The 144,179-nt window shown below is 39.6% G+C and overlaps 2 protein-coding genes across 8 annotated transcripts; one reads left to right on the forward strand and one right to left on the reverse strand.

The window, feature by feature from the left end:
• Positions 1 to 3,349: 3,349 nt before the first annotated feature.
• Positions 3,350 to 107,809, forward strand: LOC131253195 (E3 ubiquitin-protein ligase UPL7). 7 transcript variants are annotated; one of them, XM_058254084.1, is made up of 14 exons: positions 3,350 to 3,488; positions 4,689 to 4,811; positions 32,109 to 32,349; positions 46,932 to 47,518; positions 52,133 to 53,143; positions 53,228 to 53,562; positions 62,089 to 62,367; positions 62,473 to 62,725; positions 77,741 to 77,911; positions 78,003 to 78,095; positions 88,639 to 88,746; positions 98,890 to 99,006; positions 107,194 to 107,283; positions 107,408 to 107,809. In XM_058254084.1, the coding sequence occupies exons 1-14, from the start codon at positions 3,405 to 3,407 to the stop codon at positions 107,489 to 107,491; spliced, it is 3,576 nt and encodes a 1,191-aa protein (XP_058110067.1). In that variant the 5' UTR covers positions 3,350 to 3,404; the 3' UTR covers positions 107,492 to 107,809. The 7 variants fall into 7 exon arrangements, 6 of the variants coding, with proteins under 6 accessions (XP_058110067.1, XP_058110082.1, XP_058110077.1 ...); XM_058254099.1 differs by having other exon boundaries at positions 47,169 to 47,518; XM_058254094.1 differs by having other exon boundaries at positions 32,109 to 32,334.
• Positions 107,810 to 108,973: 1,164 nt separating this feature from the next.
• LOC131253220 (GDSL esterase/lipase At5g22810-like) lies at positions 108,974 to 118,774 on the reverse strand. Its single transcript, XM_058254134.1, has 5 exons — positions 118,442 to 118,774; positions 118,195 to 118,325; positions 116,603 to 116,836; positions 115,130 to 115,385; positions 108,974 to 109,291 (listed from the first exon to the last, which is right to left on the reverse strand). The coding sequence occupies exons 1-5, from the start codon at positions 118,674 to 118,676 to the stop codon at positions 109,098 to 109,100; spliced, it is 1,050 nt and encodes a 349-aa protein (XP_058110117.1). The 5' UTR covers positions 118,677 to 118,774; the 3' UTR covers positions 108,974 to 109,097.
• Positions 118,775 to 144,179: the final 25,405 nt, after the last annotated feature.

Here is a 144,179-nt window from a genome sequence, read left to right on the forward strand (position 1 = left end):
ATGACAAGCCGATTCTGATTGCATACAGTAGGAAAAGCCTCATATCCCCGGACCTGTTGAATGAGGGAAACAAAAATATTAAAATAAGACAAATAATACTAGCAAAATGGTTTATAGAAACTCAAGGGAAAAAGTCCTTTACCTATAAGGTATATGGGCATCCACGGAAGTCGTTGGAGTCTGACATGTGTTTCTTGATTATAATATCGGCTTCTTCTTTTAATGTATAGTACGCCATGCTCCCCCACATTTGATTATCAAATGCATCAAAATCATTCATTAAATCTAAATACTTATATGTGCACGCGTTTTTCAAGGGCAATCCAAGAAGTAAGTACTCTACGCACATCAACATGGCTAGCTTCATGGCATCTCCATGATGCTTAGTCCCTCGAAGATTTTGAAATGCTTTAAGTAAATTGTTCTTTGAACTATGACACTTATATTTTTGTTTAAAAAAATCCCTAATAATCTCTCATTTTTTTGCTTTGATCTATTACCGGTTTGATTCGATATTTTCAGTATTCCCCACTTTAGACCCATGATTAATGCAAAGTTTATCTCTTTAAACCTGACAATGGTACCATAGAAGTCAAAGCAGAGGATACCACGTGCATTTGTATTAGGCAATGCATTAAAGGTCCATTTCCCATCCATTCCCCTTCATGAAAATCAATAAGATATTCAAATTGACTTTTCCTAATCATTTCCCTCCTGGTAGGGGAGTTGTTGAAATCCTTATTCACAACACTACGAAATGCAGATGAGTGCTCAGGGATACCTTCACGTTGTGGCAGTACTGGCAAGCATCAAGTTCCCTTGTCTTGTAAAATATTATGTAGTATACGAAATACAATATTAGATTAAAAAATAATCACATTTATAGAGGATTGATTGTATTGACATCAAATTGCTAATACTTAATGGGGATCGCTGATATTGGCCGCAGACCGTTGATATTCACCATGTATCGCGAATATTAATAGGGGACAACTGATATTATATACGGTCTACAGTGAATATCAGTGGTGCATTTTTAATATCAACAATCCGCAGTGAATTCCATTGATATTCATTGTGGACCGCAAATATTAATAGTGACCTGTTGATACTATTTGGGGTCCACAGTAAATATTAGCAATCCTTTGCTATTATCAGCGATCCAAAGTGAATTCCATTATATTCACAGTAGACCGCAGATATTAACAGTGACATGTTGTTATTATCTATTGTCTATGGTGAATATCAGCTATCCACTGTTAATATCGGCAATCCACAACAAATTCCAATAATATTCATTGTATATTGTGGTTATTAACAGTGGCCTACTAACATTATCTACATTCCACAGTGAATATCAGCGGTCCAATGACTCATATATGTGGTCTAATGTGAATATCAATGGTTCACAGTGAATAATCGCGATCCATGCGGTCCCACCATTTATACAACATAGAAAATGGGACCCCACACTCTCTTCCCTTTCACAAACTCCAACCATTCATAAATTAAGAAAAACTAACACAATTTATAAAGGAACTGCCACACTCTCCTCCCTTTCATAAATTCCTACCACTCCCTCCTCTTTTTCACAAACTCTTATCATTTATGCTAACATACAAAGACAAAACAAAGGAACAAAAAATATTTACCTATGCTCACGATAGCTTTTAATTGGGAGATTATGGGCAGAAAACTTAAAAAAAAAAAAACATTTTTATGCTTAAGAGTGGTATGAACTTCGCTGGAGCTTGACTGAAGTTTTTTGTTGTCGCCCGAATAGTGCAGACTCCGACTGTACAACTACCAACAATCGAAGAAGCTTCAGCTTCTTGTGGTCTTAGGAAGTGAAAAAAGAAAAAAAAAATGAAGAAGAAGTGACCAAATGGCTTAGTATGACAATGACCTGACGTTTTGAATACATCCATGTCTTATCCGGGGCCCATTGGGTTATTTTGAAACAAATCTATCCCATCCACATGTAAGGGGTGTTAATTTCATGTCATTGGCTTAAATTTGAGGATAAATCTCATCATATATAGACCAAGAGAAGACAGTTCAAAATTATCGCAGATGCTAGTGTACTTGTAGGCCATAGAGAAATTTAACACATAAAACTGAAAAAATCCTCCTTTTAGGTTTACGGTTGTTCGATTAAAATAGATGGATCAGATCAATCAAGAGGTGGGCCGAATCCTTGTTTTAGTGGGGCCCACATTCCTTAAAAAAACTTTCTCATTTTGAGATAAGAGCCTGCCGTACGTGGAACAGTTATGACAGAGGGGCATTTAGGGCTCATTGCGTTGTTGTGAAGTAAATCTATCCCATTCACATGTAAGAGGTTTTAATTTCATGTTATTGGCGTAAGTTTGAAGGTTAAACTCATCACAAATAGACCATATAGAAGAAAATAAATTCAAATTAATGAACAATGTTAGTTTAGTTGTGAATAACTAAAAAAACCCTCTTTTGAGTTTACCACTGTCCGATTAAAACGAACATATCAAATTGATTAAGGAATGACCCAAATTTCAATTTTTAATAGAGTCATTTCTCTTTTTTTTTAAAATGTTTTTTTAAAAGGACTCTCTCGCTGCATAAGTGGCAACTGTAGTAAAGGGTTATTTTCATCATCCAAAAAATGAAAAAAATGTTTTGTTACCGAACCTAAGTTCGGTCGACGTGGATTGCTGCTATCTGCGATGACGCTATTTGAACCAAAATCTCCCTGTTTCTCAATTCCATCGAATGAAGTGAGAACATATAAGAAATCCACCCCACATGATCTAAGAATACGATACAGATTTAAAACTCAAGCGTGCCAAACCACAATAAGGGGCCATTGAATGCACACCGTTGAAACATTTGTGGGCCATAGATAAAGCTAATATTTCGTTTGTCCTAGTTTTAATAATACCAGTAGGAGTGATCTTGTTAACAGTTTGTATGGCATATAAACATTACTAACGACTTTAAAAAGGTTTTAACGGTAGGCGTTTTCCTCCCCCAAGTTTTCATTTCGTGCGGCCTACTTAAGTTTTCGATGTAATTGTTTTTGGAATCATAGCTTAAGATGAGCGGGCAAAACATGGCTGGGATGGATTTCTCACAGACATCATGGTTGGCCCCACCTACTGGTAACTCGTGCTTGGAGCATTGGATCATTTCTCCCCCGTCGAAACTTCAATAAAAACATTTTCTTGACCGTCCCTTTGAAAGCAACTGATCGAAAGGACGTGATCTCTCGATCTAGAGTATTTTGGCCGGATCCACGATCAAATCTATTTATCATCATATCAACGGGTTGGATCACCCGAAAATCATGGATGTTCGGAATCATACACGTCAGGAAACTGTACGGTTGGTGATGAGCACGGCCCATTTAAGACGCGGATGTTCATACCATGACGCATGAGAGAGAGAGAGAGAGAGAGAGAGAGCAGCCGTGGAAATCGAATTCCATGGCGACTCCACCTCGGAAACAACAGGTACTGGTATCATTATTGTTCTTCCTCTTCTTCCTTCTCTTCCTTCTCGCAAATCCATTTCACATCGCTCTTACTTTCCTTTTCTCCTCTTACAAAAATTAAGGGCGCGTTTGGATGCACCCCAAATTGCAAGCGAAACGGATGAGTATCTATTCCACCATGTGTTTAGGGGCTATCTGGAAATTGGGAAGCTCATTATGCAGGATACCGATTTTCTGTCGTTTTTCTTCCACCCTTGAATTGACATATGGACGATATTCGTCCAGGCAGAAAAGTATCCTGTGCACGCCTCCTTTCTAAGGACATCCAAACGCTCCTTAAATATTTTATTGCATCATACGCAATCAGTGTCTCGTGTCTGCTATTTTGCCAAATATTGCTCAGATTTTTTAAAATCGAATCACCATTTTGCGAAAAAATCAACTAGATGATATTATCACGCTATTTTCAAATTATCGGTGGTTAATTTTTTTTTTTTTTTTTATTATTTTAATGCGAAATTAGTTAAACTTTTACATTATTTATGATTTAATTATATTTTTAAAATTTAAAAATTGGGTTTTGCTAGAGTCACCACCTTTATGTGAATGTTAGCAAACCTTTTGAATGATAAGTGGGATGCCCAATCGTGATGGGGACGGTTCATTCAATACTACCAACAGGATCAAGCCATGGTGCAAAAATCACGCTGATCGGATGATCATAACCCTTTGAATGGGGCCAAGTTGTTATTACTGTCCATTGTTTACGAGCTATAGATCACATGTTAGAATTATCAAACCAAAGTGCTACTTTGGAATCAGAAGCAATACAGAGTGGGATCTATCCAGTAGATGTTTCAAGATGATGATTGGAGATATTTTGTTTCTTTGCTCATTCTTGGCTGTCCGTTTTCCATGTTATTGATAGGGTGCTTAGGATCATCCTATAGGTGTGATTTTTACAGCATCGCTTGCTCCTAGTTGTATGAATGAATGAATGGTTCAGATCGTTGATGGGTCACCCCATGTTCCATTTAAAAGCTTTGGGGACATTGCTAACGTCCCCATGAAGGTGGGTATGTAAGCAAAACCCTTTAAATTTATCTATTTAATCTATAATAAATATATTTTTTAAATGTTTAGCTAGATTTTCCTGATAATATCCCTAGAAATTCTTGAGAATGAGTTCCCCCCCTTTTTTCTTTTCTTTTTGGAGTAGGTTTCATTGAGGGGAGCGAGCGCTAAGGAGATAACAAGGGATGCCCTTCTCGAGAAGGTCTGCCATGAAAGGGAGCTCCGGAATTACACCAGAAGGGCCGCTGCAGCTGCTCTCTTCATTCAGGCATGCCTTATAATTTGAATATCTAATATCAAGAAAATGTTGGTTTTCCCCCTCATTTACATGATTGTGAACTTCATAAGTTTATGCGCACATTGTCATCTCATTCATATTGAAAATTTTACTTGTTGAGTAGAGCAAGGATTGGGAATTCTGAATTTTCAATGGCGCCTATCACTGAAAATTAAGAGATTCTTCTTGAATGCATTAGGAAACCCAATGATGGAATGCTAACGTGGTTAGAGTACAGTGATAATTCACATCCATTGTGAATATGATGGTGGCATATGCCACTTAGTGATATACAAGTAGAACAATGTAGCATGGTTGGAAAACTTTTGGAGAGAGACCTTGTTTAAAAAAAAAACAAAAAAAAAAAAATCAAAACTGAGTTAAAAGGTTGGAAGACTAAACTGATATAAGGCATTTTAGAGTTCCACCTGAAACCTTAGGTGATTTTGGAGGGTTTGAATCTTTCTATTGTTAGAGTATATGTCAAAAGATTGTTTCTCAACTCATAATGTTAGGTTTTTGTTGATTATACAAGAAAACTTAAAATGATTGTCAACAATACAAAGAACAACTACCTGTTTTTTCAATGCTTCACAATGCAGGATAACTCTAGCATTGAGGACAAAACGGGCAAAAGAGGTTCGTAGAATGTTGTTTGTGATTATCGTAATTGAAAAAGGCGCAAGTACCTAGGCTTCTTGGTCAAGATACTTTTAACTCTTGGAATTGTTTTCAACATTGGTTTAGGCTTCCATAGTAATAGATTAATAGTAACGACGAAGTCAAAGAAAAAAGGAGAAAAAAATAGGGTTCTAGGGTAAGTCTTTAATTTCCCTATCAAAGGAAGAAACAAAGTGGAAAAGTGAACAAATCTTATTTGCTTTTCTTCTTCTAAAATTTCCTTTTATAAATTTTACACATAGATGCAAAGATAAATACAAACATTTATAATATTCTTATGTATGACATGTGAAAAAATATGACTCACTCGAGTCACTGTGTTGACTCGCTTAAGTAAAAAAAAAAAAAGTAGGTAGAGTCAGTTCAAACTTGAGTTTTCCAACCTTGAATCTAGGCAATGTAAATTGTTGATGGAGATTGATTGAATGAATAATTAGGGGCCACTCAAATGGATGGTTTTAAACCTAAATCAATCCGTAGTCTAAACTTAGAGTTAGGGGCCATTCAAATCAGATGGTTAACATCATTTGACCATTGTGGTTTTTAGCTATGCTTGATCCACAATGAAGTCCATGAGTTGGACAATTTTGATTGGCCCACATGTATGGCATGTGTATGGTAGATGAGTCAGCACTGTTTTCAAAGTTGTGGTGAAACTATCACCATAGCATGTAGACCAATTCTTGTAGGAATTTTGAAAATTGTGTAATTACATTTTCAAAGAAGCATTGGATGGTGCTGACTCCCCATGGGGCATTTTGCACTTGCATGGCATGCTTGCCAATATGCCACATTGTGGCTTTTTAATGAAGGATCTTTTGGCCTTTTTTCTCTCATTTATTTTGGTTTGATGGAAGGAGAAGAAGGAAAAGAAGTTGTAAAATAGTGGAAAGAGAGATGGAATAGAGAAGAAGAAAGAGAGATTAGAGAAGAAAATGTAATGAGAGGAGAATGGCCTAAAATTGCGAAAATTTGGAGATAAGCAATGAAAGGAAACATATTTAGAGATGGAATGATCAGTACGTATACATTTACCTTTTCTTAGGGCAATAGGAATATCAGATGCATCTGGAGAACTTACTGGATCACAAGTTTCTGAAAAAGATATGTTGGATGACACATCATGATAGGCTGTACCATATATCCGTTTTTGTTATAAGTATACTTTCAATTAAGGCACGATGGAAATGGAAGAGGCAGTAAATGATGGATGTTCGATGTCTTCACTGACTGTAATAAACATGAGAACAATTTCTGTGTCAAGAGATTTGTTATCTTTTGAGAAGAATGGGGTAGACTAAAAAAAGGTAACATGTGTACATGCGTATTTTCTTCAACGTGATGGACTATAACAACAATATCTAAGAAAAATATATGTAATTGCTTGAGAATCAAACTTATCATGACCAGACTCTAATTGATAGACAAAGCAAAAACATTGAAAAACTTTAATAGGTGGAGAAAACAGCTAAGTATTTGGGGACAAAACTTGATGACGTGATTGACCATTTAAAATAGATGAGGGCATCCGATTTATCAAAAAACATGTCGTGAATTGCATCATTTCGAAAACTCTTAGGAACATTCATGTGAATTAAGAGAGCAAGAGTTATCTCAAGAGGGTGACCATTTTTTTATTTTGCAACTTCGTTTTGTTATGTGTTGTGTGCACATAATGTCTAATGTAGGATTCCTGTTCACGAAAAACTGACTAAAGGCTTGGGCACACTCCTTGGAATTATCAGAGCAAAACACAGGCACATTTAATTAAAACTGATTTTGCACTTACATGTGAAAAGTCTTAAAAATAGAAAATAATTTGTATACATCTTTTATTAAATAAAGTCATGTCATTCTCGAACAATCATCATTAGATGTAATAAAACACTTATATTCAGATGTACAAGATATTTTAATTGGACTCCAAATATTTGAATGAACTAAAGAGAAATGAGCTAAACGTCACTTCTTAACACGTGGTGGAAAAGTAGCACGGTGATGCTTACTCAACTCACACACATCACACTCTGGACATGACATCGACAACAAGGAAGGGATCTCTCTCTTAAAAATCTTCAATGATGGATGATCGAGACGGTAATGCTACTGACAAGCTGATATGTCTTTTGTGCCATTGTGCCCACAACGTCACGATCAAGATAGTATAACCTATCGTACTCATGTCGTCTACCAATCTTCCTATTTGTCTTTCAGTCTCGGAAAACACAATGTGAAGGATAGAAAGTGACGTGACGGTTAAGGAATTTGATGAGTTTGTTGATACACAGAAGGCTCAAAGGAGATTTTGGAACAAATGAAACAAATGATAATGAAAGAGAGGGATTTGTATAAACGGTACTCATTCCATATACTTTGGATTGGGTAGTTTGCTAGAGTGACATAAGAGCATGTTAATGAGCCATCAATAGATGAAAATACACTAGACCGACTTGTCATATCGTCGGACGCTCCATAATCAATTACTCATGGAGTATGAGACTTGAAACTTGAAGTGGTGAGTTACTTGCAAAATGACGAAATTGGGTGGTGTGTTATTTACTGAGGATGGGATAAAGATGGAAAGGTGAAGATTCTCCTTGTGGACCTGAGTACACTTTGGATGGGATGCTGCTGTGATGACAATAACATCACATTGTGCGATATTTTAGATGGGGATCTTTTTATTCAAGAAGAATCCTAAGAAATAAGTAAATATCAAGAAGACCTTCTAAGGAAAAATATCATAAGAGGCGTTCCACATTAATATTTTTACTTTTGTTGGCTGATTTGGAATGGTCTTGAATTACAAAAATTATTGCAATGGTCTTGAATAACAAAAATTATGGGTGAGGTATTAGTATTTGTCGGTGTATGTGTGTGGGCCTATGACTGGGCCCACAGGTACATACACCTGGGTCTTATATGTTATAGGCCTTTGTCCTTAAATTTTCGGTCTTTTATCTTGATTTCATATTTTCCCTATTTGCCCCTTAGCCTTCCTTTATTTTTCCCTTTATATAAGGGCATTTCTTTAATTTTACCCTTTTTTTTTTTTTTTTTTCTATTATTATAAATAAGAGAGGGCTGAACATCCTGATCCCATATGCTCTCCTTCTTTCAAATTATCTCATTCTTCTTAACATGGTATCAAAGCCTAAGTGCTATTAGGGTTTTTTCATCAACATCTTCTTCTTCTTTTTCTTCTTCTTTTGGGTTTTCTTTTTCTTTTCTCTTTTGTTCTTTTCCCTTCACTTTTTTCCTTCTTCTTCATTCTTTTTCTGTCTTAAGAGTCGTGAGGCAGTTTCCTCACCGACTTGTTGTGATTCATGAGACGGTGGCTTGCATCTAGAATTCTTTTTAGGGTTTTAAATCATGGGTTGCTGGATTTGAAGACCTTGCTGATTTTTCTGCTGTCCGATTGACGATGTTGCTGGAAATTTTTCTTCAATTATTTTTTTGAAGATTTTTTCTGAAGGACCTGCCAATTTTACTAAATGGTTACGGGTATTGCTGGACATTTAGGTTTGACAGATTTTTTAAGCTCTTTCTGCTCCAGATATTCAACATCGTGTTTAAGTTAAAGCATATTTTGGGCTGTCTTGGTCAGGGTTTGTTGGATTTTTTCTGTTAAAGCAGATTTTATGTTGCCTTGGTTAGGGTTTGCTGGATTTTTTCTTCTTCCGTTGAAGCAGGTTTTTTTTTTTTGGTTGCCTTGGTTAGGGTTTGCTAGATTTTTCCGGTTGAAGTGGATTTTTATGTTGCCTTGGTTAGGGTTTACTGGATTTTTCTTGTTGAAGCAGATTTTTGTGTTGCTCTGGATAGGATTTGCTGATGTTTCTATTATGGTAGATTTTTGAGTATTTTTTGCTCTAATTCCAACAACCATAATTTTGGATAGCAATCGATTTATTTATCTTATTTTTAGCCCTTTTTTTTTTTTTTTTTGCTGCAAGACCACCATCTGTGTGTGATTGGGTTTGGATATTCGATGGAATTTATTATTGTAGTCATTCTTTCTCCTTGTTATTGCTGTTTATAGCATTCTTATGGCATTGGTTGTTTAGAATTCTATATGGCTTCATCATCCAGATCTGAAACTGGATACCTGTCAATTCCAGAATAGAACGGTTAGTTGTTTATTCTGAGAACCCTAGCCTGCAGATGACAACACATAAACTGAAGTCAAGTAATTATCTTTAGTGGTCGGAAGCAGTTGAGATGTTTATTGGGAAGCAAGCAAAAGTTGGGATATATAGATGGTAGTATAAAAGAACCACCCTCTACCACTAATTGCTCATATGCTCAATGGAAATCAAACAATTTATTGCTTATGTTCGCACTCTTAAACTCTATGCAACCAAAAGTTAGCAAATGTCTTTTTTGGCTATCTTCTGCTTGTGAGATTTGGTTGGAGGCCTGTGAATTGTATACTGATTGGAATAATATGGCTTGCATTTATAATATTTATCAGGAGATTAGTCACTTGGTATAGGGGGAGAGACCTGTGTCTGAGTATTATGCCAAGATTCGTGGTGTGTAGCAAGAATTATCTTTTCTCAATGATATTCCATTTGTGTTATGTAGATGTGGAAGCATATAAAGAAGTATTGAAAAGAAATGGATCTTTGAGTTACTGGTGGGTCTTAATACTGATTTTGAACTAGTTCATGCTTAGATTTTTGGATCCCCTTCTTTATCATTGCTTAATAGTGTGTGTGATTTACTATTATGTGATGAGAAGCGTTGGACAACTATGGGTTCAATTGTGGTTGAAAAATCTGCCTTAGTGATAGGATTCAGAGACTTTGATCATACTGGTGCTGGTCGTGGACGTGTTACAAGAAGAGGTGGTCGTGATGGTGGTAGAGGCTGTGGACGTAGTCGTGGTTGTGGTCATGGCATGGTCGATTGTGTACTCATTGTGGCTGACATGAACACACTGTTGACTGTTGCTGGGTTCTTCACGGTTGTCCTTAGGGTAGAGCAGCCAATTTTGCTACCTTGGATGGATTACTGTTGGGAAAGAGATACCTAATATCTTACAAAACTTCACCTATTGTTCCATTAGTTAGTGATGTAGTTCATATCTCAAAATCTGAATTTGATACTTCGTCAAGTGATGCCACTCAGAATACTTTTTTTTTGAAGTGTCATGACATTTTATTAAAAAGCTGCAAGTAGGAAAAGAATACAAAAAGCCCCCAAGGGACACGACCCGCTAACAACTATTACTCAAAAGAGCTTTCCATCTGGAAGCCGAAAACCTAGCTGTCTTGATAATCGCCTGGACCGAACAGGAAGAATTCCCAAAGCAATTGCTATTCCTTTCTCCCCAAATTGCCCACCACACAGCTGACAACGTCAACATCCAACTTTGATGATATATTTTTCCTCCGTACCCCCCATGCTAAGCCCACAGAAGATCTTTAATTGATCTCGGCGTTACCTAGGCTTCCCCAAATTTCCTGAGGAAGAAATCCTAAACTATAGATGAAAAAGGGCAGAAGATAAATAGATGATTTACAAACTTTGCATCCTTTTGGCACAAGCTACACATATTTGGGATAATCATGAATCTCTTTTGTAGGTTATCGATCGGCAAAACCCTTTTTCAACCCACCAACCAAGTGAATGCCATGGTCTTGGGAGGCACCCCATAGAACCAGAAGTGATAGGCAAACTCTTCTTGGTTAGCTGATTCGTCCCTCGTGAGAAGCTTATAGAAAGACTTAACTGAGATATGCCTGGAACTATGCTCCTTCCATAACAAGGAGTCTGCATCGCCGGAAGGTTGAAGATGCTGCAATGGGCCCAAGAAATCTTCATAGTCAACCATCTTGTCATTCGACAATGCTCTTCTACAAGGGGGAAACCGAGAGATGGAAGACCTACTAGAGGAGAATCAATTTGCTACTTTTAGGCTATCATGGGGGGCAAGGTTGGCCAAGTTCGGGTAAAGAGTATAGAGCAGAGTGTCACTGCACCAAGCATCTTCCAAAATTTGACTTTGGATTTGTCACCCACAGAGAAGGAGACGCCTTGCCAAAAGTCCATTGTAATGGTGGAAATAGATTTCCATGATTGTGAGGCTTTGTATAACGATGAGCATCTGGTCTCCCAACCCACCTCCCCGGAGGCCATATTTTCTAGCGGCAATCTCACACCAAAATCTCCCTTCCTTCGACCCAAACCACCAAAGCCATTTTCCAAGCAATGCAATGTTCATAGCGCCCAAATGCTGTAGGCCCGCCCCTCCTCTGGTTCATTCAAATGTATGGGGTCCAACTGCTATTATTTCTAATGGATTTAAATACTCCGTCTCATTTATTGGTGATGCATCTCATATGACTTGGATTTATTTGATGAAAATTAGAGATGAGGTTAGCTCAATTTTCAAAGTATTTTATTGTTGGGTCAAAATTCAATTTAATGTGAATATTGGAACTCTTTGTATGGATAATGTAAAAGAGTATATTTCCCAACTATGTTATCTTATCTTCAGAAGCATGATATTAATTCTCAAACTACGTGTGCATTTATTTCACAACAAAATAGAATTTCTGAAAGGAAAAATAAACATCTTTTAGAAGTCACTCGTGCTCTCCTTGTTGGTATGTCTATCCCCAAATCATTTTGGTTAGAGGCTATTCTCACAGCTTGTTATCTGATTAACTGTCTTCTTACCAAGGTTCCTACTGGAGAGTCGCCCATCCCATTTTTTCGGTCCTTTATCTACTCCCTGAAATTCCATTGCATGTCTTTAGATGTGTTATTATGTTTATAATATTAATCCTCTTAGAAATAAATTGTCAAATCGTGTTGTCGAATATATTTTCTTGGGATATTTGTCTTCACAAAAGGGGTATAGATGTTTTCTTCTAATTACTAAAAAGTGTTAGGTTCATTGAATGTAAAATTTGTTAAAAACGTTCCGTATTTTTATGCTGGCAAAGGGGAGCACCATTCCATGATTCTTCTAACTGCCCCCTTCAAAACTTGACGATGCTAAAGATAAGGTTGCTACTGATTTCAACAAGTCCAGCTTGATCGTATACGAATGAAGGAATGTTTGTAATCCTATTTTTTCTTAGGACACCACAAAGCATGCTCCTTTGGCTACATGTCTTGATCATGTTCCTACTTGTTTGCTTATTTCTGTTGATCCATATTTAAACGATCCTTCCACAGACTTACCTGTTGTTGTTAGAAAAGTAAAAAGACAATGCACCTCTCATCCCATTTAATGCTTTGTTTCCTATTATTCTGTCTCCGCAAGACAGGTCCTTTGTTTTTGGTCTTGAGTGGTCTTCCTTCATCATTTCTAAATTTTTTTAAGGAGGCTCTTATTTCTCCTTTGTGGTGACAAGCTATGGAGGAGGAGATGGTAGCTTTTGAAAAGAATCGTACATGGGAGATGGTTGTGTTACTTGTTGCCACTAGGAAGAATCCTGTGGGTTGTCAATTGTCATTGAGTGTATGCACTGAAATACAATCTTGATGGAAGTATAGCTTTGCATAAAGCCTATCTTGTAGCTAAAGGTTTTATGTAGACTTTCGGTGAGGATTATTTTGATTCTTTTGCTCTTGCTGCTAAGATGAACTCTGTTCGGATGATTATTTATCTTGATGCCAATATGCATTGGCCCCTGCATCAACTGGATGTTAAAAATGTCTTTTTGAATGATGATTTGACCGAGGAGATTTATACCCCCCCAAATCCTGGATTTACTCGAAAGGGGGAGGAGAGAAATGTATATCGTTGGAAGAAGGCGATGTATGGTTTGAAAAGTTTAGCAAGGCCTTGATTTGTATTGGATTTTCTTGTATTCATTCAGATCATTTTGTATTTGTCAAGAGGCATGTGAAGGAGACCATTATTGTGAGTGTCTATGTGGATGATATTCTTATTACAGGTGGTGCTGCTAATCGCATTTCTGAGTTGAAATTATATTTGAGCACAGTGTTTAATATCAAAGACTTGGGACCGCTAAAATATTTTCTTAGAATTGAAGTCTCTCATTCAAAAAAGGGCATAGTTTTGTCTCTGCAAAAATATGCCCTTGATTTGTTAATTTCAACTGGTAATCTTGGTGTTAAACCTATTGATTTTCTATTGGAAGTCAATAAGAAGCTCCGGGATGTTGATGGGATACTTCTTGATGATTGTCATATGTACCAACACTCGGTTGGGAGATTGTTATATTTGACGATTACTCGTTCAGATTTGTCTCATGCTGTGAGTTTGGTTAGTCAATTTTGTAGAAATACATGTAATTGTGTTTGTATGTGTATGTTTTGTACTCTTGTGGAGCATTGCATGTTTCTTTCAAGTTAATGTGTGTGTGTGTGTGTGAGAGAGAGAGAGAGAGAGAGAGAGAGAGTTAAGTGACTAACATACACAAGTTGCCATAACCTCTCTCTCTATACACTTCCTCTTCTACTTCCTCTTGCAGATTTCTTGTCCAATCTATTTTCACTTGGTATCAGAGTGGTTTGTGGATTTGATTGTAGCCTACGACAGTGGAGCCCGCTGCTGATGTCATCCGTATGTATGGATGACATTAGTAGGTACACATATGCAATCATTTGAAGTAGAAAATTATGGGATTTGAAAGATAATGATATTAGAAGAATATTGGTTACCTTTTGTTGCAGTTTTTAGATTAGTTTTTTGCGGTGTTTCAACGAAAAGGGAGAAAAGTCGGAAAAGTTAAGATTTCGGTTTTCTTGCTATGCTGTTTCTTTGAGGATTTTTTGGGCAGATTTTCCACATGGAGCAGGTGCAGTTGATCATGCCCAATCACTAGAAACAAGAATCATGAAGTTTCGTCGAGATTTGGGTGTGCTATGATGTTTTTATGTGAGAAAATGGGTGTTGTGTTGGCCTTTGTTTTTGGGTTTTTATTGGAATTTCTTTATTCCGTCATATTTTAATATTATGGGGTTGTGAAATGAGATGTAGAATCATGTTGATGGTGATTGGGTAGTTGATGTTCTTGTTTCATGCTTAGAGGTATTGCACACAAACTGTTCGAGGTAATGCTTGACTTGACATGGAGGATTTCTATCAGTAGAGCTTTCCTTTTCCGTTAATCATTTTTTCCTTTATTAGGCCTTTGGTGTTATTTGTGACTGTAATTCACTCACTTAGTGTTGCATGTGTTGTACACGTCTTCACATGCCATTGTGTCATCTCAAGTATTGTGAGTGTAGTTCACTCATTTATTGTGCAATGTTGCATGCGTTTGTGAGAGGATTTTGTATGTGAATGATGAGTTGGTGACTCAATAGGTGTTGAGTTTGGTTATGGCCTCCTATTTGAAGAGAAGATTTAACAAACGATGAAAGTTCAAGTTACATTCTATGGTTGACCAACAATCGAAGATCTTGTATTCTGTTATGTTATGTTTGAGGGGGAGCAATGGTCCATGATGATCATCATCACCTACTTTGTATGTATTCCAAGCTCGGCATGATCGATATCTATACTCCAGCTTAAGGGGGAGTGTGGAAATACATGTAATTGTGTTTATGTGTATGTATGTATGTTTTGACTCTTGTGGAGCATTGTATGTTTCTTTCAAGTTAATGTGTGTGTATGTGTGAGTTAATTAAGTGACTAACATACATAGTGCAAGTTGCCATAGTCTCTCTATTTCTCTACACTTCCTCTTGCAGATTTCTTCTCCAATCTATTTTCATGTACTCCAATCTATTTCCACTAGTTCATGTATGCTCCACGTTCTAGCCACCTTGAAGTAGTTCATTGCATTGTACGCTGCATCAAATCATATCCTAGACATGACCTATTATTTAGCTATCATGATGAACTTGATATTGAAGGATACTTTGATGTAGGGGTAGGTTCTCCAGATGATCGTTACTCTACATCAGACTATTATACTTTTTCGGCGGCAATTTAATCACTTGGAAGACTAGGAAGCTCAATTATGTCACAATCCAATGTTGAGGCCGAGTATCGTGCTATAGCAAATATAATATGTGAAATTATATAGTCGAAAAGCTTTGTTTTTTATTTGGACTCCTGTGCCTATGTATTGTGACAATCAAGTTACTATTCACATAACTTCTAATCTAGTTTTTTTTATAAGCGCACAAAACATATTGAAGCTGATTGTCACTTTATTCGATTCGACTTGATGCCCAACTCTACGTGTGGGCCTCATGGTTCTAAAAATTGGTATCGTATCGGCTGATTCGGGCGTATTGGCCGTATCAGAATTGGTTGGACCGTATCGGCCGATATGGACCGTGTTGGTGCCGATATAGGGCCAATACGGCCGATACAGGCCGATTTGCCCATAAAACTCCAAATTTAATTTTTTTCTTCAAAAAATCACTTATGTCTCATCTTCTTCTTCTTATTTAAACCATGGAAGAATCTTAAAAACTCATTTTAGGCTAGATGTAGACCTATTTTGGGATCAAAACAAATGATTTGAATGGGATTTGACAAATCGAAGTGAAGTGGACCATTATGGGAAAAATCGGAAAGAAGGGTAAACCCTCACTTTCTTTTTTATATTTTCATCTTCTTTTTGTTGTCTTTCCAATGTAGTGGGCTATTGTTCACCAAATCGTGTTTAATTTGTGTTCAATGAGGGCCCATTTAGTTGACATTCAACAAGTCAAATCGATAGACAACATTCTCATCAAAGAATGGTCCAATACACCATTGAGTACATTGTCAAAACACTAGAAAAATGATAGATTCGCGAATATCTCAATTTTCCTATTTTTCTGATATTTTTTTCGTATTTATTTGCTAATTTTTTTTGAACAATACAGGCCAATACGGCCCTGATTCCGATACACGACACCGTATCGTATCATTTTTTTTTTTTTGCGGGGCCGATACGGCGGCCGATACCGTTATTTAGAACCGTGGTGGGCCTATGACTGGGCCCACAACTACATACACCTGGGTCTTATATGTTATGGGCCTTTGTCCTTAGTTTTTCAGCCCTTTATCTTTGTTTCATGCTTTCCTTATTTATCCTTTAGCCTTCCTTTAGTTTTTCCTTCACATAAGGGCATATATTTAATATGACATTTTCTTATATTATTATAAATAAGAAAGGGCTGGACATCCCAGCCGCATATGCTCCGTCTCTCTCTCTCTTCTCTCAACTTCTCTTCTTCTTAACAATACTGATAGGACCAAACATAAAAGAATTATTAGGACCCCTCACCTATTGGATGCCATTTTCCTATGGTTGTTCTTTTCCCACACTAAAAACAAAAAATGCACAACTCCACTTCTAATCCTTGGCCAACTGGAACTCCTCTTACATGGAGCATTTAGGGTGGAATTGTGGACTTTTGTGGAACTTTTCTCCATGTGGAAAGAGGAATGCAACACACACACACACACACACACAGAGGAGGGGGTAAATGGTGATTGAATAGTCTGGTTTTGCATTTGAACGTATGGATTATGGAAGATTTGATCTATTGAACTTATTAATTTTGATGCTCATCAATTGTATATTTCGTGGGGTTCACCCCTCCATAGGCCCCCTCCCACGTTGTGAACTAGAGACTACTTGTATCCTAAAATCTCTACATCCAACGCTACAAGTTTCGCCGGCCAGGGATACGGAAACAATATCGATATCGCTGATAACCGGAAATGCGGGGAAACATAGGAAAAACGGTGGATTTTTCAATGAAACTTCAGGAGATGTAAAAATGTACATATTTGCATATTTAGAAATAAAAAAAATTACAAAAAAGAATGCATACATAATAAGTTTCCATTTAATGGCGCCTTAAAAGCATGTGTTGTTGTAAGAAATCAGTCCAGCTATCCCCTCCGGCCTATTTAACATCCAAACATCTATCGATATTGCAAAATATCAACAACAAATGATATTTCACTAAGAAATCATCAACAATTGGAAAGGAAACGAAAGATTGTACTCTCAATATCTCATATATTGCGATATCGATAATATCAAGATATTATCAATAACAAATTGAACACTACATACAACCATGTGCCCATGAAAAAATTTGAAATAAAAATTTTGATGATATCAATGCATTGGTGATATGATTGAAATATCGTTGATACACTTATGATACAAGCATTATCTAGAATTTACATAGACAAAAATATTGGCGATATTGATGCATTGGTAATACAAGCAACCCTTAGAATTTACATAGTTGAAAATATTGACGATTACATTAGCGATATTGATATGTTGGCGATACATTGCTAATACCTGAAATTTTTTATACTACCAGCGTTATCGATATCGCTACCAATGTTATTGGTATCGCTAAGCTGGTGATAAAGATAATATCGGGGATATTTCGATAGTATCAGAGATAATTCGAACACTGCATCCAACGAAGAGTCATTCTCGAAGGTAAATCTAGGTCCATTTACACCCTTTGGTTCCCACCCTAGGGAGGAATTGTAAGGTCCTTGGGTTCTTTCAGCTAGGGGGTATTTTCTTTTTAGAAAGTTATGTAGTAGAAGTTGTTGATAAGCTAGAAATGGACACATCCCTAATGTATTTATTTATTTGTTCAGTAAGTCCCTAACAAAATTGAATCCTATTCTTGGGGAAATTGCTGCATTATAATTGATCCTTTTCTATTAGTCTCATTTAACATAGAATAGGTTACATGTTGGATGATGATGAGTGGGTAGGGCAAGGTTATCCTTGTCCTCCAATAGCTCTGACAAGGCTATGGATTATGATGATGATGAGAAAGGTTACCCGTTTTGATTGCTAGACCTCCTAGTAGTAGGAATTGCCATCTATTCAATAGGCTAACGTTGCGTTTCATGAATTTCATTCCACCATGCCTCGCTTTCTTTGATGGATATTCAGCTTCATGATGAGTGGTCGATCAAGTATGGAAACAGGTGATGTGGTGGGACTTATTTGTTCCACCAGTGTCTTTTGGTTCTATGGTGTTATTCTTCATATATATGATTTGCCTTTTCTTAACAATGCAGTCTCTAAGGTTATTGCAAAAGTGACTTATTTGAAATCCTTATTTAGCATTTTAGATTAATAGATTTGTACTTCGTTTCTAGTTTTCAAGACATTTCTGCTTGTAATGGAAGTTCTAATATCCAAAAACTTCCTTTTCAACTATTGCTTCTCTGTTCAATGCAAGTATTGTAAGTAATGTAGTTATAGGCGCTGGGTGCACCTTTGGCAGCATTGCCCCTGGGACGCCTGAAAGGCCAAGGGACATGCTAGGAGATTCCATGCACAATTTTTTTAAAGATCTATTTTGATATCATATACGTTGTATGGAGAAACATATTGATTTTTAAAAATAGTTTTAGCTTTAAAACTAATTTTAACCCTCTTGATGAATGTAATATGGGCATACATTGTCCCACGTAGATGCATTATTTTGGTCGATGACATAGAGGGAATTTTTTCTTTTGTTTTTTGAGGGAATTTTGCTTTTGTTATTAATGGCATTTTTGTTATTATGAAAATTTTATAATATAGAAGAAGGGGAGGGGGTTCAACTCATTCTCTTCTCCTTACATTCTCTTCTCTTCTCTCACTTTCTTCTTTTCTATTCCATCTCCTTTTCCACTGTTTTACATGATATCAGAGCTTCATTGTTTTTGATCCTTCTTCTCCAAATCTTTCTATTTCTTATTTTCTTATATTCCCTAGTGTGTGCACGGGGGAATAAAGACATTGGCTTCTTGAATGATATCACCTTATATGTGATTGTTGCAAACGTGTGGGCTATTTTGCTTGTGTTGGATGCCGTGTTCATGACTATATTCCTTTGCTGCCGGTTAGAAGTAGTGGACGTGTGGGCTTATTCTTTTGTCTGTGACGTGTACATTGTGTGAAGTGTTCAAGTGTGGTGCTCATTGATCGTGCTAGGTCCATCCCGCATTTTTGTTTGTGAGGTAATCTTCCCTTATTTGTTATGGAGATAAAAAGTTACCCAAAATTTATATTTATAAACCCATCTGATTTTTTAGTAGTCTAAATAAATGAGACAAATTATTTACAGTGGTCTAAGTCAATCCAAGTTTTTTCCATGGCCATGGGAAAATTGAGATATTTGACCGAAGAGAAAACCTAAAGAAGAATCTGATACTTATGAGCAATGGATCCAGGGAAATGCCCAAATTATGACATGGTTATGGAATAGTATGGAACTCTCTATAAGTGCAAATGTCATGTTTCTAGATATGGCTAAGAAAGTGTGGGATGCTCTATGAGTGATGTATTCATCTGATAAAAATATCTCTCTTACTTACCAGTTATATAAAGAAATATTCGAGCTCTAATAAGGAGATAAATCATTGGGTGAATGCTATTCCGAATTCAAAGGAATGTGGAAAGAGTTGAATGTGTATTAGCCTTTGACTACTAATTTGGAGAAATTACATTCACAACGTGAAGGCTTCTGAGTGGCCAAGTTCTTATTTGGGTTGAAACGTAAATATGAACTAGTTCGTGCACACATTTTGGGTGGTAAAGATACGCGATCTTTAAACGAGGTATATTTACGCCTCCAACATGTATCTTTATGCTCTACAAGTAGAGCTAATGACAACTCGGCTTTAGTATTGTTCTCTGGTTGAGGCCGTAATGGTAGCCAGGGGGAAGAGGTGCTTGTGGTGACATAGGAGGTGGCTGCGGCAAAGATCGTGGACGTAGAAAGTGTATGCATTGTGGGCTCTCCAATCATTCTGTTGAAAAATGCTGGGATCTCCACGGGAAGTCTACATGGGCTAATCAAGGTTCCCACACTAGAGAGAACAACATGCCTTTGGCGAATTTTCCATCTACTGCTCCATCGACCTGTATGACTAGTGAGATGGTTACTCTGACTCAAGAAAAATATGCCTAGGCCTAGTTGTTGAACAATTTATAGAATCAGTCTGTTCTTGTTTCTTCTACAACTACTTCCACCCCTATAACTACATTCATAACCTCGGGTATGGCTTGTTTAAGATTAGAGTCTCATACTCCATGGGTAATTGACTGTGGAGCGACTGACCATATGACAAGTGAGTCTAGTGTATTTTCGTCTATTGGTGGCTCATTAACATGATCTTCTGTCACTTTGGCAGACACTACCCAATTCAAAGTATGTGGAGTGGGTATTGTTCATACAAGCCATTCTCTTTTAATATCCTCTATTTTTTTTTTTTTTTTTTGTAAGTTTCCTTTAAGTCTTCTGTCTGTTAGCAAACTTACTAAATCCCTTAACCATTGCGTCATTTTCTATCATTCACATTGTGTTTTCTAGGATCTAAAGATGAAGAAGAAGATTAGTGGAGGAACATGAGCATGATGGGTTGTATTATCTTGATCGTGACATTGTGGGTGTAACAACACAAAAATACACTCTGCTTATCAGTGGCACTGCCTTCTTGCTTATGCATCATTGAAGATTCTTAATGGTGTCATTCCTTTTTGCTATGTTATGTTTAGAATGCGATGTGTGTGATTTGAGTAAGCATCACCGTGATACGTTTCCACCACTTGTTGAGAGTGTCATTTAATTCCTTTCTCTTTAGTTCATTTAAATGTTTGCGGTTTAGTTAAAATATTTAGTAGGTCTGGATCTAAGTATTGTGTTATATTTTTTGATGATTGCTCGAGAATGACATGTCTTTATTTAATGAAAGACAGATCTGTATTATTTTCTATTTTTAAGACTTTCCACATGGAAGTGCAAAATCAGTTTAATTCGAAAATGTTTATGTTGTGCTCTAATAATGTCAATGAGTATATGTCTTAAGCTTTTAGTCTGTTTTTTTATAAAACAAGAATCCTACATTAAACATTATGCATATACAACCCACAACAAAACGAAGTTGCAGAACGGAAAAATTGTTATTTTCTTGATATAACTCTTGCTCTCTTAATTCACATGAATGTTGCTAAGAGTTTTCGGAATGTAGTACGCACAACGTGTTTTCTGATAAATCAGATGCCCTAATCTGTTTTAAATGATCAATCACCTTATCAAGTTTTGTTCCTAAACACTCGCTTGTTTTCTCCACCTCCCAAATTTTTCAGATGTGTTTGTTTTGTCTATTAGTTAGAGTATGACCATGATTAGTTTAATCCTTGAGCAGTTAAATGTATTTTTCTTGGATCTTCTCGCACCTATATGGTTATCGTTGTTATGGTCTATTACTTCGAAGACAATATGTATATGCAGATGTTACAGTTTTTTAGTCTACTCCATTCTGCTTGAAAGATAACAAATTTCTTGATATAGAATCTGTTCCCATACCTGTTGTGGTCAATGAAGACTTTAACCTCTATCTACTGTCTCTTCCATTCTCACCGTGCCTTTATTGAAGGTTTACTCACGATGAAAACGGATAGATAGTACAACTAATCATGATGTGCTTTCCAATATATCTTTTTTAGAGACTTGTTGTCTAGTGAGTTCTCCAGATACATATGGTATTCATATTACCTGAAGAAAAGGAAAGTGTACGTGTATTGATCATCCCATATCTAAATATATTTCCTTTCATTTCTTATCTTCAAATTTCTGCAACTTTGTCCTATCCTTGTCTTATCACTTTGTTTACAAGTCATATGAGGAAGTTCTGTTACATAAGAGGTGGAAGCAGGCTATGGAGGAAGAGATGGATGCACTTCATCATAATGACACTTGGGAACTTACCATTCTTCCAACTGGTAAACATGCTATTGGCTGCTAATGGGTCTACACAATCATGTTTTATCTTGATGGTTCGGTTGAACAGTTGAAGTCTTGCCTAGTCGTTAAGGGGTATACTCAAACACTTGTGTTGATTATACTGAAACCTCATCTCTTGTGGCCAAGTTGAATTCCATTTGGGTGGAACTGTCTGTAGTTGTTAATCATGGTTGACCCTTCTTCAAACATGACGTAAAAAATGCCTTCCTTCATGGTAATCTTATGTGTAAGGCCCGTATCCTTGTCCGTACCGTTCCGTAAACTCCCGCGATCCTCCTTGTCGAATTCCGGCAACCCGCGACCTGTAATCGGCATTTGCGTGCAACCCTGAGTCGTATCCCATAGATCTGAGTCGGCTTGACTCGAAACTTGTACCCTTGCGACCGCACCGTTGCCGTGGTTCCAACGCCGCGTCTTGCGCACCGATGCGATACCCAGACCAGGAGTTGTGGGCCCGTGTATTTTCCGAAGAAACGGCGCGCATTGCGAATTCCAAGAGAATCTCTACAACCCATCACATCAATCAATCAAGTACTAGTCAAGTACACAACCCATGCCTCTCTCATCCCTTTCTTACCAACAAAGACAAGCAACCCATGCCCCATGCCACCTCACCCCCCATAAGTCAACCCTCATGTCATCTCTCCTTACACCACCATTGCAAATCCTCCTTGTAGGATCCCAGGATCGGAATCTGGCGTATGGGCACTGGGAGCAGATAATGGGGTACTACGGAGGCTGTCGGCACCGGATTCGGCGAACGGAAATTCTGTGAGCCCGGTTTTCGAGTTTGGGGCGTGACATTATGAAGGAAGCTTATATGGAGAAACCTCTCGGATTTGTTGCTTAGGGGGGAGTTTTACAAAGTATGTAAACTACAAAAGGCAATATATGGGTTGAAACAGTATTCATGTGCATGGTTTAACACGTTTAATAAGTTTGTATTAAACTATGACTTTGTTCGAAGTCATTATGATCATTCCGTTTTTGTAAGGGTATTTCAGGTCTCATTGTGCATGTAATACAATATTGTTGTTACTAAAAGCGACAACAATGGGATTAAAGAACTAAAGAGGTATCTTTAACAATATTTCTTACAAAAGGTTTGGGTCATCTTTGATATTTCCTTGGTATAGAAGTAGCTAGATTGAAAAGAGTTTATCTATCTCAATGGAAATATGTTTTGGATTTACTCATGGAGATGAGTATTCTTGGGACCAAGCAAGTTGACTCTCCAGTGGATCCTTTTTTTTTTTTTTTTCAAAAAACCAGATTATCTATTCATATCAAGAGAGGGCTATAGAGATCTACTTCGGGCGGGCCCCACAACAAAATGGGGGAGAGCCCGCCTATCGTGAGAGAAGATAAAAACAAAGGAGCAGCCCTGCTCCATATCCCACCAAAACTAAGAAGGCACATCCTGCAAATTGCCCAGGCCCACCCGATCAAGAAAAATCAGGCCTCTTGTAATAAGAGGGAGGTTCGACGCCGAAAGGAAGAGGGAGTGCGCTTGGCTCTCGCTACCTCTACGAGCCAGGTCGTCGGTGACCACATTCACTTCCCTTGGACAGTGAGAGATGGATATATCAATCTGGGACCTGAGGTTCTGGATCCTGGCCCACCAGTAGAATATGTTCCAAGGAGGGGAGGAGACGCCATTGAGCATGTCCACCACTACCTTGGAATCGCTCTCCACTTCCACCTTATGGAAGCCTCTAACCTTACAAAGGGACATGCCCTCCCAAATGACTCTGATTTTTGCCTTGGAGTTTGATCCAAAGTCGTAACTTGAGGCGAAAGCGAAGAGAAAGGATCCAACACTGTCTTTAGCGACGCCCCCTCCACTTGACGGACCCGGTTTACCCCTGGCCGAGCCATCCACATTCAACTTAATCCAATCCGGGTGCGGCTTCTTCCATTTGACAACTTGGGCAATTCTTTTGTGGTGGATGTTGGTGGAGATATGAAGGCCAGCGAGAGCAGCCACTAAGGATCTGTTGGGAGATTTGGAAGGGGGAAGAGTGGGACTGATGCGACAGATCCATTGGAGCACACGGGAGATGGTCCTAGCATGAGAAGGCACGATCCCATCAAATCTGGCCTCATTTCTGGATAGTCAAATCTCTCAGAAGATAAAAATGGGCAGCAGGCCCATTAAAATGAGATTGCAGTTCGTCTGCTTCGCCAACTGCCACCACTTCGAGGCCCTGCCAAGAGCCGAGTCCGACGCAAGGGTGGTAACGTGGAATATTGACTGGAAGTGATTCCATACCATCGAAGCGAGGTTGCCTGCGGAGAAAACATGGTCCAAGGATTCATAGTTGGGCGGGGAGCTGCAACACTCACATCTGGAGACCATGTGAATCCCTTTGGCTTGGATTCTACTGTCAACCGGGACGGCCTTGTGGATGATTTTCCAGGTAAAAAGGCTGAGCTTGGGCGAGATTTTTAGATGCCAGACCCAAGAGGCCCACGTTGTGCTCACCCCCTACGGACGGGAGAGTTGCCAGGCCGAACGGTGGCTGAATTCGCCCGACGACGAATTGATCCAGATCTTCTTATCCTCTGCATCTGACGTACAAATGCCCTCCTCCATGGCGTGGTCTACAACGACCTGAGGAAGAAGGAGAATTGCCGCATTTGGGTCGCGCCACCCATGTGGGCCAATCAAGGAAAAGACCTGCTACTGCGGCTGTGCTAAGAGGTGCGGAGACCATTGACGTAGGGGGCCCAGACCGCTCCAGTTGTCATCCCAAAAAGCACATTCCCCTTTGCCAATAATCCATCTGGAGTTAGCCGCAATCAGCTGAAAGTACTGGCGGACATGCTTCCACAAAGGGGAGGCCCATGCAACATTATACCCTCCCAAGGAAGAATCAGACGGGTTGGCCGATTGACTATCCGAGAGGTATTTGCTCTTCATGAAGTTGGCCCAGCAGTTGTCTTTGCTTCTATTCATAATGGTCCAAGCCATTTTCATCCTGAAGACCTGCATTACAGCCCTCAGACCTCTGACGCCCAGCCCACCTTCCGTTTTCGGGGAAGAGATGCGTTTCCAGCTAATCCAGTGCAACCGTTTTCTGTCCCCTTCCCAGCCCTAGAAAAAATCTACAAAGGAAGATTCAAGCTCTACCAGAAGAGAACGGGGGATGTTTGATGCTGCCAGCGTGTGGACCGGAATGCTACTGAGAACATGGTTGATAAGAGTAATTTTACCTGCTTGGGAGAGGATTTTTTATTTCCAACTAGCAATCCTTTGCTGGATCCTCTCAAGAATGGGCTGGAAAAATGCTTTTTTACTTCTTCCCTTGAATATCGGAACACCCAAGTAGGTAAATGGTGAATCACATCTTTCCTGAAACCAAGGATATTCTGAACCGCCCTGACTCTGGCCTCGGATTGATGGGCAGACAATATGAAAAAACTTTTCCTGGGGTTGATGCTTTGACCTGACGCTTGATGGTAGCGATCCGGGAAAGCTTTAATCCGCAACAAAGTGTGTCGGCCCCCATTGGCAAGTAATAAAGTGTCGTCAGCGAAGAGAAGGTGGGACACCATAGGGCAATTCCTATGAGCACTGAAAGGTTGACACCTCCCACTATGGATCAGATTTTTGTAGCCCCTACCCAAAATTTCTGCTGCCAAAATGAAAAGGGCTGGAGAGAGAGGATCGCCTTGACGGAGTCCCCTTGTAGAGCAAAAAAAGCCGCAAGATTCGTCGTTGACCAGGATGGAGAACCAAGAGTTCAACCAACACTTCTCAACCATCGAAATCCAGACATCGTCAAAGCCGAAGTGATGAAGGACCGCTTTGAGGAAAGCCCAATCCAGCTTGTCATAGGCCTTCTCTATGTCAAGTTTAATGAAAATATTTCCACCTCTAACGCGTTTGTTGATGTCTCGAAACAACTCTTGGGCTAGTGCACAGGTCTCCGCGATGCTTTTGCCTTGCACAAAGGCACCTTGTTCCACCGAGATGATCTTGGGCAGAATTTTGCTAAGCCTATTGGCTATAATCTTCAAGCAGATTTTGTAGATACAGTTGCACATACTGATGGGGCGAAAGTCCGCAAAAGATTCTGGCGCTAAGGTTTTCGGAATGAGACAAATCACTGTAGCAGTAAAAGGCCGTGGAAATGGCTCACCGGTAAAGAGAGCGTGCCGCCGCCAGGATATCAGGCCCCACGATAGACCAGCAGCCCTGGAAGAAAGCCCCGGTGAAACTGTCAGGCTCGGGGGCCCCATCCTTCGGGATGCTCATCATAGCAGCGTGAGTTTCATCTAGGGAAGGTTCCACCATGAGCATGGTGTTATCTTCCACAGAAATGGATGGCTGGATGACGTCAAGTAGTTCTCCTGGAGGGGCGTGAGGCTGGGCTTCCAAGAGAGAAGAAAGAACTCAATTGCACCTTTCTTGATTGATTCCTGGTCTGCAGCTAACGATCCATCAGCCAGCTTAATCTCACTTATGCGATATCTCCTCGCACTGTCGGTGGCTGAGCTGTGAAAAAACTTCGTGTTCCTGTCCCCCTTTTGGAGCCAACGATTTATGGACTTTTGTTTCCAAAAGATTTCCTCTCTGGCTTCCAGCTTCGTCAGCTTAGCTTTGGCCCTGTTAACGGTCTGTTGGGAATCCAGGCTGTCCGTGCACTGAGCGGCCCGTTCCACTTCGATGAGATCCTGTTCTGCTTTCCTTATACTGTGGAACACATTCCCAAAGGTATCTCTGTTCCAGATGATCAACGCCTTCTTCACATTCTTCATTTTACTTTGCAGGGTCTGCATAGGGGAGCCCACGAAGTCTGTATTCCAAGCCATCTTGACCTGATCAAGGAAGGATTCATGGGACATCCACATATGTTGAAATCTGAATGGTTTGGGGAAAGATCGAATCTGCTGCGGTAAAGATAGGATAAGAGGCGCATGGTCTGAGTTGAGCCTGGCCAAGTGCCGAACCTGGAAAGTTGGGAAGACAGAAAAACAGGTGTTATTGCAGCAAATCCTGTCCAACCTAGCCCAAACTCTGGCCTGCCCTCTCTGGTTGTTGCACTAGGTAAATTTGTTACCACAGTAGCCTGCATCAACCAGTCCCACCCTGATCAGCCCCTCCGAGAATTCTGCTGCACTACGCCTGTGAAAAGAGGTGGTTCCTCTTCTTCCTTCTTGGGTGAGGACCGAGTTGAAATCTCCTGCAACAAACCACGGAATAGTCGAGCTCGAAGCCAGAGCGCGTAGCTGGCCCCACAGCGATCTCCGCTGAATTCGGGAACATTTAGCATAAACAAACGAAGCCATCACCGCAATAGGATGGCCCGGGAAACCAACAGCAACAGAGAGCATTTGGCTAGTAGCAGCAATAAGATTAATGGTTAGGAAAGGGGCATTAAAAATCCACACTTTACCTCCTTGGGCTGCATTGGAGATGGAATTGTGGAATCCTAATTTGAGGCCGATCTTCACCCGTTTCTCGTCTCTGAGCATTGGTTCTAGGACAGCCACCATTGCCGGCTTGAAGAGTTTGATCAGTCGTTTCAGAGTCCTGATCGTAGGCGAGTTTCCTACCCCTCGAGCATTCCAGACGAGCAGGCTAACCATTGTTTTCTTGCTCAGCCAACATCATTCTGCGCTTCAATTCTCTGAATCTTCCATTTCAGCTGACTTCAATACCTTTCGTGCTTGTAGAGGTTGGTCTCCCTCTACGATAGTAGCATAGGTTCTTTCCTGGTTTCTGATTCCACTCCTTTTTCTAGCTGATCCTGCGCCTGTCTGCTGCCTGTCTGAGTCAGGTTCCATTCGAGGTTGATCCTTTTCCTTGAGCCCATAGAGATTCGAGCTTCACCCTCGGCTGATGGAGAGATTGGACGAATAGTGGGGTCTGCCTCTGAGGAGATGGGATCGGGCAGAGAGAACGGAAGAGGTCTGATGCAACGGCCAGGAGATGGGTTTGGAATCACTGCTCGGCTATCCATTTGCTGCAATTCTGATCGCTGGAGAAGTTGAGAAGGGGCATTTTGGAAGAACGGGGAGAGATCTACGGAGAGTTGGATGGTGTTGAGTGGATCCTCCCTGACAGCAATTGTCTGATGGAATGCATTCCAATTTGAGACTTCATCATCCTCTTCCAATTGCTCAAAAGTATCCCCAAGTTTCAATGGGCTGCTGCCTTTCAAAAGGGCTCTACACACTAACCTGGATCTTTTCTGGGATTTGGGAGCTGGCGAAATATTGATCAGTTCCGCCTGGGAATCCATCAGACCATTCATAGTGCTTTATGTTGTGCTTGCTGTTACCATGATGCAGGCTTTTGGCTTGAACCTGATGTGAAGGAGAAGCCGCTTGATTACTAAGGTTCAAAGGTTCAGCCGTTGAATTACTCCAAACATGTTCCAGGCCTGGAGGAGGGCTGATTTCAAGATGCATATCGCTGCATTTGGTGCAGTCCAGGAGCTTTGGGGAAGCATGCTGTGATAGTGGGGGTAGGTTAGCCAGTTCGGCATTCTGACAAACAGGGGTTGGGTGTATTGGTGACAGGGATTGCTCCTGGATAGGAATGCGAGGGACCTGAGGAACGGGGGCGGGGAGTAGAGGGCTGATGGGAATTTGAGTGGTAGCTAGTATTGGAATGGGTGGGTTGTCAGCGGACTTTGGTTGAGCATGTGGTGGGCCTTGGCATGGTAAGGCATTGGAGGGAAAAGCGGGGGATGGGCTGTAAGGATTTTGGTTATGGATGACAATTGAGGCAGGGGGTTGGTTTGGCTGGTGGAAAGCTCTTTCCATCCACTCCCTGGTTGACCTGTGGGGTGAGGACGGAGGGTTTTGAATGAGGGCTTCACTATACGGAAGAGGATTAGGCTGTTCAATCATTCCCCAAATGGGGTATTCTCTATCTGCCACCAGCAAAGTCCTTGAGCTGTGGAGGTCTCGGTCAGGCAGCAGCTTAATCTTGACCTGGGTCCTAGAGAGATCCCGGCCTAGCTTGGTGCAGCTATCAACCTTTATCACCGAACGGTAGGTAGATCCCAGTCCCACAGACCAATTCCATCTAGGCGTGGGCAGGAATGCCATACAGAGAGATCCATACGCATACCTCAAATGGGGCCGATTTGGGGGACCACGGAAGAACCTTAACTAAGCCCATCGTGCGATGGAGCTCAACATCCACATTGAAGGAGAGCAGGTCTTCCATTGTCTTGAAGGACAATAGGAATGTGCTGAGATGAATACGAGCTACATCAGTTGCCAAGACCAAATATCTGGATTCAGACAGGGCTTGGATGAGGTGATTCATGGGGATATGGGGGCCAATAGCTTGGGCTATCAAAGACAGGTTAAGATTCTGCTGTTTGCTCCTGATCTCTGCGGCATTTGCCGTGAAACAGAGGTTTCGCCTGATCAGCTTGTGGATAGTTTGATGCGGCAACACTGGATTTGGTCTGGAGGGCCTGGTCGGAAGAACCAGTGGGTTTGCTAATGTGATGTCACGGAATGATTGGCCCGAGGAGCGAGGGAGTGTGGGTTTAGGTCGTGGCGGGGGTGGGGGTGGGGAGGGCGGCTTCCTTTTAGGGTTAGCTATTTCTACCTTCAGAGGTCTGCCATCCACTCGTCTGCCATTTAGAACACCCATGGCAGCATATGCATCAGCTGCATATAGGAATCTAACGAATGCGAACCCTCTCGGTCTGTTGGATCTCTCATTCCAGGGGATGAAGACGTCGTATAGTTTTCCATATTTTCCAAAAATGCGGCTTAGGTCTTCACTGCTTGTATCGAAAGTGATATTTCCGACGAACAGGGGAAAGCCTCTTGATATAAACTCACCCATTATGCATGAGAGCTACCTCTCCAGTGGATCCTAATTACAAGCTTGTCAATGATGAAGGAGATGTAGTAGAGGATCTAGGGAGATATAAAATATTGGTTAGAAACTTATTTACCAGACATGTGCTATGCAGTGGGTGTGGTAAGCCAATTCATGAGTTCTCCAAGAGTACCTCACGTGGAAGCAATTATTTGAATTTTGCGTTACCTGAAAGGAGTACCAAGTCAAGGAATTTTGTATAAATGGAATGGTCATCTTCAAGTCACAGGATATTCAGATGAAGATTGGGTAGGTTCTTTAACAGATAGACGATCTACTCCTGGAAAATGTACATTTGTGGGAGGAAATCTAGTCATATGGAAGGGCAACAAGCAAAATGTGGTGGCTCGATCGAGTGTCGAAGTGGAGTACAGAGGAATGGCTCATACCTCCTGTGAGTTGTTGTGGATCAAGAAATGTTGCAAGAAATGGGATTTAAAGTGCACCTACCTTAATAGCCATTTTATGACAATTACGCTACTTCACACATAGCAAACACTCTAGTCTATCATGAAAGAACTAAACACACGAAATCAACCGTGACTCAATACATGAGAAAGTTTCCAATGGTTAAATCTCTACTCGATATGTTCGATCTCAGGACCAGCTTGCTGATGTGTTCACTGAGGTTCTTCGTTCGACTTAGGCTACACATATATTCCAAGCTCGGCATAGATAATCTATGCTCCAGCTTGAGGGGGAATGTTAATGAATGTGATATGGGCCTACACAGGCCCACTTAGATGGGTTATTTTGGTCTAGGACAGAATTTTTGCTTTTGTTATTAATAACAATTCTGCAACTATGAAACTTATAGGGGGGAGGTGAACCCTAACTTCAGCCCTTTCTCTCCTCTCCACATTCTCCTCCTCTCTCTTTCTTCTCTATTCTATCTCTTTGTCCACTTTTTTTGCACAGTGAAAGAAGATTAGTTCCAAAGTTATTATGCATTTTAAATGGAGTGATAGATAAAACACTTCCAAAAACTTTTATCTACTCAATCATTCAAATGAATTCACAGAACCCTAGAATTTTAAATTTCCACAATTTCCCTAACCTAGAATGTTAATGTCATAAATTTGCCAATTCCTCTTCGCTGAAAACCCCATATCCCCATTTTTTTAAAAAAGATTCTCCGATTCTAAACCATAATGTTCCAATTTCCTCCAATCATAACTCTAAAATTCCCAATTCTAAACCATAATGTTGGTTTTGTTTCTTCTGGTTTTAATTCTTCCACTTCCTTTCCTGTTTCTAATTTTTTTGATGTTTCGACATTTGACCATGAATCTTCGTTAACTTAGCAACTTGGATATAAAAGTTACACTGCTGTAATTCTCATGGTGGCTTGCCGGAAGTTCGTCAATTGGTTCCCAACTTGATATGAACCCTCTTCATTTACCAAAGCTAGGGACTGAATGGGGCAAGATTTAGACCTAGCTTATTCTGTGTTCTTAGATTGAATAGACCATGTTTAAATCTATGATAATGAAGAAAGAAGAAAAGAGATGAGAAGAGAAAGCATAAAGAGAAGGAAGAAAAGAAAGCGAGGTTTCCAAGAGGCTTCTTCCCACACCTAAAACTCTTATTTATATGAATTTAACCCAGGACACAGTACAGTGCATTACAGGAGTACAGAAAAGTGACGGATGCGCCTCCTTACATTATTCTTCTACTCCCTCAGCAGTGAATTGCGTTTCTGACATTTGAGTTCCTTTTGTGCTCTTCTACTTTTAAGTTTGATCCAGCTTGATGAATAATCTTATATTTGGGTTCAACCTTGTAGCTCAATGGCAGGCGGTGTGTGTTTCAACATTGAGGTCTCAGGGTTCAAGCTTGCTTATCTATCAAAAAAAGGAAAAAAAAGAAAAAAAGAAAAAAAAAATCTTTTAGTTATCTTCTTGTTGGTGTGTTGTTACTAGGTTCACTTTCATATTTCTTTAGTGGTCCATTCGTTCCAGAATGCTATTTTCTATTTACTTAAGTTGGACCTACGTTGAATGCTGTGCCATTCTGGTATTTCATTCTTTCAGAAAGTCTGGAGGCGATACCATACGACAAAGAAGGTGGCCAGACAGCTTCAAGAAGAATGGGAAATGTCGATGACCCAATATGATGATTTGATGACCAGCGGATGGGTTTCTAGCAATGTGTTAAGACCTTTCCTTTTCTTTGTTACCTGTTCATCAACTCTGCATCAGAAACTGCAAATCACAACCATCAAGTGCATGCTAACATGCTTTAAGACTATCCTGCAAAGTATAAACTCAACTGGTACATCATCTCTCTCTCTCTGTCACACACACACACACACACACACACATACATTCCTCTCCCCTGTCCCTCGTTTCCTTGTTTTCTTTTTCAATTTATTCTTGAAATAGGTGGTCTTCATGTTCAGGAGTATAATAAAACTGCATCCTGTAGTAAGAATTCTTAGCGTTGTCTGAACTACACAGATATCTATATATGCATGTATTCAAATATTTACCTATACCCAGGTAGAGTGATTTGGAATGTGATATTTACCAGAGAAGCATCTAACAAAAGCGTCCAGCTATAAGCCATGTATCAGCAGATTGGAGTGAAAAGATGCTGGCTCTGTGATTTGGGGTCAGTTATTGGTTTCTTTTGGATGATTTTGACCACAATTGGCATTTTCCTGAACACAATCTCCCATAATTTTCTGGAGCCATATGTACACCGTATTCTACCTTTTGGTTTTGGGTTTCCGTAGGAGTGACAGTTATTGATAAATTCTGCAATTTCACTCCAAGGGTGTTGGTTCAGGTTCAAGTACAGCATATCAGTTTTGATTATTTGGTTCATGGAAAAGCACTTCTTTTAGTATGATGCAGGAAGACTATTTACTCTGACCTTGAATACATTTTTTTAAAAACCTTGCATACATTTCTTGTTGATGATTTCGCACAGTTATGTATTTTATTTGGTCTGTCATATATTCTTGTATCCAAGGTGCATTTGCATGCATGAGGTAAAGAGGTAATCTTCTCAGTCTTTTTCCGAGTAATTTGGTGTGAGCTTCTAGTAAGAACATTATCAACCATGATGTAAAGAGATGCCATTTTTAGCAATTTGTTGTGAGGGTGAAATCAATAATTTACGAAGTTGGTACCTTTTGTTGCATAGTATGTTTTCTCTTTCTTGTGGCAATTTAGGAAGATTTGTTATTTACAATTTTGGTCATTCACAGAAACTCAACAACTAGTCATTCTGTAAATCTCCAAACGTGTTCAGTGAAATCAAGAGGAGAAACTGATGTTTCAGCATCTTCACTCTAGTCAAGATGTCTCTTCCATAGTTTCATGTAACATCATTGCTAGAATGAGAGCAAATCTAGGTTTCATGCTCTGGGATTTCATATTTGAAGAAGATTGGTGAATACAAAGCTGAGATCACATTCTGAGAGCTAAGAAGGTTTTTATTTTATTTTATTTTTATTTTATAATTTTTGTTTGCCCTTAGGGCCACATGTGCGGTGTTAGCAAGGAGATGCTAACTTGCTTTATGGGACTTAGGATTCTTTACCAACCTTTTTTTTGGGCTTGTTTTTTGATAACATTTGTAGTCTACAATCATGAAAATATCAAAAAAGGAAAAATTTCTTTCCGAGTATTTATTGATTCTTGTACTGTGAGGTGGAGATCATAGTTGTTTAGAGTTCCTTCATTTAAGGAGCTTTCGGGGACTGATGTTGTTGTTCTTTTATGGAGATTTTAGGGTGTAGTGAGCAAAGTCCTCGTATGATTTAACGTCTCACCCAACTCTTTTTTCATTTTACTGTTTTATGATATAAAAAGTATTTGGTTGATCAGTTCTGTAGAGAGAGGGACTAGCTGCCCTTGGTTTCCACAATTATTTTCTGCAAAATTGAAGTTTGGATGGAGTATATAGTTCTAACACATATATTGAAAAATTCAATGGACTGAACTCATCTTTCAGGTCAGTTGGAAAATGCAAATTTACAGATTGCACATTCAATTTGAATGTTGGTCCAATTTACTTTAATGGTTAGTCTTTTGTTATATTTTTCAAAGAGAAGTTTAAAATTGGGTTACATCAGTGGGAAATTTATCAAACCATTGATTTCATACACAAAGCACGAAGGTCTGGAAGTGAATAACCTCTTGGTGATGCCGTGTCACTTGAACTTGGTGGAGCCTGAATTTAGCAATGAATCATTATTTCTTAGATCAGAGGAGACATGGATACTACTGACCAGTGACCACCTTTGAAGAAAAAACAGCATAACATGTGTCTACAAGATCCATCATGAGATATCACAACTTAGCATACTGTGATAGTACTTTTTAAGGTATTCTATGCATCCCCGAGGGGATGTAAGAGCAGATAAGTTCACCAATTTTGAATAATGATAGGGCCCAAAAATGGTATGATATGGGGCATATTGGACCCTATTGGCTGAAATAGTTTTTGGCTATGATATCATGAAAATTATTGGGGAATAGGAAAAATGTAAAACATCAGAATCTATCATTTTTCACTGTCTTTAACATGTATTCAATGGTTTACAGACCATTGTCTGATAAGAATTTTGTTTGTCAGCTTGACCTACTGAAAGTCAACCAAACAGTCCCTAATCGAACACTAATAAATTGTGGATTGGGGGCCATTACATATAAATACAACAAAAAAGACGAAAAAAACAAAAAAAAAAAGTGACGTTTTACGTCTTCTTCCAATATTTTCCAAAATGATCCATTCTGCTTATTCCTTAAATTACCTTCAAATCTTGTGTTTTGATCCTTAAAACCTAGATCTAGTCTAAACTTAGCTTCGAAGCACGCACACACACACACAGAGAGAGAGAGAGAGAGAGAGAGAGAGAGAGAGAGAGAGAGAGAGAGAGAGAGAGAGAGAGAGAGAGAGAGAGAGAGAGAGAGAGCAAAATGGGGCCTATATAACTGTATCGGCATGTATCTGCGGATATGGGCTGGGGCCTATATAACTGTATCGGCATGTATCTGCGGATATGGGCTGATATGACTTATTTTATTTACCATTTCACCCTAATATTACGTAGCAGGGATGGCTGATAAAGTTGTATTGTAATCAACATCTAAAACTGCATTTGTTTAATAACTATCCACCACCTTTAATTGTGTCTAAGATGTCCATATGTTTATTTGCCTTTCTCCTAGCAATTTGGGGTTGGATTTAAATGGTAGATCAACAAAAATTTATGATTGGCTGCTCACCAGAAAACAGCCTTCCTGTTTTACTCAAGTTCTCACAATCAGCCATCTAGAGGCTCACGTGGATTCCACTCACATGGAACATGGTCCTACTCAACTTTGACCCCCTAGCCCAACTATTGCAGGCACCCAGCAAAGGTAGGAGTAGGTTCATGGAGGGCAACAAGGAAGAGGTACACCCATCTCATGAAAGGTCATGCTTGAGTAGTTTGCTGCACAAAATAGAATGGAACCCACCAAACTTGCAAAACATGACATTGTTATTTATTGTCACTACCTCCCCATGCCAAGATTTGGTGATTTGCGCACTTGCTTCCTTCCTAGGGTGTTGCAGTTGTTTATCAGGCCACCTCTTCAAAATCTAATCTTAGTTCTCGTTGCACGTTGCCACCATAGTTGGCCACAATCCTACCAACGAAAATTGATATGGCAAAAAAAATTGAATGATGTGTTGTTGGCATGAGGCCAGTCCATCCATTATCTCAAGCATTAGAGTGATGGACAAAACCCTCATTGACCTTTTATTTAATAAATGCATCCTTCTAGAAGTTGGGGTTGTTTCACATATTAGCTCTAGAATTACTACAATTATATGATTAACAGTTACCATCAAACAACTGTAATTGTTTAATGAACTATTTGTGCTTTCACAGATCGAATGTTCATGCTAATAGATGAGTAATTAATCTTTAAGACAATGTAGAAGTACTGGTAGGTTCAAGCAAGTAGCACCCATTCATGATTCTAGCACCATCAACCCCCCCTCCCCTAAAAAATAAAAGGAAAAAAAAAAGTGGAACCAACAAGGTAGGTTATCTTTGGCTGTAAGCAGTGTTTTAAATATCGATGATATCTGCTGATATATCCCACGATGTATCTTGTATCCCACCCGTGCGATACGAAATGACCAAGTAGTGTGATACATCCCACATGTTCGATCTGGCAAGCAATTTTTATTTTCAATCCCCTTTTTTCTGTAAATCATGTTAAATTGGTGTCAAATTGTTACAAATCCATGATTTTTCATGCTTTAGATTGGGAGCTTCGATTTTGACATTTAGAGGAGGACTGAGTTACGGAAAATTGAAAAAAATCAAAATCAAACATGTATGTAACCTAATCTAGTGATTCTTCTATTGCTTTTGAATGTATTGCTTGTGTTTCCACACGTCTTCTTACATTTATAAATTATATGAATAGACTTTGAATATACTTGCATCAATTCAGTTAGACAACGCATAGATTAGGACCCCATACAAATAAAACCTATTATGTGCACTTGTTTTTGGTAATGTTTTGATTTGTAAGTGTGTATTGATGGTTTTTTTTTTTTAAACAATTACTAAAATTTCATTGAAAAATTCAACCAATTTCCAATGTTTCCTCATGTTTCCAACAACAGTGATACATTACGCGATACAACCGATATATCCCTTGTGATAACCGATATGTATCCGTATCCCAAGGGTGCGATACGTAACGCGATACCGATATTTCAAACACTGGCTGTAAGTGAAGAAGGAACCAACAAGGGATAGAGACCAACTAATAGCATCCTCCATATATGAAAGCACACATGGATCCCATGTGATGCAACACTGGTCACCCTAGTTGCACCAAGTTACACAAATGTGCTACCATCAAACCAAAAGTGGAATGAACATGCTTAGTAGTTGGTTGAGGGAATAGCAAGGAGTCACCAATACATTGTTAAAGAATAGTACTGCATGCCAACACAGTCATGCCTAACGCTTCACTTAAGCCTAACTAATGATTTTGCATTATCCAGAAAGAGAAGTCTAAGAAACATTAAGGTTGCTAGTATCCAATGCCGGACAGTCTCGCTAGGCACAATGTCCCTGTGCTTTGATGTTTTTGTTTAATAATAGGAATATATTGTTGCATGTTGGGCTAGGGAAAAGGGTGGATCTTTCCCTCAGATTCGCTAATGGCGGTGTGGCTTAAAGAAGGGGATAAGAATGTGTTTTTTTTTTTCTCTTCACTGCATTGCTAGTGCCTGGGCTTGCTCTGACAGGATCTCGCCCCTCATTGTGGATGGGGCTCCCACTTTGGACAAAAATAAGATTTGTAATGCAATTGTTTCTTTTTGCAAGAAGTTAGTCTGAAGAGCAATGGGAAAGGCCGAGGTTGGACAATCTAGAGTTTAACCTGATAACTCCCGAGGAAGCTTTTGAGCTTGAGAAGCCAATCAGAGAAGAAGAGGTGAAAGCGAACATTGGTTCGATGTATGGGCACAAGGCTCTAGGCCTAGACGGATTTCCAATCCTATTCTATCAGAAAATTTTTCATATTTTTAGGAAGGATATTATGGACTTTATTGTGGAGTTTTGGGAACAAAGTCGCCTCTATAGAGAGTTGGGTGCCTCTTTTATTGCTTTTATTCCCAAAGTGGCAGGGGCCGAGCATTTGAAAGATTTCAGGCCAGTTAGCCTCATTGGTAGCTCCTACAAGATTGTAGCGAAGATTCTTGTGTCAAGATTTAGGGCGGCTCTATCAAGGTAATTTCACAAAATCAAGGGTTTTTGTAGCAGGTAGACAAATTCTAGATAGCCTTAGTTGCCCATGAGTATATCGACTCTAGATATAAGGACAGGAAAACCGACAGTCTATAAGCTGAATATTGGAAAGGCGTACAATGATGTTGACTGGGAGTTTTTAGATTATTTGCTTGATCAGCTGGGATGTGGCCGAAAATGGAGGAGGTGGATTAGTGCTTGTGTGCACTCTACTTTCTTTTCTATTTTGGTTAACGGATTGCCAAAAGGTTACTTCAAAGCTTCTAGAGGCCTTAGGCAAGAAGATCCTCTTTTGCCATATTTATTTGTGGTCATTAGGGAGGCCCTTAGTGTCATGCTAAGAAAATGTGTATATAATGGGTTGTTCAGCGGATGCGAAACTTCAGTTGATGGAAGTCAAATCACCCATCTCTAGTATGCAAATGACACGCTTCTCTTTTGTGAAGCAAAGGAGGACTTTGTGGACAATTTTCGGAAAATTCTGGTTTGCTTTGAAGCTATCTCAGGTTTGAAGATCAATGTGGCAAAATCTCAAATGCTAGGAGTGCATGTTGGTGGAGGTGATCTAAAACATTTTTCTAACATATTCGGGTGCAAATCTGGTTTATTCCATTCTACATATTTAGGGAAACTGGCTAAGCACCTTTGGGACAGGATGATTGAAAGAATTGAGAGGAAGTTGGCCTTGTGGAAGTTCCACTACTTTATCTACGGGAGGTCGCCTGATTCTCTTAAAGGATGCTTTTTCTAACATGCCTGTTTACTTTTCAAATCAATGGAAGAAACCGTTTGCATTTTTCATGGCCCACCAAAGTTTTCGTTCAAAGTAAATTTGTACCAAGGGGTTTCAAGAGGTTCTGCTTCATGTGGACCGTTCACATTTTCGAGACTCAATGGATATGATGAGTTCTCAAAAAAGGTCGTATGTAGTCCGTGCGAACTGGTTTGCAGTCCTTATTTAAATGGCCCAATTCTGTGTTGGACAAGTTGGAAAACTTGAGAAGAAACTTCCTGTGGAATGGCACAAGTGACAAAAGGAAGTTCCATCTTCATAGATGGGAAGAGGAATATAGCTCTTAAGCCTTTCGGTGATATGAGTATAGCTCTTCTTGGGAAATGGATATGGTGATTTGTGTGGAGGAAGGAAGGCTTTGGAGACAATACTTGCAAGTATGGAAAGCGGCTGTTTGGAGATAGTTGATAGCTCTTTGCTTTATAGAGCTTCGGCTGTTTGCAAAGCGGTGGCGGCTACTGAACACTTGGTTAGGTGTGGGATTTCCTTTTGGCTTTGTAGCAGAACCCGTATACGCTTTTGGACAGACCCTTGGTGCGGTGGCTATACGCTTCAAGTTCTTTTTCTGAGGATTGCCTGTCTTGCTCTTGGCCACCATGTTTGTTTGGCAAATTGTTTCTCTATTGTTGAGGGATCAGTTGTATGGGCCCCTCCTTGCTGTAGGAACTTGTTGGAGGGTGAGATTGTTGAGGTTGTCGAGCTTTTGGACATCCTAAAGAATGCTAAGCCTGCAGTCCTTGAAGAAGACTCAATTTATTGGTCGAGACATCGTTATATAGAGTTCTCGGTCAAGTCCTTTGAGCTGATTTTGGAGTCTCCTTCATAGCCTTGTTTGCAGCACCCTCTTGTGGCGGTCTTTGTTTGGCTTGTTGGCGGATGAGAATTCTTATGGCTGACAATCTTCAGAAGAGAGCTTTAGTTCTCCCCAATATTTGCTTGATGTGCATGGCAAATGGGGAGCCCACCTCTTCATCCATTGTTCCTATGCTTGAAGAGTTTGGGACCATTTCCTAGCTTAATGCATGTTGATTGGGTGATGCCAAAATCTGTGGGTGAGCTACTTTGGGCGTGGCATGGTGGAGTTGGCAGATCCGGGTAGACCATTTGGATATTGGTCATAATGGCTGTCTTTTGGGCCTTATAGGGAGCCAAGAATGGGCATTGTTTCAGGAATGAGTGTGTGGGTGTTGAAGAGATCATTTATAAAGCTAAAAGTTGTGTCGGATTGGGCGGCTCATGTCAAGGCTGCCTATGGTGGTCTTCTTTTTCTGATTTTTCTGTTTTGGCTGGGGTGTATTCTTTGTCCACTTTCGTGGCTTTTCAATAAAATTGTTGTTGCCTCTTTTAAAAAAAACAACGTTGCATGTTGGGTCTATTTAATCAAAAGGATGGGGACACTGATGGATGATAACTATAAAAGTGGAGCTAGTTGGATGATGTTAAAATGTGTCCCTAGAAGGTTGTGCAGTTGTTGCATACCTATAGAACTCGAGTAAAAAATAAGATCTCTGTTTGACTGGCTATGCAATATGGGGCAAAGTGTTGGGTTGTTAGAAGGAAAAATGAACAAAGATTCAGTTTCATAGAGAGAATGTTGAGGTGGATGTAGAAAGAAAGGAAGGATAAAGTTTAGAATGAGAGCATATTGAGATGGTTCGGTCTTGTGCAATGAAGACTGGAGATGGCTTTGATAGGGAGGTTTTTTGGTACTAGTAATTATAGAGAGAGAATTTCTGAATTGAGTATTACTTAACGATATCTCAACTCCCGTGCAAAAAGTTGTCAATTCTCATACATTCATTCTCTTAAAATCCTCTTGGTTCTTTGAATTGGTGAGGAGAATGGATGCATTTAAAGGTACCTCTTCCTTGATGCTATTGTTTGTTCTCTCTTCCCATCTCGTCTGACTATTCACAGTGGTATGAATCACATGATTGGCAGGTCTAGTTTTCTTTCGTCTGTTGTTCCTTCAACTAAAGTCAAGAAGGCGAACATGAGCAATGGTGTCTGCTTGAATCTCTGAGTAGGGACTGTCATGGTTCATTCATCCTTTGTCGTGATCGTCTTCTATTCCTTTTCCTAGGTTGATCACTTGGCTACCAGCTTAGTCTCCCCATCTCATGGAGTTTTCCAAGAATTGAGAACAGGTAAGTTGATAGTGATGGTCCTGAAATAGTTACCTTTGCTCTGTTAAATATCTCAAGGCATTTCCATCTGGTGCTATTTTCAGGAAATCATGTCTTTGTGGCACCTTGGACACATTGCTCTCTGACCTTTTACCACACCTTGTTTCCCATGTATGGTTAAGACTTTTGATCATAGAGATTTATGACCTGAATCATTTAGTTAAAAATAAACATTTGCTATACTGTTTCCTTCTAGTGGAAAATACTAGTGTATGTAAATGCAATTGTATGAATTAGTTCATACATAATTCTGTGTGTAATCAATAGTTTGACCAGGTAGATCTAAGCTCAAATATAGAGAGGCTATGATTTCATGGTTACTTCTAGGAAACATACTGAATAATTATAATTCACCATCATCTTTGCCTTTCTCTCAACAATTTGTAGTTGGCATTTAAATAGTAGATTGGCAATTCTTTTTTAAATGATTGCCATACCCCAACTTTCCTCTTTTACCCAGCCTCTAGGAAACAGCCATGCAAAGGTATTTATAGATACCACTCCAACATGATCCTAACTCCTACGTAATATTGACCCAAGCCCAACTATTAATGGGTGCTCAGGCAATGTAGTGTCATGGAGTGGTGGGTGCCAGGTAAGCCGCTAAGCAAAGAGTACACATACATAAAGAGCCATGCTTAACTTGAGTAGTTGGCTTCGTAAAAATAGAAGGGAACCCACTGGTACATGATTCCCAGCATCAAGGTCAGGCCCTAGACAACACATTAACACAACTATTGGACACTAGCCACAAATAGATGATGTTGAGAGCATGCAGTGGTAGATAAGCTCATTGAGCATCGGCAGGGGGGAGTCGGAATCGCTTCGTCTGCATTAGTACTTCGATTGTTCAATGCTTGGGGGAGGGGGCTCAAGTGAGGCATTACTAGTTTGGTTTGCACCCCAACTAGCACACTACAGCCCAACTTCACCGTGGGAATGGCGTCGACGACAGTCCAACTGCAAACTGGTTTGGCACTATGAAACTGTGCTCATAGGGTTGGCAATGGGTCAGGTTTTCCCATGAATCAACGGGCTCAACCTGCTTCTGAGCTCGGTTCAAGCTGTGCTAAATGGGTAGTGGGTTGGGCTGGTATCAAAAAATGAGGCCCAAAATAAACAGGTCATGCTTGGGTTGAACCCTACCTGCCCAGACAGGTTATCAATGGTTTGGGCCATGTGAACTGACCTGTCTCAACTCAAAACCTGAAACAAATTATTAGTATATAGTTTTGATACTTTGAATCCTCATAGGTTGTCGCACTTCCTCATTGCTTCTACCACAAAAATTGTTGTATATGTTTAGTCCATTTTCTTTATTTAACTAATAAACTAGAGAACTATTAATTCTGCTGCCATTAAAAAAATTAGAGAACTATTGGATGAATAGACATTTTTCATTTTGGACAAGTTGGGCCCATGGTTTAGGAATTTAAGCCTTTGGTTCATTGGATCCACCGTGGATGGACTAGAACCATGATGCAGGACATGGAAAATTAAATATGATATGCAAGATCTCAGGCTTTAGATCATACTAATTCAAAACAATCCATATTAATTCCACATCCTAAACAAAAGCTCAAACATTCAAATAAAGGGGAATCTGCACGAGTCCAGGCCTACACAAGTTAGGGCTGGATCTGTTAAAATTATAAACCAAACGATGCTCAAAGATAAGCAGTAATCATTTACACATGCACAACAATCAGTCCCTAATCTTAGGGATTCACCAATTTCAATTTAAGGAACCCTAGGGTGAGAAAATGGGTAAACAAATTAAGGATAATGCAATCTAGGGTTAGAGTTTATGAAAAACTGGTATGAGAGGGTAAAATAAGAAAGAAACCTAAACCGGAAGACAGTTCCTGCGCGCGGACAGCAACAGTGACTCAGACGCACGTGCATGTGATCATGGCCGCATGTGTGTGGGGCCCACTATTCAGAAAAAGGCCACCTTGGCCTTGATCGGCCAGGGATGGACTCTAAAACCCCCAAATCTCAGCTCGATCTGATGCACGGTTTGTGTGTGGTGCTCCGCCGAATTTTCAGCTTTCCTGCTGGCCCAGATTCTGGAAATCTACTGTAGAGAGAAAAACGGCTGCAACTATTGATGGATTTGTAGATGGAATGCTTGTAGGAGGAGAAATGTGGATGGAAGAAGATAGGGGCGAATCGGGATAGATGTGGCTTCGCACCATGGTAGTTAACCCTTTGAAGAAGGGAGGGCTTCGCACCCAATTAGGCTTCACAACTCAGAGAGTAGGAAAATGTAGAATTTTTATTAATCTTCATTGAATCAAAAGAACTACAAGGGGTGCCTATTTATAAGAAAACCCTATACCCCAAAACTCACGCCATGTGTGCAACCTATTGCTTGGCGATGAAGTAAACTAAAATAAAAACCAATCAAAGAAATCTAAAGCGTTCATGATGTTCTAAATAATATAAATAAGCAAAACCTAAAGTATGAACTTAATCCGACTAGTGAGCCACGATCATGAGATCCCATGATGGGCTTTTCATGACTATCGAGCCCACTCTTTGAATCAAAACTTCGTCTTCTAACTAGGAGACCCTCCTTGGACGTCGTCATCGAGCCAAATCGACGGTGGGACCCTCCCTCTCCTTGCGTACGTGTGTAGGGGCGGCGTGCGTGCACGTGATATCTCCATCAAACCATGCTCCAAAATATCTTTTTTTTTTTTTTTTTTTTTTTTGTGAAGGATAATGAAATTTTAGTATAAACCCATAGCAGAAACAGCAAGACAGGAAAGAAAACAAAGAAAGCCCCAGCAAATCTCACCCTAAAGAGAGAAGAAATGAGATCCCGATCCATATTCATGGTCGCAGCCCATTCGGAAATAGAAAAAACTACGTAGGCAGCCACGTTATGTGTTGACGAAGAAGAGTTTCTGAAGTGACGCCTATTCCATTCCCCCTTGATAGCCCACCAAACTGATCGGGTGCCACACAACTCTGACCTTTTTATCCAAGATCCCGCCATGCCACGCCCATAAAAGATCTCTCATAGACCCTGGCATCACCCAAGACATAACAAAAAAAAAAAGAAGATAAAACTTTCTGCCAAATGAGGTAGGAGAAGGGGCAGAAAATGAATAGATGATCCACAGTTTCAGTGTCGTGGTTGCATAAGCAGCACATATTCGGGATTGGCATTCCTCACTTATGAAGATTATTAATCGTCAATACTCTCTTCCTACCAACCAACCAACCATATGGAGATCGTCTCCGTTAGAGGAGCTCCATAAAATATCTCGTATTTGATGTGATCCTTTAGCCATTTGATGATCTATGCAGATTTTGCTCGTTCATATTAGACATGCTAGATATTGATGTTCCATGTCTTGATGGGAAATTCACATCACTTGGATCCCATCTTTGGTTTCCCATGGACGATACATAACCAATTCCTATTCGGGAGTGGACCGTGGTTCGCTAATCAATTTAATAGCCCATTTTGGGATCAATCTCAAAATTGTTTGCTAACGAAATCATTATTGTAACTTTAGTTAGACCTGATTACAATTCTATTGTTCGGGTTGGGTTTGTGGGTTGGGTCTGGCCTTTAGGTAATGGATTGTGGGTCGATTCCAGGCTAGAATTCTTAGTCTATTTAGTAAATGTGTTGGGCTCAGTTTGACCTTGTCCCCAACCTGAGCCGACCAGTATGCATTGCCACCCACATGTGCCCAACCTTCACAGACAACCTTTTTCTTGAGTCTATGGATTCTTTGTGGGAACTTCCTTGCCTACTATTTCTTTCTTCTGTTGTAAAGGCATCTAAAAATATTAACCATTTATTATCTGATTATTTAATCTATTCATTGTAAAAATAAATAAAAGGATTTTTGGCTCACCCTTTAGGGCCTGATTAAATTAATTCAGTTTGTGGGTTTGAGAAAAATGATTACTTAGTGGATAAGTGTGGAGACATCAGGAACTAGATATGTTTCCTTCGGGGTTGGTCTTTCAAACGAGGAGACGATCAATCAAGCACTAGTCTTTGGCTGTAGGGCGGCATCTTTTCCTTCTTCCTATCTCGGTTTCCCACAATGTACAGGCAAGCCGATGAAACATTTGTGTGACGAAGTAATAGAAAGAGTTGAAAGGAAAGCTCTTAAATTAGAAAGTAGGCACCTCTCCATGGGAGGAAGACTGATGTTAATCAAGGGAGATGTCCAATCCGCAGGTTTATTTTATGTCCCTCTTCCATTGCTCAAAATTGGTGTTAGACAAACTGGAAAAACTTAGAGGGGATTTCCTATGGTAAGGAGCATTCGACAAACATAAATTCCATCTAATGAAATGGGGAGATGTATGCAAACCTTAGGATAAAGGAGGGCTGGCCTAAGGTCCTTGGAAACGACAAATAACGCTCTTCTTGGAAAATGGCTGTGGAGGTTCGTATTGGAGGAAGGTACTTTGTGGAAAGATATCACAGGGAGAAAAAAGAGCTTTAAGTAGGGGGATTGTGGACCTAGGCTCCATCAATATATAGAGCCTCATATCTATGGAAATCTGTAACTCAGCTAAAAGGCAAATTCACAGAGGGGGTGGCTTTCTCATTGGAGAATGGTGAAAGGATTTGTTTTTTGGAGGACATTTGGTTGGGCGATAAAATGTTGCAGGAAGCTTTTCTAAGGTTGGTGTGGATCTCCACTTCAGAAGATATTCTGGTTGCACAATGCTTTTCGATACTAGGAGATGACATAATCTGGGCTCCGCCATGTCATAGGAACCTCTAGTATGAAGAAACTGAAGATTGCGCCAATCTCTTAATGATTCTTAGCCAGGCAAAGCCAGCTGTTGGGGTCAACAACGATGCGCCCCCCCCTCCTCGGAAACTCATCTCATCACACTGCCCACGTTTGGTACTATGGGGTGCCTCCCAAGTTTGCGGTCTTGGCCTGGTTAATCGGGAAAAATAAAGCGTTGGGAGTTGGCAATCTTCATTGAAGGAATTGCCACTAACAAATGTGTGCATCATGTGTATGAAAGATGAGGAAACAGTGGACCATATATTTCTTCACTGCACTTTCACAAAGGAACTATGGGCCAGTTTCTTCTCCCTCTTTGGTATATTGTGGGTGGTTCCTAAGTCAGTAAGAATTTTCTTCAAGCTTGGCAGCCATCTGGAGATTGCTTTTTACCAGCGGGAATCTGGTCACGTTGGGAGGAAAGAAACAAACACTGTTTCAGAAACTGAACTGGTCGGGTTTTGGATTGTTTCAATAGGGCAAAATAGCTTGTTTGGTGGTGGGCTGTTGCCGTAAATATTGTAGATCCTAGCTTTTCCCTCCATTTCTCTGGTCAGCTTTTTAAATTTTCTGTATTTCATTCTATTAGATAAATAAATTATTGCCTTTCTAAAAATATAAATAAAAAAAGAAAGATATGTTTCTTTGGATTTTATCAATTTTCCACTCTTACACCATTCTTTTTATCATAAGCAAATTTCCTGCAGTCTGAGTACAGATATGCTTTCTTAGGATTTAAACCAAATTCCACTCTAATTCCATTCTTTTTGCCATATGCTGTTTGGATTGGTGGAATCCCCGGGAAAACCGTGGAAATGAAATGGATTTCCACTGATGTGATGTTTTCCCTTGTTTGTGAAAACAAAATTTATGTGAACATCGATTTCCATTTCCACAGATTTCCTTGAAAGCCAGCAATTGCCTTTTTCTCAAGAAAACTTGTTAAATCTAGATTTCCATAAATACAAGAGACATCTCTTACTTTTTGACTGTTGACCTTTTAACATTTCCATGGAAATTGCATGTGCTAAAACAAACAGGTTAACACGTATGCTTTTACATACATTTCCCTTTCCTTTGATGTGATATTTGGTTTTCTATATCCATAATTTTCTTTATACCAATCCAAAATAGGCAGTTTCAAGTACTTTGTTAGACTTAAGGTGTTTCAATTACCGATATATGGTGATTTTTATTTTTATGTTTTGCAGTAAATGCGTTGATGATGGTGTAATTCATTCTGTTGTCTTGTGATACTTTGTGTTTCTTTCATTCCATATGTTTATTGCTTTTTCAACTACAATTTTGTTTTGTCTAATTTGTAGATCCAGAGAAAAATTTTTGTTCTCTAGCTATGGGCACACTTGAGGAGAGAAGTACATGGCTTTATCAAGCGCGGAAGCTGGTGTCAATATGCTCATTTATTCTTGCTGAGTGTGACCACACCTCTCTGGCAAATCAAGAGAACGTTCTGCTTACTGCTTTAGCAATGCAGTTGATTGTTGCCTTAACCGATCCAAGGGGTTGGAAAAGCTTTAACAATGTGAACCATATAAATGCAGGCATTGCAGTAAAGAACTTGATAGAATTTATCGCGACTGGAAAAAGTGGTTTGTACAGTTCTGTTCGGAGATACATTATGAATTCTAATGGTCCCTTGCGAAGGAAAAGTGATGTTCTGACTGATGATCATTTCTTGATAACTGCAAGTGCAATAACGTTAGCTTTGCGTCCTTTCCATGTTGCGGATCTCAACATAAATGATGTTGGCCTCTCTGATGTTAAAGATGCTGCTGAACAGTACTGTACTTTTCTACTTACAGTTCCTTGGCTTTCTCAATGTGTACCAGCAGTTCTCTTACCTGCTTTTAAGCATGCGTCTGTGCTGTCACCTTGCCTTTTAACTCTACTGGTAAGGTTCATCAACACTGGATGAGGACATTTTAACATATTCCTCACAAGTTATGGATTTCGTACTTCAATATTTGGTGAATCTCATGGTCTTCTATTTCGTGGTTGGGTAGTATTCATTTTGATTCAAAGTTGATAATTGCCTAAGAGCTGGTTTAGTCATGGATAGCCCCACTTGGTAGCCTTAGTCATGGGGGCCCGTCACCGACTTTTATGAAACAAAGCATGCTATAGTATCTCTGTGGTAAATGCTAGTGCTCATGACAGCAATTCTGTAGTAACTAGCTGTGTTTAGAAACTCAATTAGGGTGATAGACCATTCAATGAAACAAAATTGGAAATAAGAGGTAGAGTACAAGAACGTATACTACTTTATTCTGCAAATCTAGTGAAGACTCAAGAAGAGGATCTTCAGACGGATTGGTAGAACTGGCAAAGGGCACATCACTGGGTGCTTCAATACTTCTCTTGGAACGTCTGGAGTATAGCTGCAATGGTGGAGGATTGGGATGTGACTCTGTGGCTTGCTTTCTTGGTAAATCCGTGTCCATCACCATGTGAAGGGTGGTAGAGTGTCACGCCCCAAGTTTTTGGAATACTGCAATGTCTTTCTATCATCGGAGAAATATGGAGTAGTTTCAAAAGAGGTGACATCCATGGACACACATCGTATTCGACTAATAGGATTATAACATTTATAGCCACACTGAGTATTTGAGTACCCTAGAAAAACACACTTTACAGCTTTGGATTCAAACTTATTAGAGACATGATCAAATTGATGTACAGAACATATGCCTCCAAAAATTTTAAGAGGAAGAAAAAAGGAAGTACACTGGGGATACAAGACAAACAAATGAGTTTGACCTCTTAATACTGAAGAGGGCATCCGATTTATAAGATAACATGCAGTTAAAACGGCATCACCCAAAAAACTCTTTGGAACCTTCATGTCTAGTTATAATGCCTTAGCTACTTCAAGCAAATGACGGTTTTTATGCTCAACAACTCCATTTTTCCACGGTGTGTGTGCACAAGATGTTTGATGAGTGATGCCATGAGGTAAGAAATATGAGTGAAAAAGATTTGATTTGTACTCCTTGGCATTTTCTGATCTTAGAACACACTTAGCATCAAATTGAGTTTGAATTTGAGGATGGAATTCTTTGAAACACATAAACACCTCAAAACGATCTTTCATCAAATATAACCATGTCATTTTAGAGCAATCATCCATAAAAATGACAAAATACTTTAAGTCAGATAAACTAGAAATATAAACGGGTCCCCAAACATTTGAATGTATCAAATAAAATGGTTTATCACTAACTTTATCTTCATGGGAAAGAAAAGACACTCTGTGATGCTTGCTTAACTCACAAGCTTCACATTTTAATTTAGACACATGGACAAAGACGGGACAAGATGCTTCAAATTAGCTAAGGATGGGTGCCCAAGCTTGGAATGCCATTAATGTGGAGAGATGTTAGCTTGCAATGCAGCTCCAGCTTCAGTCGTTTCATTCTTGAGATAGTAGAGTCCATTAGATTCATCCCCTCCACCAATCATCCTCCCCATCTTTAGATCGTGAAACTCACAATAAGAAGGGAAAAATTTGACAAAACAATTGAGGGATTTGGTTAGTTTACTTACAGATAATAAGCTCAATGGGAACTTTGGAATATACAAAACTGATGACAATGAAAGATTTGATGTAGGACATACAGAACCCTAACAAGATACACTAGTTGAAATGCCATCGGCCAGGGTAACAGATGAAATGGATGACTGGACTAACTTGGACAACAAATTACGCTTATCGGTCATATGATCGGAAGCACCAGAATCAATAATCCATGTAGTACACTCAGAAAATGTAAAACAAGATGTACCTGACTAAGCAAGGGTAACAGTGGAAGAATACGCATGAGTGTAATGATTTTTCAGAAGCTTGGTGTTCTCTTCTTTGGACATAGTGATTGTGTCACTTGAAGTACTAGGCTCAGCAGGATTGGCATGATTGGATATATAACCTTTTGAACTATCCTCCAGAGAGTTGACTTGATTAGCTTAGGCAAGCTTTCCATGGAGATCCCAACATGAATCAATATTATGATAGTTGAGGCCACAATGGTTGCAACGATGATCACAATGACCACAACTACCTCCAAATCTACCGCCTTGACCACAACCTCCTTCAAATCTACCGCCTCGACCATGGCCACCTTGAAATCCCCCATCACCTATGTCCGTTGTAGAAATAAAAGCCGAACGATTAGATGAAGTGGAACTTTAAGTAGACATGCCAACCATCCTCTGTACTTTGGCGAACGCTTTTGTCATTGAGGGAATTTCACTACCTCTAAGAATTTGGGACCTCATAGGCTCGAACCTAGGTCGAGGAGAATTTAGCAACATGAAATCCCTCCCTTTGCCTAAGCGTAACCTCAAAATCTGTGGACAATAGTTGATATACATTTAACTCTTCCCACATGCCGTGTAGAGCAGAATAATATTCTCCCCCACACTTTTATCTCCCTGTTGAAATGCAAATATATTCTGTAGGAGTTCATAAATATGTATTAAGTTTTTCTCACTGGAATACGTCTCCTTCAAGGTGTCCCGGACGTCTTTAGTAGTCTTGAGGAAGATAGCATTGGCACTGATATGCGATTCCACGCTATTCCACAACAATGCCCTAATTTGGGCATCCTTTGCCACCCAATCATCATAATCTGTTGTAGTGATATCAGGCTTGGGGGATGTCAAATATTTAACTTTCCTCTTTCCAATTAGAAAAAAGTCTACAGATGTGGCCCACTGTAGATAGTTCGTGCCATTCAATTTCATTGATGTTATTTGGAGGGGCACCAAATCCGATGACGAAATAAGCAGGATGGCAAGCTTTGGGCCTAGTTGTGGTCTTGGATTAAGTTGGGATTACATGCATATACTTATTGAGGTGCACTCATATGGTACGCATACCCCCACAACTTGTGGTCATACAGGGTCGTTGTGGGGCCGACGTCAATTGTGTATCTGAAACACCCCATCTATTAGATGTGCCCTTCGATGTTAGGCCATGGGGCCAATAATCAGTCCAAATGGAAACATAGGTGGGTCACACGATGAGGAACAGTTGGGAGGGAACGTGCAACCAATAAAACCTTCCGCAACGGTTTGCAAGGCCCACCTTGTTGTGTATATGGCATCTAATCCATTCATCAAACTCGCCCCACTAAGATGAAGGGACATAAAAGACTAGGTCATTTAGATCGAATACACAGTGACGTGGGCCCTACAACAGCCTGGTACCACCACAAGTGTTGTTGGGTATTGGTACCCTATGAGCACACTTTTTACTTATAAATTATAATAGATGTTATTATCAAATTAAAAAATGACATGTTGTTTATTATATTACTTCCATGATATTCGTGATTGTAATCTAATCATAGATATTTTGATTCTAGATAATCCATGGTGATTCCTGCAATGGTTGATTAATATAACAAAACCCTGTAGAATAAGAATTGAGGATTAGTGAAAGAATTTTATTTCCCAAATGCTTTAACACCAATATAGAAGTTAGAGAAAATCTAAAAACATGTTAGGTCCATACACAACATTCCTACCAAGAAATGGTGTGATACACTATTGAATGTGTCCAAAACTAAAAAAAACTGATAGATTCTTCTGTTTCCTAATTTGTTCTTCTTTTTATTTTTCCCCCCCAATTCTTCTGATATTTTTCAGAAGGTTAAAAAATCAGAAAAAAAGGTTTCAAGTGGGTCAATATTTAGAACCTTGTTTATCACTATCACTTGGACACTGGTAGCTTCAAATCATTTATTTGCATCATGCAGGTGGGTTTGTAGCAGTCCTCATTGTGTATGTGATTGTTGGTTCTTTCTTTGCTTTTCTTGTTTTGTGTCATGTGGGGGGACTTTGGGCAAGGGTTTTCATGGGGATTGTTATGGCTGGGGTGGGCGTGGGGGTTTGGAGAGTTCATATTTTAAAACCTGGACCGAACCTTGCCCAGTTTCTATCCAATTTGATCCAGCTGCTGGCCCAAGTGGTGATTTGTGATGTCTGTCTGATGTATAAATAAAGAGTGTGACGAATGATACAATATAGCATTGTGGCAGAGTTGAGAAATGTCTCCTGACTAAGAGGAGGTCACAATAGTTTTAATCCCTCACACATCTTAACTTTTTTGGATTTTGAAAAAAAGGGGAGAAAGTGAACGTTGACCCATCCAGTCCATCTGGACTAAGTGGTTGACCTGGACCACTGAAGTTACCCGGCGGTCCTAATGGTTCTTCTCCTTGGATTTCTTGTGACCTGACCTGTTTCTGTGGCTGGTTTTGGTCCAAACCAGTCAACTTGCCCTGACCAGTCTAGGTTTTAAAACATTATTCTATCAGTCATTGCAGTAGTCAGGGTTCTCATATCACATGTATTGTTTCATCTTTCTCGAATGATTTCATGACTTATGTGTTATGAGACTTATGAGTAGTTCATTTGCTTGATTCATATCTTTTTTGCCTAAACTTTTAGCCAAAGTATTACAGTCAAAGTTGTGGAAACTGATCAATATGGCAGGTGGTGGCAGATTTCAAAGGAGAGAATCTTTGTCGAGATGTCCAAATTGGATCAGTCAAAGTTTTGCAGTTCTTGTCCCAACCTGATTCCATCCTCTGGGTGGGCTCTTGCGAACATTATAAACTTGGCAACAGAGTACGATAACGGTTCTGGAGATTCCGGACGTTTTGTTCAAGGCCTAGATTGCCGAGTATATGTTCATTCAGTAATCACCATTTCAGAGAACTTACTGTGTTGGCTTGAGAATTGTGGCTGCCCAAGGAATGAGGAGAATGATGAATACATTGGTAATGATGAATCTTCTATAGAAACTGCTGATCCAGATATTCTGGAGAAGACGGCATCTTTGGGATCTTTAAAGGTGTCTTACATAGAAGCTTTCAAGCCTGTTTATCAGCAATGGCATCTTATGAAGCTTCTGGCCATGGCCAAGAAAGACTTTTCCATGCCAGAGGCTGATACTTCTGCTGCAAATCCGAGCTTTGAATATTGTGGCAAGTTGGAACTGATTGATATTGCATTTTTCTATTCATGTATGCTGCGGATATTTTCTTCCTTCAATCCAATGGGTGGGTCAATGCCTACACTTAACATGCTATCTTTCACTCCTGGATTTCTGGTTGAGCTTTGGAGAGTTCTGGAAGGCTCTTTCTTGTGTCAAGAAGATCATGTTGGTAATGATGATAAACTGTGCAAGAATGGAATTTCTGGTAGTCACAATGATATAGTCATGGAGAAAAAGCAAGGAAGGGTCGCGAAGGATGCAGGAAATAAATGGACAAGTGTCTTGCAAAAGATTACTGGAAAATCATGTAATGATGTGGACTATGTCCAGTCTACCAACAGCCCACTTGGGCCCAGCCTGGATGATGGGGACGCTTGTGATTCGTGGGACGTTGAACCTTTGAGGCGAGGTTCCCAAGGTATTTCTAAAGAAATTTCATGTCTGCTGCATTTGTTCTGTGCGACGTATGCACACTTGCTGTTGGTTCTTGATGACATAGAGTTCTATGAGAAACAGGTATACTGATGCTATCTAGCTTCCTGGATTTCAAATCTTTCAGCTGTTTCTGAATGTTATTGTCCATTCCTTGATGTGACTTAGGTTCCCTTTATGCTGGAGCAGCAGCGGAGGATTGCATCGGTGCTTAATACATTGGTTTATAATGGATTTTCTCATAACAATGGACATCATAACAAACCTTTAATGGATGCTGCAGTCAGGTGTCTCCATTTGTTATATGAAAGAGATTGTAGGCACAGGTTCAGTCCTCCTTCTTTGTGGATTGCACCTGCCAGAAAAGGACGGCCTCCAATTGCAGCAGCAGCGAGAGCTCATGAAGCTGTAACAGCTAACCTGAGATCTGCGGATGCTTTAACTAGTCCAAGTATGGGCTCTGTCATCACAACTACTCCACATGTATTTCCATTTGAAGAGAGGTAATTATTAACCAAGAAATTTTGAAGGATCCTTCATATCTGGGCAAGCTAACTGCTCAGATGTATTTATTTGATAGACTACATCTGTTGCGCTATTTTCCACTGATTCCAAATATGAATCTGGTTCATTTCACTGCTCATGACTTTTGCAGTGGATGCACAATATCTTCTTCAACATTTGTTTTATTATCAGCTGCTCATGAGTAAAATCATGAATCCTCTATTATAAATGCCACATGATAGAGGAGAAATTGGAGGGAAAACAAAGGCTGTTTTCTTGTCAAAAAAGAAAAGAAGAAGTAACTGTCCAGAATTATAGAAATAAGTAGGCATGCCAATTTACTAGCAGAAGCACCAATTGTAGCATTCTTAGGATCCCTCTTTGTGGCGTATCTACTTGCTGCTGGGAGGAGTTTCCTTCACAAGGGTCTACGTGCCTATGCTTCTTTTAGATTGGGGATTCCAATAGAGTGATTCCAAATCTATCTGAATGTTGAAGGACGAATGAGATTGAGTGTGCAATAGGAGATTGAAGTTCAAATCATAAGCTTGGAGTGGCGACACTTTCACTGTTTTTGTTGAATGTTTTCTGGAAGAGCGGGATGTTTTGGAGTTTCTCCGGCACTTCAGACAGTTTGGAATTACGATTGATGTCACCATTCCAGTGGAGCAGGATATGAGGTATGAGTGTGGTTTCACTTTTGTTAGATTTGAACAAAGGAGGCAAACACGTTGATGAAGGTTTGGGCAGGTCGATTATCGGGTCCCAAAACTCATCGTAGCCTTTCAAAATATGGTCTAGTAGCACTCTGGCAGGCCAATAGCATGTACTTGAACTTGTCAACTCATCAATGAAGGCAAGGTCATGGTACCAAATAAGGGGAAATCAACCCTCAGTCTGAAGGGGTTTTGTTCCTTTAGATACATAGTTTTGTCTTCTATGCTTGGAGCCAGAGAACTTGCACCCTGAAGGGTGGCCAACCCTTCTGTGAGTTGTCGACTGGCGGCTCAAGTGCTAACAGACGCTGGAAGATCCTGCATTGTTCTTTCATTCTTACCATCAGGTCAGCATCCCTCTCGAATTTGGAGGTGTGCCACTGGATGGGGTGGAAGTGGGACCTCCTTGACCACATGTTCTTCATTAGATCCAAATCTAGAGGGATCTGTTTTCACGTGGTACAACCTCACATCAACTTGGGACAGTTTCTGCAAGGAAGGCATATTAATATGGAGGGCCTGATTTGTGAAATTTGATGATGGGAAGTGTTTGAGATTGGGGGGAGAAGTTGTATGTTCTAGGTTGTTTAGCGTTCTGCCTGGAAGCATGGTCAATGGAGGTCTTGATGGTGGTTGGATCTCGCATCGGGGTGGTGGAAGAGGTTGACATGATGACTAAATCGTAGGAAGAACTTCAATATGCTCACGTCAAAATCCAAAAGAAAAGGTCGGTTACAGCCCCTTCCCAGGTCGAGCTTCTCGTGGAGTTATTCCAAGTAATGGTGCTCCAAATAGTGTCAGAGTGACTATACCTTTAGATCTGTTGGAGGTTTGGCTGAAGGTGGTTGATACCCAGCTGCTCCTAGTGGCAATGGTGATGGTGTAGTGGTAGAGAGGTACACCACTTTCGGTGTCCATAGACCATTGGGTGCCTATCCGGAGGTGGACAAGTTTTGGGAAGTGAGTAGTGTGCAGGAAGGGAGGTCGGCCTTGACCATTGGGATTCCTGTGACACAGGCTAAATCCCGTTACAATTCAAATTTAAATCATCCCTTGTTGCATGTTGGGGTTGTTGACAGTTGTTCTCTGCCATTAAAGAGAGAATGCTATAGAGGTATTTTTGAACATCTCCAGGGGCAGATTCATAGAAAAGTTGAGGGGAAAAGGCGCAATTTCCTACTGTAGCGAGTATGATGTTGTGAGGAACAATGTGGCCAAAAGTGTCATTGTAACACAAATCGTAATGGGGTCGAATCATATCCAATGGAAAATCGTATTTTAAATCATTAATTTTTTAAAAATAATTTCTTAAAAAGTTGAAACAAGTTTCTCTCAGTTGACAATCTTTGGAAAAGGAGAATGGCAATTACCAACTTGTGCCTCATGTGCTTGCAAAAATTAGGAGATGGTAGTTCATCTTTTCATTGGTTGGCTGTTTGCTAGCGAGTTGTGGTCCAAGATTCTGTTGGTCTTTGTTATGATGCGGGTAATGCTAGGTTTGATTGAAAGTGCCTTCCTTGCTTGTCATGGGGCTGGGAAGGGAAGGAGAGGTAGGATGCTTTGGAGATTTACCCTCTTGGCTTGCATTTGGGTCTTGTGGGGCAAAAGGAACAATAGGTGCTTTTGATGTAATAGTGTGAGCCTCTAATGTAAGGGCTCTCATGGACTGATTTGCCATCTTCTTCTTGGGTGGCTTTGTGAATAGTGAGGCTTTTGCCTCTTTCTTAATAAAGTATTATCATTATTGTTTAAAAAAAAGAAAATATAGATAAATCAGAAAAATTAAAAAGCTCATCAATCATCCATTTCCCATCAACATGCACCAAGAAAAGCAATACATATAATGATATCAATTAAGAACATGTTTACGGTATACATGTCATGATAATAATGGATTCTTGTCTCTTTACTCCTTTTTGTCTTTTAAGAAATTTACCTCAAAAACCGTACATTAATCCTTAATAGTTTTGTTTGTTTGTACCTTTCTTGATTGTGGAGTCATGTTGGAAAAAGTGACATTCAATTCCGTTGACTGATATGATATCCTGATTTCTTTGTTTTGGGTTTGTGAGTATTAGAATCCCCATTTCCCTTCTCTTTCCCTCTCTCAAGAGACCAAAATGAGGAATTTTTGATAGGAGAGGGCATTTTACACGTTTTAAAAGCAGAAGGGTTTAAGAAAAAAGGAAGAACAAAAAATGAAAAATTGGATTTTTAAGTAAATTTGGGCCCCATTTACATAAGCATTATTATCAATTCATATGATTTGAAAGGTACACGTACACCCATATGATACTATAACAGTCGTACAATTCGTATTGTGAATTGTATGATTCTGATAACCAATTGGATTTTTAAGTAAATTTGGGCCCCATTTACATAAGCATTATTATCAAATCATTTGATTTGAAAGGTACACCCATATGATACAATAACAGTCATAATTCGTATTGTGAATCGTATGATTCTGATAACTATGCTGAGGAATAATATATCCGATAGGTGTATAAAGCCTACTTGTGACGCAGGACAACCCTAATTATGATGCATGCTCATGGAGATAATTAAACAGCGGAAATAAAAGGAATAAATGATCTAAAATTCTAACAGTAATCATCATAACTGAGAAAATCATAAAGGAAACATGCAATGGATCGGGCCATCACTACAACCATGGGTTATGGAATTCAATTACTACTTAGGTTGGATCCGGCGAGGGATGAGACCTCCCGATCTTGCATGGTCACACCCAATCGATCAATGAAGATCACTAGTCCGAAGAACCAAGAAGTTTCTCGGATTAGGGATTTGAGAATTTGGTGATTTAGGGTTTAGATCGGTTCTCAAGATTTTGATCGAAGAAGAATTAGCCAAAACTGAAAAATAAAAGGAAGAAAATTATTACCTTGAAGAAGTTGGAGGGACACAAGAAGAAATTAGAAGAAGAAGATCAAGGGGAGAGAAGAAGCACCATTAGGGAGAAGAGAGGAAGGAGGCAACCAAAGGGTTTGCTTTTCATTAATCAATAGTTGAAATTCGAGTTTAGGGCTTTACCCCACTTAAATAAGCAAATAAAGACATAAAATTACTAAAATACCCCTAGGATAAGCAAATAAAGATATGAAATTACTAAAAGACCCCTAAGTCAAAAACGCTCAAATAACATAAGTATGGGAAAGTTTGGGCGCTTGGTCTTCTTTCTCCAATCTTCCTTCACATGTGTCTTCCCTAAGTAGGGTCTTCTATATGTCCAATCACATGTGAAAGGTCTTCAGCTCCTCAATAATCGCCTATCCACAAGGATGGCACTTGTGGTTGAGGCTTTCTTCGTTGGTACACCTTGAATGCACTTGTGTCCGCATCAATTCCCCTCGGGTGAGAAAAACTCGACTCCGACGAGTTGAAACTTTTGTAGCGCTCGAGTAAATGCGGATCAATACCTGCGATCGTGCGAGCACGTAGATTGACGATGTTTTGTTTTTCAATTTGACAAGATACCTTTGGAAACCCCCATCTATCGTGCAAACTATCTCGTAATCCAATATTTCATCAATTACTTCTTAATGGCCAATGGGTGGAAGGGGTTGGGTAGCAAACTCAGAAAAAGGCCATGAAAGGGACGATGTATCAACAATGGGAGTATGGGCACGGACTAGACCTTCCACATTAAAAGTTGGATTAATGCTCATTTCAGGTGGAAGGTCAACCCGATACGTGTTGGACCCAACCTTTTGTAATATCTTGAATGGTCTAGCACTATTACAAAAGGTTGGGTCCAACGCGTATCGGGTTGACCTTCCACCTGAAATGAGTATTAATCCAACTTTTAATGTGGAAGATCTAGTCCATGCCCATACTCCCATTGTTGATACATCGTCCCTTTCATGACCTTTTTCTGAGTTTGCTACCAACCCCTTCCACCCCCTCCTCCACCCATTGCCCATAAAGAAGTAATTGAGGAAATCTTGGATGACGAGATAGTATCCACGAGAGATGGGGGTTTCCAAAGGTATCTTGTCAAGTGAAAACACAAACCATCGTCTGAATCTACGTGGCTGTCGGGCGACGTATTGCAGGGTATTGATCCAAAGTACAAAAGTTTCAACTCGTCGGAGTCGAGTTTTTCTCACCCGAGGGGAATTGATGCGGACACAAGTGCATTCAAGGTGTACCAATGAAGAAAGCGCCAACCACAAGTACCGTCCTTGTGGATAAGCGATTGTTGAGGAGCTGAAGACCTTTCACATGTGATTGGACATATAGAAGACCCCACTTAGGGAAGACACATGTGAAGGAAGATTGGAGAAAGAAGACCAAGCACCCAAACTTTCCCATACTTATGTTATTTGCGCGTTTTTGACTTAGTTAGGGGTCTTTTAGTAATTTCATATCTTTATTTGCTTATCCTAGGGGTATTTTAGTAATTTTATGTCTTTATTTGCTTATTTAAATGGGGTAAAGTCCTAAACTCGAATTTCAACTATTGATTAATGAAAAGCAAACCCTTTGGTTGCCTCATTCCTCTCTTGTCCCTAATGGTGCTTCTTCTCCCCTTGATCTTCTTCTTCTAATTTCTTCTTGTGTCCCTCCAACTTCTTCAAGGTAACAATTTTCTTCCTTTTATTTTCCAGTTTTGACTAATTCTTCTTCGATCAAAATCTTGAGAACCGATCTAAACCCTAAATCACCAAATTCTCAAATCCCTAATCTGAGAAACTTCTTGGTTCTTCGGACTAGTGATCTTCATTGATCGATTGGGTGTGACCATGCAAGATCGGGAGGTCTCATCCCTCGCCGGATCCAACCTAAGTAGTAATTGAATTCCATAACCCATGGTTGTAGTGATGGCCCGATCCATTGCATGTTTCCTTTATGATTTTCTCAGTTATGATGATTACTGTTAGAATTTTAGATCATTTATTCCTTTTATTTCAGATGATAATTAGGGCTGTCCTGCGTCAAATTTGGTATCAAAGCCTAGGCTTGCATGGTTTTTGTCTAGATCGGGTTATCAAATTAGGGTTTTGATTTTTAGGTTTAACTTAGGAAAGTTCCAGGTTTAGAAAGTTTTCAATTTTAGAAACTTTCCAATTTTAGAAAGTTCCTAATCTGGAAAATTTCCAGATTTGAGTTGTTTCCTGTTTCAACTTAATTGTGTCAGTTCATAGTAGTTTTGCATTCATCGCATTCATCTTGAAAGTCATAACACCTAGTAGTCTAGTTAGGTAGAGTTTGGTTCAAGTCTTCATTGTATGCCCACGAGAAGAGGTAGAGGTTTCGGACTTCAACCTACCATGAATAACAAACAGTTATCTGAGCAACTTGCTCAATTGATACAAAAGATAACCGCTTTAGAAGCGGGTCAAAGGCGTGAGTTTGCCCGCCTTGAGAACTAAATTACCACTACCATGACTAAGGTAGAGCAACTAGAAGCGTCCCAAAAGGAAAACCCCGCTGTAGGGGAAGATGCGCACTCCCAAGTGGAAGGAATCATTGAAGAACGCGCTGCCACACGTGGTGGTAGTGAGGATAGAGATCGTAGTAACGGTCGTGGTGTGGTGCGAGAGGCACGAGCCACATGTGGTTAGAAGCATCATTAGGGAGAAGAGAGGAAGGAGGCAACCAAAGGGTTTGCTTTTCATTAATCAATAGTTGAAATTCGAGTTTAGGGCTTTACCCCACTTAAATAAGCAAATAAAGACATGGTATCAAAGCCTAGGCTTGCATGGTTTTTGTCTAGATCGAGTTAAGTCAAAAAGACCCCTAACTAAGTCAAAAATGCGCAAATAACATAAGTATGGGAAAGTTTGGGCGCTCGGTCTTCTTTCTCCAATCTTCCTTCACATGTGTCTTCCCTAAGTGGGGTCTTCTATATGTCCAATCACATGTGAAAGGTCTTCAGCTCCTCAATAATCGCCTATCCACAAGGACGGCACTCGTGGTTGGCGCTTTCTTCGTTGGTACACCTTGAATGCACTTGTGTCCGCATCAACTTGTCTCTCCTATTCGATGCAGAATACCAGGTGAGAAGGAGATATATCCACGTACCCCCCTTTAGACCCTTAGCTTTCTGTGCGAGGACGATTGTTCAATAGGCTCTGATAAGTGTGACTCCCAAGATTCTGCATCTGAAGCTTCTTTGTTCTTGGCCTATGAGGGAGAGGGCTTTATCTAGGGCTTAGCCTCTCCACTTGCAGTTAGGCAAGCCTCAACTCGTGTCAAGATGTGGTGGGAGTTCGGATAAATATTTTCCCAGTGCTCCCTTTGTGGTTGACGTCAATTGAAATTGAGACTAGTTGGTTGAAAATGCGGAGCCTTGTGAAACTCCCCCATTAGTGATGACTAGTTTTGCTCATAGGACGTATGAAAGGCTACATCCCTGCTGGCTTGCACCTAAACCTTTCTTGGTGCTCTACAGGCTGAAGTCGTTATGTAGCAGGCATTGAGGCATTTGAAAAGTGCTATGCTGCCCTGTCTTGAATCTGGTTCCAAGGTGAGGGAAAGGTTGATCTTTGAAGCTAGAGTTCAGGTTAGTAAGTTAATGGTGTCACTTTTAGCAATTCTGATGATTACTATGCAATTTTAGGCTTTCTAGAGGAAAGGGAGTTGAATATTGTACGATGAGATACTCGTGCCTACTGTCAATTCCCACCATGACTGGAAGATAGTCCAACTATCTTTGGCCTTTTAATGTGGCGCATTTTTCTCCCTTGAATGTGGCTAACTGTTGAACTTTTTTTATGGAAAAAGTATGCCAAGTTGGCACCGCTGCATGCATGCCAAGTGGCATGTGTGAGATGGGCCAATAATCAAGATGGGTTAATAGGCAATGTAAAATGACAAAATGGGCCATGTATCCAGATGCTATTTAGGCAAATATCTACCTAGTCATGTAATGTTTCCATGAAAATATGTTAGTCAAACAAAGAGAAATGGAAATTAACATCAATTTCCATGAAAATCTTTTTGTGAGAAGAAAGAGTAGAAATATAGTTTCCTTTCCACCCCATTTCTGGAAATTATCATTTGCTCTTTCTTTCTTTCTTTCTTTTCTTTTCTTTTCTTTTTTATTATTATTATTATTATTATTATTATTTTATTTATTTATTTATTTATTATTATTATTATTATTATTATTATTATTCACTTCTCCATGGGAAGCCATTTGAAGGTGGTATCCATTTGAAGGTGATACCATCAAGCGTCGGTCTCAACACCTTTCAGATTTAACATTGAAGTCAACGATTTCACTTTTCTAGATGAACAATTTGTGAATATGATTGGTTCTATGTCTTCTATTCAAAATCATGTAAAAAAGGATGTGCTTTTGTCCTCCTTCGAGCCCTAGGTTTCCACCTCCATTCAGATTTTTCCCTATTTTAAAAAACTTGGTTATACCTCCCTCTCCTACTGTCTTGGTTCATCAATCTGGGCAGCTTCTTCTTCTCCATCAATACTCTCAATTGAATTCAGTATTTCTTCTTTTGTTCTGATCATCAGCCCCGGACTTGGATTTTCTTGAATCCTTCAGCTTTTACTTTTTACAATGGAGCATCCATAATTCTGGTTTCTACTTTCGCAGCCACTGGAACTCCTGCAATCTTGCAACCTTTATGAATTGTACAAGAATATGTCTGCAAATGTTAGACAATTCATTAGTTATGATAACTTTTTGGTTGATCTCGCTACCTATAGCTGAGTAGTTAGCCTAAGACTTTTGACATTGGAGGTGTTTATCTCATTGCAAGTCCTCTCTATATTTTCTTGCTGAAAAGGTGGTTTTTCTCACGTCGCTAACCCATTTGACAGAGTTCAGATGTTTAGAGAATTTATCAAGTTGGATAAAGTCTCTAGGAGAATGGCAGGTGAAGTTGCTGGACCAGGCCCTGGATCAATAGAGATAGTAGTCCGCCGGGATCATATCGTTGAAGATGGCTTTAAACAGTTGAACTTCCTTGGATCAAGGTTAAAGTCTTGGATAAATGTTTCATTTGTTAGTGAATGTGGGCTTCCTGAGGCCGGCCTGGACTATGGTGGCTTATCGAAAGAGTTCTTGACTGATATATCAAGGACAGCCTTTGACCCTGGGTAAGTTTGAATATGTTTTTCTATGGATACATCCTTAAAAAGAAGTCCAATATCTTTGCCTTTTTCCAACAATAGAGCCATGATTGTTTTTATTCATTGACACAGGTATGGACTGTTCTCTCAGACATCAACTTCAGAGAGATGTTTAATTCCCAATACAGCTGCAAGATTGGTAGAAAATGGAATGCAGATGATTGAGTTCCTTGGACGAGTTGTTGGAAAAGCACTTTATGAAGGAATATTGCTGGATTATTCATTCTCACTTGTGTTTGTGCAAAAGCTTTTGGGTCGCTATAGCTTTCTTGATGAACTGTCAACACTAGATCCTGAACTCTATAGGAATCTTATGTATGTAAAGGTAAATCTTATCATTATACTGCAGTTATCTCTTATGTTTAAAAATTTTCTTTCTCCTTGTCTCCTACTGTTGTCCACAACTATTAGTATCATGGGTTGAATATAAGGTAAAAAAGGGCTTAACAGCTGTTTCATTAAGCTGCTGAAGTAGAGCTGAGACAGTGATGCTTTGTGGCTCTAATTTGGAATATGTTAATTAGACACGGTTAGGGCGGAATGTGTGATTGGGCCATGTACCATAGTTCGACATATGATATGAATCTTCTAAGGGTAAAAAAAGGAGTGAAACCTTTCTATAACACTTAGTGTGGATATTGGGTAACTAAATTTCAGCAATCAGTTCTTTCATTGTATAATGGATACACTTGAGATCCTGACACTCTAGGGGGAACTACCATGGCTCCTCTTCTTGAGAACCATACATCCCTTATCGGGGCATGGACAACCATCTCTCAATCACAAGTTAACGTTCAGCCTCAATGGGAAAATGGAGCACCTAACAGCACATCTTTACAGACCAAGAACTACAAGATCACGCCTTTCATTTGAGGGTGATGGAGGGCTCGTATATTGAAGCCTGTTTTTTTATTTTATTTTATTTTATAGTTTTTTTTTTCTTAATTTTAATAAATGCTTTTCTTGAAGGTTTGGAGAAAGCAACAATCTATAGTATTTCTCTACTCTTCCCAAAAGGAAGAACATAAAACTCCTTTTCCTTTCCACAGGAACTAGGACAATGGAACGAGCCATAAGAAGAATGCTTCATATAAATAACTCACATCTTGGTCTTCAACCCCCTCAGTCACTATGACACCCCCATTTAGTGCACTATTCCTGTAAATGTAATAGGATCACCTTTGGTAGAGTTAATTACATCGAAGTGCTTGTGTGGTCAATCCACCTTGCCCCATCTGTATAGTTTATTTATACACTTATATTACCTCTTCTTACTGTTGTATTTATGTTAATGCACTTTCCAATGATATGTAAGCAAGGTATTACATTTCCTTTATACAGAAGACATTACAGACATTTATAGTCAATCATATATCATTTTTGGATTTATAGGTATGTGACACCTGATGTAGAACTTTAGGATTTATAGGAAATTTTCATGCATGTTAAGGAACAAGGCTTCAAAGAGAAGAAAGGGAGGCCCATGGAACTAGAGTATTGTTCTAGTGCCCATGGAACATATAGTTACACAAGGATTAGACTAGGGCGTCACGTGCCCTGTCATAATTGGCATCTTTGTTATTTTTATAAATGGTAAGGTGTTATGGTCTTGAATCCTATTAGGTTTGTTTTCCATTTGTTTTTGTGTTAAATAATTTTTATTTCGAATTTTTAGGTGTAGGGTTTTTCTTACTGCTGCAAATCACACTTCAGTCTCTCGCTCTGTCTCCTGCTCCTGCATTCTAGCTGTTTATACTTTCAAACATTTTGAAACAGATGCTTTGTTGCTACCACACCCAATTCTATTACCACTTCTCTTCATGCTTTGTGCATCTGGTTGTTAGATAATAGTGGATTAAATAGTGTGGGCCTATGGCAAGGTATCAATAAAAAAGAGGATATGTAATGGCTGTGTGATGGCTATAATGGGCAAGGTATTCTGTAATGGTAATGGCCAACATAGCAATTGTCTGTGTGACCGTTATGACACAGGTGATAACGGCTATTACGGCCCTGTAATGGCCACTTTTTTCCTTATTATATATATATATATATATATATGAAAAAAAAATGTATAAGGATATTGGAAAAATTCAGAATACATGAGGATATGAAATATAAATCTTTTAATGTTTTGAACATGTATTTGATGACATAACGAGCCATTGTTTTAGTGAGAATGCTATCTCGGGCTGCCTAATACTATAACTTGAGCTTGACTCTAAAGCAGTTAAACTCCCATATTTAAGCTTCTAAATATCTAATATCAGTATATAATTAAGATTATGAGTTTATGTATGATAAGAGTAATGATCAGTTAATGACACAATTATAGGTCATTACCTTATCACCATTTAGACTCCAAACACATGTTAAGCATGATTTGGTGGATTAGGGTCCATTACATATAAGAACAATAAAAAGAAGGAAAAATGGAAAAAAAAAGGTGATAGTTACTACTTTCGACATTTCCCAACATGGTCCATGCAGCTTTAGTTCATCAAATCCCACTCAATTTTGTATTTTGATCCTTGAAATAATCCTACATCTTGGGAGTACGTTAAAGATGATGCGAAGGAGAAATAAAGAGAGCAGTGGCAGAGTTGGGAAGTGATAAAGTGCCAGGGTCAAATGGTTTTCCTTTGGCTTTCTTTTAGAAAATTTGGGAGTACATTAAAGATGATGTGATACGTTTTATGGATGAATTCTATGAGAAGGGCGTAATAACACCACAACTAGGAGCGACGTTCATAGCTATGATTCCCAAAAAGGATGGAGCGGAATGCTTGAAAGATTTCCATCTCATTAGTTTGATAGAAGGCCCATACAAAGTATTAGTAAAAGTTTTGGCTTCCAGATTTTGAAAAGTTTTGGGCGATGTTATATCGAACTCTCAAGGGGCTTTTGTGAATGAAAGGCAGATTGTAGATTGCTCTCTAAGGGCTAACGAATGTGTAGACTCTTGCTATAGAAATGGCGAAAAAGGTATAGTTTGCAAGCTCGATATAGAGAAGGCATACGATCATGTTGATTGGGAGTTTTTAGATTACATGCTGAGATGGTTGAGGTTTGGTCCTAAATGGTTCTTTTGGATACAGAAATGTGTGAGATTAACAAAATTTTCAGTTATGGTGAACGGTTTGCCGAAAGGTTTCTTTGCGGCTTCTTGAGGGCTTCGTCAGGGCAATCCTTTGTCTCCATTTCTTTTTGTTATGGTAATGGAAGCTCTTAGTAAAATGATCGATATAGCTGTACAACTTGGTTTGGTTAAAGGTTTTGGGGCGAATACTGTAGGAGATTCGGCCCTGTGGAAGCTCCTTAATCTGGATTAAAACAAACAAAGAAAATGAAAATTTAAGCAAACACAGAGAACACACGATTTTTTTGTGGAAAACCCTTGCTGGAAAAAACTACAGCGTAAAGCGACAATCAATCTACTCTTCAGAGAAGATTACAAGGATGCCCTAGCTCTCTCTCTTAGAGGCTCTTAAAAAACACAAAAACAACAAAAAATCGTAACTCACTCTTAACCTGAACATAACTAACCCTAAAAGTCACCCTTTCATGAGGGAAATGTAAAAACTACCCCTCTAAGGGTTCACTAACACTTGGGCCTTGTTAGCATGTGAAACATGGGTCATATGGGCTCAGAAAAGTGAATAGATCCAATAGTGATTTTGGTGTTACAATTTTAATAATCTCCACCTTGATAGCAAAATCACTTCCTTGCCTTGCTAATCTTCTTCTAAGTATCACCATCATTGCTTTGTTCACACTTCGTCTCTATTCCTTTCTTGCCAAGCCCAGAGAAGTCGAGCAAAACTTAAACTTCTCTGCTGGAACAACCTTCGCAAGCATGTCCGCTGGATTCTCACTGGTGTGAATCTTCTCAAGAGTAACATCTCCTTCCAGCATCCGCCGGATAAAGTGATGACGAACATCAATGTGCTTAGTCTGAGAGTGATATATCGAGTTCTTTGCCAAATTAATCATGCTCTCACTGTCACAATGTACAAGCATGGCTTCCTGTTGCAGCTCCAACTCATTCATCATCCCTTTCACCAAACAACTTCCTTGAATGCTTTCGTCATTGCCATATATTCAACTTCGGTAGTGGTAAGTGTAACCACAAACTGAAGCTTAGACATCCAACTGATAGCTCTGCCCGCTAGCATAAACGAGTAACCGGAAGTATACATTCTCTTGTCCACATTCTTTGCATAATCTGAGTCAACATATCCTATGAGTCTCTCCTCTGAATCTCCAAAACATAAGACGTAGTCCGTCGTACCTCTTATATATCGAAGTAACCATTTCATTGCTTCCAAATATTACTTCCTGCAGTTTGACATGTATTTGCTTACAACATTAAGTGCATGTCAAATATCAAGTCTCGTACAAACCATGACATACATAAGACTGCCAATTGCGCTCGAATAGGGCACATGAGGTATACCACTTTTCTTCATCTGACATAGGACAATTCTAAAGAAAGCCGAAAGTGAGCGGCATGGGGAGTGCTAACGGGTTTCGCGTTTTCCAGTCCCAACTTGACTAGAACCTTCTCAAGATACTCATGAGACAACCATAGCCTGCTCCTCTTCTTGTCCCTGTGTATATCAATGCTAAGAATCCTCTTTATAGCCCCAGATCTTTCATTTCAAATGTTCTGGATAACCAAGCCTTCAGCATGTCAATTTTAGACATGTTATGGTTAGTAATAAGCATATCATCAACATATAATACTAGAATGATGAATTCCTCGCCATTCAGTGCTCTAAAATAATCACAATGATCAAATTCACTTTTAATAAAACTCTGGCTCAACATGAAAGAATCAAACTTATAGCATTGCCTAGGCGACTGTTTTAGGTCGTATAATGACGTCTTCAACCTGCAAAGAAGATCCTTCTTTCCTTGCACCTCGAAACCTTTTGATTGCTTCATGTAAATATGCTCTTCTAATTTCCCGTGTAGAAATGCAGTTTTAAAATCCAATTGTTCTAATTCCAGATTGTATTGGGTAACCAGAGCCAATACAAATCTGATAGATACCTGCTTTACGACTAGTGCGGAAATCTTATTAAAGTCGACACCTTCCTTCAGAGCATATCCATTCGCTACCAATCTGGCCTTATATCTAACCGGTTTCTTCCGGAATATCTAGTTGCATCCAATCACCTTCCTCCCAACGAGTAACTCAACTAGCTCCCATGTTTGATTTTTATACAAAGAATTCATCTCTTCATGCATAGCTACCATTCGCTTTTTTGCATCTTTGTCTTTTAAAGCTTCTTGAAAAGTGGATGGATCCCCCTCATCTGTAATGAGAGAAAATGCAACATTAGAGTTATCCTTGTATCTCAACAGTAACTTGCGATCCCTCAGTGGATTTCTCCTGACAGGTGGTGGTTCCACATCTTCTTGTACCTCAACCTGCGGCTCAGGTCCTCAAGTGTCTCACCCTTGTCTAATTCCACATCAACAACTGATTTTTTCGTTTCCTTTTGCTCATATTTCCGAAACAAGGAACCCCTCATCAAATTTGACGTCTCGGCTAATAATGATCTTCTGTGAACCACGGTCTAACAATCTGTAACCTTTCACCCCATCACTATAGCCAACAAAGGTGCACTTTTTTGCTCTTTGGTCTAGCTTTTCTCTTAACAGACGGTATATGAGAGTAAGCATCACAACAAAAAATCCTCAAACCCGCGTAATCAATTGCCTGACCACTCCATACTTCCTTAAGAATTTTGCAATCAAGAATTGTAGAGGGTGACCTATTCACCAGATAACAAGTTGTAGAAACAGCTTCAGCCCAAAGCTCTTTGCTCAACTCATAATTACTCAACATACTTCGAGCCCTTTCCAAAAGAGTCTGGCTCATACGTTCTACCACATCATTCTGCTCTGGTGTATGCCTCACTGTGTTGTGTTTGACTATTCCCTCATTCTTGCAATACTGATCAAATTCTCTTGAAGTAAATTCCCCGTTATTATCTATTCTCAGAACTTTCACTTTTCGCCCTTTCTGTTTTTTAACCATTGCTTTTCACATTTAGAAAGTGGCAAACCCATCGGATTTATGTTTCAAAATATAAACCCAAATCTTCCTAGAGAAGTCGTCTATAAATGTAACAAAGTAAGACGATCCTCCTCCAGAAACAACAGGTGACGACCCCCACATGTTAGAATGCACGTAATCAAGCTACCCTTTACTGACATGTTTCCCGGTTTTAAAATGCGGCCTCGGCTGTTTCCCATATATGCATTGCTCACATACATCCAAATCAGATATTTTAAAACTAAGATCAAGAAGTACCTTCATATATCCTGCTCACTCATGTGGCATAGGCATGCAGCAACAAACGTGCCGATGTGGAATCCGCTACAGATGTTGTAACTCCACCAGATATAGTATTTTCGATCAGCCGGTAAAGATTAGTGTTCCGCTGTGCCTTCATTACTGTAAGAGCCCCTTTTGAAACCTTCAGGACACCATTATAATTGGCGAACTTACAACCAATTGCATTTAGAGCTCCTAGAGAGATCAAATTCTTCTTCAAGTCTGGAATGTGCCTCACATTTATCAGAGTACGCTCCCCCCCCCCCATCAAACATCATGATCACTGCCCATAAGAACCAACCCACCATTATACTCGCTATATGTGGTAAACCAACTTCGATGAGGACACATATGGTACGATGCCACTGCATCCAAGATCCATTCCTGATAGAAATTCCTAGTCTCGGTCACTGACAATACATCACAACCATCTGAGCCTTCACCAGATTCAACTGAATTAACTTCCTTTAGCGAATCATCTAACTTCTCATCCTTCTGGGCTTTAGAAAATTGATAGTCATTTTTTAAATGTCCCATCATCTGACAATTCCAACACTTCAACTTTCCTTTATTTCTTGACTTCAATCTAGGTCACGGTTTTCCCTTCTCTCACTCAGATAGTCTTCCCCAAGCAGACAATGCATCCGTAGATGTACCTTCATCGCTGCTCCGCTGTCTTAATTGTTTTGACAGAAGGGTTGCGATAACGGTCTCGATGTCCAAAGTATCCCTACTATGGTAGAGAGTATCGATCAGATACTCGAACGACTTGGGTCGAGATGTCAACAAATTAGGGCTTTGTCTTCTTCCTCGATCTTTACCGCAACACTCATCAACTTGCAAACCAGTTTGTTGAACGTGCTAATATGTTCAGATAGATACGACCCTTCCGCCATTTTCAGAGTATAAAATTGGCTCTTCAGAAATAGACGATTGGTGAGGGATTTCGTCATGTAAATACTCTCCAACTTCGCCTATAAACCTGCAATAGTTATATCATTTATGACATTATAAAGGACTTCATCGGCCAAGCACAATTGAATTGTAGTAATTGCCCTTTGATCAAGTTCATCTCAATCTTCTTCCTTCATAGATTCCGGACGATACTCTTTCCCAAGGAGTGCATACTACAACCCTTGCGAACTAAGAGGGCTTTCATCGTCAATCTCCATAGTTCAAAGTTGTTTTTATCCACGAATTCTCTGACTTGAACTTCACATTCAATCCCCTTAACGCCATAACTCCAATCCAAATCAACAAACCAACCTCTCTTTGATACCGCTTGTTAGAGATCCAGCCCTGCTAAAGCACCTTAATTTGGATTGAAATAAACAAGAGAAAACGAAAACCCAAGCAAACACATAGAGACAATTTTTACGTGGAAAACCCTTGCGGGGAAAAAAAACCACGGCACAAAGCGATGATCAATCTACTATTAAGAGAAGATTACAGGGATGAAGAGAACTTACAACCAAAACCCTAGCTCTCTCTCCTAAAGGCTCTCAAAAAATAAAAAAAAAACAACAAAAAATCGTAAATCACTGTTAACCCGAACATAACTAACCCTAAAAGCCACCCCTTCATGGGGAAAATGTCAAAAATACCCCTCCAAGGGTCTGCTAACACTTGGGCCTTGTTAGCATGTGAAACATGGGTCATATGGGCTCAGAAAAGTGAATAGACCCAATAGTGATTTTGGCGTCACAATTTTAACAAATACTTCCAAGTTTTAGATTTCACACATTCAGTATGTGGATGATACTCTCATTATGTAAGGTGAAGGAGTTCTTTGTGCAAAATCTTCATTCTGTCATAGTCAATTTTGAGGTCGTTTCTGGTTTAAAGGTGAATCTCATCAAAAGTAAGCTTTTTTGGGGTTGGGACTTCCAAAGAAGAGTCCTAGGCTTTCTCCTTAATGTTTGGTTGTGGGGAAGTATCATTTCTGACAACCTACCTTGGGTTACCACTATGTATTGGGAGACCACCGAAATACATGTGGGACAAAGTACTCGAATGATGCGATGGGAAGATGTCAATGTGGACAATGAGGTACTTATCCATGGGTAGGAGAATGACTCTGATCAAAGTGTCTATGTCAAATCTTCTAGTCTATTTCATGTCAATGTTTAAATGCCCAAAGTCTATTCGTAAGATGTCGGAAAAGAGGAGGGATTTTTTTATAGAAAGGGTCGGGAGAGAAACAAAAGTTCCATCTTTTTGAAGTGGGAGGAGTTTTGTAAACCAACGATGCAAAGGGGAGCAGGGATTAGGAAGTTAGAGGAGATGAATCTAGTGTTGTTGGGGAAATGGGTATGGATGTTTGGGGAGGAAAGCGATGCCAAATGGATGGAGGTTTTATCCAATAAGTATGGGGTAGAGGAAGGGGGATGGTGGACGAAAGTATCCTCATTGGATTGAACTTCATATTTATGGAAATCAGTGGCGGCTATGAAAGATCGAGTGTGATAAGGTATAGGTTTTAGTTTGGGGGATGGGAAAAGTATAAACTTTTGGAAGGATAGGTGGGTAGGAGACGTGAAGGTGAAGCTGTGTGAGAGGTTTCCCTTATTAACGGGGTTAGCTAGGGAAGAGGGATGAAGGTCAGTAGTTGTTTCTCAGTGAGGGACAAAGTAGTCACTAGGAGTTCGTGGTGTAGAAGAAATCTAGTCGATGAAGAGTTTCAAAAACTTTTGCAGCTTCTTCAAATGCTAGAGAAGATTTCTCTGAGGCTATCAAATTTGGATTCCATAAAATGGCTAAGAGAGAAGTCAGGATTGTTCTTAGTTAGATCTCTTTATCGGTCTCTGTGTGATAGTCATGATTTCGATGGAATACTTCCAACGTTCTGGCTTTGGCGGTACGGTGCTCTTTTGAAGGTGGCGGTATTCAGATCACTTGTAGGGAGGAACATCGTCTTAACAATTGATAATTTGTGTAACAGGAATATGATTCTCCCCAATGTTTGTCTATTGTGCCACAGAGATGCGGAATTGGTAGATCACCTCTTTATTCACTCTCTTCGCAAGGGAGATGTGGAGACATTTATTTCGGCAATTTGGGGTTGATTGGGTTTTTCCGAATGCAATAGTGGAAATTTTCTTGGCATGATAGGGGAATGGGGAAATCGGGGAAAAGGGTATGGATGCTAAGCTTGTTAGCGGTTCTTTGGGCTTTATGGTGGGAGAGGAATGAGAGGTGTTTTAGAAATAAAAAGGGCAGACCTATAGATGTCATCAGGAAGGTGATTCTTAATGTAAAGTAGTGGGCGGAAGTGTTGAATACTTAGCTTTAGCTGGAAGTTTTGATAGGGTGTTTGCTTGTACATTTGTATATATTTGTATAATCTTTGGCTTCGGCCTTTGTAATGAAATATCATCATTGTTTCAAAAATCTAAAAAGAAAAATAATCCTACATCTAGTTTAAACTTAGTTTCTAAGCTTCCTTCATGTTTGACATGAATATAGAAGTGGAAAAGGAGAGAAAAGTTGAAATTTCAAATATGGCCCATTGTGGTTGTGTCACCCTGTAATAATGTATCTGCCCTATGAAAATGTTGATGCGGGCCTATATGGCCCATCTCTTCATAACAAACTGATTTACCACTGGGTTATGTAACAGGGGTGACCATTTCCTTCGTCTAATGGCCTTTACAGGCGAAAAGTAACCATTTTTTTAAATAACATGATGATGGTGGTTATGTAACGGTAGCAATATGCCTATGGGGCCATAATTTCAAAAAGGAAAAAGAAAAAAGGAGGCCCATAATGGCTATTACAGGCACACCACAGGCTGATACAGGGATTGGACCGATACGAGGCTGATACATTTTTTCCCTTATAAAAAAAGACCATTACAGGGCCATGATGGCTGTTAAGGGGTGTAATGGTCTGTATTGTAATGGCCACAATGCCGGTCGTTATGGCCACCGTTCCTGTTATTGAATTCCTTGGCCTGTGAGTATTCTAGAAGTGTCTTAAATTGGCAGAAAATATGAAAAAAATGAGTAGCAGTTTTGGTTAAGCATATTGTTCAAAGAGAAATTAGTGGGCCCTATTGATTACTGTTTCATTTTGATCTGTGCTAAATGGCAAAACAAATCTATTGTTGGTTTTCTATCCATAGTTTTCTACTAATACTTCCATGAAATGCCTGAAAAGCCTATTCTTCAAGTCATTAGTTGTTTAAAGTTTTAAAGCTGTCCCCGTCTCCAATTTGATCATATTTTCTGCCCTGGTTTCGAGGTTTCGACTACAAAGTGATTTTATTCATGCTGGTTATCTTTCCATGCAAATTAGGTCATATCAACTCCATGGAAATGTTGCGTAGGAAGGTGAAAAGCTTCAGATTGAGTAATTGTTGGCATTTGGGTGGTTTGAATTCGTTAAGGACCAAGATTAAAGATTTTTGTGCTTTCCTTCAAGATTTATATATTATCATTATTATGGATCTTTGTAAGCCCACATGCATGTACAAGGGGAGTCCATGTGCATGTTGTTACATGTTCCAAAGTATCACGTGTGCAATATCCAAGCCGTCCATTAGATAGGTCCCTCCATGCAAAAGCCCTTAACTAAACATTGAGCTATAGTTAGCAAACCAATGGATGACAAAAAAATTGGCCAACTTTTTCTACGCCTTCCTTTTGGTGGCATCATGGCATGCTTGATGAGTGGATTGGCCTGTTCTTTTAGACAATGGGAATCTACAGGTTGGGACACACCCAATAGATGGCTTGGATCTCAAACATTTGTGCTACGCACATGGTGTGGAGCTTAGTTGCAAGTTGCAACATCCTTCTAACTAGCTACTACTCCCACTTCGAATCCCCACTTTGGACTCTCGTTCCAGCTCCCACTTCCTACTTTACTTGTTTATAGTTTGAAAGAGATGCTTCCCTGCTCCTGCACCGAAATTTGTTGACACTTCATGCAACTTTAGTGTGGCATCTAGCAATGTTTGAAATATCAGTATTGCATTGCATATCGCACTCTTGGGATACATATACGTATTGATTATCGCACGGGATATATCGTTTGTATTGGGTAATTTATTGCATTTTTTGGTAAACATGGGGAAAAAATTGGGAAAATGGTTGAATTTTTTTTTTTTTGAAACTTTAAGGCCTGTTTGATTTTTCAATGCAAGTGTAAATAGCTGGGTAAATGGGTAATTATGACACTTTCCCCCGTTTGGAAATTTTTGGAAATTCCACCCCTGGAAACTGGTTCAAAAGTGCTAGTTAAAATTTTTGGACCTCACGGTGACATGTATGACATATCTGTTCCGTCCATCCGTTTTACCATAACATTTTGAGACATGAGCGGAAAAATTATGTAGATCCAATACTCAAGTAGCCCATACCAAAAGAAATAGAAGCCCTTAGAAGTTTTTAACGGTAAGTGTTTGATTCACTTTTTTCTGTGGCATGGTCCACTAGAGCTTTGGATATGCCTGGCTCATGCCATAAATTCAGCTGGCATAATGGATGAATGGTGTGGATAAGTGACATGCATCACAATGGGACCCATAGATATTTTGCAATGTTCTCGATTTTCTCGTCCAAAAAGTAGGTAGTCAAATAAAGTACGGATGAAAATATTGTAAATGCACAAGGAAATAATTATTACCCCCTTTGCAGGGTATTTACCAATGTACTCGAAAATCAAACAAGCCCTTAGGGATTGTTAAAGAAAAGACCTTAATTCACATTTTTAAATCATAACATCTTAAAAAAGAAGTGCACATAATAGATTTCCTTTGTATAGGGTCCTAAGCTATGCGCTGTCTGATTGAACTAATACAACTATATTCAAATTGAATGCATAACATTTAGAGTATATGTGATGATCATTTCATCAAACACTCCCAGATATTTCGAAATTAGTCTCAATCGACAGCTGGTTGAAGAGAAATTTTGAAAAATAATAATATTTTAATATTTTAAATTAAAAATGATATTTACTTTTTGAAAATTGACAAGGACTTGACAAATTAGTAGATCAGCCCTCATACATGCTTGATTTCATGTTTGGGGTGCAACATTGCAAGCAATTTTGGAGAAATTGGGGAAATTTCAAAATTTTCCCAAATTTTCCCAAATCGGACCACCTACACTCAAAATTTGAAATTAGAGTGTATGTGATGATTATTTCATCAAATACTCTTAAATACTTTGAAATTAGTCTCCATTGACAACTAGTTGAAGGAAAATTTCGAAAAAAAAAAACATGGAGAACATGAAGAACCAATGGATATGAAAATCAAAGCTCCAAGTCCATGATTTTTCATGCAAAACATGAAGAACCAATGGATTTGTAGCCATTTGACACTGATTTAACATAATTTCAACAACAACAAAAAAAGGATAAAATATTGAAAATGCTCACCGGATCGAACATGTGGGATATATCAGCATTAACTGTGCGTTTCGTATTGCACAAGTGGGATACAAGATATATCGTGGGATATATTGGCCGATATCGTTGATATTTAAAACATTGGCATCTAGATGGCTCTCTTATACACACGTGGGCTTAGCAAACCTTATAAATATAATAAGTGTTATTATTATTGTTTTTGTCGTTATCATCATCACCATCATTATTATACATTTGCCATGTCTTGGGCCGATAATTAATGAGAACAAAGAGATTAAGAAGGATTTTGCTTATAGAATTAGAGTAGGTGGATGATGTGGAGGTGTGCTTTTGGAGTTTTATGTGATCACTGCAAACCAATCAAACTAAAGGGGATATTTTTTTAAGACAATTATAAAGACCATCCATGCTTTATGGGACAAAGTGTTGGGCAATCGAAGAACAACATGTTCATAGAATGAGTGTAGATGAAATGATGATGTTGAGATGGATGAGTGGCAAGGCGAGGAAGGATAGAATTAAAAATGAATGCATTTGAGGGATAAGAGTAGCCTAGTAAGTAATAAGATGAGGGAAAGTAGTCTGAGATGTTTTGGCAATATGCATTGGAGCCCAATAACTGCATTGTTTAGGAGTGAGTTGGTTCAAGTTGAAGGCTATGGAAGGGCAAGGGAAGGCCAAAAAGGATATGGTGAGGTAGCAAGAAAAGATTTTGATGCCTTATGGTTTTGATGAGGACATCATGCGCACACCCGCACGCACACCACCCCCCTACATACGTATGTATGCAGAAGGAGGACTCCACCATCGATCTGGCTCGATGATGACGTCCAGGGAGGGCCTCCTAGCTAGAAGACAAGTTTTGATTCAAAAAAAGTGAGCCCGATAGTCAAGAAAAGCCCATCATGGGATCTCATAATCGTGGCCCATTCGTCGGATTGATTTCATATTTTAGGTTTTGCTTATTGTTATTATTTAGAACATCGTCAACGCTTTAGATTTCTTTGTTTGGTTTTTATTTTAGTTTACTTCATTGCCAAGTAATAGGTTGCGCACATGGTGCGAGTTTTTGGGGTATAGGGTTTTCCCTATAAATAGGCACCCCTTGTAGTTCTTTTCACTCATTCAAGTTTAATAAAAATTCCTGCTTTATTTTTCTGCTCTCTTCGTGAGTTGTGGAAGAATTCAAAAGTGGGTGCGAAGCCCTCCCTTCTTCGAAGGGCTAACTACCGTGGTGCGAAGCCACATCTATCCCCATCCGCCCTTACCCTCTTCCATTCATATCTCTCATGTTCTGTCATCATTATTGCTTTGAATTTCTCAGCTTTTGCAGCTATTCATCCCCCTACAGTTAGTTTCCAAAATCTGGACCTGTAGGAGGGCTAAAACTTCAGCGGAGTACTACGCCTCGACCTTACGTCGTATCGTTGTCAAACTTGGAGGGATTGGAGGTCTCCCCTGGCAGACCAAGGCCTAGGTGTCACTCTGGGGAGGCCGGCTTCCATCACACGTGCGGCCAGCCCACCCGCGCACGTGCGTCAGCCCCGGGCCACCATCTGCACGCAGGAGCTTTCTCCGGGTTAGGTTTTCCTCTGGTTTTTCTCTTTTCATTCTTATTTCCTAAACCCTAGCCTTAGTTTGCATTAGCCCTAATTTATTTGCTCATTTTTTTCATCCTAGGGTTCCTTGAATTGAAATTGGGGAATCCTTTAGATTAAGGACTGATTTTTATGTATGTGTGGTTGATTTCTATTTCCCTTTGACATCGTTTGGTTTATAATTTTTATTGGTCCAATTCTAGCCTGTGTCGGCCTGAACCCGCAGCATAGCTTCTCCCTTTTTAATTGAATGATTTGGATTGTCATATGGGATGTGGAATTTGTGTAACTGTTTCTGAATTGGTATGATCTAAGCCTGAATTCTTGCATCTCATACTTAAATTTCATGTCCTGCATTAGGTTTTACTAAGCACATGATCCTTGATAGAGTGGAATGGTGGAACATAATTCATGTAGTAGACTCCAATCAATTTGGATAAGGCTTAGATAATGGTGGTGATGATCGCGCTTGTCATTATTACTCATTGCATTTTCTTGATGCGAGTATGGATGGACCTTCATTTAAAAGCACACAAATGTAGTTCTTGCCACATCTTCTGCAGTCTTTGCACTAAATCTAAAACTAAGCATCATTTAGGGATGTTCATTTATGTGATCAAGTAATGATATTGAGGTGTTTTCTATTCAGAGCACCAGTTGTTTTAAGATATTTTCGAGCAACCTAGAGTATTGAAACTCACATGTTCTAATCGACCCCGAAAAAAGAAGAAGCCATATTCTAAGGAGACAGTTAAGAGCTAATATAAATTTTACTGAATTGTAGGATGGTCTACATGAGTATTCTATTATAGTTGCAAATATCCTTGAATGTGTTGCATCTTTAGAAAGTTGTGTTCAAATAACTTTTGAGTTTGCTGTACCTGACTCATAGTTTGTGTTTCCATCCGTTTCATTGAGCTTGATTTGATGATTTACATGCAGTGTAAAACACTGGCATATGTTTTTTCCATGCATATTTCTTTAGTGTTCTGCTGACTCTGCTTTACTGCTACAGCATTATGAAGGTGATGTCAGGGAACTATCTTTGGATTTTACAGTTACTGAGGAGTTACTTGGCCAACGGGTTGTCACTGAGCTTAAATCTGGTGGAAAAAATATGGCTGTTACAAATGAGAATAAGTTGCAGTATGTTCATGCAATTGCAGACTATAAGCTTAACAGACAGGTATGCAATTCACTACTGGAGTTGGTTTAAGCTATCAAACTTGTATCTTATGTTGCATGCAGATTTACATGCATTCATTGTTGACTTGCAGATATTGCCATTGGCAAATGCATTTTATAGAGGCTTGATCGATCTTATATCACCGTCTTGGTTGAGCTTATTTAATGCAAGTGAGTTCAATCAGGTATTTTAATTTTGACATGTACTTGATCTGGTTGTGTTTTTGCAAAAGATGATATGGGATTACCGACTTCAATTGTAGCTCATCAGGATGTATCGTGTTTAAGCATGTGGTATTGATCAACTGTTACTAGAGGAACCAGAACATATGCTCTCTCCCCTAACAAGTGCCTTTTATGGTCAATTGCAAGTTCTGAGTTCTCGTAGAGTGATTTGCTCTCTCCCCCTAACAAGTGCCTTTTATAGTCAATTGCAAGTTCTGAGTTCTCATAGAGTGATTTGTTTACTTGTGATATCACTCCTCCCCATGCACACACACACACACACAGACCCACCCGCATGCACGCAGAGAGTAATGTATCGTTCACCACTGTGCCATTAACCATCACCACATATCGCCTGTAACAGGCTGTTTTGGGCTGATATGGGGCTGATACACCCGTATCATTCATGGTCGATGCCGGTACGTATCGATATGTACTAGTTTCAAATGATACTTTAAACCTTGGAAACCTTGGTTTCATGAGAGATCTTCCAAAGTCACTCTTTTGACACATACTGAGAACACATGAACTTGGGAAATGGACAAGTGGAGGTTTACTAACTATTGAATCTACATGAATTATTATTTACTTGAGATGTCAGTCTTAGGTGTTGATGATTTGGCATTGAGGGATAAGGACAAGCATTTTTTTGGAGGTTTTCCTATGACCTGGTTCATGATGATCACGCACAATGAGTTTCACACAAGATGAAAATGAATGGGATTCTGACTTTTAGCACCATAACAATTGGGTGATATTTGGCAGACGTGCAAGGAGGTAGATTCCATTGATTTAAGAAAGAAGCTGCCATTTTGCGCGGAGAAAAGATATCGAGAAAAAGATCAATATAGGGATCAAGAAAGGGAAGCTTGGGATTAAGAGATTTGTGCTCATCATGGATGGGATCGTGAAACCTGGAGCACAAAGAAAGAAACATAGAGATCAGTGGTTGGAGATGGAAGGAAGGATTCGTGAGAACGACAAGGTTTTTCTTCAAGGGCCTTCTAGGATGGGGGTGGTGGCGGCATAGCGTCAACTCGATGAAAACGTTTGGAAAATGTTGATTGATGAGGATTCCAACTTGGGCCACGACAAGATCATCCTTTAGGGCCCTTTGGTTGCAGATGTGGTGGCGTATAGGGACCCCCACCACAGTCGTAAATGGAACATGGATTATGTTGTTGCATTGATGCAAGACAACTAACCAATTGCTTTAAAAACTCAAACTGATAGAGCGTGGCGAATCAACCCCTTTTTCTCATAGCCTACGCCCCACATGCCATGGGTTAGGTCCTTAGCCGAACCCCCCTCGTGGGTTGCACATCACATGGGTTCCACCTCACATGGGTGGGGCTTGCTTTACATGAGGCACCCACCCCACCCCGAGTGTGCCCCTTCATCCCACAAGCCACCCCATTCGAGCCCGGTGTGAAAATGCCCCTGCATTAATCACCCCCGGTGGAGTCTCGAACACGAGACCTCCCGCTCTGATACTACTTTGATGCAGGACAACTAACCACTTGCTCTAAAAGCTCGAACTGATAGAGCGTGGTGAATCAATCCCTTTATCTCATAGCCCAGGCCCCACATCCCATGGGTTAGGTCCTCGGCTGAACCCCCCCAGTGGGCCCCACATCACATGGGTTCCGCCCAGTGTTCTAGTTGTCGGTATCGCTACAAGTTTCATTGGCTGGAGATAAAGATAAAATATCGTTATCGTTAATAATATCGTTGATAACCGAAAATGCGAGGGAAACATGGGAAAAAATAGAGAAAACGTGAAATTTTTTGGTGAAACCTTAGGAGATGGTTAAATACACATATTTGCATATTTAGGAATAAAAAATTTATAAAAAAATGCATACATAATAAGTTTTCATTTAATTTGGACCTAAAAGTATGTGCTATTGTAAGAAATCAGTCCAATTGTAACCAAAATGATTTTATACAATGCAAACATAGGTTTCGTACAGTAAATAAGACATGTAAAAGTAAATGAGCTAAAAAATATGCTTATCTTCCCTTCATACCTAATTAAGAATCAATGAAATGTGCATAATGCAAATGCATACATTATACAGTGATCCATCCATCCATCCAACCAAACAATCATCCATCCTTTCATTCATCCATCCAACCATCACATCCATCCATCACATCCAACTTTCCCATCCCATCCCATCCATCCATCCATATAAACAATCATCCTTCCATCCCATCCATCCAACCATCACATTTATCCATCGCATTCATCCATCCATCCAGCCATGATCCATCACATCCATCCATCTATCGCATCCAACCGTCCATCCCATGCATCCATCCATCCTTCCTTCCAAACAATCATCCATCCATCTAACCATCGCATCCAAACATCCATCCATCCCATCCATCCATCCATCCCATCCATCCATCCCATCCATCCAACCATCACATCCATCCCATGTATCTAACCTTCCTTCCTTCCAAACAATCATCCATCCATCCAACCATCACATCCAAACATCCATCCATCCCATCTATCCATCCAACCATCCACACATCCATCCGTACATCCATCCATCCATCCATCTAACCATCCAACCATGCATCCCATCTATCCAACCATCCATCCACCCCCCATATATCCATCCATCCCATCCAACCATTCATCCATCCAACCCATCAATCTATCCAACTATCCATCCATCCCATTCAACCATCCATCCATCCATCCATAGAACCATCCATCCATCGCATCTATACATCCATCCATCCAAATAACCATACATACATACATTGCATGATACATGATACATTTTAAAATATTTTTTTACATTATTATTATTATTATTTTTTGTAATTTAAAAAATAAAATAAAAATAATAATAAATAATTATTTAATTTCTTTAAATGGGCCCCCTAAGGGTCCCCATGGGCCCCAGTCAGGTTAGTGTATCTATCAGTCATGATCATTTAAAAAATGGGACCCAATGGTCCCATTTAAAGAAAAAATGATTAAATAATTAAATTAACATCAAGTAAATATTTTTTGTAATTTTCAGTAATATAAAAAATTGAAAAAATAAAAAATCATGGCCATTTGATAAATCATCCCTTCCTCATTATAAAATAATAATAATAATAATAATAATAATAATAAATTGTGCCCCAATTTGATAATTTTGGAAGTGATTAGGGAAAATCATAGCCTGCCTCATTTTTAATTACACAACAGTATTCATCCATTGGAAATGACATAAAGAGAGTCATTTAATGGCTCATTAATGACTCATTTAATTTGTCAAAGAGAGCTTTTAAAGGCTCATTTAATTTATTGCAAAAAAGAGAGAGAAAGAGAGTCTTTTCAGATCTCTAAATAGAGAGAGAAAGTGAGCCTTTTCAATTCTTTGACAGAAAAAGGGTGTGTGTGTGTGTGTGAGAGAGAGAGAGAGAGAGAGAGAGAGAGAGAGAGAGAGAGAGATAGAGAGAGAGAGACGTTGCATGGAAGAAGAAGTGTATTTATTTATTTATTTTTTTCGATTTTCTATGGACTTACACATATCATAGAGGAGGAAGAAGGAGGAGGCTCATTTTTCCTTCTTTTTTTTCCCCCAATTTTCTGCTGATTTATGTAGGTCCATACTATCGACTTTATCTACGATATTTTCAGTTTTTTGACTCCAACGATAAAATCGGTGAGATGTCGCCGACATTTGGAAGGGAAACGAACACTTGCGTATTCGGTATCGCAGGTGCAGCGAAACTGATATTATCGATGATAATTTGATATTCTCGTTGATAATTTAAAAACTGGTTCTGCCTCACATGGGTGATGCCCGCCTCACATGAGGCACCCATCTCACATGGACTACCCACCTCGCGTGTGCCCCTGCATCCCACAATTTGGTGTAGGATGATGGAAACTACCCTAGGATGCAAGATGAGATATCAATTCCACATTAATTTCAGCAATCAAGATGTAAAATCAAACATATCCACATAATATATTTGGGAATTCAGATTTATAACACGAAGGTCCTAGGTTATCACATACGCAGTGCACGTAAATATAAAATAATTCAAGAGTGGCCCACTTGGAAGTAGGGACTTCCAATCTAGCGCAGTGTTTGAAGTTTCGCCAAGAAATCAATAATATCATCGATATTATCGTTGTTGAAAATTTCGCTGAAATCAATATCACTACATTATTGCCGGAATTATCTCCACCTACCATTGCCAATCGAGCTGATGTTTTCGATAAATATTGTCAGAATATCACCCAAAATCGCCGAAATGCACAGTCCAACTACATTAATAGGTGAGAATTTGAAATATATATATATATATATATATATATATATATATATATATATATATATATATATATATATATATATATATATATATATATATATATATATATATATATATAAGGAGGGATTTGCTTACCTCTGCTTTTGCCTGTCGAGTGGGAACTCTTCCCTCCACCTACCTGGGGCTTCCTCTTTGTATTGGTAAACCTACCTTGCTTCTTTGGGATATTGTCCTTGAGAGGATGGAGAGGAAACTTTCCTCATGGAAATGCAACCTTCTTTCTTTGGGTGGGAGACTTTTTCATTAAAGACTTCCTATCCAATCTCCCTGTTTATTTTTATCTTTGTTTCATTGTCTTAAATTGGTGTTGACCAAGATTGACAGGCCGCAAAGGAATTTCCTATGGCAAAGGGGGTTTGTCTCTATAAAATTTCCTCTTCTTAGGTGGGATGAGGTCTTTAAGCCTATCTAGGAAGGCGGTGCAATTAGAAAGCATTTAGATTTAGTTAAATTTGCCCGAGTGAACTTGGCGGTTTGTAGGAGAGACCCTGTGGAAATTTGTTATCAGGGCTAAGTATGGGGCTGATCAAGGTGGTTGGAGGTCCAAAAACTCATCCATGTGTAGGATGTCTAATCTTTGGAAAGAGATCCATAGGGTGGGAGCTTTGGTGTTCCAACACATCTCGTTCTTTGTGGAAAATGGTAATAATGTCCTTTTCTGGTTGGACCCCTAGTGCGGTCTTCCACCCCTTGCATCTTCCTTCCCTGCCTTTGCCTGTATCGCTTCCTCCCTTCAGGCTTCCGTGGCTGAGTGCTACTCCTTGACTGGTTCGGGTGGAGCTTGGTCCCCTTCGTTTTGTAGGAATTTCAGAGACAATGAAATAGAGGAGCTGAAATCCCCCTTTTCTTGGTTGCAGGAATTTGTTATTAACTTAGAGGTTGAAGATTCCATTGTCTGGTCACCTGCCAAGTCTAGGGTGTTCTATGTCAAGACTTTTTACACTGCCTCGGCCTCCCTTGAAGCTCCTCCTATTCCCAGTTGCACTACCATGGTCTGGACCCATGGAGCTCCCCCAAAAGTCGTTGCCTTTCTTTGGTTGGTTGCAAGGAACTGTATCCTGACCATCGATAATCTCTAGAAGAGAGGCCTCGTTCTTCCAAATGTTTCCTCCCTTTGTATGGCAGACATGGAGTCTTTTGACCATACATTCATCCATTGCTCTTTCTCCTCTCTCATTTGGAATGGCATTCTCCTGCAAGCTAAGGTGACTTAGGTAGTGTCGACTCACATTCATGACCACCTTCGCTCTTGGGAAGTTGGGGGAGGAGGGAGGCTAGGAAAAAAGAGATGGAAGATTGCTTTTCTGGTTGCATATTGAACCCTTTGCCTTGAAAGGAACAGCTGACGTTTTGAGGATATATCCACTCTTGCTGGCGGGGATTGGGAAGGGCTCTTTCTATTGAAATGACGCTAGGGTTGGGACTCTAAGCATTTTTCTATATATGGGCTTGGGCTGGGCCAAGAGTAGTCCAAGCCCAAACCGAAGATAAACGAGGTTTTATGCCCAAGCCCATCTCATGGGTCTAAAGGTTGTGCCAAACCTGGCTTAAATGGCAGCTTGGCCCGAAAACCCATGGGCTGGCTCAGCCCATTATTAGCCCTATCGCTCATCATCTTTAATTAAATTTAGTAGTTCACTTGTATTCAGTAGTCTAGCCCTTGATAGCAGTGTTCGAAATATCGGTATTGCGTTACTTATTGCATTCTTGGGATATGGATACATATCGGTTATTGCATGGGATATATCGGTTGTATCGTGTAATGTATCGTTGTTGTTGGAAACATGGGGAAACATTGGGAAATTGGTTGAATTTTTCGATGAAACTTCGGTAACTGTTAAAAAAGACATCAATACACACTTATAAATCAAAACATTACAAAAAACAAGTACACATAATAGGTTTTCTTTGTATGGGGTCCTAATCTATGCATTGTCTAACTGAATTCATGCAAGTATATTCAATGTCTATTCATATGATTTATAAATGTAAGAAGAGGTGTGGAAACACAAGCAATACATTCAAAAGAAAAAGAAGAATCACTAGATTATGTTACAAGCATTTTTAATGTGATGTTTGAACACAAAGATTGCAAACGATTTGTGAGAAATTGGAAATTTTTGATTTTTTTTTTTCAATTTTTCACAACTCGGCCCATCTCCTCCAAATCTTGATATCAAAGCTCCCAATCCATGGTTTTTCATGCAGAACATGAAAAATCATGAATTTGTAACAATTTGACACTAATTTAACATGAATTACAGAAAATAAGAGCATCGAAATTCAAAAATGCTCACTAGATCGAGCATGTGGGATATATCGCACTACTTGTGCGTTTCGTATCACACAGGTGGGATACAAGATATATCGTGGGATATATCGGCCGATATCTAGTGATTAGGTTACAAACATTTTTAATGTGATGTTTGAACACAGATTGCAAACGATTTGCGAGAAATTGGAAAATTTTGATTTTTTTTTTCCAATTTTTCACAACTCGGTCCATCTCCTCAAAATCTCGAAATCGAATTTGTAACAATTTGACACTAATTTAACATGAATTACAGAAAATAAGAGCATCAAAATTCGAAAATGTTCACTAGATCGAACATGTGGGATATATCGCAGTACTTGTGCGTTTCGTATCGCACAGGTGGGATACAAGCAAGGCATCTTGTATCGGTATCCGTTGGCGTAACGGTGCCCTTCGATACCGATACGGATACGGGGGTGTAACGGCGATACGGGGGCGTAACGGCCCGTAACGGTGCAAATTTTTTTTTTTTTTTGGCCAAAAAAATATGGATTAAATCCGGAATATTCTAAGCATTCCAAATATGCATTCATTTATAAATTGGAACATGTTTATGGTAGTGTAACGGTCCACTCTTTGGTGAGAAGTTGTATCAGACTGTCTGATTAATTTTTGAACCAGGTAACCCGAATTTGACTACAAAATTCATATATTTAATTTTTTAAATATCTAATTTATATACTTAACAATTTGATATCATTTCTCCCAATAGTTTTTTAAAAAAATGAAATTAAATTCAGGTAGATGGCATTGCCAATTTGGGGCTGACTTGGAAGACCAATCTATGCCACAAATCAGCCTCAAATTCATGCAATTTATTGCCATTATCCCACTTATGAATTGGTGGACATTTATTGGATAATGAATTATGAAAAAAATCAAAAGGCCCTATTTTAAAAAATGAAAGTCCACAAATTAACAATTAAAACTATTCAAACAATTTGATTTTGACATTGTGAGTTAGCAATTGCAGTCTATAATTTAATTGGTAAATTTTAAGTTAATATGTCTCGTGTACAATTTTTTAAGGGCCCGAATTAGGCGGGACTTGGATTGTGAAGTGTAGCACACGTGTCAAAGTTTTTTGGGCCCCACCCGTGATGAATGTGTTATATCCACACCGTCCATCCATTTTGCCAAATAATTTTAGGGCATGAGCCCAAAAATGAGGCACATCCAAAGCTCAGGTGGACTGCACCAAAAGAAACAACAATAATTAAATGTTCACCATTAAAAATTTATTGGGGGCTACAAAAGTTTTAGATCAAGCTGACATGTGTGTTTTCCCTTCATCCACGTCAGTGTGACCCAATTAATATGTTAGATTGAAAATAAACATTACGGTGGACCTTAAGAAATTTTTAATGGTGAGCATTCTATAATCACTGTTTCCTATGGTTTGGTCCACCTGAGATTTGGATATTACTAATTTTTTGGATCCTGACCTAAAATGACGTGGCAAAATGGATGGACGACATGGATAAAATATATACATCATGGTGGGGCCCACTCGGGTCTGATCATGAGGTAGGTGTTATATCTAAACCGTCCATTCATTTGACGAGCTCGTCTTAAGGCTTCACACGAACAATAATACCGATCTAATTATTAAGTGGACCACACTACAAAAAGCAGTGGAGGATTGAACGTCTACCATTGAAACCCTTCTTGGGATCACAGAAGTTTTGGATCAATATGAAATTTGTTTTTCCTTTTCATTCAGGTCTTTTTGACCTTATGAAAAGATTGGATGGAAAATAAATGTTACGGTGGGCCCTACGAATTGTTTAACGGTGAAAATCATTATCTCCGCTGCTATTTTTGGTGTGGTCCAGACGATCTTTGGATATAATTCATTTTTTTAGTAGTGCTCTAAAATGATCTCTGAAAATAGATGAACGGTGTAGATATAATAAATACATCACTGTGGAGCCCATGTAACTTTGATCTCCTTTGAACCGTTCGTACAACTCGGAGCTCGAGGAGTGTCAGCGCTCGTCTTAGCATGACACGTACCTAGAGCAGCTAGCTGGTGTGTGGTACACCTGCAAATAAAAAAAGAAGGGAGAGAGAGGGAAACCGAAAAGAAAAAAGAGGGAAAGAAGAGAGAAAAGAAAAAAGAGGGAAAGAAGAGAGAGAGAGAGAGAGAGAGAGAGAGAGAAGAAGAAGAAGAAGAAGAAGAAGAAGAAGAATAAGAAGAAGGCCAAGGCGGTAGTAGGGCCGCAGCCGCAGCTGCCTGAGAAGAAGAAGAGGAAGAAGGAGAAGAAGAAGAAAAGAAAGAAAAAAAGGTAAGTTTTTTTTTTTTCATTTTTTCCCCCCTATTTTTCAAGGCCCGTAACAGCCGTTATGGGTCCGTAACGGCCGTTATGGGTCCGTAACGGCCGTTATGGTCACGTTTTTCCGGTGTCGGCCGTTACCGTTACGTATTGGCCGATACGGCCGTATCGTAACGGATACGGGACACCTTGGATACAAGATATATCGTGGGATATATCGGCCGATGTCGTCAATATTTAAAACAATGCTTGATAGAGTGGATCAAAAAAGGATTCATGTAATCGACGCCAATTAATTGGGATAAGGCTTTGATGCTGATGATGATGAGTTGGCTTGTACTATTTTGGTCCCTTGGACTTCCTGAACATAAATTCTTATGTTAATCTTCAATTAAAAAGAAAAGAAAAGAAAAGGTATGCTATTCTATTATTGTTGAGAATGTGGAGGGCATACTCCCTTTCATTTATAACAATTCCTCTTCTTGACCTTTTCACCTAATCCACAAAATGTTTAAGAGTTACTAGGTAGTTTATTTTTTAGTTTTCTTCAATTTGCCCTTGACCTTTGAATCCCAATGATGACAATATTGTCAACATATACAAGGGTGAAGATGAGTACTTTCTCTCATTTTTGCTGATGGAAAGGGAAATGTCAGTCTTGGGTATAATGATCCCACCTGCTTCAATAGCTTTTAAGAAGCTTTGCAAACTTACCTGCCTACTTCAGCCCATAAGCAATTATTTTGGGAGACAGTGCGGGGTTTAATATGTAGACTAGCTCTGCAGAAAGGCATGTACGCTTCTTGCAGATCATCAAAAAATGTAGGTCCTATCAAATCCAGTTGTTTTAAAGGCCTACTAGTCAAAGCCGCAGCTGAGACCACATACTTTGCATATCCGATATCTTTCTATGTATTTGGGGCAAGTATCTTATTGTAGTGTGCTTGCTTAACTGTGCTGAATTGTGCTTGGTCAAAAATAAGGATTACTTTATCATTGAGGATTATAATTTCTCCATGATAAAGTTACTTGATGGAGTACTTTACCTATAAGTTCTCCATGGTAAATCTGGAGAACTCTAGAAACTAGAAGATAAGCTAAAGAATGGGTTGGATTAGGAAGCATCTAATCCCATTCCTTGGCTGTTGAGGTGATAAGTCACTTGCTAATTCTGGACCAGGCAACCTGTACCAGCTAGGTTGAAACCCAATCTTCTGATTAATACTCCATCCAAGTCATTCACATCACTGGAAGCAATAGAGAATGCTGAAGTGATAGCAAAGGACAGTAGTGGAAAATTTGGTGAACAATAATCTACTATGAAAATAATGTGTCATTGGTTGTCTGCTTATTTTCCATTTGAACTGACATCTTTACAATTAAGTGATTTTGATTCCATTTATTTCCTAATCAATATTGTGTGGAATGTCATGATTCCTCCCCAATTGTGAATGTAATTAGTTTCCAGAGGGTTGTTTAATAGCTTTATGTTCTCCCTAGATTCTTTGTATTCTACTGTTGGTTGTGTTGATTGCTGATTTTTATTACGATATGCAGCTGCTTTCAGGTGGAAAACACGACTTTGATGTTGATGACTTAAGAAGCAACACACGCTATACAGGCGGCTATTCTGAAGGGAGTCGGACAATTAAACTCTTTTGGGAGGTGTGGACCCTAAAGTTGATTGGTTAAGCATGCTTATGTTCTTATATATTTGTTACTGATGCAGGACATGGAAAATTAAGTATGATATGCAAGATTTCAGGCTTAGATCCTACCAATTCAGAAACAATCACACAAATTCCACGTCCCACATGAAAATCCAAACATTCAATTAAAAAAGGGGAATCTATGCGGGTCTAAGCCGACACAGGCTAGGACTGGACCAATAAAAATTATAAACCAAATGATGTCAAAGGGAAATAAAATCAACTACTTATGCATAAAAGTCAGTCCCTAATCCAAGGGATTCCGTAATTTCAATTCAAGGAACCCTAAGGTGATAAAAAGAGGCAAATCAATTAGAGATCATGTAATCTACGGTTAGGATTCATGAAAAATGGCTATGAGAGGATAAAAGAGGATAAAAACCTGAGCCAAAAGATGATCCCGCGTGTGGACAACAACAATGGCTCAGATGGACGTGCGTGTGATCCCGGCCACACGTGTGTGGGGCCCACTATTCAGAAAAAGGCCACCTTGGCCCTGGTCGGCCAGGGATGGACTCCAAAACCCCCAAATCTCAGCTCGATCCGATGTACGGTTTATGCGTGGTGCTCCACCGAAGTTTCAGCTCGCCTGCTTGCCGAAATCTGGAAACCTGCTGTAATGAAGAAATCTAATGCAACAAAAGGACAAATTCAAAGTACAGATGGTGGGGGAAGATGGAAAAAGATAATGAAAGATGGGGGTGAATTGGGATCAATGTGGCTTCGCACCACGGTAGTTAGCCCTTCGAAAAGGGAGGGCTTCGCACCCATTTTTGAATTCTTTCACAACTCACGAAGAGAGCAGAAACATAAAGCAGGAATTTTTTTATTAACTTAAATGAATGAAAAGAACTACAAGGGGTGCCTATTTATAGGGAGAACCCTATACCCAAAAACTCGCACCATGTGTGACACCTATTACTTGGCGATGAAGTAAACTAAAATAAAAACCAAACAAGGAAATCTAAAGCGTTCACGATGTTTTAAATAATAACAATGAGCAAAACCTAAAATATAAAACCAATCCGATGAGTGGGCCTTGATCATGAGATCCCATGGTGGGCTTTTCTTGACTATCGGGTCACTTTTCTAAACCAAAACTTGGCTTCTACCTAGGAGGCCCTCCCTGGACGTCGTCATCGAGCTAGATCGATGATGGGGTCCTCCTTCTACGTACGTACGTGCGAAAAGGGGGGGGGGGGAGTGCGTGTGATGTCCCCATCAATTACCCTAATCATTATTTTGTGCAACGCCAACTTGCATTCAGCATGTCAATTTCATTTAACATATTAGGTGATTTTGAATATAGTTGCACCACTCTATTAGACAGTGCATAGTTTCAAACTCTATACAAAGTAGGGTGTCCCGTATCCCTTATGATACGGCCGTATCGGCCGATACATATCGGTAACGGCAGTGGCCGTTACGCGATACGGGGCTATAATGGGGCAACCCCTGATTCTGTAGCCGTAACGGCCGTTACGCCCCGTAACGACCATTATTGCCCCGTAACGGTCAGGGTGTAATTGTAAAAAAAATGCCATTTTTTATTTTATTTTTTGCTTTTTAAGGTCTGTTTTTTCACTTTTTTTGTAACTTCTTTTTTCCAAACTCTTCCTAAATTATTTTATTGCTATTTTCGACCACTCTTAGCTTGATATTATATATAAAAATAACTTATATTAAGAATTTTCTTGATTCGAAGCTCCGCAGGCCATTTTCCAGAAATTCCTCAAAAATAGGTATTTATATTTTTTATTCAGTGTTTTGCTGTTTGAATGGTAGAATATGATGTGTTAATCATAATAGAAGATATTAATGTCCATTTTACAGATTGTTGTTGTCATTTTATATTTTTTTTATAATTTTTTTCTATTTACGCACTATTTTCGGCCTTTTTTTTTAATTCAAAAAATAATTTTTTATTTAATGTTTTGCTGTTTTAATGGTAGAATATGATGCGTTAATCATAGTAGAACATGTTAATGTCCATTTTACAGATTATCGTTGTCATTTTAATATTTTTTTATAATTTTTTTTATTTACGCACTATTTTCGGCCCTTTTTTTTAAAAAAAAATTCGAATATATTACACATGTAAGATATTTTCATGTTACATTCATTCTAATATATCTATCATTGATAGTAGATAATTAGAAAATTAAATATATGAGTTTTGTAGTCAAATCCTGGTTGTCTGGTTCATAAATTCATCAGACAATCCGATACAACTTCTCACCAAAGAGTGGACCGTTACACCACCATAAATATGTTCCAATTTATAAATGAATGCATATTTAGAATGTTTAGAATATTCTGGATTTAATCCATGTCTTTTCATAATTTTTTGGCATAAAAAAAAAATTGCATCATTATAGGCCGTTACGCCCCCGTATCGTCGTTGCACCCCTGTATCCGTATCGGTATCGGAGGGCACCATTACGCCAACCGATACCGATACGGGATACCTTGATACAAATGAAACTTATTATGAGCACTTATTTTTTGTAATATTCTGATTTCTAAGTGTGTAAGTATATCTTTTAACATCCCTTGAATTTTCATTGAAAATTCAACTAATATTTTAATGTTCCCAAAAACTGCAAAACATTACGCAATACATCCAATATTTTCCATGTGATAACCAATACGTTTCCATGTCCCAAGGGTGCGATACACTCATCGATATTGATACCGAAAACATTGATCTTCACATCTGCTTGGTGAGGTTGGATTGCATTCAATTAATTGGCTTACAATTAGCATAATGGTTGGGATCAGGTCAACTAGTTGTGAGGTTCTATGAACCTTCGAAATTATTTATTGCTTCCTTATACTCCTAGACCATTCATTTTGCTTGAATCTTGTTATATGATTGCTTTACTAAACCAATTAGGCCATATTGTGTTGATACCAGTGTTCGAATTATCTCCGATATTATCTTTATCTCTAGCTCAACGATATCGATAACACTGGTAGTGATAGCGATAACTCTGGTAGTATCAGAAATTCCAGGTATTAGCAAGGTATCGCTAAGTATCGCCAACGCATCAATATCGCTAATGTAATTGCCAATATTTTCAACTATGTAAATTCTAAGTGTCACTTGTATTGTCAATGCATCAATATCACTAATGTATCGCCAATATTTTTTACTATGTAAATTCTAAGTAATGCTTGTATCATAAGTGTATTGACGATATTTCAATAATATCACCAACATATTGATATCATCAAAATTTTGTTTATTAGTAAAAAATTTATTTCATTTTTTCCTGGGCACATGGTTGTATGTAGTGTTCAATTTGTCATTGATAATATCTCGATATTATTGATATCACAACATGCGCGATATTGATAACACAATCTTTCATTTCCTTTTCAATTGTTGATGATTTCTTGGTGAAATATCATGTGTTGTTGATATTTTGCAACATTGATGGAGGTTTGAATGGAAGGTTGGATGGTTAAATAGGCCGGATGGGATAGTTGGACTGATTTCTTACAACAATGCATGCTTTTAAGGCTCTTTTTGCAATTTTTTTTAATTTTTATTTATTTATTTAATTTCTAAATATGCCAGTACATACATTTTAACATCTCCTGAAGTTTCGCTGAAAATTCTATCATTTTCCCCATGTTTCCTCGCATTTTCGGTTATCAGTGATATTATCGACGATATCGATATTGTTTCCGTATCCCTAGCCAGCGAAACTTGTAGCGATGCCGATACTTTGAACACTGGTTGATACCAGTGTTTGAAATATCGATATCGCGTTATGTATCGCACCCTTGGGATACAAATATATATCGGTTATCGCACGGGATATATCGTTTGGATCGGGTAATTTGTCGCACTTTTTAGGAAACATTGGGAAAATAGTTGAATTTTTCAATGAAACTTCAGGGATTGTTTAAAAAGACCTTAATACACAATTTTAAATCATAACATCTCAAAAAAGAAGTGTACATAATAGTTTCCTTTGTATGAGGTCCTAGGCTATGCATTGTTTGACTGAACAAATGCAACTATATTCAAACTGAATGCATAACATTTAGAGTGTATGTGACGACCATTTCATCAAACACTCCCAAATACTTCAAAATTAGTCTCAATTGACAGCTGGTTGAAGCGAAATTTTGAAAAGAATAATAATATTTTAACAATATTTATTAATTTTTAATTAAAAAATGATTTTTTTTTTCCAAAAATTGATTAGGACTTAAAAAATGAGTAGATCAGTCCTCATACATGATTGATTTCACGTTTGGAGTGCAACATTACAAGTAATTTGAGAGAAATTTGGGAAATTTGGAATTTTCCCTAATTTTCCTCAAATCAGACCACCTACACTGGTAAATACTTCGAAATTAGTCTCAATTGACAGATGGTTCAAGGAAAATTTTGAAAAAAAAAATGGAAAACATGAAGAACCAATGGATATCGAAATCAAAGCTCAAACTCCATGATTTTTCATGCAAAACATGAAAAACCAATGAATTTGTAACCATTTGACATTGATTTAACATAGTTTCAACAAAAAAATAGGGCTCAAAAATTGAAAATGCTCACCGGATTGAACATGTGGGATATATCAACACTACCTGTGTGTTTCGTATCGCACATGAGGGATACACTATATATTGTAGGATATATCGGTTGATATTGTTGATATTTAAAACATTGGTTGATACCATGACTCATTATTGAATTTTTCATTTAGTTCCGAAGGCTGTAAAATAGGAGGATGTCTCACTTCTACTAGTGGTAATCTTCTCATTCATGCATGTATAATATTCTCTAATAATGAATTATGTGACATTTATCTCTACCATATATAACAGGAGCAGCAAGGGGCAACACTTTCCAGCAATTAGTTTTAGGAATGACTATAACTTTGGGTTATAAAAGGACATGAGCAGGTTTTAGGTTTTTTTTTTTTTTTTAAAAGGGGCATTCGATGACTCTTCCTTCAAAAAAACCATTTGATAAACTGGTATAGTATGGTAATTACTATACATTTGAGCTGTGGGGTCCACCCATGGTGTGTAGGTAGAATCCTAACCATGAATTGGTTTCACCTTCTTATGTTCACTGTACATTCAAATATTGATCATTATCCAAATTCTTATGGGATGCTGCAAGGAGTGGCATCTACATCCAAATAATAATCATCCAACATGCACTCACACATTACAATGGGCCCTATGCAGATAGCATGTGTTCGAATGTATGTGATCACTCTCCATATGGTAATTCACTTCCTCTCTTCACGTGCATTGCTCATACCTTACCCTTTTGTTGCATGGAACTTTAGGTGCATGGAAAGTACATGGTTGAAGACTGGACATTCAGGGTGGAAACTTTTGTTCCTTGATATTTATAAATATAATATTATTGAAGGAATCAAAAAGCAAATGGAGAAATGGACAGTGTATGCTAATGTTTGCCTCCAAGTTCCCAAACTATCAAGATAGAATTTGTGATCTTCCATTCTTGTGAATACCAGTAATCTGAACTGCATAAATCTTGTCCAGAATCTCCTAGTTCTCAACCAAACTATGGAATGGCCACTAGAAAACATCGTTCTTTTAGTAAACCTGTCTAGACAACATTTCTTGAGATTTTCTTCCCTTTTTTCTTTAACATGGAAATGGACCGCTTACTGCTTGAGTCGTCTTCACTTCCTATCTTGTTGTAAACCATGTGCAAGTTAGCTCCACATGTGGATGTTCCCATCACTCAGTGCTTCTCTCTGTCTGAAGATCTAGTGGTTTCGACCCCTCCACGTAGGAGGAACCCGTCAGATGAGGAGGTGGCCAACTTCATTTGACTTTTGGAGTGCCTTTAGGGCTATCACCTGTTTGTCGATGTGAGGGATCATATGGTTTGGAATAAGGAGAGATCGGGTCCGTTTTCAGTTCGATTGTTCTATAGTTTGATGCATGGGTCCTTATCCAGGTGCATAGAGGGTATTCTTCTTTCGTTTGGCACTACGGTGCACAACTACTGCTTGGTTGGTGAGAAGAAACGGAGTATTAACAATCGCCAACCTTCGAAGTAGGAAGATGGTATCCCCAACATCTGTATTATGTGTATGCAAAATGCAGAATCAGTTGAATGCCTTTTTGTCTATTGCGCCCTCGCTAGAGAGTTGTGGGAGAGGTTTTTTGAAATCCTTAGAGTGAAGTGGGTGATGTCGTGATCCATTGAAAACTTCTTCTTTGTTTTTCTGTGTGGCATGGGGGATGAGTAGGGAAAAAAGGGAAGGTGATTTGGAGGCTAACTCTCTTGGTAGATATTTGGGCTATATGGGGGGTAGGAATATCAGTGAATGGGTTAGTGTCGGAGGTGTTTAGAAGGGCTAAGTTGGATATTATGGAGTGGGCTTTATGTCTTTTGTTCTTTGTTGAATATAATCTTTCCCCTTTGTATTGGACATCGTTGGTGTAGTTTCTCCTTAGATTCATCTTCGGCCTTTTCTAATAAAATATCATTACTTTCCAAAAAAAAAAAGAAAAAAGAAGAAGCCAAAGGCCTGAGTTCATTTGGATCTTCTCCTATGATGTTTGTAGAACCAACAGGGCCACATACAAAGAGGATTAGTGCCATCATCACTGGCAGCTATGCTGCCTTCATCAATCTTTCTTGGTTTGAATCATTAGAATAGGTTTCTTAAGGTCCACTTTGTATTGCCAAGAAGCTCTATTCAATCAAGTATTGCTTCCCTTAACATGCAATAAAAATTCTCTCAATTGTAAAGTTGGTAGAGGTATACTATCCACTTAGCAGAAGCTTTTTTCTGTGGCATGGATCATGGATCATGAAAGATTTGCAGAGGCCGGTTCATTGAGTATTCAAATATTCATTTTTAATGAATAACTGCAGTTCCATTGAAAAAGCAAAAGGGATAAACAAAAGCTCCAGGGACAGAGGCAACAAGGTTGCAATAGGGAGTGACTCGTCACGTCATCTCCAGTTAGAGATATTTTAAGACAAATGATTTATTAAAGAAAGGATGCTCCTATCCAATCCATTAAGGCATCTTTAGTGAGAGGAATGGTAGCTTCACATCCCTCTCTTTGTGCACAAGAATGATACATTTAAGCAGAATATACAACTTGAGTATCTTTAAAGATGAGAGAGGGACTTCAAAGTTGCAAGGCTAACGTGAACTGTATCCCAACATTAGGGCTGAAAGTCGGGTGGGTTGGGTTGGGTTGGGTTGGGTTGGTGCTCAACCCTAGCCCAACCCAAGGTTCCCATACCTCAACCCTAACCCAACCTCGGGTTGGGAATTCTCAACCCAAGCCCAACCCAAGCGGGCTCGGTCGGGTTGGTCGGGTAGATATATGCTAATATTTTCATTATTACATTAGTCTATTATATTTTCAATACACGTATTTTTTGTACCTATAATTTTATTTATTATATATTTATTTATCGTAAAGAAGTTCATTTTTTCTAAACAAACAAATTAAAATATAGGATAACTACTCCTTTAAACGTCGTATTGTATATCAAGCAATCTATTTGGGAGAGAGAAATCCGATGCATCTTGTTAGCTTAAGTCATTGGAAATGACGTGGACCAATGAAACCCGACGGCATTGGAATTTCCTGTGCCTTCAACATAGACGATCCGCACTCAATTATAATTAATTTATAAGGAACTTATATATTGATTGGGTTCGGGTTGGGTTGGGTTGGGCACCCGAGCCCAACCCAAGTTTTATCGGGTGGGTGTTTGTATGGCCCAAGCCCGAGACCAAACCCGATACATCCTGCCCAAGCCCAACCCAATGTCGGGTCGGTCGGGTTGAACCTGCCCAACTTTCAACCCTACCCAACATATGATGTTGTTGGAGTTGCCTTCCACCATTAAAGGCCATATGGATGAAGAACAGAGTATTGGAAGACCTCTCCAGAGCAAAGATATTCTGCCTAATTCGAGACTCTGATTTGAACATCTTGGAAATGACCATCTTAATTATGTCCTTATCATCTCTTAGAACCTACACTCATCAGCCTTGGACTGCAATGATACCAAAATATTGGATTGCGATTATATATCTTCTCCAATCGATCTTGCACAAAAGATTGGTTTCACTGCTTTCGGATTGATATGCTCACTATCGATAAGAAAAAAACATCAAGAGTTTGGCTTTTCTTGATGGAAGTCCCTTGGGAAGGAAAGATGGGATATTTCATACCTTCACTCAGCCTAATATAAAAGTCCTTGTCCAAAATCAAAACCTTGCAAGTGCTTCCATTCAAACTAATAGGGTGAAATCCTTGATTTTAAAATGAGGCTGAAGAACATACAGAAATGTCTAGTGGAGTTTGGTCTCCTTTATGTCGAATCTCCAAGAGGATGAATTCGAAGAATTGGTGGCCCTTTTAAAGCTACTTTTAGGTTGTCTCTTTCAGAGGGAAGTGCCTGGGTTTGTTGGCTTGAGTCAAAGTTGGGAAAGTTCTCGGTTAAGTCTCTCTATCCTTTGATATCAAGCACTTCTTATGTCGGTGCCAAGGACCATACCTTTCCCCTTTGGTTCTATGGCACTCCCTCTAAGGTTGTGGTGTTCACTTGGCTGGTGGGATGGAATAGAGTGCTATCAATAGACAATTTGAGAAAGAGGGATCTAATCGTAGTTAATGTTTGGTCCTTGTGTTGGCAAGATGAGGAATCAGTGAACCATCTATTTAGTCACTGCCCATTTTCAAGGGAGGAGTGGGATAGCTTTTTCATGCTATTTGTTGTCCCATTGATTCTTCCATGGTCTATTGTTAATTTTTTCAGGCAACGGCATGTACTACTACAGGTATGCCGTGGTACCTGCACGTGTCAGTTTCCTTTAGGGTATGGAGCTTCTCGGTGCCAAAATGAAATGAAATTCATTACTTTGCTCTGTCAAGCCCTATGGGCAAGCGTACTTTGTGGCTAAGCATCACCTTATGGTATGCAGAGAAAGGGGCTACTGCCTATATTTTCATGCAGTCTAATGCCCTAGTGTTTTGGCACCATTGTTATCAGAATCGTAAGATTCATATCCTATATTTTCATGCAATCTAATGCCCTAGTGTTTGGCACCATTGTTATCAGAATCGTACAATTCACGATATGAATCGTACGATTCATATCGTATCCTATGCGTGTACGATTTGAATCAATCATACACGCAAATTGTAAATCCCAAATAATCATGCGATAATCGTATGAATTGTATGAATCGTATGATAATCGTAGATTACATAAATGGGCCAAAAATTACTTAAAAATCATTTTTAAAAATTTTTATTCAATTTTTTCTTCTTTCTTTGTACCCTTTTGCTCATAAAACATGAAAAATGCCTCCCCTATTAAATATATCCTTTTTTTTTCTTTTGAGAGAGAGAGAGAGAGAGAGAGAGAGAGAGAGAGAGAGGAGATTTGGGGATTTTGATATTCAAAAACCCAAAACAAAGAAATCAAGATACTATTCACAATGAAATCAAATGCCATTTTTTCTAACATGATTCTACACTTAAGAAAGGTACAAAAGAACAAAATTATTAAAGGACTCTTGTATGTTTTTTAAGGTCAATTTTTTTCAAAAGACAACAAAAGAAAACAAAGGAAAAAGACAAGAATCCTTTAATATCATGATATGTATACCATAAACATTTTCTCAATTGATAATATCATGATATGTATTACTTTTTGGTACATGTTGATGGGAAAGGATGATTAATGAGTTTTTAATCTTTTCTGATTTACTTATATTTTTTCATTTGTTTTTTATATGTATATTTTTAAAATCAGAAAAAATCTTACAATTTGCAATTCGATATGATTCAACCCCTTTTACGATTTGTGATGTGATAAAGATTTTGACAACATCGATTGGCGCCACACCTCAAATCATATAATTGGTTAACCTTTCAAATTCTCATCTTCATTCAAATTTCTAGGTAACACAATTAGCTAAAGAAGTTAGTTGTTGTCTTTGTTGATCAATTGGTATTAGTTTATGCAGTTTTTATGCCAATCAATAGTATAAAAACTACTTGATTGAATTTTTGTTCTTACATTTTGTAATCGTCAATCATGGTCTTGCAGGTTATTACAGGATTTGAGCCAAAGGAACGCTGCATGCTACTAAAATTCGTGACAAGTTGTTCTCGTGCTCCTTTGCTTGGGTTCAAGCATTTGCAGCCAACTTTTACCATTCATAAGGTATGATCCTCATCTTACATCCACTAGGAGACTTTCGTTCATGTCGCATCTCTTCTTGTTGGCTTTTCATAATTATTGGACATCCATGCTCTTAAAATGTTCCAGATTATGTGAGCATTATATCTGATAGATGTAGCACAATGATTAGTTTCAAATAATTTTCTTTTGGTTCAGAGCTAAGTCAAGTAGAGGATTTTCACCTCAACTAGTATGATTGGTTTTGATTTGGTTCACAAATGTGAACCTGCATTTTTAGTGATACTTGTTGGAAATGCAAAGTGATCAACTTCCTACTATGGTTTGTGCTGAAACTTATACTCTTTAAACTTGTGCAAGAGGCTCTGATTTAATCAAGAGCACCTGAAGACTCATTTTGGGGCCTGGAATTGAACCTATCATATAACATTGCAATTATCTTATTTTTAGGATTATTTAGTCACTTGTGGGCAACATTAATCATGTGATGCATGATGGATTTAACCTAATAAGATGCCATGAAATTAGAAGACAAATTAACTAGAGCAATGGAATGACAAAATAAAGCTAATTTACCATAAATTCAGAAATTTCAGACTTATGACATGTCGAAATTCAAGCCTATGAAAATCCCACAATGCGAATCTCATAATTACTAATTAACCAAGACCTATGGTGGATAGAACCCCCATCCTAGCATAGGGTTAATTCTGGATTCAATGGAAATCATGTGTCTTGTACGATTTTTGATATGTTAGGGCGATTTAAAGGCTAGGGAATGTAGGAAATAGGTTTGGGGTATCTAGGCTGAGGAATTAAGGTTGGAATATTAGGGTTGAAGTTTTGAGAGGTTTTGGGTTGGGATTTCAGATTTTGGGTTAAGGGTTTTAGGACTTAGGGTTTCAAGAATTGGGAATATGGGTTTCAAGTTGTGAGAATTAGAGATTTATGATTTGGACAAGGGATTTTCAGATTTTGGGGATTTGGGTTTGGAAAAATTGGGAGTTTTGGAAATTAGGGTTTGCGGATTAGGGTTTGGGATTCTAGAATCTAAGTTAGGGTTTTATTGGATGTGGGTTCTAGGGAGACAAAATAAAGATCAAAGAAGAGAGATCGGGAAAAGTAGAGAAAGAGAAAAGAGGAGAAGAAGGAAGATAATACTTTGTTGAGAAGAGAGAAAAATAGAAAAAGATAACTAGGGAATTGCTCCCCGTGGTTTCATACCACCAATCCAATCACATGATGATTTTGTTTTTTATTTTTTTTAGCTCAATCTCAAAGCAAAGGGAGAAAAATCTCTTTCATTTATAACATGCATAATCACCCTTTATAGTATCAGAAAAGACCTTTTACAAAAAGGTGCTCTCAGATAAGATTCTCAACATAAAGACGCTTAAAGAATTAAAAGTTATTCCTAACTCCCTAATTTCAACACAAATATGAGATATTAAAAATAACAAAACATACAAACAAACTAAAAAACTAAACTATTTCATGGCCCATGGGGTCCACAATCAAGATGTCTGATGATGATGAACCAACTGTCAGAATGGTCCCCGGTCGAAATCCAACGGTCCGATGTGTTCATCAAGCTCCTATATGCAAGGCCCACGTGCATCTTCCTAGTGTGGGGTCCTCAAAGATGCACGAACATGCACGTGGGGTCTTCAATGTGGCTAGGAATGTGAATTGGGCCAAGTGGGCCCCATATAATGGTCGTCTAGCCATAAGGAGATTGGCTCAACCCTCCTCTGGTATGGTGTTTAAATGCCCTTATCATCATGTCAATAAAATTTTACTCCCAAAGGTTACAGCTAATTGTGGTGCTCATAGTTGATTTAGACCCCACAAATCTTAAATTGACAAGAAATAAGACATCGTCATCTTGCTCAGATTTCAATTACAAAGCCATAATAGTAAGTTTTGGACGATGCATCTTTCATTTGGTGGCCTAAGTTTGCTACTTTTCCAACCCTCTGTTGAAAACATTGGATTAACACTTCAATGTAACGTAAAGCACTCCAAAGTAACATGTATCACATCCTTGGAGTGCTTAGATGATAGTCTTGGAAAGTCTGAAAATTTAACAAATCATCTGTAACTTAGTCTTAGAGAGTTGAAAGGTAATGCCACCATTATAAACAAAAGCTTATACTTTGTCCATGCAGTAAGATAGGTTTTGAGCAAATTTGATTTCTCTTGCATGTTCTTCACAATACTTAATACACTCATCTTTATATAGTAATTATATCGATGTTGATAGTAGACTAAGTCGCTATAGTGCTATCCGACAAGTAGGTGTGATGTAGGATAATGGAAACTACCCTAGGATACAAGATGAGAGATCAAATTACATATTAATTTCAGCAATGAACATGTAAAATCAAACATAGCCATATAATAAATTCGGAAACTCATATTTATAACACGAAGGTCCTAGGTTATCACATACATGGTGCACAGAAATATAAACTAATTCAATAGTGGCCCACTTGGAAGTAGGGACATCCAATCTAGCGTGGGTAGTGCAACAACCACGTGGATAGACAATGATGCAAGCAAAATTCTGGTTTGGAGAAAGTTTCACAAATTAATAATAATAATAATAATAATCAGATTTTCATTAGGGTTTTGGATTCATGGATGGAGATTTGAGGAATTAGGTTTCTAGGGATTTAAAAGATCTAGGGATTAAGTTTGTAGGGAAATCAAAGAGGGAAAATGCCAAACGAGGGCCCACACGTGGCTGCCCATATGGACGCACGTGCATGCGTGCGTGTGCACGTGCGGGTCTACTTGTGGATAGGTAAAAGGGGAGAGAGAGAGAGAGAGAGAGAGAGAGAGAGAGAGAGAGAGAGAGAGAGAGGTGGATTGGGTAGGGTTTTGATGGGTTCAGAAGGTTGTAAGGGGAGGGGAAGGAGAAAGACAAGAAAAGAAGAAGAATACCTTGTTGGAGAAGAGAAAGAGGAAGAATGCATCTTGGGAAATTCACCACCAAACAACCCTTTACCCTTTTCCACAATTCAATTGTACGGGAGGGTTTCTCACAAACCCTAAAAAACAAGTAGGAAATTTCCTTCATACAAGAGAGCTTCTCTCCTCTTTTTATTTTTTTATTTTTTATTTTATTTATTTGTTTTTCTTCCCAATATCTCTACTAAGGTTGGACATCCACCCACCCATGCTTTTGTAATAAAAATTTGAAATAATTACAACTATGCTACGCACTTGAGTAAAATGGTCCATCATCCAAAATAAGGAAACTAAAACACTTATTATCAATCTCAACCATCAAATAAATCTTTTAAAAAAAACATAAAGGAAGCAAGATCAGAGTCCAAGGAGCCCCAAATCTTGTGGCCCAATGACTTGATCGACACAAAATAAAATTCTATGACTAAAATGTTCTCCTACGTAGCCCAAATGCATCATCCCAAAGTGGGGTATTCCTGATGCACATTCAATGCATGTGGGGTTCTCAAAATGGCCCGAGGAGCCCTATCTAGAACTCATCTCCCATCCACAAAGAAAGTTGCGCTGATGTGGGTAGTCGCCTCTGTCTCTGGTAGAGGTGTACACGAGTCGAACCGAGTCGAGCTTGGCAAAACTCAACTCGGTTCGGCCACTAGCTAACCCTAGCTCGAACTCGGCTCGGCTCGGTTCGGTCAGCAGCTCGGGCCAGTTCGAGCTGAGTTTGAGCCAAGATCGAGCCGAGTTCGCCTGTGCAACATTTTCACAAACACATTGACCGCACCTTCAAATTCTCATTGTATGTTGTTTCTACAGGTATTTCATCAAACACCTTGTAGGCAACATCAAAATCAAGAAAAAAGGGTATTTGTTTTATATACATACCTTCCTTGCCACCAGCCGACACTTCATTAAGTCATTTCATCAAACACTTGGTGAGCAACATCAATATCAAAGTAACTGAGTCACCAAACTGGTTCGATCTGAGTTTGATTCGAGTTGGGGTTCAATCCAAGTCGTGTTGAGCTCGGGCAAGCTCGAACTCGGTTCGAAAATTTTTCAAGCTAAAAAAATCAGCTCGAACTCAGTTTCGAACCGAGTCGAATTAAGCGAGCTAACCGAGCTAACTCGGTTTGTGTATAGCCCTAGTCTCTGGTACACCCAAGTAGGTCCTCTGATGTCCCCATTAAGGTGTCAAACTAATCAAAGCTTTGACCATTGGATTTCGATTTGTGCAAACATTAATTGATTAAATTCAAAAAATATGTTGGTTATTGGACCACATGCCTAACTTTATGAGGTTCATTGGCGAGCCTAAGGGTGTGTTTTGGTTGGGCGTAAACTATGGGAAGTAAAGGGAAAGTAGAAGTGTGGCATGCAGATTGTAAACTGACATTAGTGCTACAGGAAGGAATTGCACTTGTTTGTTTTCCTATTGAAAAAGTCTAGTAAATATTCTTTCCTTTGCATTTTTCAGTTTTTGGGTTGCACTTCTCAAAGGAAAACCTATTTTTCTTCCAATTTTCCATAAAATGTCACATCAAAGGGAAACCTCTTTTCCTACCACTTTACTTTTTGCAAAAAAAAAATGTTTTACTCCCTTGCTAAGGAAAGGGTGTAGATTTCCTTCTCTTTTTATGTAATCCAAATAGAGGAAATGTCACATCAAAGGTTTATTTCCCCTAGTTTTCCTTCGTTTACCCTCGAGCTAAATAGGACCTAAAGCAACATATGTGGAAGTTCACTTCCAGATGAAACAGAGGCTGGAGTCGTAAAGTAAAGGTAAAATCTTTATTGTTTTGGCCACCATGGAGGAGCAGATAGCTTGCAGAAAGCTGTGTTAGCAACGAACATTATCCAAGAATTATGCTAGGTCGACTTTGAAGCCATGGCTTGTTTTCACATTCAGGCAACTACTGCAGTGATTAGAACCCCTTCCAGATTAAGACACGTTGGTATGACCACTTAGAGATGGTGCAGAGAAGGCAAATCAATTACTGAACTAAAGACTTAAGATGCTGACTTCTAATAACCGGACAAAGTTTTGATGGTGATCGACTCAGGAGATGTTGTAGGCCCCAATGTAAGCACGTAGTCAGGCTGGCTGTGTATCATTTTAAGGCACTTGAGCCAAACCAAGTATGTAGGATATTGAGGCTTCCATAGAATATGCAACTTTTGTCACTCGTGTTCATTACACCATAACCTTGTTCAACTATTTGTGGTCACCTTTAGGAATCCTATTTCCCTAAACATTGAATTCAAACAGGACCTCATGATCCCCATCCTTTTTACCGATCTTGGCACCACAAGCGCATCATTACCTGGCTAACTCTTCCTACATAACCTTTAAAATCAGTGCCTGTTTGGATAGTGGGAAAAGAAAATTGTTATGATTATTGAATGATGATTTCCCAAGGTTTCCATGAGCATTATTAAACATGGATTCTATTTTTGGGGGTCTTGTTTGGATAGAGCGAGTGGAAATCTCGTAAAGCTCTCACAATGGTCACATTGTATCCTATGCATGATAATTTGACTATGGCAGGTTGTCCTGTATCCGTTATGATACGGCCGTATCGGCCGATACGTATCGGTAACAGCAGTGGCCGTTATGCGATACGGGGCTGTAACGGGGCACTCCCGATTCTGTAGTCATAACGGCCCTGTAACGGTCAGGGCGTAACGATAAAAAAAATGGCCTTTTTTTTTTTTTTTTTGCTTTTTAAGGTCTGTTTTTTTCACTTTTTTTGAAACTTTTTTCTTCCAAACTCTTCCTAAATCATTCTATTGCTATTTTCGATAACTCTTAGCTTGGTATTATAAATAAAAACAACTTATATTAAGGATTTTCTTGATTCGAAGCTCCGTGAGCCATTTTCCAGAAATTCCTCAAAAATAGGTATTTATATTTTTTATTCAATGTTTTGCTATTTGAATGGTAGAATATGATGTGTTAATCATAGTAGAAGATATTAATGTCCATTTTACAGATTGTTGTTGTCATTTTATATTTTTTTTATAATTTTTTTTCTATTTACGCACTATTTTCAGCCCTTTTTTTAAAATTCGAAAAATCATTTTTTATTGAATGTTTTGTTGTTTTAATGGTAGAATATGATGTGTTAATCATAGTAGAACATGTTAATGTCCATTTTACAGATTGTTGTTGTCAATTTATAATTTTTTTAAATTCAAAAAATCATTTTTTATTGAATGTTTTGTTGTTTTAATGGTAGAATATGATGTGTTAATCATAGTAGAAGATATTAATGTGTTTTTTTACAGATTGTTGTTGTCATTTTATATTTTTTTTAAATTTTTTTCTATTTACGCACTATTTTCGACCTTTTTTTTTTTTTTTTTAAAATTCAAATATATTACACATGTAAGATATTTTCATATTATATTCATTCTAATATATCTATCATTGATAGTAAATAGTTAGAAAATTAAATATATGAGTTTTGCATTCAAATCCAAGTTGTCTGGTTCATAAATTCATCAGACAATCCAATACAACTTCTCACCAAAGAGTGGACCGTTACACCACCATAAACATGTTCCAATTTATAAATGAATGCATATTTGGAATGCTTAGAATATTCCAGATTTAATCTATATTTTTTCATATTTTTTTGGCAAAAAAATAAATAAATTGCACCGTTACAGGCCGTTACGCTCCCATATCGCCGTTACACCCCCGTATCCATATTGGTATCGGAGGACACCGTTACGCCAACCGATACCGATACGGGATACCTTGGAATATGGTGTATTGGTAATGAGGCCTTTTGAAATTTAATATCTCCTTTCCTATTCAAATTCCAAACATAGTGAAACATTCCATCATGGGAAAAGTCATTCTTCTTCTTTTCTTTTTCTTTTTTTCTTTTTTCCTTTTCTCACTATCCAAACAAGACCTGATGTTGCTAGTTAAAGCATTAGTGTCAACAAAGTGAGCTTCTAGAAGGGGTAAAAAAGAAGGAAGTCATACTGTTTTAGGGAGGCAAAATGAAGCCTTTGTTGCTGTAGCTGATAAGTGATTATTTGTACCATTTACTACAATAGAAATATCGTAATTATTGTTTGATGGCATCCATGTAGTTATATTGCTTTTACAGATCTCGAAAATCCTTTGAAGTATTATTGAATCTGCCCCGTTAAAGCAATACTATTGGCTTCATACTCTAGCATGGTATTAGTGCAGGATCCTATCTTCTCTCCTCCCCTATGTTCTCTTCATGTCTCCTGCCCTCTCCCTCTCTTCCTCAAATTAAAGCCATGAGACAGGTAGCTGGCAATCAAAATTGAAACTGGCTGAATTCAAAGAGTTAGAAGTGGCCACCTCGTCTCTGATTCGTCTTGACTTTAGTATGCCTCATTGACACTGCTTCAGCCAGCATCCGTCCGTAGCCAGCCACATCTTCGCCTCACGATCTCATATCCCCTTATCTAGTCACCACCACCTCTCTCACTGCTCCACAGCCTCTCTTTCAGTTGCCTCACCGCCCTTGATGTTAGTAACCACTGCCTACCCCACCCCCCTGGCTTCTCGAACATCGCCTCATCCCTCACTGCCTAGCTGCACCTCTTCTGGTCTTCAGAAAAAGATGAGCATGAAAAAGATCGATGTGAGGAAGGTTGCTGTTACATCCTCGGATCCTCCAACACTGCATATCTTGTTTCCGGGCGCTTAAGTAGCTCGAATTGCATAGAAAAATAGACTCAGTTGCATTATTGACTGTAAAATTCCTTCGAAGGGCTTTTTTTTTTTGCTAATTCTCTGAATCAAACTACATAAAAATTCCAAAACTGAGTTATAGAAAAGTATATATATTCCAAAACTGAGTTATAGAAAAGTATATATTTTCCAAAACTGAGTTATAGAAAAGTATGTATATGATCAAGCTGTGATAAAACTAAAACCTTTATGATGTCATTTCTTCTTTTCTCACAAACTTAAAAAGTCAGGAATTTGTCGAACTCTAGTGGTGTGTCATTATCCAGCCACCATCGTTTCTATTCAGCATCAAACAACCAATATCTAATGGTTGCATTGAATGCAAGTGCATGGTCAAAGCAGGATTCTGGTTCCAAGATATTTGCAGCATGAAATGGGCTGCAGAACCAGACATCTGAAAATTATTTGTGATTTTCCAAAACTTGAGATCCAATCTTCCAATATTTATTGCTATGGCTTCATTGGTGTAGTTGACATTGGAATTTAACTTTATTTAGGTTGCATGTGATGTGCCCCTTTGGGCCATGATTGGAGGACAAGACGTGGACCGTCTTCCATCAGCTTCCACCTGCTACAACACACTCAAGGTATTCAGATTGAAAATCCTTACTGTCTTCTATTCCAATTTATTTGGGTAATCCTCCCTGCATCATTTGACTTGGTCAAATTGTACATTCTGTTTGCTGTCTTCGTTTTGTTTGGTCCGGACAGCTTCCCACTTACAAACGCCCAAGCACTTTGAGGAACAAGCTCCTCTATGCAATTAGTTCCAATGCGGGATTTGAACTTTCTTAGGTATCTAGGGGCGTGCTCAGTTGTCTTGAGAACACGTGCAGTCCTCTAGTTATTTCGCAAACTAGCAGAAAAATGTGGAAAAGTAATAGCCTGCCAAGATGGTTTCCACCTTCGGTGCCACCCCAGATGCTCCACCTGCTATACCGCGTGATGAGCTACTACCTTGTTTTCATCTTTCTCATCCTTCCAAATGAAGGACAAATAATAATGCAAGTGCATGGTAGTATTTTCCATCAGAATGTATGTGACATGTGACAAGCAACAGTACTCTTTGTTGATAACAACTTGTGTTGTTCAATAATAATTATTCTTGTGTTACTGTTCTGTTTCTCTCCCAAAATAAGGCATTTGGTAAAACAAAAACCAACCCAGACAGTTGTTCTGGTGAAACATGAATCCTCAAAATGCAGTCCTTTCGTGGATGACGTGAAATTGGGGGGAAAAAAGTTCCCTTTATGCAGAGTCCTCGATAAATCAATAGATTGTTCTATATACTAAACCACATCAATAGGTGTTTTCTGATTCCTTTTTCCACAAAATAAGGTGTTTGGTTGACAAAAATCAACCAAGACATACTGCTATGAGGAAACATGTATCCTCAAAATGCAGTCTGTTCATGGATTAGATGGCTTATTGACTTGGTGGAATGGATTCTTGGAAGAATGTGTTTAATGTGTTTAATTGTCCACCCAACAGAATGCTGTAACTACGTAATTGTGACCAATCCCAATGATGACCCATTTTAGTGGGACGGCTCAGATGAATGAGTACATTCCCCAGTTGTGTTAATGATAAAAACCCATTAACATGCATGGTTAACATTAAGAAAATCCAACTAGGTGGATTTATCTTCTTTCTTCTTCTTCTTTTTTTTACCCAAGTCTTTGCAATGTAGACTCTTCTCCTTTCTTGGGCTTTCAGTTTTCTCATTTGGGTTGTTGTGCATCTAGGGTCCGGATTTGTTGATTGAGCATTATTGCCATGGTGGCACATCTATTGCAGATCATGTTGCAAAAATGATCACTATGATTAGAGAATTAGCCATAGTTAGAAAATTGGTAGATGATGGCTTCCAAATAATCTATCTTTTAAGAAGTCTTCCCCGTTTCCTGATAGATTGCCCCTCAAAACTCTCAGCTAATAAAAGCACTTAACCTTAAAATACACTAATCCAATTATTAGGCTTCTCCAACTACCATGATTTTCAGGCAACGGCCATCCAAGCTGGCAGTCCTTGGTTGATTGAATCATTCCGCCTTTTTATCTTCCATACAACAGGAGACGTACAAATAAAAAAGAACAAAATTGAGATACCCGCGACTTGAAAACAAGAAAAAGAAAAAAGAACTGAATCAATTTGCGGAGTGAAAGACAATGCAAACCCTTATTTATTCAAGCTCATGATCAAGTAAATAGATTCCACACATGGAAATCCTCAAGGCGACTGCCCCACCTTACAATACTAACAAACCATAACTGCCCAAAAACTATATATATTAGGTGTAAGAATAGTAATACTTATGATGGTAGAAGAGAGATAAAGATAGATAATCAGCCAATGCTTTTTGTGTCCAAACGTGATTAGGATGGATGAGTGTGGGATTGCCTAAGAAATGAGACCGATGCCCTGTTCCAAGAGGCTATCAGCCAACACCTTGTTTGTTGCCTCAGTTGGATGGAAGCTGTCCCAAAACACATACTCAGTCGCATTCCTGCATGTCCCCGGTGACCTTGAATTGCACAACAGCGAAGTCTCTATTGTCCCTGTTCCGCAGCACCCCTTCCTAGACTCGAAGAAGCCTGAAAAATTCATCTCATGAATTACAAAGATGTAGTAATGAGTGCTTTTTTTTTTTTTTTTGGTGCTACATGTTTGTAACTGGTTCTGTAACTCAGTGACTCTGCTGTCTGTATAAAACTTGCTCTTGGGTGTGGCTCAATTGCCAATGGACATGAATCATCAGGTTGGCTTACTGACTCGGTCGGCTCAATATGACTTGGGTTTGAGTTGCTTGCCTTGTTGATATAATTATTAAATATTTATTACTACTTGAAATAGTTTTAATCTAATTATTAGATATTAATAGCGAGAATCTGAGTTACTGTTTTTCAACTAACGGAAATCTTTTAATTAGCATCGAGTTGAGTCAGACCGAGTTAAGGCTGACCTGACTCGACCCAGTTTTGAAATAGACCTAACCCAAACTTGACCCGAGTCAGTACTGAGTTCAGCATGCCTGACCCGATCCGAGTCTGGGTCTTGCCTGGACTAACCCGGACCGAGTCCGATCCAGTCAGTTACGGAGTCGGGTCGATTTAGCATCGAGTCAGATCGGGTGCGGCGGGTATCCACAAGCTGAAATCACAACTCCGAACCTAGGTGCACCTGCTAGAATTGCAGCCTCTCCATCAGCTACGTGGCATCTCAGATCTGAAAGATCAAATCTTTTTTTTTTTTCCTTAATGTACAGTTGGGTTTCGGATCGAGTTGGATTTCAGGTGGAGTCAAGTTACTGGGTGACCTGAACTCGACTCGGTTTGAGTTTGGATTGGATGAAGTCTACTTTGATGGACCGAGTCAGGTCTGAATGAGTTGGTCGAGTCGTCCCGTGCCTCGCTCTACTTTTAATACGCTGGACCCAATGGGCTTATTAGCTGAGTGCAAGCCCAAAGGCCCCAAACCAACTTAGCCCTAGCTTCTTGGTGGACCACCATCCATGTGGGCTAAGGATCACAAGGACAGGTGCTGTTGGATTTTCCATTTGTATAGCCATGGCCCACATTTCAGTTATGTAGACCGTTGAGCTGATGGCCTCCATCATGGATGGATCATTCTGATTTATGATCAAGGAGATATTGGGGCCACACCATCAGATTGACTGTTTTGATCAGTAAACGATTATAGATAGCCTTCCATTAGTATGTATAATGAGGTCGATGTTAGGATTCTAATTGTTAATCTTGGCCCTTGGATGCCCTCTTCGGATAAAGAAATGGCATTTATGCTGGCCGTCCCAGTCACGGAAATCGAAAATGAGTAATCACGAGTGTGATTCCTGCCACATGTACTACGCGTGTGCCGGATTCCTCCGTTCACCAAGTGGGACCCACCGAAAGAAAATCAGGGACCGTTTGGTAGAATTGCTTCAGTACACACGCACGAGTCAGATGTGACACCACATCCATCCTTCAAGTGCTCTTCATGCGCCAAGTTGTGAAGCATGTGTGCTGCATCAGCACGTGAGACACGTGTCACATTCAGTCCTGTTGTACGGTTGGCCATCAACGCATCGAAAAAATGGATGGACAGAAAATAGGCATTGGTGGGACTACTCCTGCAAGCAACGCAGACGATACAGTGTGGAATGGAACCACAGAGGTCAATCGCACTAGGTGCGGCCCATCCCTAATGCACACGTACTAGGCAAAGCCTTTTGTGCAGCAGATATCTATCACACGTGCAACAATGTCCGTCTGTACCAAAGTAGATGTCCACTAGGGGAGGAGATTAAGTGAGACCCCCAACTCACCCAAGACGGTGCGGCCCTTGCCGTGGGGCCCACCTTGTGGTATATTCTGCATCCACGCCGTCCATCCGTTTTTACAGATCATTTTAGGGCATTATCCCAAAAAATGAAGTAGATCCAATTATCAGGGGACCATATCATAGAAAAGAGTGGTGATTGACCACTAATGAGGCCTCAAAAGTTTTGGATCAAGCTGATATTTATTTTTACCCTTCATCCAGACTTTTGTGATCTTATCAACAGATTGGATGGAAAATAAACACTGCAGAAACATGAAGGTACACCCTAAGAAGTTTTTTTTTATGGTAGGGCGTTCACTCTTTCCCATAGTATGGTCCACCTGATAATTGGATCTGCTTTATTTTTGGAATAATGCCCTTAAATGATCTGGAAAAACAGATGGACGATGTGGATCTAAAATACATACGTAAAGGTGGGCCCCACGGTAAGGGCCGCACCATCTTGAGTGAGCCCGGGCTCTCACTTAATCCCCTCCGGTCAGGATGACTCGACTCATCGGACTCGTTTAAACCTGACTCGACGTGAACCACGAGGGTGAGTCGATCCGAATTGGGTAAACTTCGTTCATTCTGAATTCAAACTCAATTGAGCTCAAGTCACCCAATAACTCAGACTGGACCCAAAATCTGACTCGGCATTGACTTTGTCCAAAACTCTACTCGTAAACCTAAAATAAATAGATTTGATGTTTTGTGTATGAGATGACATGCATCTGATTGAAAAGCTACAATTTAAACTGTGTACCTAAGTTTCAAATCGTGATTTTAGCGGCATAGCTCAACTCGCAGATTGAGAGGAGATACCTCGTTTCAACACTTGAGGCCTGGGTATCGATCCCTGACAGGGGTGGCTAACATGGAACCCAAAAAATTAAAAAGTAAAAAAGAGTTATGATTTCAGCTGGTGGAAGAACTCAGTGCTAACTTGACCCAACTTAGTACCTATCACCAACTCGGACTTAGTCCACATTGAGACTAGGTTCGGATCAAGTATCCTGGACTCGTACCGAATTGGGTCGAATTCAGTTCAGGTATATTTCAAAACCAAGTGGAGTCGGGTCAGCCCTAGCCCGGCCCAACCACTCTGCCCAGCTCCAGATACTAGTGCGCCATTCGCAGGTGGATAATATAGACGGTCCAGTTCATACCCTTATCATGATTGCATATGAATATTAGGGTCAGCGGTGGGCCAGGTTGCCGACATCAGTGGCATTAAAAGCCGGATGTCAGATGATGAGGCGCAGAATCGAAAAAGGTTATTTTATCGAAGCAACAGCAGTCAGCAGTTATTTCAAGTGCTCTCCTCCTCAGTCCTGCCCCTCCACTTTCTACGTCCATGACACGTGTGCCTCACGTGTCCATCTACCATACGCCCATCAAGAGGGCCCCACCCGGATGACCTGATGAGAGGCTTAGATCTCGTGAGCTCATTATAGAAAAATCGACCAAAAACGAAGTGGATCCAAAACTAAAGTGGGCCACACGAGAGGGAAAATTGGGGAAAGAAATACCTACCGTTGAAACCTTCCTGGGCTCCACCTTGATGTTTATATGGCATCCAAACCGTTTATAAGGTTATTAACACAAGGATGAAGTGAAAATACAAAAAATTTAGCCTCAAACAAAGCTTTTATGATCATAAGAACGTTTCAACGGTTCTAACTGAATCCCTACTGTTTCCTCTCGTGTGGCCCACTTGAGTCTTGGATCCACCTCGTTTTTAGTAGCTTGTCCTAAAATTATCTTGCAAAACGGATGAACAGAGTATATTTCCCAAAAACAATGGTGGTGGCCCCACCCAGTATCCTTGCGCAGGAACTTCCTGCGAAAGGCTTTCGCAGGAAATCCGCGTCCACGTCCATGACACGTGTGCCTCACGTGTCCATCTACCATACGCCCATCAAGAGGGCCCCACCCGGATGACCTGATGAGAGGCTTAGATCTCACGAGAGAGAAACCATGTTCAGGCACTCTGAAAATGTACACGCCGCATACACTTAACTCATGTTAAACCAACTAAATTGCGGAGCCTACGGTCTTAAATTCACAACCCCAGGATCAAATTGTTTGGAGAATCCTAGCCTTTGATTCATGTATATTTGTTCGTGGAAGTAAGACCGTTGAATATTTTCATTTTTAACCGTCCACTAAATGTCTATCAGTCCGATGGTTAGATAATCATATAAGAATAATGTTAGGTTGGTGAAACATCTAAACTTGGAGATTTAATTCTATAGTTCAATTTCACACAATTACATACCACGTTCGCAGTATCTGAGTAATTTTAGAGGTGACTGCGTATCATCCATCTCACTCTACCGGAGTATTTAAAGTTTCTCTTTTATTAGATACTCTGGCAGTATACGAAGCATGATACGCATGCACTCAGACATTGTAGACGTGGGATACATTAATTCAGACTACACCTACTAAATTGTAAAACCTACTTCAGCTAAGTCACAGTCCCAAAATCAGAGTGGTTAAACCATCCTAACCGCTGATTCTTGGACCCTTTTCTGTTGAAATGGGACCACTGGGTATTTTCAATCTTAACCGTCCAATAAACATTCACCGATCTGATAATCAAATTATCAAAATAATCTTAATTTTTGGCTCGTGATGCATCTAAACTGGGGCCCATAATCTTGTCTTCCACGTGTGCAATTTCTAAGTGCCTGCGTATCATTATATCACTGACAGAGCATCAATGTTTTTTTCCTTAGTTAAAGAGCTTTGCACAGCCCACACGCCTGTATGAGCACACTCGTGTACATGCCTCCACACGTGGCGAATTTTGGTCGGTCAATTAAGGGGGGTCATGATTTAAGGGAACAAAATCAACAGATGAGGCAAAGACTCCAGTTCTGTTTCTAGCAGTGGCCCATCTGATGAGTGGACCAAACCTTTTTTTTTTGCCAAAACACTAAAATGAACAGACTCACCAGATGGACGGCTCGGATAATGCATCAATAGCCACATTGGCACATTTGGCATGAATTACTTGCCATGTGCTAGGGCCAACCGATTTCATGGTACAGATCCTACACAAGTAGCATGTAGGCAGAAACATGCGCTGCACTGCAAGTCAGCATGCAGCCGGTTGTATCGTAGGCGATGAGTTTTCTAAAAACACACCCACACTCTTTTGATAGTCACACCCTCTGTTCGGACGCTAGATAATACAATGTACAGGTTGTTGTATTTTATGTATTACCAAAATTAGGAAAAAAGGGTGTTTTTTCTAAAGTGGGTTCCTATGTTTTTTTGCCCCTTCACTTTTGGAATTAAAGAAAAAACATCCAAAAGGTTGTTATTGGAACTGATATCAACACCCTTCTTTTTTATATGAGCAGTCCTCTTATTTTGTTGTTTTCATGTTTCTTTTGTCGTTTCCGACCATTAGCGGAACACGATATGGATGATCGGCTTAGATCCACTGCAAAGCTTCCTAGGTAAGCTTAACCTAGGATGCGTTGTGGGGCCCACCGTGATGTGTGACATATCCATCCATGTGTAGCCTCTCATGTTCTGCCACCAAAAATCAAGACATCCAAAGCTCAGGTGGACCACACCATGTAAAATCATGCCTAAAACCTCCTGAGAATGGCCTGACTTGGGAATATGGTTCTGATGGCATATACAAAACAAGGTGGGTCCCACAAAATCCGAAAGGTTTCTAATAGTGGGTGTCTCCATCCCAACTGTTATTTTCTGGGGTGGCCCACCTGAGCTTTAGATGGACCTTACCTTTGGGGCTCGAGTGGAACACGAGGGCACGCATGTGATGGATGGATTGGATGTCATGCACACATGGCGTACTATCTTTGTAGTGGATCCAATCTCGCATTAAAATTCTCCAACTGATGTAGGCCCCACCATGTATGATTGTATATATGGCCCACAGTGTAAAAAAAAACAACATTTCTAGCCTTCAAACAGTCAATGGCCCATCAAATCAAATGGTTACGAACATTAACTGTTCTTTGCCATGTGGGCCATCCCTACAATATCCCACCAGCTGGATGGTCTAGATTCACCATGGCCCACGTAAATAGAACTGAGATATGAAAGAAGAGAAGAAGAAAACATACCACTATCAGAAGGCTTCCTAATGAGGTCGAGGAGTGGGTTGTAGATATCGAAGACAACGAGCTTGAGTCCATTCAGACTCGACTGCAAGCTTTTAGCAGCATCGTTCATCTTCTTGTTGAATGCTATTGCATCGCCGTTCATCCTAGCCACACACTGATTGTTTCCTGTTCCGAACAGAGTGATTGATGCCGGCAAGCATCCGATGGGCGGCAGTGATGTTACTCCGATCCTTCTCGCTCCCAACGCATACAAATTCTGTTTTCATGAGATTGTTATTTCTCCGGTTATCGACTTAAAAGGGGTTGAATGAAAATGAGAGAAATTTTTTTAAAATCATTTTACAAGTTAGAGATTCCATATATATATATATATATATATATATTTTATATCATTTTATCATTTTACAAGTTAGAGAAAATGCAATGATGTCCATTCAGACTCGAGTGCAGGCATGAAATATAAATTATAAATTATTTATTAAAGATTTATACCTTATTATTTATATAATATAATTGATTAAAAGTTAAATACCTGAAAATTTTCAAATTAGATAAATTATTTCATGTTCGCTACATAATGTCAATATCATAATCATTTAATGTTTGACCATACACTGGAAATAGTAGAAATGGACCGTACACTATCATTTAATCCATTTATCTTATAAGTGTTATCGAGACGAATGAATTATCTAAATATTACTATTTTCTTTATACTGCATGAAGTTAGAGGTTCCACATATAGTTTTATAGGTGGCCCATCTAAGTCATTGACTCAGCATTCTTTTTTAATCAAAGCCAAATGGTTGGATCTACCACAAGTTGCTCCCGATGATAGAAAAAGTGACCCTAGTAGAAAAAGCTCCAAATTCAATTGATATGATTCAATGGTTAAGATCTTTTAATATTAGTGTGATCTTTGTTTCATTAGTTTGGTTCTCGGTTTGTACACCATCTACAGTGGGGCCACGTTAGACCCAAACAGGTTTGGATGTGTGTGTAAGATGCATGTCTATTTATGAGAGAGCCGGAGAGTGTTGACTTGGGTCCACATGGTTGATTTCGCAGTAGATCCAGGCTGTCCATTTATGGATCCCATTCATAAATGGCCCGTGGTTCAATATCACACTTACCTAGTACATAACAGTAATCAAACACAAAATCTTTCCAGTGGTGTCCACTATCCCATAGAGTTGACTATGTGTGGGGCCCACTATGATGATTGCCACACATCTAAACCGTACATCAGATGCCCCCTGTCCAGGAGACGGGATGTCCCAAAAATCAGCCAGATCCAGAACTCATGTGGGCTACATTCCATCAAAACATTGTGAAATCATGCATAAAACCTTTAAAGCACGTGATGTGGCCACTTGGGTCCGTTCATTCACGTGGGGTCCACACAATGAACGAGTTGGATGGCATATATCCGTATTGCATGCATGCATGCATGTGGGAAGGGTAGGGAGAGACCTGGACGAAAGAGGAGAAGGATTGGATGAGGATATCGGAGAATTGGTCAGGGGTGTGGGTGTTGTAAAGGAGAGGGTTGATGTAGTAGTTTTGGACGAAATCGCTGCTCCCAGCACTCAATACGTAGATTGCACCAGAGAATATGTCCGTCGCGTTGGAGTTCCCTGCAATCCTCACAACCTTTGTCTGGTACTCCCTGTAGTACGCTAGCTGCTGCGTTAATGAGATGGCCCGCTACAAAAACAAATCCCAACCCTCAAAAAATCATATAAAGCAATACAAATTCTATACAAAAATACCCACATACATGTGTATGATATGTTTCAGTGATTTATAGCTATCCAGACCATCCAAATCTTGGGTCCCACTATGGATGGAGCATATGTCTTAAATCACATTGATCAAGCAATCCTAGCCATCCAATTAATAGATATCAAATAGATGGTTAAAATTAAAAGAACAACGGGTCAAATTCAAAGGGAAATATCAAATGGTTAATGCTAGCTTGTGAGTGCAGTTTTCGGTGGTGCTCCATCCATAGCTATTAGCTAGGTCAGGGATATGAACAGTCTGGATTTCTGGTACAACTATGCCATGTGTACGGCAGATAAATTTCAGCGTGTCAAGCATGTATGTCATCAAACCCATCCAAAAGGGTGGCCCACCATATGAAGAACACGTAATACAAGAATCAGACGGATGAGTGACTCATCACGTGGGCCACTCCATTGGAAACGGTAGAGAACCGCCAATCCGGTACAAGCTGCACGTGTGGGCGATCTCGTGAGCGGATCGATCTGACTTTTGTGGTAGGCGATCTTCAGGTTGCCGCCAACCTGTTGGACAGATCTGATGTTACATACACGTGTAGGAAATTACGCACTAATTGCACCATAAGAATGTCGTCCAACCAGTTGTTCTTCAATCCGTCTCCGAACGTGTGAAAGGATCAGGGATTGATATCTACACCCACCCTAGTTGATAACACTCCTTACATTCTACTTTTTGGCAATGCACAGGTACAAATTGGAACACTTGAAAAAAAAGTTGAAAAGTGTGAGTGTATCTATCAATACACACACGTATAGAGAGACAGAGAAAACTTTCTCCACGCACACAGAGAAAGAGAACATCCTTGCACAGAGAGAGAGAGAGAGAGAGAGAGAGAGAGAGCATTCTCTACACACACAGAACTTTCTCCACACCCACACACACATACACAGAGAGAGAGTGGAGAGAGAGCCTTCTCCATGCACACACACAGAAAAAGAGAACATCCTCTGCAGAGAGAGAGAGAGAGAGCATTCTCTACACTCAGAGAGAAAATTTTCTCTACATCCCCACACACATATAGAGAGAGAGAGAGATAGTGAAGAGAGAATTTTCTCCATGCACACACAGAAAGAAAGAGAACATCCTCTTCAGAGAGAGAGAGAGAGAGAATGGAGAGAGAACCTTCTCCATGCACACACAGTGAGATAGAGAGAGCATTCTCTAGACAGAGAACTTTCTCCACACCCACACACATACAGAGAGAGAGAGAGAGAGAGAGAGAGAGAGAGAGAGAGAGAGTTCGTGGGTGAATGCTATACATATAAGTGAGCCGTCCTATCGAAATAACCAGAAGCTGCAGAGGCGAAGTTAGCACCAATCAACAGCCTCTCTCCTGTTGCTTCCTTGCTTAGGTATGCTGCTGGATATTCACTGAACCCCAAGTTCTCAGCTGCATCACCATCATACATTCATCATACATCCATTCTCACAACCCAAAACAATAACAAAACAAACAGATCACAAAGATACATATGATTGAAAGAAATAAAAAGAAAAATAAGGTACCAGTAAAATCAGTAGCCAGCTTTCCATTGCAGAACCTCCCAGTAGCCGAATGTCCCTCAAAATCCCTTCCGTATGGTGGAAAATTCGCCTTCACAACCGTATACAGCTTGTTGTTATTCCCCACATCAGTTATAGAGTCTCCAAACACCATCAGTGCTGGTACAAGCTGTCCCTTTGCTGCTATCCCCATACAAATTAACAGAATAGCTACCAAATCACCTCTCTCAAAACCCATCTTCTCTTTTCTCAATCAAAATGAGGAAAATCTACAACTGCAACTCCCTTGTTTGTTTGGTGAGAGAGAGAAAGAGCAAGCGATGAATGAATGAAGAAGGTTGGTGACTGTGGGCATTTAAATAGAGGGCAGGGAGGAATCATTGCAATAAATATCGCCGATTTTTAATATATCACGATATTTTCAAAATATCGCTAATCTTTTTAAAATATCGACATATTTTCAAAACCTCCTAGGCTTTTAAATTTTCAGGTTTTTATCTTGAAATTATTGCTACTTTGACAAAATAAATATTCTAAATTTTAAGTTTTTTTTTCATTTTTTTCAATATTTATAATTTTTTAGATTTTTTAGTGATTTATAAAATATTTCGTTTTAGCGATATTTTCCCGATAATATCGCGAGAAAACTATCCAAATCTGAAAATTTCCCGGGAATTATCCCAGAAGGAGATTTGTCGCTATAGTATGTGGTTACATTATGCGATCCTCGACCCGAGGATGTTGTTCAGTGTACTCTTCTTTTGAGTTCGTACATGTGGGGCCCACGGCTCCTTCGTCCAGATGGTTGGATACTTTGACAGTTTGACGCATTGCATAACAAATTCCTACTTAGCAGAACAATCCTGACCATTCGATCCGCGTCGTGTGAGTAGATGGTTGGGATGAAAGATACGGTGACGGTCCACATTCAAATACTGACGGTGGAATCTTGACATCTGTGAGATTTTGGGACGCAATCCATCAAGTGTAGACCTTATCAGATAAACGGTCGGTGTGGATCAATTTAAACTTGGCCACACTTGTACATAGAGGAGTTATTTGATATACTCTGCCAGAGTATGTCAATTGATACGCAGGCACTCAGACATTGCATCTGTGGATTACATTAACTCGATCTAAACTGATGAAATTGTGAAACCAACTATTTCTAATCAAAATTTCCAAAATCAAACTGCTTTAGAAATCCTAACCTCTGATTCATGGATACTTCATTTTTGAAATAGGACTATTGGATTTTTATTTTTAACCGTCCAGTAAATGTCCACCAATCTAATAGTACGATAATCAAATAACCTTAATTTTTGGTTCATTAAACATCTAAACTAAGATGCATGATTTGGACAATTTACTTTGAAAATTACTTTCAAGCCATGTAAGTTCCCGTGTATCATCACTCTACCAGAGTATCAAAGTTTTTCCGTACAAGATTGGAAACACGAGTATCCTCTGTGGCCGAGGATGGAATGACTCCTCGAAGTGGTTAAAGTGCAATAACTGGCCGGAAAGGTTGTGGTTGCAAGAAGGGAAATTTGATACTCTGGCTGCGTATGAGACTTGATACACAGGCACCTAGAAATTGTATACATGCCAGATGTTAATTCAAACTAAACCGATTATATTGTAGAACCACCTGTCTCTAAGTTTCACTCCAAAACCAAAATTGATTGAATAATCTTAACCTCTGATTCGTGGATATTTGTTTTGAGAAATACGACCATTGAATAGATTTCATTTTAACCGTCTCATGAATTTCAATTTTTTATTTAATTCTACATCTAAAATGATATATATCATTTGGACGGTTTGGATTGAATTAATTGTACGTCAATGTAAGCATTTTCTCAGTAATTTATAACTGCGTGCGTATCATCCATCACAGTCTGCCAGTGCATTTTATCTTCCAAGAAGGGAACCTGCTATTTTCCAGCTAAGGGGTGGCATGTTTGGCACTTCTTAAAGCCAGAGATTTCGCAACTTTAGGTTATAAATTATAATAAAGTGGTTTTCGTTTTGTCATGTCTTTGGAGTTTGTTTGAAGAGGGTAGATAAGGGTCTGGTTGTAGGGCAATGATCCTCTGTGGGACCCAGGTGGGCCCACATGATCATGAGTGCACGTTCGATGGGAAGTGTGGGTCCGTTGTGGATTGTATGGCTGTCAATGGGTCGGGTCCTAGAGTACCGGTAACTAGCCTTTCGGGTTTAGATGTTGTTGGTGGTTTCTCATAGCTCCTCTCGGGTCTAGGCATCCATGGGGTCTTTGGACGTGGATTTGAGTTGGGACCAGGTCAAATAAAGGTACTTGCATGGCTGAGAATGTTGTACCTTACCTTCTACCGTTCTTACAAGAACTCATTAAAAAAGTAAACGTCTCTTTGCATGAGTAGTATACACATGATGCATGAGTAATATACAACATGCATGAGATTTTTCAAAATATTAAAAGCAAGTTTTACATAAATAACAGCCCGCACTTGTTGTGCCTTTATTTATTTATTTATTTATTTTACCGGCATTCAAAAAATCTATGAGATGTATACAACATGTTTAAGATTTGTGAGGATATTTTAAACAAGTGTTGCAAAAATAATAGTTGACATTGATTAGATAATACACGTCATTCGAATGGAACGTGACTGAGGAGTTGAAGGTGAAACGTGATCTAGCAATAATCAGTTACTAGACCATGTGTCAAAGAATAGTATGGAAAGCCGAAGTGGTGCTGAAGGAATTCTGTAACTATTGGATGTGGGCAAATGCTTCCGAATGATTCTCTTAAGGAAGTCTATAAGTAATAGAGGAGTTCAACGAAACAAAGTGTCTCGTACTAACTCAATCAAACAAATCAAATCTATCTCTCAATTATCCTAACATCACCTTTATGTTTCTTAACATATAATCAGTGTTTACATTCCTGACGCAGGGATGAACGTGATGAGGATAACTACTCCGAATCCACGGAGCTTCTCTGGACTCCTCACAGAGACTTCTCAAATCCACGAGGAAAGAAAGTAAAAAAATAGAAATAAATTCTAAGAAATTCGAAATTGATTAATTGATCCATAAAAGCGAATTCACAACCCTTTAAATAGGGATACCAAGCAATGAGAAAGAAATTAGAATCAAACTACAACTCAAACTCCTAGAATCCGCGACTTACTATAAATAGTAAACTTACTATTTATAAACGGTCATGATGTCTACTAGTGCGCAAGGTTTTTGGCTAAAAATAGTAAGTGTCCTATTTGGCTTCACCAAACCATTCTCCTAATTATTCTAAGCTCTTTTTCACGTTGGGCGCAACTCCTAAAGCCCGACGGAAGAAGAGTTATAATCAAACTAAAACTTACTATTTATAGTAAAAAATGACCGTCGATCCAGGGATTTTTCACAATTTCGGGCTGCTTAACCCGGCGTAGTGGGTTGGTTGGCTTCAGTAGCTCGTTCTACCCCAAAATCATATATTTTACGTCAGATAACTCATTCCGGATTGCAAGATACGCCTGATTTAAGGTTCGATTGTCTGGATCACTTCTGTCATCGACCGGGCCTTTTCTGATCCATCTTGGCCATGTAACTATCCGCGACCCGCTCTACATCAATTCCTTAGTGTAACCAATAGCCTAATCTTACATTAGGAGTAGCTGCAATCCTTAGCTGTAATCCAAGTCTATGGTCAAACGCTAGACGATTTCCATTATAATACAAAAACTTAGTGTCAATATCGTTAGTTCCTCCCCCACAATGGAATACGCACCCTGCTCTGACATATGGTATGTGGAATTCGCCTCTGCCTACCGAATTTAGGCTATCTGAGAAGGAGACCAAAAACTACATTCCTGAAGTTAGAAATCAAAGAATGCCTAGGGGGTACCCTTCCCCTAGGAATTCACTTTACAATGGGGGACAATGCCCGCCACTAGTGGCTGAACCTTAACATTTGGATCGTGATCAGGTTATGCAACTGGTCCAAGAAGTGGAAGGCCAAGTTATCGGCTACACCACTACCCCGGTATACCACAAACCTTATACTAAATGGATGACCTGACAACATCCTTTGCCCATGAATTATCGACCAGACTTTGCACTCTTCACGGGTGACATTGGTCAATCGACCATAGAGCACATAGCTCAATTTAACATGCAATATGGTGAATTGGCTAACAATGATTATCATAAATTACAACTGTTCAACCATTCATTAACTGTAGCGGCCTTTACTTGGTATTCTAATTTGTTGTCAAACTCCATCCAAACCTAGTAAGAGGTGGAGGAGAAATTCCATGCCCAGTTCTTCTACAAGGATAAGAAATTTTCTATGGTGGATCTTATGCGTTTCTTGCTTGGTGAATCAGTCGAAAACTATATTATCCAATTCAAGAAAGCAAAAAGTCAAAGGAAGGTAGTCACGACTGAGGGCAAGTTCATATAGCTCGCCCAGGATGGTTTGGAATATAAACTCTGCAAAAAGTTCATTGAGATGGAGTTTGTGGATTTGTATGACTTAACAATAAAGGAATCCTGATATGAAGCCCTTCTTCAGGAAGGAGCAATGTAAAAATGCTCATCAACTAGGAGATACTACTATGATCCTAACTATAAGGTGGTTGCAGCCGAGGTAGTGTCTAAGAAGCCATCTATAGGTACGGCACTGGTTAGAACAGAAGTAATTGTGCCGACCATAAAGAAAACTCATAAGGTATATATGTTCGATATTATTTGAGCTGACAAAATCTTTGATATCATATTGGTCGGAAAGTTCATTAAAATTCTCATTAGCCATAAAATACATCAAAGAGCTAAAAAAGATCGAATACTGTAAGTGGCATGGAACTCATTCTCATTCTACTAACAATTACGTAGTTTTCACGAATATCATTTAGGACAGCATCGATCGAGGATTGATGAAATTCCCTAAAAAAGAAAAGAAAGCAATGGTGATCATACTGATTTTTCACCTAACCTGGAGATCAGCATGGCCATGGTCAATCTTTAGAAGTTGACTTGATCACAATAGAAGATTGACTTTGGGCCTTATGATCACCAAGTTGTGACATGACAATTTGGCAAAAGATGCTACACATCTTGGGAGGGGAGGCAGCCACAAGTGTAAAAGCGTGGCCGAGAGTAGCATCACACATCAACCGCAAACTACACTTGTGCAGTCAATGCACAAGGGCAATCCAGCTGACCAAGCTATTACCTGGTTCGGCTAGTTAGATCAACCCTAGTTTTCACCGAGGATCAAAGGAGCAAGCTCCTATCAGCAGCAGAGAACCTATCAACCTCATGTTGACCAGCCTCGGCCAGCTCCATCGTTGAGATGTTGGATGGTCAAACCTCTCCCTACCTAGGAGGAGGTCTGGAGGAGTGTGACTCACCCTAAATTCCCAGTCGTACCTAAAGGGATGACTCGCACTTAGAAGCGATGTTAGCAAAGGCGATGGGCTACTAAGCGAAGGGAATTGGCCGACTCGAAGATTGACCTTTAGCCAGTGGTCATGTGACCACACCGGACACTGGAGATTCCCCAACCAGGGGATGAGAAGTTAGCTATGAATACGATCGATTTGGTTATAAAAACCTATCCTGGATCATCTAGCTATGGAAGGCCAACAAATTAATATGAAAGAAAAGAAAGATATTGAGAATTTCGAGTACTCAACCAACTATCTCAGCGATGAGTACTTCCCAGATGAAGACTTGTTGATGAAAGAAATTCTTGTTATAACAAAATTGTTGGAAGAAATCCCATCTAGTCTTAAAAAGGTGAGGGTGGCTCTTTGCCCAAGTACTGTACCCACTGACGAGAATGCTTAAGAGCGACCGAATTTGGAAACGCCTAGGGAGCAATGTCTATATTTTGTGATAGTGTTTGGATCGCTCCCACTAATCATGATGGAATGCAACATGGTGCTCATGCATGCATCAAGTTTTCAGGTCAAGCCATCTCAGCCTAACGAGATGGTAGGATATGTGGAGGAGATTAATTCTCCAGTGATAGTTCTTTCTACCTAGAGGAGGAGACCAGGAATGTGTCGACCATCAACGTTGAGCCAAGTACATCCTTTAAGAAAGTGGTTATAGAAAGACTCATCATTACTATGACCCAACACCTGAAGCCATTGTATATATCTATCCATTTAGAGGGATGTCTAGTTACTAGAGTCCTAATCGAGAATGGGGCAATTGTGAACATCCTTCCCACCTGAATGATGGAAAATTGGGGAAAATTGAGGTCATCCAAATTGCAACCGAAGTCACAGTTAACAAGGAGGAATAACAAAAACACATGGTGTCTTGCCTATTGAGTTGATGGTGGGAACCAAGAAAGTGTTGGTTGCTTTCTTCATAGTCAACACCTCATCCAATTACAATGCCTTGCTATAGGGAAACTGGAACCAATTCATAATTTTCTAGAACCAATACAAGGTTGAATTAGTTTTAGCTGACAATAAGCGATTCTTGGCTATATCTAATGTGGCCTAAGCCTATTTCTATGGAGAAGAAGTTGGGTCGATACGTTTCACTGGGAGAAATAAATATGGGCATCCAACTGGAATATCTATTGTAATTAATCTAGACATTATAGTGTAAGATGTTACTACTGTGATATGCTTAAATGATGAACTGCCGAAGGCTATAATACCATGTCAAGCAGTTCCACACTGTACTATAGAAGAGATCATATGACAAATGCATCATCAATTAATGGGAGGACGATCGAGTTCACGGCCAGAATAAAGAAGCTCAAGGAGATCTTGATGGAATATTGCAATGGATGTATTGTCAATTTGGTTGAAATTGTAATACCGACCGATGAGGCAGCCGCGGATGGACTAGATCTGCAAGATTTAAAGAGGGCTCCAAAAAAGCTAGATGATTCTTAGGCCCAAGTCTAGGATCCTTTGGTTAAAGTAAATCTAGGGATAGAGTAAAATCCCAAGCCGACTTTCATCGGTGGTTTGTTAAAACCACGAATCCAGGCTGAGCTCACTGACTTGATTAGGGAGTTTGCTAACTATTTCGCATGGGATTATCATCATATAACTGGTTTAGACCTAAACCTGGTCGAGCATAGGTTGTCGATAAGGGAGAGCTATCAACCACACAAACAACCACCTAGGCGAATGACAGCGAAAGTTACTCAAAAAATAAAAGAGGGGATCGAGCGATTGTTGAAGGTAGGATTCATTAAGCCCATTAAATATGTCAAATGGCTCTCCAATGTTGTTCTGATTATCAAGAAAAATGGAAAGCTTTGAGTATGTATTGATTTTAGAAATTTAAATCAACTCACATCTAAAGATGAGTATCTAATGCCAACAGTTGATCAGTTGATCGACCAAGCAACTGGGCATCGGATGGTTTCCTTTATAGACAGCCATTCAGGGTACAACCAAATAAACATAGCACATGATGATGTGCCGAAAATGGCGTTCAGATGCCCTAGACCTTTGGGGACCTTTTGTTGGGTAGTTATGCCATTTGGGTTAAAAAAATGTAGGGGATATTTATCAAAGAGCAATGAAAGATATCTTTTATGATATGAGTGGCCACTTCATAGAAGTATACATTAATGATGTGGTAGTTAAGTCAACCGATATTGGGAAGCATTTTTTCAATTTGTGTAAATTATTTGAGCGAATGAGGGTCCATAGGATGAAAATGAACCCCATGAAGTGAGTTTTTGGTCTCTTGGCCGAAAACTTCTTAGGATTCCTTATGCAATAGCGAGGGATTAAGTAGATCAAAATGAGGCTCAAGCAATTATAAATGTTCGATCACCAAGGAACAAAGTAGAGTTACAACATTTTCTCAGCCAAGTTAACTTTATGCACAGATTCATTTCTAATTGAGTAGGAAAAACTAATGTGTTTTCTCCATTGGTGAAGTTGAAATAAATAGAAGAGTTCATATGGGAAGCAAAACATCAGTTGCCTTTTGACAAAATCAAGGAGTACTTGATGAAGCCATTGATGTTGATGCCATCAGTCAAAGATCGACCGCTCAAGTTGTATATTCCGGCTTCTGCAGATTCAATTGGAGCCCTACTAGTGTAGGACAATGATGATCATAAAGAACGTGCAATCTACTACCTCAATCGGACACTGCTGGAAACTAAGAGAATATTTTGCAATAGAAAGATTGTGTTTGTGGTTGTATTTTGCGACCACTAAGTTAAGATATTATTTACTAGCTGAGTCAGTGAATGTAATTGTAGTTACTGATTTATTGAAATATATGTTAAATTGACTAATTTTGAATTATCGAATTGGCAAATGGGCGTTAGCGTTGTCTGAGTTTGATCTTAAATATGTGCATCGGAGAGCAGCAAAAGTACATGCCACAGCAAATTTTCTAGCCGATCACCCATTTAAGAGTCAACTCCCTCCAAATGTGTTAAGGGGCATTTGACATCTCTACAAATAAAAGTTTATTGGCTTATTTCTTTAAAAAAAAAAAAAAAAAAACTTTTAGACTATTTGGTAAAAGTCTAATCAGAGTGCTTATTTGTTTAAAAGTAGCAAATAAGCTCTGATTGTATAAGTTAGGGACGGGTTACTTTTTGAAACGGAGCTTATTTGGTTTAAGTGATTAGACATTTTGGACTAATTTTTGGACAAGTTTATCCTTAAACTTTTTAAGTAATTCCCATCTTACCCTCTTCTCTTCTCTTTACAATCTCTTCGAGGTAAGCCCACATGATGAATGACCCATATTGAAGGTGGGCTTCACATGATGAATGGCCCACATCAAAATGGGCCCACATAATGCACGGTCATATCAAAGGTGAGCCCCACATGATGGATGGCCTACATCAAAGTGTGGCCCCACATGATGGACAATCCACATCAAGTAGGCCCTACCTAATGGATGGTCCACATCAAAGGTGGGACCCACATGATGGATGGTGGACATTGAATGTAGGGCCACATGATGGAAGGTTGACATTAAAGGTGGGCTCACATGATGAATGAATCATATCAAAGGTTGGGCCTCACATGATGAACGGTTCACAACAAAGGTGGGGACCTACATGATGGATGGTGGACATTAAAGGTGGGTCCCACATGATAGACTATCCACATTAATTGGGCCCCACATGATAGATAGTCCACAACAAAGGTAGGACCCACATGATGGATGGTGGACATCAAAGGTGGGCCCCTCATGATGAATGACTCATATTGAACGTAGGGCCCCACATCAAGGTGGCATAAGTAATGAAGGATTCACATCAAAGGTAGGCCCCACATGATAAGTGGCCCACAACAAAGTGTGGCCCAATATGATGGAACATGCACATCAAGTGGGGTCGCATTTGATGGGCAGTCCACGTCAAAGGTGGGACCAACATTATGGATGATGGTCATTTAAGGTAGGCCCACATTATGGTCGATTGACATCAAAGGTGGGCCCACATGATTAATGGCCCATATTGAAGGTGGGGCCACACATAATGAATAGTCCACATCAAAGTGGGCCCACATAATGGACAAAGTGGGCTTCACATGATGGATGACACACATCAAGTGGGCCCCACCTAATGGACAATCCACATCCAAGGTCTCGCATGATAGATGACCCATATCCAATGTGGACGACATGATGGATGATCCACATAGAAGGTGTGTCCCACACGATGAATGATGGATATCAAAAGCAGGCCCCACATGATAGATAATCCACTTTGAAGGTAGGGCCCACAATATGGACACATCGAATGTGGACTCCAGTGATGGGTGATGGACATTGAGGGGCCCCACATAAAGGACAATTATCATTAATGGTGGGCCACACATGATGGATGACCTAAATCAAGATCATTAGTGGTCCACATCCAAGACGGGCCTTGTATGATGGATGACCTACTTTGAAGGTTTGACTCACATAATGGACTATCCACATTAAAGATGGGCTCCATATGATGGTTGATCCATATCTAATGTACGAGATAATGTATGGCCCAAATTTCTTAAAATATGGAGATTGTAGTCATCCATTCTTTTGTCATTTGGGGCATAGTTCATATATAGTGAGATCCACCAAAACAACTATTTAGATTGCTTTTATATTAGAGTTTTTATAATCTTTCAAAATGATATTAACTACCCTTAAAAAAAGTTCTTATTTGGATTGCTCTTATATTAGAGTTGTTATAATCTTTAAAAATGACATTAATTACCCTTTTTTAAAAAGAGTTCTTATTTGAAGGTTTTACCAAACGTGCTTATTTCAAATAAGAGCTTTTTTAGACTTGAAAACACCATTGTACCAAATGAGCTTATTTAAAACAAGAGCTAGAAAAAGAACTTATTGAAGTAGCTCTTATTGAATTAGAGTAGAGATGCTAAACGAGCCCTTAGACTTGGATTTGGTACATTCGATACCTGAAAACTGATTTTTGACGGTTTGAGAACCGAAAAATCATCAGGAGCATGGATTATTTTAATCTCCCCGGATGGAAAGAGGCGGGAATTTGCATTCCAGTTAGAATTTGAAGCACCAATAATCAAGCCAAATACGAGACTCTAGTGATTGGCTGGAAAATGTTAATGGAATTGGGTGCAAAGAACATAACAACAACAAGTGATTCACAACTAGTAATAAACCAAGTGATAGGTTTGTTTAAGTGCACCAGTGTCTCACTATTATATCATATTATGCCCTAATGACTCAACTGATGGATAATTTTGAATTGAGGCATGTAATGTAAGGCCCATATCCTAGTTCGTACTGTTCCGTCGACTTTCGCGATCCCTCTCATCGAAGTCCAGCAATCCGTGACCTATAATTGAGGTTTGCGTGCGCCCTTAAGACGTATCCTATAGATTTGAGTTGGTTTAATCCGAGACTTGTACTATTGCAACTGTACCGTCGCCGCGGTTCCAACGCCGCGTCTTGTATACCGATCCGATACCCTGGCAAGGAGATGTGGGCCGACGTTTATTTTGAAAAAAACGCCGCGCGTTTGCAATCCGAAGAGAATCTCTACATCATGTCCTATCAATCAATTACTCAAATCAATCAATTAATCAATCAATGCTTTCTTTCTCCCCAAGTCAAGCAACCACCAAGTTAACTCTCTCTTACCCTCTCTCTCTTACACACCCATACATGTCAAGTACAACATCACCTCACATCCATCACTCACATACATCACCTCTCTTACAACCACCCTCTCTCTCTCTCTCTTCACAATTCCAAGCTAGCAAATGTTGTGGACGTCCATGCTATTCCAAGAGAGAAAAGAGTGTTGTGTGGCCCACTTTCCATCCCAAAAATCCATCATCCTAGCCCTTCATTTCTCATCCTCTCCATCAAAGTGAAGCACAAGGAGATCGAATGGTGGGTGCTTTTATAGGCCTAGATTTCGTTTTTTTATGGGCCAAGTGAGGCCTACCGATTGATGGTATGGATCTCACTTTGGACCCTTGATATGGCCGAGGGCCCTCCTTGATTTCATTATCATTCCATGATGGGGCCATTCTCCATAGACCTCATCATGATGTTTACTTTCTAGTTTGAAAAGGGGTCATCTAGACCTTCTATTTCGGTGGAGAAAGGATCTCCACTGCTGATTTTTGATCGGTGGGCCTAAATGAAATGAGACCCACTTAATGTATGTTGTAAATCATGCAAGGGAGGGCCCATAGTGCCGGGGTCCCTCCATCATCACGTCTCTCTCTCTCTCTCTCTCTCTCTCTCTCTCTCTCTCTCTCCTTCCTTTATTTATTTTGTGGCCCACATGATGAGTGTATGTAGTGCCCAAACCGTCCATCAAGCGGACCACATGGCCGACCAAACCACATGGACCCTACCTTATGGATGTTGGGAAAACACAAATATTAGGTTGATCCCATCAAGTGGGCCACGTCCATGTGGGACCCACCATGAAAATGTGTGTGAGCCACTGTGAGGTGAACAGGCAGTGGGCGTACTAGCAAAAAAATATGTTTAGTTTTTGGCTTTTTGGGTAGCCACCCTATAGGCCCCACCTTGATGTATGAATTCAATCCACGCCGTCCATTCCATTCCTTAGCCCATTTTAGGCGTTGAGCCGAAAAATGAAGTCAATCCGATTTTCTGGCAGGCCATGGCATTAAAAATAGTGGTTTTCACCTTTAAAATGCACTCTGATATTTCTGTACCCTAAAATACCTTAAATATTAGGCTTGTTGGATCTGTTATGGGCTGTAGGATCCAATGGGTGGGTTGGATTTCGCTGATGCAGGCCCCACCTAGGCAAAACCTCAAAAATACACTTTTTCAAAAAAAAAATAAGAGTAGCAGCAGCACCTGCTGCTGCTGACAGACCCGAGGACATGCAGGGCATCCTGCACTATGGACGGATGGGCAGGGGGTCCTAACCGTGGGCCCCACAGTGATGTGTGTTGACATCAACACCGTGCATTTGATGGGGCCCCTTTTTAAGCAATAGGCCCCTCAAAATTAGCCGTATGTGGTGCCCAGGTGGCCCACATCATAGGGAACAGCATTGATTGCACGTCTGCCATTGAAACCCTTTTTGGGTAACACAGAAGTTTTGGATCATTTTAAAATTTGTTTTTCCTCTTCACTAGGGTCCGTGGGACCCATTCACGACGTCACCCATCTATTGGATGGGCCACACCTTAATGCATGTGATGGTGGGACCCACCCCATGTGTGGGGATACCCCCTTGACGTGTGTGACTGTCCAGGCCGTCCAGGGCCTGGACGTTAGATATATTATAAATATAATATATTATATATTATATATTATATACTATATAATATATACATGGTGGTGGGTCCTACTTGGGACCCACCTTTGCCTTCCTAGTGCAGCCAGCTGCATGAACAACAGCTATGTGACTGCTCCTCTTGACAGCAGCAAGCCCACAGGCCCCACATGATGTATGTGTCTTATTTACACGGTCCATTGTTTCGACGGTGGGGCCCACCATGATGCATGTGCTGTATCCATGCCGTCCAACCATTTGTGAGATCATTTTACAGCATGGGAAAATAGTGGTGAGCCAGATCTAAAGTTCTAGTGTACCCCACCATTTAAAATAGTGGACAGTGACCTCCACCATTCAAAACTTCTTAGGAGCTACATTACCTTCCCATTTAGCTTATATTTTGCTTTCACTTCATCTATCTCCATGTTAACTTATGAATTGGTTGGATCTCAAACACATCACGGTGGGCCACTCTGTGATATGATCATCCATTGATCGGGTGGACCACACCACAGAAATAGTGGAGGATTGAACGTCGGAAGTTCAGGATTAATGGGGAATTGTTCTCCCTCTTAATCCAGGTCTTTATGACCTTATGATTCGATTGATTGGAAAATAAACTTCAGAGTGGGCCCTGTAAATTATTTAACGATGAAAATTATTACCTCCATTGCTATTTGTGGTATGGTCCAAATGATCCTTCAATATGATGTTTTGGGGACGTATGATTAGGCCCATCTTGATTTAATTGTGGCCGTCCATTGAGGCCCACCTTGGCATATATATGAGGTCCATGTGATTAGGCCCATCTTGATGTATTTGTGGCCCATTGTTGAGACCCACCTGGATATATATGAGGCCCATGTTATGAGGCCCATTTGATGTATTTGAGGCCCATCGGTCGAGGCCCAATGCGATGTTTGTAATATGATTCCACCATGGTTTATGTAATGATATTTATGGCGGGCCATGCCTTAGGAGCAATCTTGGTTTGACGTCCACATTATAAGTACAATGTTGGTTAAATATCTGCATTGTAACTCTCCTTAGGGCCCATTGATAGGCCCATACTTGTTGATAATTCATCACTTTATAACATGCTTAGTATAACTCCATGATTCATGCCCATATGCATCATATGTATGCTTGATATGATGAATATTTGATCATAGCATAAGCCATTGGGCTGAGACATTTACGGGACTCCTTATAAGACGGAGTGTCCCACATGATCGCGTGACACACGCAGGATTGCTGCATGACTGACGGCGTGACTCATGCATATCGCATTGTGTGTCGTGATCATTGTACGCCCTAGCGACATTAGGGTTGTGGCCTCCAAGGCACATCGTGGATGGTTATATCAGATACTGAAAATATTGGCTCTAGCATTGTGGGCACTTAGGATGTCCTTGGGTGAAAATCCCAGAACCTTTTTAGTACCAGGAGATGCTCCAACGTCTAGACCGAGTAGATACACGAGTGCCCGAGTGCCGAATACCCGTAGGCCTCATCTCCCACTGTGTCGTGGTCGGTTGGAATGGGGTGTGACCTTATCTGCCTGAGTGAGGGGGCTATAAGCTAGATTGAGTTTGATTAGCTCGCAAATGAGTCAGCTATCGACGAGCTGGGTAGGATTGGCAGACTACTGGTCAGGCAGATAGCGTGGTCTCTTCCACTTGCTTGGCTGTGCAGTTAGGGAGGAGGCAGTCAGTATGAAGTATATTAGACCCTGGTGATCTCCAAAGAGGAACTGTACTGATATGTGTACTTGATGAGGACTAGCATGCTTACTTTGCATCTCGCATATGACATTTGGCTACATAGGCCTCGCATCGCATGGCCTTGGTATGAACGATAGCATTCATGCCTTGCATCATAGAGCTTTGATACAGTTGATAGCATTCATGGACTTACCGCATATTTTTTGCATTACAGCTTCTCATCAACATGAGCTTTAAACATAACTTTGGGACCATGGAACTTACCGAGTTCGGTGCCTGCCAGTAGCAACCTTTCTATTGGTATGCGAGGGTCGAGGTCCCGTTTCAACCTTCATTCGGCACTTGCCTTCGTCTTGGCACTCATCTTCTTCCTAGAGCGGCTCAGACGGCTAGGCTTGGCCTCATCCGGGGCCGCTCTCTTCTTTCTCATAAGGGAAAGGAGCGTTGCGATGGAGAAAATGGTGGTGATAAACTTAAAGAGAGCCATTGGTGTGTAAAAGCTTGATAATGAAGTGGATTTGAGGATATGGAAGTTATGTGACACAAAAAGATGGGTTTGTGATCAAATGAGTGGAAATAAGGAAGATGGAGAATTATAAGGGATAGTTTTAGGGAAATGGTGGTGAATGAGTGTAAGATATGGAGGAAATGGGAGATGTGAATGTATAGGGAAAAGGATTTGAGAAAGAGGGAGTTGTTGGTGGGTTTGGGGGCAGGAAATATGGTGAAATGAGCAAAGGGGGCAAGAAAAGGGTTAAGTGAGAGGTCCCACACTTGGGAGTGGCCCCACATGGGCGGTCGGTCGGCGGTGCGCCGCAGCTGCCATAGTGCCACCACGCCCCCCTATGGAGGCGGGCGGTGCGTCGCCATCCGGGCTGTGCTGCCACGTCCCCCTGGGGTGTCCGGCAGTGGCCACCCCCTCCCGGGGTGCTGTTTTGACGCGTGGGCCCCCTGGGTCCCACCAAATTTTGTGCCTTAGGGTTTTTTAGGCCCACACGGTATGTTTTCCTAGCTGCACACGCACGTATTCGCACCTCCTGGCCTGTTTCAGGTTTTATATTTGTCAACTAGCGATTCAAACCCGTCGATTGACAGCCTCAAGATGACTGAGACCAATTCACATGATCTAGGATGCGTATGGGCTACACTACAGTAGTCAATCTCACCCGTCGGTGAAACTTTGGGATACTAATATCGTCTCTAAATCCATCGCCCCCTTCCTAAGTCAGAGTGCGTCGTGTCACCTATAACCCAGGTCTAGTTTAATCCAAATCATGCTCTGATACTAACTTGTAACACCCTGAATTTCGAGGGTCGAGCAAAGCTCTACTCCCGAGATCCAGCATATTACTTATGTAACATGGATAATGATGTTCAGATTTTGTCCATATTAATGAGTTAAACATGAGTGAGATTATACCAAAACAGTATATCATACTCCAGATATAATTAAATTAAGCAAGCGGAAGTCTGAAGCATATGTATTTAAATATAAAAGTGTTTCACAAACTCTGGAGTATGAGTATGTAACCGGGCCAAATATATACATGTGTTGTTTCAAAATATACAAAATACGGAAAGTAAATGTGATCCACTAAGCCAAAAATCTCTGTAGTCCTTACGCATCGGTACAAGATCTACATAGACCCGCCCGAGAGCTGAACATAGGAGAACTCTTCCTCCTCATCCATGTAATCCTCCCCCATCGCATAGACTTCCTCATCACCTGCATCTAAACCAGAGTCTGGTTGGTGTTTTAAAACATCGTCCCAGGGTGGGAGTGAGTGATCAACTCAGTGGTACTATAAGGTAAAGGTTAACATATTATCAAGTCGATCAAACAGTAATGATAAAGCAATACAACAATCACTTCCTAACTACTCTTGTTAATGCAGGAATGGTGTGCAAGTATGATGTATGCCCTCGCACAAAGCTCCCTCACAAGCGACTCCGACAACCAATTTTGCATATGACAATGCTCCCTAAAGTGCACCTTCCTTGCTAAAAGCACATCCTAACTAATGCAATGCAATGCATAGCCGTGTTAGCCGAGTACTTAATTAAGCTTATTCATACAGCAGGTATAGGAAGTTAAGGTACCTCCCTTTATACAATTAACCTAAACCGAAGGATCCATTTAGGGTCATTAATCCTAGTTTAAACACATACAATAGACAAGTTGTAGGGCATCACTCCTAATGAAAAGCAGTCAATAGGTAAATTCAAAGTTTATACTCGCGGTCACTACGGGGAGGCTCGTCACCTCAGCGTAGGCTGACATCTCGAACAAGGTGTCTCATACCATCATGTTCGGCTCACGAGTCTTGGTTGCTCACTGGTCACTACAGAGAGGCTCGTCACCCCAGCGTATGCCGACAGCTCAAACACGGTGTCCCATACCACAATGTTCGGCTCATGAGTCTTAGTGGATCATTATACCATGGATAGAAATGATCTTTACATTAGAAAGGGGTACCTTAGATTCAAGCAGTAGTGTCCATAAATGGTAAAAACACAATAGGCCAATCGGTTTGTTAGGAAAATCTGATTGGTATAGGCACACGCTGACTTAATCGACATGGAGTGCATAAGCACCCCTCGTGGCCTAATCACTGTCGACAATCGTCGTGTGACCCGGATTCATCAAATATACCCAATGTGGTGAGACTAATTCAGCCACCCGAATAATAACTGTTACCGATTACCTGAGCTAGGTTGTAGCCCCAATCTTACACAGATGCAGCAATTAAATACATGTGATAATCAATTCAGCATTTAATAAACAATCCAAGTGAAGTCCTCATTTAAGCATTTAATCAAACACGTAGATCATGTTACCAAATACTAGCATTTATCAATCATTTGCATAGAGGTGAACATGATTACATGAAAGAAACTATACATATGTATAAGGTAAGAGAGAACCCTATTTTAACACTCGTAATACATATAAATCATCAACAATTTCTCATTCAGACAATTCATCAAACACTTAAACTACACTTCACCAAATACATAGACCAGGTTAGTTACAACACATATTTTAGCAAATCCTTATACAGAGAGGTCAATATATATGTGGCAACGATGAATCCTAAATTAGTAGTCATGGCAAGCACAAATCATGTTTACATGTTCATTCAAGTATATCAATAAACACAGGAGAGGCATATTTTGTTCAACATAGTTCACACATGTATATTACATTGAAAGCGGCGTATCTAAGACAATATGGCTGCAATCAAGTCAGACATAAATCATTAGCTAACATTGAAAGCATTGAGAACCATAACCTAAACGTTTATAGTCCGTACCTTTCGTCAGAATACTCGATTTGGACTTGGTTCGAATTCTATGTTCCCGAAAATAGAACTTCGAGTACCTAAATAGTGAAATTGGTTAGCTAGGTTGACAAACAACCATTCTAGATCTCAACTACGGTATTAGGGTTAGGATTTCTTACCCAAATCGTAGCCGAAACAGATTGTGTAGCCAAATGGGGAGGTGAATCAGTACGTGGAGTAGTGGGAGAGAATCACAGCAACGATCTCCCAGGATTTCTCTTATCTCCTTACTCTTTTCTCTTCTTTTCTCTCTTCTCTCTCCTAGGGTTTGGAGAAATTCGTATGAGAGAGGGATGAGGTAATATAAGGGCTATATATAGGCCCAGAAGTGATGCAAATGACCCTAGGGCCTTGGTATACTTAGGTTATATCAAAAGGGCAATTGTTTTTGACAAACAGGGTATATAGGGAGGCCCACTACACACATACGTCGTAGTGTAAGTTCCCTGACAATGGATCTATCCTAGGATGTGATTTCGGTGCAGTCGGATAAGCTGATCGGCCGTGGAGGACTTGTGTCAAATCAACGATCATATTTACTTGATCGGGGCCAAAGTATACAGATACGTGCAGGGAAATTTTCTTTTCCCATGGGTGCAGTTTGATCAGAAACTGACGGTCCGAAATTCTCAATTTTGCGTGTGAGCGAATGGCCCAATTTACTTAAGTCTCATTACATTTTCTAAAGATATTTGCGTTTCTCACACACTTCGCTCAGGGCTCAAGTTGTGCATTTTTGGACACCATCCGGGCTCGATTCCCGCAATGACTGTCAAGCCCAGTATAACAAACATAACCATATAGTTTTACGGTCATTGAACTTTCAACATGTGGTCCAGGTTCGATACAGAGTTTCAATGTACTCCCGAGAGCGATAAGCTCTTACGATTTTTCTTAGGTCTTTATGTAGTATTGAGTTAGTGGTATTAATGATTTTTGGTCTTCTCATTTGTGGAAATGGTGGTTCGAGCTAAATCCACCAATTATTTAGTTTAGTACTTAACTAATTTTCGCCTAAATTACAACAAGATACGGTCCTTAGGTATTTGTTCCTGAGGTGGTACTCGAGTCTTTGTACAGATTTTTCCGAGACATTACAGAAAGTGTGGCCCCGCATGATGGGCGACCCACATCAAAGGTGGGACCCACATGATGAATGACCCATAATGAAGGTTAGGCCCCACATGATGGATAGTCCACAATAAAGGTGGGACTCACATGATAGATGGTGAACATCAAAGGTGGGTCCCACATGATGGATAGCCCACATCAAAATATGGCCTCTCATGATGGACTATCTATATTAAGTGGGCCCCACATGATTGACGGTCCATAGCAAAGGTGGGACCCACATGATAGATGGTAGACATCAAAGGTAGGCCCACAAATGAATGACCCCCACATGATGAATGGTCAACATCAAGGTGGGCCCACATAATGCATAGTTCACATCGAAGGTGGGCCTCACATGATGGATGACCCGCATCAAAGTGTGACCTAGCATGATGGACCATCCATGTTAAGTGGGCCCCAATTAATGGACAATCCACATCAAAGGTGGGACCCACATAATGGATGGTGGACATCAAAAGTGGGCCCTCATGATGAATTATCTGTATTGAAGGGTGGGCACACATAATGAATGACCCACATCAAGGTGGCTCACATAATGGATGGAGTGGGCTACACATGAAGGATGGCCCACATCAAAGTGTGGCCACTTGTGATGGACAGTCCACATTAAGTGGGCCCCACCTAATGGATGGTCCACATCCAAGGTCTCGCATGATAGATGATTCACATCTAAAGTGGCCCAAAATGATGGATGATCTACATAGAAGGTGTAGCCTACATGATGGATGGTGGACATCAAAAGTGGACCCCATATGATGAACAACCCACTTTGAAGTTGGGGCCCACATGATGAACACATCAAATGTGGATTCCACGTGGTGGGTAGTAAACATTGAGGGGCTCCACATAAAAGACAATTAGCATTGATGGTGGGCCCTACATGATGGATGACCTACATCAAGGTGACCCCCACATAATAGACACAGTGATGGACTATTGTATGATGGTTGTTATTTGTCCTTGTGGATGGATGTATTTCTCATGATTTTATCTTGGATATCATGTATGTGTTATGTTACTTTTATGGCTAAGTGTCGGATAGTGGTAGCTACCATTAAAGAGACTGGATGGACTTTATAGAGATCGGTATGACTCCTTAATCGTCTGTCCAAGAAGTCATATTCATCATGTGTGCTTGCTTGGTGCAAGCATGTATTGGTTTTAAGGCAAGTGGGAGATTGTTGGAGTTAGTGCCCTAAAAAACCATCTGTGCCCTTATCCACTAGTCATGTAGATGTGATTGGGTGGATCTCAGATGTTGATTGTGGTGACCACAAGTTCTAGATTGGACCTATAATATTCCTTAGTGTTGCTCTTATTCATTGTGTTTGTTAAGGAGTAATTCCGTTGGTAGTCCTTGGGAACTTAAGACTGGACATGACGGTCATTGACATATGAGAGTCATGGTCCATGGATCTCAGTGCTATGTTAGACCATGATCTGTAGAAGGAATGAGTCCATATCCAACTAGCTCATTTGCCAACTCATCATCCAATTCTTCATGATCTACAGATTCTTCATGATAGGATCGCAATCTCTGTAATCTCTGTAGATTCTTCTTCTTCGTTATTTGCAATATCTGTAATCTCTGTAGATTCTTCTTCTTTGTTATTTTCCATTCTTAGTTTTCCTTCATCCTTGTATAAATACGAGTTATGTGCGGCTCAAAGAAATCGAGTCTCTTCTTTCCAAAATCATGTATTTCAACATGGTATCAAAGCCATGACCACTGCTCTCTTTTCTCTCTCTTTGGCCAGGGCCTCCTCCTTGGACATGGTCGCCACACTGTTATATTGAGAATGCTTTTTGATAACTGACAATATCTTTGCCACTTGCTTCCTATCCTGAGGAGTTCTTGATTTAGCAAGAACTCCAAGATCGATGAGGCTCATTGACATCAAACCGAGCGTAAGACTAGACATCAATCCAGCAAACACCACCAAAGAAGTAGATGAATAGAGACTTCCGCTCTTACCTTGAAGAAGATAAGACCTTTTTTTTAAAAATTTTTTAAAAGGTTAGGGAGTCCAACACGTCTCTCTCTCTCTCTCACTCATCTCTCTCTCTTACCATTGTGGTCAGCCGGTAGATCATTGTGCTCTGCTACAAAAGCGAGGTGGTGGGCCCAATCACTGGACACAAATGGGGCCGAGAAGCTAAAGTGGGTCCCAAAGAATTACATGATCTACAATTCCCTCAATGCCCACCCAAGGAATGCTCTTTGTCTAGCATATAAAGTAAGGCCCACTATGTTGTTTTAAATTACCAAAATGCCATCACCAGTTGGGGAGTCCCACCAGATTTAATGGATGATGAGTTGGCAGATAAACTAGTTGGATTCGGACTCATTCCTTTAACATGATCGTCATAGGTGCATAGGACACACCTATGGATATTGGCTCATGAGATGTATGACCATCTTGTGTGAGAGGACTGACTTGGGTCAAGATGGATAATCTCCACTATCTAGAGCTGACTTAGTGTTGGTTTATGCCTTACCCTTACCCTGCACAAGAGTGTGAGCGTGGCATGAACAAAGGATCCAAGTTTGGACCTTTAGTTTCTCATGTTGGTGGTTGAGATCAAGTCAACAGTCTAGTGGCCATTAGTTTGGACTGTGATTGTGAGATCAAGACCTGATAATGTATGAAAGATGGTTTGATAATTTGATATGAGGACGTTTAAGGGTCATGATATTAATTGGTAAACTTTTTCTCTTCATACGAGGTCCATGTAGGGGCCAATAAAGTAGACATAGCTAGGTACTTCTATCAAGAGCCATTAATTCTTGCACTGGCCAACAAGGAATCTATTGGTTTGCCTAGAAACATTTTTATGGCTTTGATCTTAATAGATTAGGGACTCATTAAGTATTTTGTCTTCTGGGATAGCACTCTAAATGTTTTAATCGGATTGTCAAAGGCTTTTAATTGTTAAAGTTTTTATTTTAATCATTAAAATTGTTTTGATCACACTTGATGATAACCTAATGGCTCAGATTTGATGGTCCACTTTTGATTGGCATATATAATCATTAGTGGATACACCATGGCAGTGGATGGATTAAATTATAAGTACATGCATGGATGTGGCGGATTGACGAGCTTCCTTCACAGTAGGTTACACAGAAGTCGGAGCACCATACTATCCCAGATGAGAGGTAGATTTAGTCCTAGACGTCCCCACCCCACGGGACGTGTGAGTGTGAGGAAAAAGAGAGTCTAAGAGAGAGTGGAGATTGACTTCATCCCTTTCTACTATCCTCACGTGTAGTTTACTTGTGTGAATGGTATACATCTTCATCAGAACCTACCAGAAGATTAGATGTTGGGCTATCTTGATTATCCAGTATTAGAATAGATTAGGGAGAGACTCCTTAGTTTACAAAATCGACATTGACAGATTAGTATCATAGATATCTATTTCGTGCACATCGTGTGCTAGTATGATCTCCACCATTTATATGCTTTATTGTATTATAGAAATTTGATATATTGCAAATGGAGATTCTTGAGATGGGTCCCATGATCAAATTGTATTCTAATATATTCCATTGTGTTCATATACTAGAGACCCAATACTTATAACTAGCACGAAGCATCTAATCAGGGAGGTCATGTAACAAAGTTATGTAAGGTCTGCTCTATTGACTGTGTGACTTCTATTTCGTACATCTACCATGTTGACTCATGTTATGAAATTAGCTAAAACCAACCCTCTCTCTCTCTCTCTCTCTTTTTCTTTAGCATGCACCTTCATGTATTCACCACTTTTCCCTTTACCTCTCTCTCCTTTCTCTTTCTCCCTCCAAATATCTCTCTCTTTTGCTCTCTATCCCCTCCTCACTCAATGTGTCATCCCCCTAGTAAGTTATGGTGCCCCTAATTATAATGGGACATAAGCAACCCCATTGATCTAGACCATTCATTTAGTCCATTGCACTTTTTTTTTAAAACTCCCATGCAAACGCCACAGCAATCTGACAATCTTTACCATTTGATCAATTGGACTTTAATATGGCTGACTAAAGTTGTTTACACTATACATGATCAAGAATTTAATCCTTTTATTTGTTGGGGTGTATAAAGGATTGCTTATGATTCTAAAGATTTTACTTTGTTAGGACATCCAAGCTATACCATCATGCCTTGAAAAAGGGATGAAAAAAGAAAAATAAAAACTAAGGATGGATCCATCGGTGATATTTTTTTTTCATGAGACAATGAATAGTTTAGAATTCAATTCAATTGTGTCTCTACACATATATAAAGAGAGATGCTCAAACACAATTAGTTGTACATCTAACTAATTGTGTGAGGCCCACCATGGTGTCTGTATAATATCTAATTTGTCAAGCAAGGTAGTCACACCATGAAAATGAGATGCCGAAAAATCAAGTCGATCTATCAATCAAGCAAGTGAGCTACACCATGGAAAATGAATGGCCACTCAAAAATATCCATGTTCATAAAGGTTCCCATTTAATGGTTGGATCAACCTAATATCTGGGGCATCCTATTTTCATTGTAGGGATACCATCATGGAAGGGTGAAATGACATACAAACACCCTGATTTTGTATGTCAGTGTTAACGTTTCCGCGCAAGCACGGTCGCTTCACTTTCTCGGCCTTTTGTATTTCTTTCGTTTGATTAGAATGATTGGGGTGTTATATTGACTTAGTTGTGAAATTACATTTGATATGGACTCGCCACCAACCAAATAAAGCTTATAATCTAAGTCCAGGTAGAAACCATAGAATCGCTTAAGGATTGAGGAATCATAAGGTTCTCCAATTCAAGTGACTCCTATTGTTAGTCTGCGACTATAGATTCTAAATAAGGGCCTCAATGACAAAAGAGGAATTGGTTAGGAACCTTCTTTTACCTGCATGATTTGCAATCTCTACCTTACGGGATTTTACACATTTTTGGAGATTCGACAGAATTTCAGCATTATTGCATCTAGTTGTGTTTCACATAACCCATGAGAGCCTATCAAGAAGATAGAAAAAAGGAACTATCAGGCCTTACTTCACAGAGTCAAGTGGCTCTACGTAGGTGAAAGAAAAATAAAAATACATAGATAAAGATGAATGCAATTCTAGCCTTATTTCACATAGTTAAATATTTGGTAAGCGAACAAAATAAAATACGATAGGAGAATACGATAACAAAAATAAAATAAAGTAATTGTTACTTATGTGACTAGAATGTATGGGGTGGAATGCAGTCTAAATTGATTGAGATGTAAGAAGGAAATTGGGAGACCAGACACCCTTTTCTTGTAAAAGGGATGGCTGGGTATCCTCGATCCCAACCATACACTAGACTTCAGTAGCATCTTTACTGGTTATTGAGCCCTACTAGGTTGGGCAACACCTCGATGTGTTAGGAACTTTTCAGACTTCCAGACTCACTCGGACTCTTTGACCATTCTAGACTCACTCGGACTCTTTGACCTCTCTCTCTATGCTCTCTATCTCTGGACCCCCTTTTCTAGAATAAGCTAATTGCCCCCACTGACTTCTATGGTGGCTTTTTATATGTAACTCCACCGTTAGCCAATGCCGTTTTATGAGCGGTTGATGATAGTTTCAACTATTGTTTTCACAAAACCATCATTTTGAAAATCCAAAATGAATTACGTGGACAGTTGACCCCTGGTTGTCAAGTGTTATGCGTTTAATCCCTTAAGGGGGTAGGGTCCTTTTATATTAAAAAAAAAATTATGAAACCACCAGCCAACTATGGCCCGCTGGTATGATTAGATCCCTTTTTTATTATTATTAAAATCTCTTATGTTTTTTCTTATATCTCATGCGCTTGGAAGAATGTCCATATCTTTCTCATTATTCTTCCATTTTTTATGAACTCATTGAAAAGGTAGTCAAATAAGCTTTCTAATGGAACAATCACTCCAATTGAATATCGCTTCACCTGTAAAAAAATTTAACCAGTCAGTGTGTGAAATTGTAGTAAACAAAGTTGTCCAAATGCCTATATTTTCATTGTTACATACACATTTTCGATGATTTTAAACTCGTTAGAAAGATAATTTGATAAATTTTCAATGGAACCATAACCACTTTATTTGGATATCATTTGACCTATTAAAGGTGCAACCATTTAATGTTTAAAATCAACAATGTGCAAAGTTAACCAAATGCCTATATCTTCATTGTTACATGTTCATTTATGTTGATATCAGGTTCGTTGGAAAGATAATTTAATAAGCTTTTCAACAGGACTAGGATTACTTCAATCGGATATCATTTGATTTATCAAGGGTAAGACCAAAGTTATTGCAGTTTTTACCGGTTAATGTGCGAATTCGACACCGCACAATTTTAGTAAACAAGATAGATTTTTCTCATCATAACTTGGATCAGAGCAAACTTACACTTGTTGGGAAGATTATTTGACCACCTTTCCAATTAATCATAAATCTCCTTTAGCGGAGATCGTTTAGCCTCAAACTATGCTTTTTGTAACATCACAACCACTTTATCTACAAGAACAACCATACTAATCTCGATTTCAACATAAGTTAGAAATGTGATCTTTCACACCTTAATACCATATTATCTAAGGGTCTGAAACACGGGTCTTCCTAGTGGGCTCGGCGAAGTTATGTAGCAAGGAAAGTGATCCTTGTATGGAAAGAGTTTAGTTTGTCTTTTTTCACATATTAGTTGCTACATACAGAGAATTTTTGAGCTTATAGAGTCTTAATGTGTAACGTCTCGAAAAAATCCGTACGAGGACCGGAGTAACACCTTAGGAAGAACCA

Source organism: Magnolia sinica, chromosome 1 (genome assembly GCF_029962835.1).
Source record: "Magnolia sinica isolate HGM2019 chromosome 1, MsV1, whole genome shotgun sequence".
Lineage (NCBI taxonomy): Eukaryota > Viridiplantae > Streptophyta > Magnoliopsida > Magnoliales > Magnoliaceae > Magnolia > Magnolia sinica.

Bases quoted from the DNA above. Each gene is read 5' to 3' on its own strand.
- LOC131253195 (XM_058254084.1), top strand. From the start codon at position 3,405: ATGACGCATGAGAGAGAGAGAGAGAGAGAGAGAGAGCAGCCGTGGAAA. The intron at 4,812-32,108 runs GCATGCCTTATA...TCATTCTTTCAG, and splicing joins CAGCTGCTCTCTTCATTCAG to AAAGTCTGGAGGCGATACCA. The intron at 88,747-98,889 runs GTGTGGACCCTA...ATGGTCTTGCAG, and splicing joins CAATTAAACTCTTTTGGGAG to GTTATTACAGGATTTGAGCC.
- LOC131253220 (XM_058254134.1), bottom strand. From the start codon at position 118,676: ATGGGTTTTGAGAGAGGTGATTTGGTAGCTATTCTGTTAATTTGTATG. The intron at 118,326-118,441 runs GTACCTTATTTT...ATGGTGATGCAG, and splicing joins GCTGGCTACTGATTTTACTG to CTGAGAACTTGGGGTTCAGT. The intron at 115,386-116,602 runs GTCTCTCCCTAC...TCATGAAAACAG, and splicing joins CCTTCTCCTCTTTCGTCCAG to AATTTGTATGCGTTGGGAGC.